This window comes from Archocentrus centrarchus, chromosome 23 (assembly GCF_007364275.1).
Source record: "Archocentrus centrarchus isolate MPI-CPG fArcCen1 chromosome 23, fArcCen1, whole genome shotgun sequence".
Classification (NCBI taxonomy): Eukaryota; Metazoa; Chordata; class Actinopteri; order Cichliformes; family Cichlidae; genus Archocentrus; species Archocentrus centrarchus.
This window is the reverse complement of record NC_044368.1, coordinates 7,602,337-7,746,515: the sequence shown is the minus strand read 5'-3', so window position 1 is coordinate 7,746,515 and position 144,179 is coordinate 7,602,337. Positions and strand designations below refer to the sequence as shown.

The 144,179-nt window shown below is 39.2% G+C and overlaps 1 protein-coding gene across 1 annotated transcript; it reads left to right on the top strand.

Moving 5' to 3' along the window:
* The first annotated feature begins 69,467 nt into the window (after positions 1 to 69,467).
* chrm2a (cholinergic receptor, muscarinic 2a) lies at positions 69,468 to 143,878 on the top strand. Its single transcript, XM_030720435.1, has 4 exons — positions 69,468 to 69,596; positions 70,989 to 71,062; positions 100,693 to 100,837; positions 142,051 to 143,878. Exon 4 carries the CDS (start codon positions 142,092 to 142,094, stop codon positions 143,598 to 143,600), a length of 1,509 nt encoding a protein of 502 aa, XP_030576295.1. The 5' UTR covers positions 69,468 to 69,596; positions 70,989 to 71,062; positions 100,693 to 100,837; positions 142,051 to 142,091; the 3' UTR covers positions 143,601 to 143,878.
* The last annotated feature ends 301 nt before the right edge of the window (positions 143,879 to 144,179 follow it).

The following is a 144,179-nucleotide window of genomic DNA, read 5'->3' as shown; positions in this document are numbered from 1 at the left end:
CACCAGGTAAAGCACATACAGCACATACAGTATGTTGAAATGCAATAGCAAGAGAATCTATATAAAATCCCCAGCTAACGCTTCAGGAATTGACCACAGTTACCTGTGAAGAACTTCAGACTGTTTCCAAAGGCCAAATTGTCTTTGATATAGTCATACACACGAGCATGAGGATTCACAAAGGTGAGTGTATAAGAAATGTAACTATACACTAGATGTTTTAATATTTCAGCTGCTTTGTAACACTAAGGCACTGAGATATTAAAAAAAAAAAAAGCACACCGTATGCCTTGTCTGATTCATTAGCAGGCATACCCAGCTGACTGTAAATACAGTAGTCCTTCTGGCTGTGAGTGAGCTGGCTCGGGGCAGTATCCTTCAGCCAGTGAGTTAGTTACTGTATGCACCAATACGCATATGTAGGGATTTAGTGTTTTTCCTCCTCAAAACCTCGAGGCATGATGGCAATAGCTAAATGCCTTGAAAGCAAACACTGACACCTCCTAGTACTTGTGTTGTGGCTTGCAGATGCCCCAGGAGAGGAGCCAGCTGGACAGGGGAAGGTTGCAAAACAGGAAAGCATGAAGGGAGATGTTTGTCAAGTCATTGCTTCAGACACAGACAGAGTTGTGGCCTGGATGCTGAAGTAACCAGATTGAAATGCTCTAAGCCATTTTTTTAATATATATATTTCACATTTTAACCAGTCCAGTTTATTATGCACAATTTTGACTACATCTAGTGGCAAAATCTGACATTTTGGAATCTGTGTAGATATGTGCATGGATTTTGTAAGTACATATCTGTCCCAAAATCATACATGGGTTTTGAAACCACTTCCACCAGCCTTTACTGGCACATTTTCCATTAACTACTAAGAATATCTACTTCTGGATATACCTGTGCCTACCTGCCGAGGTGGACAGGTGGCAGATTATAAGCCCTGCTTCTCACCACCACAGTGAAAGAGCTCTACCTTTCTGATTAGGCAGATGTCAGATACTTGGCAGAACTGCCACCAAGTTTCCCCTACAGCTGTGATTTTAACTGTTTTTTTCCTCCATGTAGCTACACTGATACTTCTGCTATGACACAGAAAACCTCACAATTTTGGGTAATGGCACTCCAAGTTACTTCACTTGAAACCAGAAATTTTGGTTACATATAAAATTCGATGAAATAAACATGCATCTGTGCAGGAAAAAAAACCAAAAAAAAACCCCAAAATGATGCATGCCCATTTTATACACCAATCAGCTACAAAATTAAAACCATCTCCCTTGAGTCACCAAGTGCTGAGGGAGTCCTGTGGTTTCTGGTTTCATGGAAGGGCCTCTGTGGTTGAGGCTTGTTCCGCTGCATTCTCCTGATGCTCAGTCAGGGTTTGGGGAATTTTTAATGCTCCTATATTTTGGGCTCCTTTTGTTCCAAAGCAGTTTTCGCAGTGTGGTGGAGTGAACATTGTCTCGCTTGGTCTACAGCAAGTAATCCTTTTTAAATTATCGCTGGCTTTCTACCTACTTATCTGTCCAGTGACACTTCTGCCACTGGGGTGCTCTGGAGGGTTGCCAAAGCTGGCAGTGCTGCAGGGAATTAGGTCTTGCATTTTTGGCCTATACTGCTAAATGCCGATTATAGCTGCTTTTTTTTTTTTTTTTGACGTTGGTTACATAAATATATATTAACGTCTACACAGTGAGTACTGATTGAAGCTTGGCAGATCCTATAAGGCTTGTGAATGGTGCAGTGAGTAACACCGCCTTACAGAATGTGTCCAGACAGGCTACTACTCTGTGCCAGAGATAAAATGATCTTCCTGTTCCTGACTGTTCCAGACACTTTTCCCCCTCCTGTCTGTTTTCACTTGTCTGTTTCCACTTTTAATAGGTCATCTAATGATGAAGGCAGACTGGTGGCCAACACACCAATCACAAATGAGGAGCAGGGCTCAGACTTACCCACATTCTAGCTCTCCTGCTGAGCTCACTGCAGGGAGTTTATCGACTCTTCCTACCAATCCTTATAATGCTATATTCAGACCCACTTTACTTTTGAATCAGTGCTTTGTCACTCACATTTCTTTTTTCCTCCTTCCCTCCTGCAGGGAGAGATTGTGTATTAAATCATTAACGGTTGTCCTAACAATGCAAATTCCCCATGAGTGCTGATCTGTCAGTGCAAACTCTTGGCTTTCACACAAAGAGTGAAGCTGAGTATGATAAGGGGGCTCATGAATAAGTGAACCTGACATTTCATGCTTTGAAAAGTCACACCATCTCCATTGTGATGAATATTTTCATTTGTGCCTCTATTATTTTCTAAAGAAGTTGTGTTCCTGCAGACTCTTTCTGCCTGACACTTAACCTACTCTCAACCCACAATGTTTCGCTTCACGGTTACATTATATAAATAAATTTAAATCCTTCTGACAAGATGAAAATAAGAGTTTAAGATGTAGCTGGAAAAAGCAAACTAATGTAAATCAGTGATTACCCACTTTTAAGGGTGAGGGTTAAGGATTGATATCATACAGACATGTGGATTCTAGTGAGGCACGTACCATCTTTTCACAGTGTTATAGCTCGTAGTACGTCTACTTTGGATGGTTACAGCATTATGGTTCATAACTGAAAACACTATGGAGAATATGAATGGGATTTTTTACTTCCAGAACCTCACTGTTGTGCTCATAATCACCCAGTGATGGAATCAGACAATTTTTTAGAGTTGACCAGACTTAGGTCATTGCTTAACTTGGAGATGGCGCAGGAAGCCAAGGAGTAGTGAGTGTGAGAACCACTATCCTGGATGAAAAAACAAAGATCCTTGAGTACATCAAGAAGATGGCCACAAATGATAATGTGCTTAGTAAACACCCCAGGCAGCAGAAACCTGAGACAGAAGAGGAGCAACAACAAGAACCATCATGGAAGAGCAGGCCCCTGCATAGCATGTACCACCAGGATATTGAAGAAATGGCTGATATAGAAAAATCCTCCTAATGGACAGCACAGAGGCACTAATCACGGCAGCACAGGAACAAGCTTTGAGCACAAGATCGATAGAGGCTGGGGTCTACCACACCAGGCAAGACCCCAGGTGCAGACTGTGCAGAGATCCCCCCTGAGACAATGCAGCACATAACAGCAGGGTGCAAGATGCTAGCAGGCAGGTCATACATCGAGTGGCTGGCAAAATATACAGGAACATCTGTGCCAAGTTTGGTCCGGAAGTCCTGAGGTCAAAATGGGATACGGGTGGTTGAGAATGACTGAGCTATGATCCTGTGGGACTTCCAGATACAGACAGACAGACAGATGCAGCTGTATATATATATGTGTGTGTGTGTGGGGACATAGACCTGGCTGTGATAGAAACATGTCTATTAAGGCTGTTTCCCTCTGAAGTAAAAAGTGAATAAACACAAAGAAATCCACCTTCCATGAAGTTGTATGACTTTTCTCCAGGTCACTACTGAGATCTATATACACTGGTGAACTCTGTGTTTTAAATTCTGAAGTGATGTTATCACGCTACAGTGCACTGGCTCCTCAGCACTGAGAGGGAGAAATGCAAAGTGTTAGTACTGTGTTCCTCCTTAGTTTGAAAAAGAGGGGTTCCGCAGGCAGCTTCCTCTTGCCATATGCTCAGCCAGCTCAGCTCCGTCTGCAGGAGCCACCTCAGCCTTGCAAGTGAGCAGAGGAAGTTGACATAATAGCCCTAAGTCACAAATGACACAAAAACCCAAAAAAGACAGAAACTCTCCCACAACTGCTTCCAGCTATGTGGCGGCTTGTGTTTGTGCACTGCTTTCTTAATGTCTTAAAACATAACATCTGTTCAGCACTATTTTCAGAAGCATAACGCCAGTGAGTTGTGTTTGGGGATGAAGCCACAGGCACAAAGCAAGGGCCTCTTTTTTGCATGCTCATAAACGAGGCGCTACACTAAAGCCAACTGAGTCAAAATTTATTGGTAGGGCTTTAAAATTAATTTATTTGAGAGTGTGCACACATTAGGGAAAGATGAAGAGATGTGCCAAGTGTTTGGTGATTATGGTACAGGTGGGAGCGTAGGAGTGAAGAACAAGCTTGACATCCGGATGGTTGGCAGATTGCTGATGTGCTCACTGCAAGCACTGGTGATGACAACTGGAGGTGATTTGGGTGTGTCACATCAACTGGACACTTAAATTATAGATGAAAGCCACAGAGGAAAGAACTGATTTTAATGACAGCAGGAACTAGGAATTAAAAACAATACATGCTTGAATAGAGTCACAGGATCTCCATCAAATACAGTGATTAAAAAGAGAATGACTAAAACTGGAGCAGAAAATGCTCTGTAATTTCGCCTACATTTGTGACTTCCTATAATACAAATCATTAGTGCCTTTTCTGACCTTCCTTGCCTGTTACATATTCACATACCAAATCTCCACTTTGTGCAACTTGCTCTAAAAAGTTATTGTCCTTGCTGTTTAAGTGGATATAATCCTTGTAATCAGTGGAGTTAAATCCACAGACTGAACAAAACTCTTTCAGTACAACATAAAAAAAAGGATGCAGCTATTTTAAGAGGCTGCATGAGATTCTCCATGACTGCTAAAACCACTTTGATGCATAAAATCAGTGAGGTTGCCTTTTCATTGCTGACCCACGCACTTGCTTGAAGGCGTAGCTGTGTTGAAGACAGCAGAGAATCACCCATACAAAGTAATGACCTTATTCTTGCAGGGAGACAGCAAGAATAGACACAACATATCATTAGCACCTGGATGTGATTTCATATATTTTATATACCGATTTCCAAATTGCATTATACTCCTACACAAGTCCATCGTCAGTCCCACAAGTAGCTACACAAACATACATGCACAATATCAGGTAAAAGTAAGATAATATATGAAAGATAGCATCATCAGCCGTCTTTTACTAAAGAATTTACAGTATCGTATAATAAGAGGCAGTTTCCATGGAGGTTCAAAAACTGTGTTTGTAGGTTTGCCTCTGTAAACCACCGCAATGAATTTGAAATCAATTGAGGGGGCTGTCAGAGAGATAGCAAAACTTTGAGTGACCAAATCAACAATCTGGTAAGAAGTGTGAAATGACAGAGTTAAGAAAAAGAACTTCACAACTTCTAACCAAGTCAAGAACACTGTCAATGAGGTAGACACATCACTGTCAAAGTCTACAATCAAGAGACGCCTTCATCAGTGGGAATACAAAGGGTTTACAACAATGTGCAAACCACTGGTTACTCTCAAGAAAAGAAAAGAAAGGTCAGAATAGACTTTTTTTTTGCCTGCACAGTTCTGAAAAATGTTTTTGGACAGATGAAAGCAATTTGTACCAGAATGATGGGAAGAGAAACATATGAAGAAAAGTATGATGAAGAAGAAGAAGAGAAAACTTGTGATCCAAAGCTTACCATGCTATCTGCCAAACATGGTGGAAGTAATGTTATGACATGGGCATATATGGCTGCTAGTGGAACCAGGCCACTATTCCTTACTGATGATGGGCTACACTCTCTGCTCAAATGTAGTCAAATGCTGCAAAGATTATTGGACCCAAAAGGAACCCAAGAGTCAGATATCTGATCTCAATTCAATAAAGCATGCTTTTCAGTTATTAAATACATAACTGAATGAAAGAGACCCAGGAATAAGCAGCAGCTGAGGGTGGCTGCAGTAAAGGCCTATTCTCAAGGGAGGAAACATAGCATTTGGTGATGCTTATGGGTGTAGAAGGGAAAATTAACAGGTCCTAACAGGTCAATGACAGGTCTATAATTTGTATTCAGGTGTTGAAGAAGCACAGTAAAAAAGGATGAGGAGTTTTTTTTTGTTTTTTTTAGTTCAGCAGCCTTGTTAAATCTTTGAAATTCTTTCATGACCAAACCTTGGGTCAAGATGAACTAAAACCAAAGTCATAACAGTTTCATTTCAACAGTTCTGTAGCAATAAAAACATACTGTACCTGTTAGAAGCTAATGGAAAGGAAAAGTTGTCTTCTAAAAAATGAACCAGTCTACTTGTTACAAAAAAAAAAAAAAAAAGTAAAAAATGGTAAAAGTGTGTTGGGAAAGCATGGTTCAAAGGACTTTTGTACAAGTGTGAGCTAAGAACAACCTGAGGCAGCAGCCTGGAGGAACACAGGATGGAGCTGGGACATGATAGCACTGAAAGTCGGGTGTGTAGGGGAGGCAGTTGGTCGAGGCAATGAAGTGCAGTGAGGTGACTTTTTAAAAAAGATAATATTAAATCATTCTTACTGACCAGTCCATTAACTCAGTATTTCTTTTGTCTCTTCCCTGAAAATCATTGGAGTCTGGAGTCTGACCTGCCCTTAAAACCTTTTCATAACCAAGTTGGAGGGTCAACCAGTGAAAAAAATGATAAAATAAGAGGCTTCTTACTGCCAGCAGCAAGTAATGCTTTCCTCGTCTGTGTGGACACAATCTTGTACCATTGCCCAGGAAGGCTGTACTTCATCTCTTTAAGACAACATGAAATATCCTAATGCTATTAACCTTAATAAACGAGCACTGGAAAGAAGTTATGTGACAAAAGAGACAACTTTCAAAGATGGATCACTAGTGATAAATGAGTAGTAAATGAAACATTTGCCCCCCCATGGTTTAATGAAAGGTGATCACATTCTGAGGTTTGAAATTTACTGCATGAATTTGGCAAAAAAGCTGGAGACAGAAGGACAGGTTGTCACTGCCACACACACTTGGTGTAGGGAAATTATTCTCAAATTAAATTCAGAGCCAATTCTTAAGTATTATTAAACTACCCACCTTAGCTATTTATCCTCGAGTAATAAACTGTGATGAACAGCATTCTGATTGCCATGTAAGGAGACTTTCTCAATTTTAAATATGTGACTGAACTTGTGTTAACATTGCTCTCTTCAGAAATAAAGCACAAAGGATTGCTACAGTCATAAGGGAACATTATGACAGTGCTTATTTTGTGCACGCGGGTGAATGTGCACTTCTCTTGAATTTTTTGTTTGTATCGAAATCTATTCAGGACAGATGCAGGAAAAGAGAAAGAGAACTTAGAAAGAGAAAGAAACCTCCAAGGCTCAAATGAACGGTTTTTGTGCAGAGGCCAGGTGGCAGATTGCTGGAGCTGGGAGATGAAAGCAGCAGAAGACTACTGATCTACTGTAGAAGAGCAGGATAGAACCCATCTCTTCTATTTTCTCCCTTTCTGTGTTTTTCTCCTCCATGCCCATGAGCAAGTGATACATCAGGGTCAGGCGTGGTTGAGTGTAGGGAGGATCAGAGTGGCTGGCGCCCACTCATCTGGGCTCAAGACACATGAAGAGGTCAGTGGAAAAAATGATTGGGAAAAAAGATGGAGAGAGTGATGTCAAAAAATTGAACAATGCACCAAAATCTGCCTGGCATTTTCACCTCATTGTTTTTGAATGAGAACAAGGTCAGGCTACACAACAGTTATCAGTCACATTAAAGTGAAGACTGCCAGCAGCTAAAACTTTTAACCTTCCATGCAGGGAACCCTCCACTGACCTGCAGCTGCACTTACATCATCTTTCATAATCCACAAGCAAATGAGTGAAGGGTGCTTTACTTTAAAGTATCCATAGTCTGTCAAAAGAAAACATAAGGTATTGTTCATGCATTTGCATTGCTGATGAGCTCTCTGGCATCTGGGATGGCAGGTACTTCATTTTTTGTTTATGAGAGAGCATGCATGTTGTAAGTTCCCACTCAGGATGCAGATGTTGCATTGTTTACACACTTCTCTCTCTGTAGTACAAAAAGAGAAGTTGGCAGACAGGATATTACTGTTGTAATACACTCAATAATTTGTAGGACTGTGTATCTGTCCCTCACATAAAAAAAAACAGGATTCTTTACAACATTCAAATGATTCCTTGATTATTAAGGTAAACTTTGCAGTTATTTTTTTTTAACATGCTCATCAGATGACAGGCTGATTGTCTCATCTTCAGAGCACTGATTATAATAAGCACATGACTCTCATGTTATTAACATATTTAGGAAATATTTAATGTTGTAGAAGTTGGAAATTGCAGTATTTCCATCCATGTGAAGGACCAATTCAAAAACTATCCTACATGGACAAAAATTTTGGGCCACCCGTGTTAATCTTTGAATTCAGTTGTTTTCAGTCCCATTGCCACAGTGTTATAAAACAAAGCACTTGGCCATGCAGTCTGCTTTTAAAGCTCAATGAATTCAGGCGTGGTATCTCAACAGGATGCCACCATTGAAACAAGTCAGCTTCCTTCCTAGATATTCCTCGATCAACTATAAGTGGTATCACTGCAAAATAGAAGCATTTAGGAACCACAACTCAGCCATGAAATGAGAGACCACTTAAAGCTACAGTACATGGAGGCTGAGCGCTGAGGCACGCAGTGCGCAAAACTCACCTGAATAACTGCAAAATTCCAAACCTCCTCTGGCATTAACACCAGAACAATAAATGCGCACAGGGAGTATGTCTGTGTGGGTTCTCAGTCATCCAGGTCATGGTAGTATCTGGTGCTTGAAAAGCTGTCTGTATTTCATCTGAACTGAAGAAGTCTGCAGATGAGAGGTGAAGTGTCTTCAAGAAACTTAAAGGAGTCCAGTGTGCTTTTTTTTTTCAGCACCAGTGGCCCAGTACTTTTGTTCTTATAGTGTATATAAGGGAAATTTGGTAGGGGTAAAACATTCTGTGGTAATACATGCATTATTATTAAGGATATTCATCCTAAACAGTAAACAGGAATCCGGAATTGTATGTGAGCAAATAATAAAACAATAGACAAACTAATAAATGGGTTTGCAAAAATACCTGAATAAATAAAACTTGACGGACAACATTAAACCTCCACTGTCAAGATTGTTCGGTATAAGTTACTTTTTCTAAGCTTATTAAATTAAATAGTTCCAGAGGTGAATTCCTGGTACTGTACTGTGTTACTATGACTGAACTGCATTCAGTATATCTACAATACTCTGATGTGATTATCGTTACTGCTTATACTACAAGACAAAAAAAAAAGTTAATAATAATCCAGGTCTAGGTCGAAGAAAAATATCCAGTTTTAAACTAAATAAACTTTACTTTGTGACAGCTGTTCTCATTTGTAGCACATTAATGAATTTGTACATTTTAGATAAAGGAGTCATAGTGCTATGAATGAAGGTCAAATAACACTTAATGAAAAAATCTAATGGGTTGGCCAATGGATAAGTTACAGATTAGAAAATTTTGCACTTCTGAGCTACCTTATATTATGATATCAAAGCTAGCTTTATCTGTAACACAGATAAACACTTTAAAAGGCTGTCTAGTTAGCACAGAAACACCTGTATTTGTGATCATGATGGACAAAAAGGGATATCAGATATTTCCTGTTGTAATTTTAAAAATGTCTTTACAGTTTCATTTTTTTCTAGAGCAATATTGTCAATATCTATCCATCTATCTATCTATCTATGTAAACGTCAGTGATTATTATCCTCTTTTGATTTTTCTCTTTTAAGTCACATGGAAATTAGTCACCAGGAGTAGGGCTAGTTTCTGAACACTCCCTTATGCTTTTGCTGTAGTGAATGCATGATCATGTACCTGGATAAATATCAGTGACCCAGCACCACCACCACCTTTAGGAATAATATATCATATCTGTTTTTGGAAGTCATTGTATGAACTGATGAAATTCATGATCATCCCTCCCTCAGGTCAGCTGGCAGGGCCTGTCCTTTCAGGGTTGCGTCATGCGGCAGTCGTGCACACTGACTCTCTGAGGAGCAACCATAAGACAAAAGAAGAAAGGGCGGAAAAGATTTAGTGGGTGAGATTAAAATCTCAAAGGGACGGTGAGAAAGCAACCCCTTTGCTGTTCAATTTAACCAAGCTTGGTAGGAGACTTTATTATTTATATTCTTATTTACAATGGCTTTGGCATTTTTATCTCCTTTCCCAGCAGCACGGGGCAGTCAGAATATTGCTTTTGACCTTGGAGGAAGAGTCCTCCAAAACTAAACATTTTCTTTCTAAAATCACAACAACTTTTCAATCTGTTTTTGTGATCGCAAAACCGATTCTGCTCTGCATTTACACTTTTCCCTGAGAGCAGAAGAGCCTATTACACAGTTGAATGACTAATACATCATATTGTCAAAGGACAACAAGCGTCAGAAATGAGGATCACCATTGTCCTCCGTTGTGTGCCTCAGCTATTGTCATCAGTTACTAATTAGTAAATAAGAGCTGTTGACATGCCGCTGCACAGTACTAATGAACACAAGAGGTGCTAAGCCACAGGGGACTCAGTCACTGCTGTAATGTGGAGGTGGGTGGCGAAATCAAAATGGCTGTGCATGCTCCTGTGTGCTTAAAAAGGGAAAGAATTTTTTTGCACGTAATGAAATAGCATTCTCCTCTGACCGGATGATGTGACAATGAACAATGTAGTACTGGTACTCTGATGCATGGATGAGCTCAAGACAGAAACCATGAGAAAGAAATCAAAAGATAAGCACGCTGCCAGAGCTTTATGAGATGGTGGCAATGTGAGTATAAAAAAGGAGCTCTGATTGAGACAATAACTCGTAAACTGCAGCTGCTGGCACCATGGTAGGAAAGAATGCCTCATAGGCAAGGGCGGTGAATGGTACTGGAGGCAGGGGAGGAGTGAGGAAGAGGAGGGAGGGGAGATAGGGAATCTGTCAGGTATAGAAGCGAAACAAAACAGTAGCACAAAATGAGGAACAGGGCTGCCTGGGAGTTGACAGAAAGACATCAGTCCTTGGTGACAAGGACAGAAACCCTTATCAATGGGTTGCACTCTGCAGGGCCAGCACAGACGGGAGGGAGGGAATGAGCTGAGCCCCAAAGACTTTGTTTTCCACCGATGAAAATCCACTAAAGACTCTGCCATGCCTCAACTGTATAGATTTATCCAGGATTTTTAGTTTGTCCAAACACTCACCTCACAGCAATACCGTGACATGTTGAATTTAGGTTGCTAGTTCTCTTCTCCAGTATAAAAAAAAAAAAAAAAAAAAAGTGTTTTAACTGTGTGCGAGGTGCTTTACTGATATATGAAAAAATGTAAACCTTAACTACTGACATGAAGAAAAGAAACATTATGTGACACTAAAACTATATGGCATAACAGCAGCCACAGAGATTTTTATCAACTCTAAGTTTACAAAGAAAATATCCAAAGAAAAATACAGGGGAAGAGTAAAAAAAAAGAAAAATAGTAATATTGGAAATTGTATCAACCTTGGGTTTTATATTGTTGGTAGAACCAGCAATTTGAAGCTCTCACCACAGATATAACTTAATTTTGCTATTGCCATGCTTTTTATAATATTCCTTATAGCAGATATTATGGAGTAGAACAATGGTAAAAATAAAAGTAAAATCATACACTCTTGTCATACACCAACAATCTCCTTTTATACAGCCATTTAACTGACAGGACTGAATTACAGCAGCATTTTAAACTATTGTGGTTGTTCATGAAAGTTTAAAAACAAAACTTTCTGTTGCAAGATGTGACAAAAATAAAATAATAAAGAAATAAACTATGTTGGCACCTTGATCATGTGCAGAAATTAACACTTCATAACAAATGACTTAAATTCTTCTTTTGTTGTTTCCAGACTTGCTCAGAACATCCTAACTAACATTCTGTTCCTACTTTTTTTGGAATACTCTTTTGGAAGCACAGGCTCACATCTCCTCATTATCACACTCTCTAACATGCTGAACTGCATCACTTCTCTGGAGGAATCTCAGATTGTAGATGTTGCATATACAGACAAAACTTCAGTTACTTCAGTCATGTTTGCATGAAATACAACTTGGAATAATCCACTGTATTTTCCTTTGAAACTTGATTTTGTTTTGTAACAACTGTAGTCTATTGAATTGCAATTACAGCTAACCGTTTATCATTTAAAGACCCCTATAACCAAAAGCCATTAGGTACAGATTCTGCAGTGTAGTAATAATTCACAGTCTGTTCAACATTGGTTACAATGGATCACATCATCTATTTTGGCTGCCAACCTCCACCAGCCTCAAAAGCTCAGCTCACACATGTGCTGCCTTTTGTTCCGTGCTCTGTCAAAAAAATCCCATACTGCTTTAATAATGTTGAAGTCTGGGCTCTAATGTGGCATACTTCAGCCTTTTCCTGCTTCATGACAGCCATCCTTCCACTGACACCATTTCTAATTGGGTTTTGGTGAACAGTAGTTGGATTAACTGAAGGGCCAGATGCATCTTCCAGGTGGACTTTTTCCTATTTTTTTTTTTTTTTAAACAATATGACTTTCAGATATTGTAAATAGTTTTTTAGGCCTGCCACTTCTTTTATCCTCCACTTGTCCAGTTTCCTCAATTTCTTTTAAGGACGCTTCACACCATGCCGAGATATGGCAAGTTTTCAGGTAACAGCTCTTTGGGAATCACCTTGTTGGTGCAAAAATACTTTTTATGTCTGTTAAATTGTGTTATTTTTCATATTTTTCATAGCTTCAACTAAAGGGATGGGAACAAATTACATGTTTTGTGACAGCCTAGTAACAAAGTGCCTAAAGATGCCAGTTGGAAATTGGTTCTTTGCCAAGTTGTCTGTTATGTGGAGACACAACACTGGTTCATTCCTTGAGTTAGAGGCATTTTTTTTATGGTTGAATGATTCATTCATAAGTTAGTCTGAAGTGACAACACACACACACAAATACAAAAGTGTGATAGATTATAAAGTTATCCCGTTGATGTAATATTCTGAATGCATATGAAAATTCACACTTGTCATTTACACTGAATGTTTTTGGAAGCTTGATAAGATATGGATAGAAGATCTAGACCTTCTCTGTTAAAGCCAGAAGAATCAGTGGGAGCAGAAGAATCGCAAACCCAGCGATAGAGATCTATGCTACCTGTCATCAGTATTCTGGAAAGGTCCTTGGCCATTAAACTGAAGACCAGTCAGCAAGTGTCTGTAATCTGCTGTGAAAGCTGACTGCTATGAAGGAAACATCTCAAGCGTTCAGCTGGCGACGGCTGTCTGCTCCTTTTGCTAAAGTCAATCTCCCGCTTGACTCTCTCCTCCTGCTCTGATGGATGTGCGTGCGTGTGTGTGTGTGTGTGTGTGTGTGTGTGTGTGTGTGTGTGTGTGTGTGTGTGTGTGTGTGTGTATTTCAAAGTAACAGAAGTGCACACCTACACATAGACCGATGGAAACACACAAACACAGAATCATCTGCAGGGCTTTTGCCCACAACTTTGACAGTGTGTGTGTGTGTGTGTGTGTGTGTGTGGGGGGGGGGGGGGGTGCTGGGAGAGAAGGCTTGAGTTGCTCTAGCTGACAAATGCCTCCTCTTGCTCTCAAGCTCTAAGACTGGGTGATTGTTCAATCTGAGGACAGCAGTATAGGGCCTATACAAGACGCAGAAACACAGAGTGAGAGAAAGTGTGAAAGAAACAGGAGCAAACAGAAAAAGGCCTGTTGACAGATTTGGTGAGATTTTTCAGTGACAGGCTAACAGTCATCCTTCAACCAAACACCTTAGCTTTTATTTTTAGTGAATGGCTAGTCATTTTAAAACTCAACTATAGATTAGATTAGATTCAACTCTGTCACTATCAACTATAGTACTGCGGTATGGAATCTTGACTGATTATATATATGATTTTGCTACCAAACCTTTGTTGGCTCCTGAACCTAACCTGTGTAAAGTAGTTTTATTGCACAACAGTGTGTCAACTCCACGTATTTGCTAGAACATACATTAGTTTTTCACCAACATGTTCCATCAGCTTGTAGAAATGAGTGACGATATCACACAGGAAGAAGATAATAAAGCAGGTGTCTGAGTGACAAATATAACCTGGACTTTACATTAACTAAGCATGAACGTGATTGCAAGAAATGTTTCTTTGTTACTACCCACCTACTCTACAAATGCGTGAGTGGTATTTAGGTTCCTGTGCCTCCCACACAGTTCACTCAAGCTAGTCCATGCATCAGTATAAAAGTAATAATAAACTGCTCACCACATGGATTCTGTATGATTGATTTGAAGGTTTAATTACCCAGCTGTATTTATGGAGGACTGATTGCAAAAAAAAAAAAAAAGTGTCAGCTGCCATTCATTACCATTCATTTTACATCCAGTGATGCAAAAAAGACAGAATGCCTGAAATAAGGAATTTACTATGTACTGCAGAACTTGTCAAAGACATACACAGAGTTAAACATACAGAGAAAAAACATACATACTATAGGAACAGAATGTACCATGACAGTGAGGTATGGAGTGAATGGCTGGTCTGTGTGTGGGAAAGGCTGGCTGACAGAGCGTGTCGGAGAAACACAGGGGAGACTAGCAAGACAGCTGGATGGAGAGAAGGCTACTGTCTTAGATTCGCAGCACACTTTCGAGCAGCTGGCCACCTCTTCTCTTTCTCTCTCTCTCTTGTTCTCCCTCACACGCATGCACACACGCGTGCGCACACACACACACACACCTACAGAAACACAGAGGCACAGAAATGACCTGTATAAACACACAAGCACGGCTGGACAAGCTGGTGGACTAATAAATCTAAAAGTATAGGTTAGAGAACTGTGTGTGATGTGTCTCACAGTGAACACAGATTGGTACTGAAATATGCTGTCACCCTTTAGCCCTCGTAAGTCAGAGATGCGCAGGTGAAACGAAACAGCTGAAAAGATGGAGAAGACAGAAAGGACAGAATGAAGGGGGGGGGGGTGAATAAATTGAGTCAGTCTTCCTGAGAAACCGATTCCAACATGAAAGTGGTGCGCCGTCACACCGCACTAGGTTGAGTATGAATTGAAGAGGACGTGCATACCAATATTCTACATGAAAACTACTTGCCCTCAAGGTGTGTGCATTGGGTCCTCCGCAGATCTGACAAAACTCTCCACCCACAAGTGAAATCAGCAAATTGTATTCTTTCACCTGTCATGCTGACATCAAAGGCAATTTCCTTTGTTTACTCTGTCTGAAACAATCACTTTTATTTTAAGCAACAAGGTAATCTGAGGGTGTCGCCTGCTTTGTCTTCATCCTGCTACCGCATGCAGCATTTTTAAACATAGGTGATGTAATAAATTGTTCAGCTGGAGTATTTACTTCATGTAGGATTTTGAGAATTGCAGTTTACTTTATGTTTTGGTGACAGTACATAATTGGATAAACTTAAAGTGCTTACAGGCAGCAAAGTTACTTTTAACACTGAGATGATGGATTTGCAGTGTTTCCGATTTTCAGTCACATTTCTGCACAGACATGGGTCTGTAATGAACACGAGTGTGCGCACACAGCTCTGTAACACCACAAATCATTTCATGTAGTTTGCTTTTTTCTTCCCTTAAATCTGCACCATGCAATATTGACATACCTCTCAAAATGCAACAATTAATCAGACTCAGACAGCTCTAAAGCGTGAATATGAATCTGAAATACCTGTAGCATCACATGGCATTCAGGTGGGAAAAAATGCACACACGCATGTGGCACTCATGACATTAACTCTAGCAGCACACTGAGAATTCTAATACCAAAGCTATTATTAAAGAAAGATCAAATTAAGAATTGTCAGAACAAAGTAAGAATTCTACCAACACATTGAGAATTCTAATGAGACGGTAAACATTTTAAGCATAAAAATTCAATGAAAGTTAGAGTTCTAAAATTAAACTAAGAATTCAGAGGTTAAAATCAGAATTGTGATGACAACCAGTTTTCTAAAATGACAAAGAAATAGAACTGTGAGAACAAAGGAAGAATTCTACCAACACATTGAGAATTCTAAGCTTCTAAGAATTCTAAGAATTGTCACAACAAAGGAAGAATTCTACCAACACATTGAGAATTCTAAGCTTCTAAGAATTCTAAGAATTGTCACAACAAAGGAAGAATTCTACCAACACATTGAGAATTCTAAGCTTCTAAGAATTCTAAGAATTGTCACAACAAAGGAAGAATTCTACCAACACATTGAGAATTCTAAGCTTCTAAGAATTCTAAGAATTGTCACAACAAAGGAAGAATTCTACCAACACATTGAGAATTCTAAGCTTCTAAGAATTCTAAGAATTGTCACAACAAAGGAAGAATTCTACCAACACATTGAGAATTCTAAGCTTCTAAGAATTCTAAGAATTGTTACAACAAAGGAAGAATTCTACCAACACATTGAGAATTCTAGGCTTCTAAGAATTCTAAGAATTGTCACAACAAAGGAAGAATTCTACCAACACATTGAGAATTCTAGGCTTCTAAGAATTCTAAGAATTGTCACAACAAAGGAAGAATTCTACCAATTCTACATTGAGAGTTCTACATTGAGAATTCTAAGCCCAAAGCCAATATTCAAAGATCATATTCAGAATTGTGTGAACAATGTCTTAATGCTTTTCAGAATACTGATGATGGGTCAGAATTTTATGGTAAATAATGTTTTGCTATTTTCTTCTAGACCTCCTGCAGGTCAGTTGTAGGACAGATTTCACATTTATATGGTGGTTTGTAGTAATCCAGCCCTCCTCTGCATAAATCCTACGCTCCTCCTGATCAGACATGCATATTTTCCATGCACAGTCCCCAGCAATTTCTAACAGAAGAGTTCATCCTTATATTAAAAACATACCCATTCGCCCTTGCCTTCTCAAATTGATTTGAACTGCCATTCTGTTTCCTGCAGAGAAACACATGCATAAAACCAATGCTTATACTCAGGGGTTAAGGTGGGATTTGGCAGGTGGGTGAACCCTACCATTGGGTGTAGTAGTGCAGCATAGGAATAAAATGATAAATTAGCATATTATTGGTAGATCACCCACAGAATTTTACACTTCCATAGACACCATTTTAATAATGTGTCTACACCAGGGGTGGACAAACTTTTTGGCTCTGCGGCCACTTTGACTTTTTGAAATTTGACAGATGGGCCAGGCCAGCACCAGATGCATACATATAAAACATAAACATAAAAATGCATTACAGTGTTAATACTTATATTTACTTTTAGTGGGAACAGTGTTGATTTTGCCAGTGCATCGAAGTCTGGTGTTAGTTTTGTTGTAGCAATTCTCAGAATCCTCGACATCAGTCATAATTAATGATATGATTTGATGTGGGCAATTCTGTACCAATCTTCAGCAGGCCGAATTAAAAAGACCAACGGGCCAGGTGTGGCCCACGGGCTGTAGTTTGTCCACCTGGTCAACACAGTAATTTCCTCCATTTAAATCTGGCCCTTAAAGTGTTAATAGATTCATAATGTCAGCTTAAGTGAGATGCAAGAGAACATTCCATCTTAAAAGCTGCAGGTTTACACATAAACAAGTAAAAATAAAAGGGTGACAAAATTACGTACGTTTTTTTGGAGCAGTTCAAATGGTAGAGGTTAACCAAATTCAGCACCACCTTTGCTTCATTCACATGAACACTACAGTATGTTTGCTCTTATAGTCACATTATTTACCTTAGCAGCCATACAGTACTAGGCCTTGTACTATGAAGCAAGTTCAGCATACCCAGGGTATTTTTCTGTTATCTGGATTCACTTACCCTAACACTGGCAATCAGGATGAGCTGTCACACGAAGCTGATTATCAGCTCGTTAAGTTCACTCAGGGTTTTCCCTGTGCATTCACATGACAGGGGTGGTGCTAACAGCATCTGACCACAAACACGGATAAATGTACTGGCAGCATTTTACAATGAAAGATAAAACTATACTATGGGAATAATATGAAGTGACTGCACACATAATGACTGAAAGGAAAACAGGTGCTGCAGACAAAGCAGCAGAGTGAGAGTGTGTTAGAGGAAATGTTCTGTACAGTAGTTTAGTATTAGTAAAAGTGCTGCATGAATGTTTGTGCACTTTGATCAGTAAGCCTGGAACAGAACTACCTTATTAACAATGTTTAGTCAATTTGAAGGCAGGAAGGAAACACAGCAAAAATGCAGACTGTGTAAGTTGACAGAACTGTCAATATCGCAGCTCTATTATGGTAACACTTTAAAATGCGGGAGGGGACTAAGGCTGGAAGTACCCTGTAAGTAAATTTAAGTACACTGTAAGTAAATTTTACTTACAGTACTTGTAATTACCTAAGCTGTACTTTCCTGTAAAATACTAAGTTAGGTTAAGCCACTACATAATATGACCTGCACCCCAAAAAGTACAGCACATTTATGATGTACTACTGGGGAAACGTTGTTTTTTTGGCTATTTTACCCAGAAAATACACTGGGTACTTATGCAGTAATTAAATGTACTTACAGGGTGCTTAAATTTACTTACAAGGTACTTACAGGCCATATTATAAAGTGTTACCTCTACTATTAAGAGAATCTGATGGGTTATAATCAAATATTTCATTAAATCAATGTTTAAAAAAAATTTTTTTTCAGCTGTAGGGGTCCAAGAGCAATTAAAGAATAAAAACAGTAAATATAATTCAGTCCCCTGTTTCTACCATGTCACTGTAAAAAGTGAACCACCCTGAATTCTGAAGCTACCTGGATCTTCCTTCGCAGTACAGGCCTCTGTTCTTTCTTTTATTCCTTCTGACTGACATAATAATCAAATAGTGATGTTACCATGACAATCCATCAGTCGTTTTATCCCCAGACTTGTTAAAGCTACTGCAACACACTGTTTATACTAACTCAGCTGTAGCTGATTAATGTAGGTAAAGCTGGCACTGTGGTTTGATAGCCTTGGAAAAAACCAACTCAAACATGTATGTGATCAGTGCATTCTGGTACTCTGGTAGAACCCCTGTGAGTCCAGAGAGTGGGACTTGCTGACTATTTATAAGTTCTTTGGTTTCAGTATTTTGGGTAATTTGCCACACTGATGTCACACACCAAAAAAGACAGAAATTCCCAGAATATAACAATATTAGCATTACATCATCTAGTAGATGCCATGATATCATCATTATTAGAAACATTTTAAACATAAACTGAAGAAATAAACTTTTGAACGTGCAGCTCTGCACAGCTTGCTACTCCATGAGGACCATGTTGCTCACACAATGAAACAAAAATAAAAAGCACACTTTGTGAAAATTACATAATCTCACAGAGCTTATTGCAGCCTCCTTTGATACTTAGCTGCTCAGACAAGGGCACTTTCCTCTTATCCCGTGTATCTAATTAGCAGTGGCTTGTCCCTGAGGATGAAACTGTGAGGTGGTCTCACCATTGCCATTAATCCTTTAGCTCTTATGCAAAATAGTACTGGACTCAAATGACCCAGTAGGGTCACAGGTCAGCCGCTGATACCAGCCGCAACACACCCACACACACATTCATATGCACACACAAATGCTCATGCTCACACATACACAAACTTTAAAAACAGCAGCTGCTCGACCACAAGGTGAGTCAGGTCTGTTCAGCCTCTGTGCCCTGCAGACTCAATATGCTGCCTGGTTGTGAGCGGACCTCCATCGGCTGTGTGCTGGCTTGTGTATGATTTCAGACTGGCATAAAACACAGCAGCTCACTTACTGTATATGACCCCCACTGGAGGTAAATAACTGGAAGTTGGAAGGCAGCTTTATCGCTTGTTAAATTCATATGCAGTCAATTTGAATGAATTAGCTTCTACATTTAGTTAGAAACGTTTGGCTGTTTTATTTTTATTTATTTATTTATTTTTTATCTTTATGTACCTCAAGATTTTCTTTCCAGTATCAAACCTGTTTTTACAGCCCTGAACTTGTCTCAGTATTACTCAGTGGAGCTGTATGTGAAAATGCAAATGTCTGACTCAGTGAGTTCGAACATTATACGGTCTTTATGCTGCCAGCACCTCAGTACAAAGTCTGTGTGATGTCCGATTGAGCCCGTGTAAGAATAGCGCTGGCAATTTTTGCAGGAGGGAAAGTGAATGTTATATATCTTCTCTGCATTCTCTACTCAAGCAGCACTTTAGGTGAAAAAAAACACTACATTTAAATGTATCAAAATGTACTTTGAGAAAAATCTGGTATGTTCCAGATCATACTTAAAATGCAATTGTGTTAATTAGCAAGACATTTTTACTTCAGTAGTACTTTGGTGTACTTACAGTAAGTACACTAATTAGCACTAATCTTTCAGTTGATATTTAGTGCTTTCAAAGTATACTATGCCAAAATATGTGGAAGGATTTTTTATTATGCAGTAGTTAAATGTAGTTAGAATGGCCATTGCCTAACCAGAGATTTTCAGTAGTGAGTATCTTCTCTTGTGTGCTGTCATGTGTGAAAACAGCTTGACAATGCAGGAAGAAGTTATCCTCTTAACTTTTCACCATAATTGCCAGGTGCAGATAGTGACATTTTTTATCAAAGTTCAGTATTATCATTCTGTAAAAAAAAATAAGCTGCTGAACAGAAGTTTCACAGAATCCTCTAATACTGATGTTTTGGTCTTACTGTGGGCTTGAAAAGCGTATGTTTGATGTATTAAGAAAAGCAAGGAAATTCTATCATTAATCGTCAAGATAATGAGGAAAATAAGTTCTGTCAAAGTACCTTTTCCACTCTCATAGGATTATAAACCACCACCAGTATTTTCATAGCTACTTAGACTACAATTATTCAAACTCACTTCTTTTTTACATCACGTAAACCAGGATCTGGTGATGCATTCTTCACTAATATAGTGCTACTATCAGTATAAACTGCTCTGCTACACTTGCTTTTACTGTAATGTTTAAACATCATGAGTGGCTTGATGCTTTCTCATAAAATTTAGCCAGTAAAACCCAAGTTGCTGCATAGAATATTTTTGTAACAGGCAAAATTTAAAAAAAAAAAAAAAGTTTTGACAGGAGACCTACAGTATTTTGCGACACAGAAACTAAATGCTCATTATAAATGAAGTATTAATTATTTAAATCGGTGCCTTTTGGATTAGATAACTTGCAAAAGTATGTCTGTAAAACAATTTATAAAGAATAATCAAGAAAAATCCCATGAACATCTTAGCCTGTGGCCAAAAGTTAAAGGTCCAACACTCACAGTTGTGTGAGCAACAATGGATAGATAAGCAGTGCTTGAAAACTGGCTGAGCACTCTACCAGAAGTGTAATTCAAGTATAAATCTCTTGGTTTATGTGAAGCATAAAAAAGGAGGTTGCACTCTGAGATTCTGAGACAAGAATCTGTGAATCAGAGACTGAGCTGGAGGACTGCAGCATGGCGAAGCTTCGCTCAAGATATTGAAAAGAGACTGGAATGAGGAGGGAGGGGGAGAGAGGTTGGACAGACAGAGGATGAGGAGGTATGAAACAAAGAAATACTGACAGCACTGCTGAGAGGAGACTGAGAGGAAGAATAAATGGAGGAGGGAGGTGGACTGCTCAGAGAGAGTGGAGGGTAATATTGCAGGAGTATGGTTGCCATACGGTCAGTATATATTGAGCAGGAGCCAGTACCTTCTTTAATGCAGGCAGATGTGTCTGCGAGTGTGCATGTGTGAGGCAGCAGAGCCTGAGGCTGTACCCGCTGAGAGCAGTTAGACTGGGAATCAGGCGGCTTGTTGGAGACAGTTCAGCACAGACTGGGAGAGAGATACTCATACCTAAAACTCCATGCATCCCCCAGTACATAAACACTCAATAGATAACATGCCAGTAATTTTCCCACACTAAGCAACCATACTGTAACATGAGACTGGATTTTGATCAATTGTATCCTTACTGTTTGCTTCAAGTGCTAATGGCTAAAAATACCACTTAATACTGTATGTGTCAGCTTGCATTGAAAAGGATAGCAAAAAGGAGAGGGCTGGAAAAGGAGGAGCAGATGGTGTTGTTGCATGCAGGACGGCGCGTGCATCTGAGTGTATGTGACCAAAAATTCCTGAGGAGGTCACTTGATCACTGAATGCATTATTAAAAACGTGTCGCATTAACACCTGTCACATGGCTACAGCTAGAGAGTGGGTGCTCTCTGTATAATGGATAATTAGAGGACACTTAAATACTAAGAAGAGACACAATGGGTCTGAGGAAGTAACAGTGTTTGAAGTGAAGTGTTTACATCTAAATTAGCATCCGGAGAGCTTTAATTGAGAGTTTGGGTGTCCTGAATAAAGTGGAGGGTGGTTTATTTTAGAGTTCTTCTCAACATGTTTATGTGTACTCACAGATGATGTGTATCCTAAAATCATGGCATATATATAAAACGCTTCCAAAGTGCAACTCACCCAAGGTTGAATTATTTTGGTACGAGTGTAGTGAACATTAAATCAGTTCATGTATTTCAAACTAGCAGATTGAATAATCAACCTTTTCTGTTTCTAAATAGTCATTAACATCACATACAGTGACGTACTGTTCAGTACTTCATCAAATTTTGTAGATTATGGATTTATCTCTGGCAAATTTTGGGGTTATCCAACTTTACAAAATAGGAGGGCATATAAAATTCATTTAATAAAGCACATCTATCATATTTGGCCCGCTCTTCTAAAATACCCTAATCAATTATACATGAGTGCTGCTTGCAAGCTGAGTGTGAGCCTTTTCAGCCCAGATTCAGCAGCTGGGTTTCTCTGGGTGTGTGTGTGTGTGTGTGTGTGTGTTTTGACAGGAAGGCTTATAGTGTGCAACTAAATAATGCTCTACATTATCAAGCAAATAGCATCAATGTAAAGAGCACACTTTGTTGTGTTTAGAGGTTCACATAGTTCACTAGTTCACTTTACAAACAAGAGCTTAATATGTTTTATTTATCTTTTGAAATCTTCAACAACTAGACTAGGCACTGCTTTGTGCTAAATGCATCCCAACTCACACCATAAAATTTCAGTTTTTTTCTATAGTTATGAAAGTCTGTCCATCCATCCATCCATCCATCTTCTTTTGCCATTTTCTGCCGGGTCACTGGGGCAGCGCCCATCTTCGAGCTGTGCCCTGCCTGGGCTCCATGGGCTATGGCACGGCCACCAGGCGCTCTCCCTCAGTCATCCTCCCCAGGCCTGCCTCCAGGGTGAGACCCTGGTAACCCTATCCCAGGCAGGGTAATCTGTCATAAGGGTCATCTGAATCGCTTTTCATCAGGCCTCTCAGCCAAGACCCTACCAGGCCTTTTTTGCTGTGGGGTGACAGTGTTAACCACCTGGCCGCTGTACCACCCTTTTCTTTTTCCTGTTTAAATCATATTAAATCAACTTTATTTTCACTCCCTATTTCACTCTTTTTATTTTTATTTTTTTTTACTATTGTTCATTTCCCTCCAAGCCCCACCCACATGGTCTTGCAAACAACAGGGTGCCCCACCCCTCAGTTTAAGACTTGATGTAGGATTCATCCTCTGGAGCCATAAGTGTTTATATAAAATGTTAAAGCTGATCTAACCGCCTAGACTTTGTAAAATTTGCTATACTGTTTCCCTGATCATTTGCAATGAATATGGCAAACGCATTGCAGATTTGTCACTCCCGCTCTACTGTCATAAACCAAGCAGCTGCTGGTATCATCCAAGGAGCCAGGCCATCTTGTTGTGTCTCTAAAGCACCATATGGATCAGTATAGGAGCTCTTTCACAAAGAATCTGGGATATCTTTGCACAAACTTTTATTTAATAGACAAAACTTCACATGCTGGCTGCCTGGACAAAGATTTTATGAAGCTTACCCTAGAGAGAAATATAATAGTCATCAAAATGAGATAAATGTTTGCACTAATAAAAGTCAAAGTAGCTCTTTCTTTATTCGCTTATTATACTGCAAGAAATGTTCTTCTGAGAAGAGAGTAAAATATATCAGATTTGGTCTGTTGCTGTGAAAATGTAAGAAATCAGAAGTTTATTGTAGCTTAAAGTGTGTGAGCAAGACAATGCAAACTGGGCAGAAATAACAGGAAGAGAGTAAAAGTTGACAATGAGAAAAATAATTACATATCCCTTGTTTGCAGTTCTTGTTATACCAATTTACCTCTCCTGACACTTCTCTTGAAATGATACTGGCTACTGTTATTAGTTTAGCACCTTTTGTGGAACACAGTGGCTTGGAAACTTGCTCAGAAGACATAATGGCACAGTAATTAAAATGAGCAAAAACTGACTCAACAAGCTACATTTGCACTTGCCATTCTGTCCAAAAAAATGTGGGCAGATAAACAGTGTGTGGTGCTCAGTGGTAATTTTTGTTTTTCGTGGCTCCATATCTATTAATACCAGCTGCAACAGCCAGTCTGATATTGTTTTGCCTTGAGTCTCTCTGCCTCTGTATGTGTGTGCATGTGCGCGTGTTGGCAAAATGTGGATGTAAAGAAGGAAATAGCACAAAGCAGCTTTTGACAGGTGTTTATATGTCTTTCTGTTCCTGAAATATTTTTGTTTACTTGATAGTATTGGAACCATGTGAGATGCACTAAAAAGAAACTTGACATTTAAGTTCAAGGATTGCTGGGGTATGACCCATGAGTAGGATACTCATCCCCTGAAGATGTTCCACTTCTATCCCACTTAATTTTAATTTTGGATGCGGTATTGATTGTGTAAAGTAGTTTTAAAAAGTATTTAAAATGCTGTATAGCATCGCTTGTATTGTTTTCACATGTGGCCCTAGAGATACATGCGCCTGCTGCAAATGCAGTTTTTAGGACTTTTGCAGACTTTTCCACATCAGTCCGTGGATCAATTATGTCAAAATAATATTGTAAGAATGCAGAATGCTGTTGCAAAACTTTACTGGTGTGTAGTTGAGGTCAAAATAAAGGGTAGTTTCAAAGATGTGTGTGATCTGAGTCTTTTCTTCTTTTGGTCTCTTATCAGTTTTCTCTTTTTAGGCGTCATTCTTCTTCAGCCCTCTGCATGTCCTTCTTCACCACATTCATGGATCTTCTCTGTGGTCTTCCTCTTTTTCTTCTGCCTGGCAGCTCCATATTCAACATCCTTTGTCCAGAATATCCACTATCACTCCTCTGCACATGTCCATGTCATCTCAGCCTTGCCTCTCTAAATTTGTTTCCAAACTGCTCAACCCGAACTGTTCCTGTGATATACTCATTTCTAATTCTGTCCCTCCTGGTCACTCCCAATTAATGTCTTAGCATTTTCAACTCTGCCACCTCCAGCTCGGCCTCCTGTCTTTTTGTCAGTACCACTAAATCATACATCATAGCAGGTCTCACTACCACCTTGTAAACCTTCCCTCTTTCACTCTTGCTGCTATCCTTCTGTCACAAATCACCCCTGACATTCATCTCCACCTGCTCCACCCTGCCTGCGCTCTGTTCTTCACCTCACTTGTTCACCATCCATTGCTTTGGATGGATGATTCCAGGGATTTAAACTCAGTGTGTGTGACCTGAGTGCTAACTATTAATTTAATCTTTAAGTACTGGATACTGAGTATACAGGGGTGAGAACATCAACAGGTTGATGGACCTTATGGATGGTGTGTTCTTGTTATTTACTCCACACAGTCAGCATGACAGAGTCAGCATATTTGAGATATTTCTCAAAAAAAAAAAAAAAAATTATAATAATAAAAGTTTCAGACTCAAGACTTCAACTAGCCATTATTTCTTCTGGCTGATGGTAGGCACCACAAGCAATGAGAGCCAATCATCCAATTTAATGTGATAATAAGCCAAGAGTGTCATGATATTTTCATTTTCTGGCATCACACTACGGCTCCACTGTGCAAAAAGACAATTCACACAATCTTTTTCTATTGCCCAAACTCGAGTGTTGAGAGCATAGGGTACGCAGTTGTTTTTTGTAATGTCACTGTTAATGGATCCCAGTGGGCTCACTCATATCCCAAAAGCTGACAAAGGATGCTTCTAAACAATGATTTATGGTGGGTGGCTTGTCATTTTTAGTGTTGGAGGGCATGAATTAATGAGTAAAATATTGAAAAGTCTACAAATGACCAATCATTCAATGTAAAACCTATGTGTGTTTGGAAGGATAAATGGTGCAGAGCCTGTAGAGACCTATTAATTGTGTCAGTTTGGTCAAAATCTGAACTTTCTCAAAATGAAGAACTTTGGCAATTAAAATGGTCAGTATATGAGCCTTTATTCCCCTTGAGACTAAAATAACACAGAAAGTTGTATTATCTATTGTTTATTTATACTCATAGGAATTCTTTTGATTTGGTTTCAATCTTCCTACTGGGAATGAAAACAGTTGTCAATAATCTTTTAAAATATTATTTCCAAATGCTGACCAACCATCTTTATAGTTTGGAATGGTTGTAAAATTTATAATATAATAAGAAAATAGAAAAGAAAAGAAAGCCCATTTCAAAAGTAGACTCATTTTGCAGATCCAACAACTTTGAAACTGTCAGTCTTCCATGAAAGCACTCAATTAAATAGTTAAAAACTACATCTATTAATATAATCATCTCCATGACAACACTGGTCTATGACAGCTACATCAAACACACCCAACAATGTATACCAGCTTTATTCTAAGTTTTAAAGCATCAGCTGCCACATTAAAGGCCAGCATTTTCTAGTTTCCCAGCAAGGACAGGATCAGGCTATTTTTTTTTCTTTTTCAAAATTCTCTCCACTCTGTCTCTGAACCCTGGGGGTAAAGGAGAAAATGATGGAATTGCCCTCAGCCATGAATGATTCAAGAGCACACTCTGGCTTCTGAGTTTTCAGTATTTGCAAACAACCTGGGGGGAAAAATTGAGGACTCAATAAAGCCAATCTTTTTCTGTCATTTAAATATTTGCAAATGCGACTACCTTTAAATACTTGCTTCATTTTGATGAGTTCTTAGACATAATGCTTGAAATGCTTTCCTCATTATTGCATGAAAACACACCCCTGACTCATTTGTAATGTTTCTCCTTCATCACCTTGATTGGGATTGGAACTGCTTGCATACCCAGCTCTGAATTATGAGGAGTACCTTGCTTTTTTTATGATAGACTAAACTCCCACAGCACCCATGCATGGAGATTTATCTGCCAATCTCACTGCATTAAGCTGTGCTTGAAAATGAAAATGATGGTATGAATAGAGATCAATCAGGAGATGTGGAGACATCTCGGAAGAGCACCTCTCCCCCTGCATTTGGAGCTTTCCAGTATATGAGTATTTTGGCAGTGGGTGATTATCAATATGGATACTGCTGTTTCTGCAACTAGCCTGGGCTGATGAAGAACCATAGGTGTCTCCGCTGGATAATTGTTGCTCTTTTTACACATGTGGCCCTTTGTTACTCAAGTACAGGTTTAGGAATTGTACATTACAGTTGATAATGTAATTCTTACATCATATTTAATATCTAGCATGCTGCAAGTACACTTGGGCTTAAGATCCCCCAGCCCCTCATATCATAGTAACTGTAAATTACTGTTAACATGTTAATTAACATAGAAATCAATGATTCTCCAGTGGTTCTGGCTTATTTTGCTATAGATTAAGGTACCTTAACTTGACAAAGGTAAGACACTCATGGTCTGCTTTACTCTGAAAGAGAAAACAAGGTCAGACTTTAAGTCATTAACTTAAAAAATGAATAAGTTTAACAAACTCAGGAGAAGAACAAAATAAACTCACCTTAGCTGCTGCCCCATGTGGGAATAAACTGAGTGAACAGAAGGGAGTGCAGTCCTTAACAAAGAAACTCAGGAGCCAACCAGGGATAAGAAAATCAGAAGAGGAAGTGAGGTAAAGGATGTGAGGTGTGGATGAGTGAGGAAAAGGGTCAGTAAAATAAAAATCTTTACTACAGATATTGATCTTTATATGATTCCAGTTTATTGGAGATATTTACTAATCAACAAAAGCTAGCTTAGCCAAAGAGCATCTACCCCAGCTGCAGTTCCTCAAATGCACTCTGATAGCATGTCAGTCCTCATAAATCTCTGTTAAAATGCCCAACTCTAAATCAGAAATAAAAACCCATTTAATAATTACTAAGTCTTAAAGCTGAGCATTAACTAATGGCATGGTTTGTTTAACACTTGGTTGTACTAAAATACACTGGAACATTAAGGAGTTTTTTTTGCAAAATCATCAGCTTGTTTAGCATCACAGTAAATTACAGATGCAGCTTGCTAACCAAGGAAATCTGGAAATTCCTCTGTATTCAGTCACTGAATTAGAACAAATGAGAGCAGTTGGGGCTACACCTCAGGGTTGTATTAATGCTGGTCATCATCTGTTTGCATTTCTGTTTTACTGAAGTGTGTTCCTGCTGCAAGGGTGTTGTATTGTGCCTAATTTCAGTGATTCTTGCTGACAAAGCTTTAAAAGCAGCAATCCAGGGTGCCTGTGGAACAGTAAGCCTCAGTTTGCATCAAAGAATCAGAGAGTTTAAGGCTGGATAAAAAGATAAGCAGAAGAAAGCTCTGTAGATAAAAATGGGGGTAAAAAAAAGGAACGTTTAAAGGTTTAGTGGAGCTTTATTTTTCCAGGTGTGTGTATGTGTGCACTAGATCTCTACACTAGGGAGTTCAAGAGAGATTCTCTAACTTATTTCCTAAATATTTACTGCTTTGAGATCTATGGGGCACAGATGCCAGGTTGTCACAGCACTTTATTGGTAAATCCAGCTTACAAATCTAAGCAAATGGGCTTCATAGCAAAAAACCTCAGGGAGAAGAATCCACCATATTTCCTTTTTTTTTTTTTTTGTTATTTTTTGTGGCATCCTTATTTTTGAAATTGCTCACAGCTGACTGGAAGCTTGTGCAGCTGGTTTCTGATGTGACTTTTGTTGAACAGCAGGCAGGTATGACTTCACCCTCTGAGCTGGAAAGCCTCCTAAAACCAGCTCCCAAAACACCTGCCAGACATCCCAGTGACATTGTTGAAAAAGTTAGAGGGCCCAAATGTTTTGAGTGCTGCTCCAGTTTTTTAAAGCATCATCTAAAAATAGGTTGGCAGTACCGTGTCTGTTTCACGTATCTTTGTAACTCTTGATTGAATTCCATTTAAAATATAGATTATCCATCACAGCTCTCCTTCTGCAGTTTTTAAAAAGACATGCATCTGCCAGTATTCCCCCTGCACCAGTTTCATGTGTGGAAAGCGAATTACGGTCCCTCTTAGCCTGTCTTGTTCTTGACTTAGCCACTGTCTACATTTTATGTCAAGTTTATGCTTGTAACCCCTGCTGAGAAACTAATGGATGAAATGCTGTCTCTTTCTGCCTAAGCTGATGGGCTGTCTTGAAAGGAACTGCAGGGTGGACTAAGGCAGCAGGTTGGTGAAATAAAGATAATGGTCATTATCTCGTCACCACTTGCCACAATTGCCAGATGTCCGATGACCCACCCTGACAGCTGCACTCGGCGTCACCTCCCATGCTGCACCCGACTGAGAGGAGAATGAACTGAGCTTTATATAGTCTCATTGCGTCATTGAGCAACATCAATCAGCAAGTTTTTTTTTTTTTTTTTTTGGGGGGGGGCTGCAGTTTTAGTTTAGTTTTTGCAACAGAACATTCAAAATCCACCCTCATGTGGAGGTTCCTATACGTCTGCACACTGTGTACTCTTTAAGATGCCTGACGACAGTGACAAGCCTAGCAGGACTAAGGAGAATCCGTTTAGCCTGCTGTGAGGAATACGTGTTTGAATGTGGAGGATGCGCTCTTAAATTAAGCCCCTCCTATCTGAATGATTAATTTTCCGTTTTTAAGTGTTTCAAAGCTAAGTCGTCTTTTGTTCTTTGGAGGAATGCAATTGAAACTGTTTTAAATGCAGTTGCTAGGAGACACCAGTCATGGGCCACAGATACAGTACTACGCAGGCAAAATAAGTGATGTTGGCATTGACTTCATACCAGTATCACCGGCAGTGTGAAGGAGCAGAAGAAAAAAAAAAATGACAGATGGAGTGCAAGCGTGTGGAACAAGGCCACAGAAATAACCATGAATGCAAAATAATAAAAAATAATGAGGAGAACAAGGAGATTCAAATACCTCAGTGGCTGTTTAATGTCACTTCACATAAATAGTACTCTGCCTATGGAATTTGAACTACAGCAACCCAGACAAGCATCACCTCTCTTGATGCACCACCTCCCAATAAATCCTTCATACACAGCAATCAAATAAGCATGAATAATTCAGTGTTGCCAAACAACTCACACATAATCATTTAATGAGTTTCTCGCCTATCTCATTGCTCCGATATACGTGGGTGAAGATAACTTCCCATCTATGAGAAAACTTGGCCAGTTTGTCTTTGAACATAAATGCATCACTTATCTGAGTCAGGACGCCTTGATTGTTGGGTTGTTAGATTAATGGATTTTTTCTGGCTTTTTAATGAAAAACAAAGAGAGATTAATGGATTAGTAGAATCTCTAAACTGTAAACATTTGAGACAATTAGTTTGTTAAAGAGCAGCTATGGCATCTATCTAAATATCAGTCTACCAGCAAGTATACCGTTTTCTATTTTCTCTGCACAACTCTTCTCATTTGTCACACAGTGACTAGTTCAGAATCTCAGAAAATAAAAGAAAAACACTTATCTTTGGTGCACTATATATCATAAACAAACAAAAATATGACAAGATTCTCTGCAGTGATTTAGCTGTAGAAAAACTAAGGTCAGATACTCTTTTAACCTCAGAGGAGAAAGTCAGATTCAGGAAAATGTTTTCCAGTGATAACATGAATTCTCACATTAATAAAACACAATCAAATCATATTTTTCATTCATGGTACTGGCATAAATATATAAAACAGATAAAGTGTATCAATATAATAAATAAATATAATTTTTTTATCTATCCTAGACTAACAAAATGGCGAACCCAAGTGCAAACACATAGATGGGGACTGGAGATAGGTCAGGAGACCGAACATGAAGTTCAGGTGGGAGGGGAAGACAGCTAGGGGCTCCTGGCACGCATTTGTAGAGTCTGAGGGAGAGGCAATTCTGATAGCTTGTAGATGAGACAGACAGGAGATAGGTGAATCGGTGAGCCATGCAGTACTGTGCAAAGGTCTCGAACTATCCCTCATTTCTTTATATTTTGCTAGGAAGATTGCAAATAGGTGCAGCAACTTTTTGAAACATGCAAAGATACATGGTAATGCACTATGTGTCATGATCATGAAATGAGTAGAACTCATGTGCTGGACTCTGGGGAAAAGTTTAATAGGTTTATTTACAGTTCACGCACGAGTTTGCATGGAATACTTGTTTCAGGCAAGGCCGGTCAATCCCCAGTTTCTTCACCCACAGGGCTTCTTCACAGCTGACAGCAAAGCCTCTCCTTTTCTGAACCTCCAGAGTATTTATATGACAGGGAAACAGCAAGGTAAGTTTTTCAAAGATGAGAGCAGAGCAAAAGCAATCACTAAAAAGAAGCCAGCTACACTAACATTCAACAATCCAGCGAAGACTGAAGGAAAAACCTGGCTTAAATAGTGTCATTGATGAGGTGATCAGAAACAAGTGAGTACATAACTTCCAGGTGTGTGGAGCTAAAGGGCAGAAACCCAGGAAAGGTCCCAGCCCTGTAATACAAGGCCGGGGTTAGCACATACAAAGGACTCAGATAAAGGAAAGATAGAACATAAAGAGGGAGAGACAGAGAGTAAACGGTGGAAATGCAGAGGAGGACAGAAGAACAATGATAGTATATAAAGCAAAAACAGAGTTTGTACTATTCTAACAAGCTTGAAAGTCAATATTTGTTATGACCACCTTTATTCTTCAGCACAGCCTGAACTCTCTTAGGCAAGCTTTCCTTGGAATTTCTTTAAGTTTTCAGGAATAGTACAAGGCTTCTTGAAGGACATCTCAAAGTTCTTCTTTGGACGTTGGCTTCCTTTTGTTCTCACACTCCTTTCATAATGTTGCATAATGCTAACACATAGCCCTGTGACACTGCTAAAAAAAAAAAATGAAAGGAATGCTTTTTAATCAGAGCATCAAGTCAATTAAATGTCTGGGATATTGATCTGGTCAGTTAAATAACAGAGGGGGTGGTTAACCCTTTAACATAGACCGTATCGTTGCAGACGCGACGTGTTTCAAACATGAAAGCATTCGTGGGCTTCCTGCAACAGTGCAAGTGAAATTACTATAATAACCACATGTTGGCTGTGAAGCTCAATTTAACAGCTTTCAGAAACCATTTGAACTTTTCTGATAGGACAAACGATTGCGTAAGTACGGTAATGCAAAGTGCACTTGTGCAAACGTGACGTGGTGATACGTTCGGTTTTAAAGGCTATTAAAACAGGAATGATTTTACAGGTGGAGCCCACTGACATTTTTCCCAGCTCATCTTTTCTGATTATTTTTTCACTAGTTTTGCATTTGGTTCAGGTCACTGTCACTATTGGTAGCATGAGATTAAACCTGGACATTACAGAGGTTGCACAGGTAGTCCAACTCCTCCAGGATGGCATCAACACATACCATTGCCAGAAGGTTTGCTGTGTTTCCAAGCACAGTCACAAGAGCATGGAGGAGATTCCAGGAGACAGACAGTTACTCTAGTTTAACATATGAAAATGACAATTGGTCTCACTCTACCTCCCTGCTCCTGGGAAAGCACTACCCTTTGGCCACCATGACTTGCATCTACCTCGAAAATAAGGAGTAGAGAGAAATCAACATAAGCAAGCACTGGCACTGTTGTGAGCTTGGTTTTCAATGCCTCAAAACTTTGATTTTTATTCAGGGACCATGTACAAAAAACTTTAATGACTCTTCAGTCCAGTTCTCAATGACACAGTGACACAGCTTTTAATATTCTGCCTCCCCACTCTGCCACCAGCCTATGTAGAGGGACTGCCAACTTAGTGAAACCCTCTACAAAACGGTGGTAATAGTTAGTGAAGCAGAGGAAAGACCGTAACTCAGAAACAGTTGCAGGAGGCTGCCAATTAGCCACTGCCTCCACCTTGCTGCAATCTGTCACTCAACCCTCATCAGAAATAACATCAGAAATAACATTGTAATCTACAATGTGCATGAGTGTGGCCCCAGCTCTGACAGTGAAAATGATTAAACCAGTTGTCAGTCTGTAACATATTTTGGTTATTGCTGATATATCACATACACACACACAAAAAAAAAACACACTATACATTTATCAACCTGCTCTTGGGGGCCTCCTGCTTGTGTGGGGACACCAAGCAGCTACTTAGTCTGCTTATGCCTCGGTCCAACTCTGGTAGCAACAAAGTAGAGGCTTGAACAGAGTTGCACTGGCTGTTAGCAGAGACTACTATATTGCTGAGTGGAGGCGGCAGAGGTAGTATTTGGAGAGGTCTTGATTATGGAACTGGTTGCAGATGGTGAAGCTCTGTTTTGACTCTGATACACCTGTCTCCACTCATGCAGAACAGCAGACACACCCACCACAGAGCGTGAGGGAGGGAGAGAAGAGTAGCTTCAGGTCAGCCAGAATGTGATGTTGACGGGGAGCCAACGGACAGTGACAGTTTTATTCTGCTGCTAAATGCATTGTAAAATCTCTGGATGCTGGTTGTAGGCTTGAAAATATAGCTTTGTATAAACCATAAATGCTAATAGCCAACGGAAATAATCTTTTAAAAAAGTTGTAATGTAACATAATCAAAAGATGAGTCTTCAATGTTGTGAATTCAGTGGATCAAATATCCCATTACTTCCCATAAACTCAGAAAAACAACCACTGGAATAAAAGCCTTAAAATACGGTACTATCCGAGGTATGATCCCTCTGTATCAGTCACAGATACGGACAATATCCTGATGAATGCGCACTGGATCTTTGACGGATACATTTTGGAGATTTCTCCATAAATGGACAAGATTGGACCTTGAATAATCCAAACTCTGAATGAACATCAGTGACAGATCAGATCTTCCTGTATTCTCTCCGGAAACATTACGGATATGTGGCAGATCCATAAAGCTGGATCTGCCACGGATCATTCCGGATCTTTCTGGATACAGGCCCTTTTTGTCCAGCGTTGACATCCTTTGACTAAGGCAATATAATTCTCCTAGAAGAAGGAGGAGGCCAACTACTGGTGACATGTACAGGAGTGATGCCAGCTGACAAGAGCAGTTCATTGGGCTAACATCTCAAATGGAGGGACACTGGTCATACCAAAGGTCTGGACTATGGATCCAAAAGTATTCTTTTTCATATAAATATGAATGTCCCCTTTAGAACAACCCATTCTTTCACAAATGTTTGTAAAGACAGACTGTAGGAGGTTTGGGGTTATAAATACACAACAAGAAACTCTGCCATGTGCACCTGAAAGAAAAACTGTGCTCCCCTTAAATCTAAAATGTGTATTTCTTCAATCCCAACTCAAATCCAAACATCAGTAAAAGACAACTCCCCCCCCCAAAAAAAACCAAAACAAAACAAAACTCCAAACAGTTAAAATGGGAAACTAGCACAACAACATTACACAAACATGTCACATTAACAGTAGTTTGCAAGCATGCCCCCCCCCCAAAAAAAAAAGTTTGATAAGAACAGCATGTATCTGAATATGGCTGCTAATTAAATGGAAGTGTCACGGGTGACAGTGTTCCTTCACTGTCAGCTACCTGCCAAACGCTGTTCTGTCTCGCAGCCTTCCTATGATGCACCTGGAACAAATGTGACACAGCTCGAAGACACTTCAGTGCACAGAAGAGGAGAGAAATCCATTTTCGACATTGTGAAACACTTTGCTTTTTAATAACGGAGCCACTTACTATCAGAATGAACAAACATCATGTCAGTATGACACGAATGCACGAGTAATTAGTGTCAGTGCAACAATGTCTGAGCAGCCACTCACAAATGCTCTGAATCTATACTCAACACTTTAAGCAGAGGGCTGCTCAAATTCTTACAGTGTAAGTTAGTTCACACCAGTTAGCTGCGGCATTAAAACCACTGACAGGTAAAGTGAATCGATCATCTTGTTAAGAAAGATGCAGTGCAGATATTATTCATTCATGCAAAGTGACAGTTTAGAGTGCAGTGGTATAGAGGCTGATGTGAAGTGGGAGAAAGAGCTTGTTGACATAAAGCAGAATGCCTTAGCTCTACAGTCAGCTGAATGAGCTTATGGAGGATAAACATCATTATTTATTAACAGCATAACATCATAATTAGTGTAGCATTATACAGTACTATACTAATAAACTGCACTTGAGTAAAAGCATCATAATTGCAGATATTCAAGTTGCATAATAAGTAAGTAAACATAATAATGGAGTATAATGGAGTAGATGACATTAGATGATGCAATTTTAAAAGTGAATTTCAACAGATATGTCCAAACTTAAAGTATGTTTGGGTAAGCAACTACGGCATGGTTATGATTTACAACATCACAAAGTAGGTTTGTTTTCCTCATGAAGCGTAATACATTCCTCTTTTATTTGCGGGTGCTGGTGATGGAACCAGGAATTTAAATGACTTGTTGACAGCTGTCCTGTCAACAAAATGAACCACCACCATATGTGATACCAAAGTGTTCTCATCCCAGGGCGTCGAATACTGCTGTTCAATCAGCTGCTGCTGGCATTCCCAACTTTCCTACAAGGTGCCTTTTTGGTGTCTGTGCCTTGACATACTGTAAGCCTGAGACAATGGTACTAGAGGTCCAGAGGGTGTGGCAGTGGAGCAAGTTTTTTGGTAAGGAGAACATGGTTTGCTTTTTGGGAGTTCCTGCATGTTGAAAACTGTGAGTTAGGCAATCTGCTGCAACCGCTTGACACTATCATGTAAATATGAACCAAAATTAACCCATTCAGATACACACACTCACAAACTGATGGATGAACTGGGGGCAATTTGGACACGTCAACATGTGGACTGGAGACCTGCCAATTAGTAGAGAACCTACTGAGCCACGGCCTTCCCGTATATATTTTCATCTTCTTTATATGAACAAAAGGTTTTAATCCAATAGAAACATTAATGTGTTCATACTTATGCTTATAAGTTTGTGGTTACAAAATGGAAAGCCTTTATTCCCTGGGGAAATCTTTCTTACACCATCTGTACTACCACTGCATATTAAATTTTCTGTGTTATTTTTAAATTACAGAAACTTAAGAGCTGCTAACATGTTCATTCTGTATGGAATATAAAAACTGACGGAAAGCAGGCAGAAACAAAAACAACAGACTGACCCTTTATGGGTAATATTTAAAAACAGAAAAAAACACACCATATGAAAAGGGAAATGGGATTATTTCTTTCAGGTGACACTACTCGCCATGTTTTAGTTTGTTACATTTTATGTATAATGATTTGTGTTCAGCTGAATGCTAATAAATAAGATGGGCTGTCTGATTGGACGTGAACCTATTCATTACAGAATCACAGAGTTACATTCCAGTTGTGCCCGTTTAGTGACACAACTTCACAAGCTAACCCTGAGGGGCAACCTGTAGCCTGCTGTTCTTGGCAGATTGAAACAAGCTTCATCATCCAGTCAATCATTTATCCCACCAAGTAACTTATTTGATTTACCAGTAATTGCTCATGTTGAATGAAGTGATATTTAGCATTTAATTAGCATAGCTGCATCAGAACACCATGCCACCTGCCTGATGATCTGTCTTTTAAGATTGGCCCTGCTGATTTATGACGCAGATGCTGTCCCCAGTGAAATCCTGAAGGCCCCCCCAATACACACACACACACACACACACACACACACACACACCTTAAAACTCCATCTTATTAGTTTTTATTAGGCTCTCTTATCTCATTGATGTAAAATAAAGTAATAAAAATAGATTAGAAATCCTGATAGTTTCAGTGAAGTCATTTATAAATACCATAATAAAAACTGAAGAAATCCTGGAGAATTTTTTTTTTCATTATTAATTTCCTGTGTGGGGAATTTAAAATTTTCATTTTGATCACCTTTTTTTTTTTTCCTTTAAGAATTGCCGTGCAGTTTTTATTTAATGTCACATCTGACACCTTGAGCAAACTTTAATATCATATTTAATATCAGACCATTTTAAAGATCCCTTGAAATAACAGCACTGGCAAATGACAGCTGTTCCACTCATTCCACTCATTGCTTTAGAGACACTGAAGCGTGGGTATTTTTGTATTGCAGATATGAGCTTACAGATCCAGCAATTTTCAAACCTGAGACAGTCCATAAGAAATACAAAAAACACACCTTATATCTACTTAACTCCTCATTCAGATAAACTTTACTGGGGGATTTTAGAAAGAGCATTCTGGGAGCTGCAAACAGCTTTCGCGCTCCTTACATCTGAAGGACGACACTGAAGCAACAGTACAGCAGGTGATAAGAGTGAGAACGGGAGGTGCTTTATCAGTGTTTTCCAAAGAGAAGTACATACTGTGTTTGGAGATGAACATATAGATACATTTCTAATTGGTCCACCAAAGACACCAGGGTTGTCTGGGTGTAGTGCAGAGCTACTCAGTGGGAGCGACAGTGAAATGATGGATGCCTAGGCTGGCAGAGAAGATAAAAAGCACACAGAAAGATGTAGGTGAGAAAGAGATCAGCAGAGTCAGGAGAGGGAAAGCAATGAATGACGCTGTTGGAAACTAAGAGAAGGCAAGGTGCAAATATCAGTGGGAACACATGTAGCAGTGAGTAATAATGAGATTCTGAATACTGCTTTGATTGCATTTATTAGTTCTTACAATGCAATGTTTCCTTACATATTAATTACAACTTTTATAATAGATTTGTGCACATGGAATCATCTTAGAGTAGCAGAGAAAACCTGACAACTGGCATAAATAAAACAAGACAAATAAAAAAGACAAGCAAAAGCAAAAGGAAGGGCACAATACAAGTGAAAAAGCAGCACATCATCCTCTTCAAATAATGCACATATGGACCCCTTTGATAAATGCAAAACAAATTGCATCCTCTTTTCAAGGTACATCTAAAGCAGTGAAGCAGCAAGGGGTCTTTTACAATTAAAATGAGCGTTTCACTGAGGCAAATCAGCAACTTTTCAAACACCACTTAATGTATATTTTTTTCTCTTTGTTCCTGCTAGTTACAAAAAAAAAAAAAAAACTTTAGAGTGTTTTATAGAAGTTTATAGAAGTTTTTATTTTAAACACAGAAGTGTGGTGTAAGAATGTAGATGATACGGCTACTTAGGCTACGTTCACACGTGAAGTGACCCAATTCTGATTTTTTTTTAAATCTGATTTTTTTTTTTGGCGTGGTCGTTCACATTTCCAAATATATGCGACTTGTATGCAATCTGTGTATGAACTGCAAACAAACTTACAAGTGTCCCGCACAGTAGAGGACGCAATAACGTCAAATGTAGCAAGCATGCTCAATGTTTGCGTAAGTAGGTTTGTTTTTCTTTCCGCTTCCGCGTAGCAGGACGCAGAATAGTGACGTTTGTCGAGTATCAATGACGTGCAGGTTGTATAAGTGCGACCTGGCATACAGACACAGGTCGCATTTGAAAAGATCGGATCTGTGTTGTTCAGACTGTCATGAAAAGATCAGATACAGGTCACATAAAGGCAAAAAAATCGTATTTGGGTCACTTCAGGCTGCAGTGTGAACGTAGACATAAAAGGCTACCCACAGTATGTGTAATTGTCTGTTGGAGTTTGCAGTGTCAGAACATCCAGTGTATTGTCATTAATTTCCATTTCGTGCCTGGTCTGACATTCAAAGAGCATTCTTTTTTGTTTTATGCTTTTTTATAGATGTAGTAACAGAGGTATTACAGGAAATTAGAAAACGGAAACAATTCAAACTTTGATTTCAACCAAGGACATTGTGAGAATTTGACACCCTCCCCCCCCAAAACAAAAATGATTTACCAAATAAAAAATAAGCCATTTCACAGGACATAAACAGGAAGCGATCTGATAAGTGAGAGTATTTTTGTAACAGAAATGGGATTGCTGCACACCAGTGAGAGAGGCTGAGCTAACCTTGTGTCCTGTAATAAGACAAAAACAAGAAAACAACCATGCTTTCCGACTAAATCCTCCAAGCATTTTTTGCACAATACAGAAGCAGACAGAAAACTGTGGATGCATGCTTAGAGAATTGGATTGCATTCCCAAAATCCCTTTGAGCCTCTCTGCTTGCCCATACACACCGTTTTAAAAGAAAACAGAATAAAGCCCAGGGCATTACAGAGAAATACTTCTGTGTTGACAGTTAGTGGAGATAAAACAGGCAAGCAGGAGGGGGGGGGGGGGTACAGGTACTCTGCCTGTCATTTCAATTAACTGTTTAACTCAGAAGCCACTGATCTCAGGGACACGTGGTACTCTGGCCAAAGTGCCAGCCACTGAAAATTCATTTCTCAGTGAAATGAAGAGTGAATATGCTTATAGACACTGTGGTTCAGAGGTAGGGCGAGAGAGGACTTACAATATGCACCATGGTGCATTAGATGACACATAACAATAGATGTGCACAGGAGTTTTAATGATTGGAATAGGTATTTGACACCTTTTTTCAATTAAATCTACAGGACAACCTTTCTAACAAGAGAGCCAAAAAGGTTCAGTATACTGACAGTTTTGTGGACTATTTGCCCAGTGAATGGTCTTACATTCATGCACCTCTAGGCTACTGTTGTTTTAGCTGTGTACAGTATATATTTATAAAGCACTCAGCTCCACTGGGTGCAGAATTACAGGATACTTTAGCGTATATTGCCTAGGAAAAAGTAGAGGGTGGGGATAATTAAAATGTAAGAGACTGTGGATAAAACAGCATATTCAATCAAAGACCCCAAATATTCTAATTCAAAGGAGGAACAGATGGGCTACAAAATAAACCCAATCCAGCGTATCAACAAATGTTTTTGCATCCCTTCATAATTTGCTCTGTGATAAAGAGATAAAAACAGCAGCCATTCAAGTAAAGCTCAACAAGGAAACCAGACTCATATAAGATGTAAGACAGGTATGACCCTGAGTGTGTCTTGGGAGGTGGATTACTCCCTTTAAACTCCATCCAATAGGCCAGCATATCACTGCCCTCTCAATATTAAGTCTAGGCTTTTTATTTATTGTCTATTGCCTTCAAATGAGATGAATGAAACTGCAATCAGTGTTGGGAGCTCAAGACAATTCCATTATACCAGAAGTGTTTTCCCTTTGGTTGCCTTTGCCATGATTTCCCTGAGCTCCAGGTATGCCTCGTGCTCTGTTTGTCATAATTTCTGACATTTCTCTTGCATTGTGTTCATTTGTCAAATCCAAGTAGCAGTGCCATCTTCCCCCCCCCACTTCATTTCCACTGTCTTTATCACTTTATATTACCTTATTTGTCATCCCTATCTGCCGTAGACAGACATAAATCCATTGTCATATATCTGTAGTGTGTAAACAAGTCGTCCTGTTTACAGCTTTGATTTTACAGCAGGGTGTTATCATCCTGGACAAATGAAGCGCTAAGTAGGTTCAAACAGGAAGACTCTCCCTTTAGCTGCATCTGGATAACCATTTCAGCTAATGACTGACTATGAGTGTTTGGCACCATCGATCACGTTTGTTATAGCAGTTTTATTGCTGTTTAACCCTTTGGACACACCATTACCATCTTAAAGGCCAACTGCTGGAAGATGGGTCAGCTCTCTATCCTGCTTGTGCAATGCAGTTTCTAGTCCCTGTCATTTTCAGGCTCAAGCATCTCATTTGACAATTATAAGTCAAAAGTATTTCCTTTAGGGTGTCCTTTATGTTTATAGGCACTTATGTTTACATAAATTATCCAGTAAATAAATTATGCCTTATTAAGAGCTTGCTTTATTAACTTTCGTGAATATTTTATTACCGTTTTCCATTAATGAGCACTAGAGAAATGGAGGTAATTTGAAACAGCTGGTTGTGAGAAAAGTTAAGGTGTTTAACACTCACAAGAGTCCCCAGCATCCTGTGTGATTGTTTCTGCTGTAATAAATCAATTAAATTAGAGTGAGGCTGGTGGCCTCTTTCCTGGGAGTACAGCCCTTACAACAGGAACACACTTTGTGTGCTCTTCTTTGATTATGCCAAAGACACCTCGTAGATCCCCCTAAAAAATGTAACTGTCTATTAAATCCACTTTAAAGAGTTACAGCAGCAGAGCTGTCACAGCCATTAGTCCGAGTAATTTTTGTCTTAATCAAACAAAACGAGTGCGGTAAAGTTTGCAGGGAGATGCCAGTGGCATACGAATTTAAATAAAGCTTTATAACATGATCTCAGAACCCTTTTGGAAAATGAAATGCGCACAGAAAGTGTCCTATTGTCTCTGACCCAGGCATAAGTTAAACATAAATTTTTGAAGCAATTAGCTTTGTTTGCATGCAAGTCTATGTGGCGATCAAAACTGGAGTTGCATTTGTTGAAAATGCAATCTCTAAGCTTTTTATTAGCTTTTGCAAATGGATCTGCATCAGAGAATGATGATCAGCATGTGTAATACAAAGTCTGCTATTACTGCCGCTATTCGGATATCCTGGCTACACTGGAAGCTAAATCAGCAGATTAGCCGGTGGGCTTCCAGACTGCAGTCAGATAGGAAATGTTTAAAGAGTGTGCAAAGATCAGACCTTTTGATCTGAATAAAGAGAGTGTGATTGCTTCTATTAAAATCAGTAGTTCATACAAAGTGTTGATAAGAGACTTTTAAAGGAAGCCGAGAAAAGATCCTTGTCCTTGCAGTGGCTTCTAGTTAAATCCAAGGGCATCGGAATCAAAAGCACTTGCTAAAACTCACCTTCTCTCTCGCAGCTCAAATATTATATAATGTACTTATGTATGCTCAATCCATGTCCACTTACCACATGGTTTTCACCGTATTTAATTTGTACAGCAAAACTGAGCCTTCTTCTTTAAGCCTTTCATAAGTTATGCAGCATTGTCTGCATCACACAGTCAGTAAGTCCAATTCAACGAGTAAAAGCACATTAAAAATGTGCATTCATTTAAACAAATATAATCCTAAGAAATGCAACCTTTGGGAATACTCATTTGCACAAACACATTGCAAACGAAGCAAGACAATGCTTACTCCTCATTCAAACCCTCAAGATATTCACTTTGTAAATAATGTATCAAATAAGTTTCTCTTTGCCCATCTTTTTATCACCTTCCCGCCCTCTGTGACCTTGATAGACATAAAGCACAGCTTACAAACCTCGTGGTGTGTGACATTAAAATGTCTGGCTGCTTTAAGGCACTATTCAGACTTTTAAATTCTCTGGAAAAACAAACCCAGAGGGATATTTACAGCAGACATACCACGAATTATGTGTGATTCTTGCTTTCACTTAGATTTTGTACTTACTTTATGTGTGGGTGTAAAAACTGATTACTCTTAATCATTGCTCTGCAGTCCCGAAGCATTTCCTATTCCCCCTAGAGACTAATCATGCATGATTAGCTGATGGGTTCTGGTGCTGGCTTCTGAATGAATACCTTTCTAAATTTAACTCCAAAAAAGCGCAATCTGAAATGTCACTGTACCCTGAGCTTGCATCATTATGGGCCTTTCTTTGCTTTTATTATAAGTCGACACTTTGGAAAAACAACAAGGACAATTAAGTTTTCGGTTTCCACAGCAGTGCAATCTGAGCTAGACACAGTTAAAGGCTAATCAGTGAAAGTGCTTTTTAAGTTGTCCCTTGAAAATCTTAATAGATAGGGAGAACAGTTTTTTTTGGAATGATGGAAGCTCTACAATTTGAGCAGATATGAAAAAAGCCCCGTCCTTGTAACATTTAGTCCTTGATCACGGGACAGAAAGAAATCCACCCTGGAGATTTCAAGCTTTGACCATTTACTATGAAAAGGACACTGTGACCCTGATGTTTTATGAGATATGGTCACATTTTATGGTCTGTAATTTTTGGTAATACAATTAATTGAAGGTCATTTTGATTTAAGAGCTCAAAGAAAAAAAAAAATTAGACCACAAGGTCAGCTAATTCCCCTTGGAAAAGAGACTAGACACCATTTTTTTAAGTACAGATTGCTTTTATATATCAGTTTTTAAACCACAACATTGTAACTAATTGCCTCATACCACAATTGTGCTCTGCTCTAGTAGTGGTCCCACTGAAGCAGTACCTGTATAATTTGGTCACTGAGCCTGCAAGCCCTATTGAGTGGACATAGCAAAGTAAGTAACCCTGGGGGAAAGCCCCAGATCAATGTAAGCTGCTTCCGATTCTTGTTGCTTCATAATTTGCCGACCAAGTGATCAAGAGAAGTGATCTGAAACATTATCGCATTTTTTACATCTGGCCAAAGCAAAATTCAATATTGATTCTCTTCATACGACAGCCTTGTACAGGCTGGCGTGTACAAGAGTCCTTGTGTCCCCACTTGTCCACTTCCCAGTAACATCACTCTTTTAAATTGAGTTCTAGCATTGTGATTGTATGTATTGGTGTTCAGACAATATGAAAAGGAACATCTCCAGTATTATAGATTGCCCTTTGGTTTAACTCAATATAAAGCAACCAAAAATCCATTAATATAGTTTTAATGTCTCTATCTCCCTCTGTCACACTTTCATAGACACGTTCCCAAGTGCTGACTGTACATTTGTGAGGAACCCATTAATGGCACACTGCTGAAAAATGCACAGATTTGCAGAGATTTATCATTCTATCCAAAAAAACAGTACTTTTGGAGTCCTTCTTTTGGACACTATTCCTTTAAATATTATTTGAACAATACCAATATTTTTGACACTGCAGCGATATGCAGAGTTGACAAAAGCACATTTATACAGGGAAGGAAATAGAGACCTGAAACGGTGGTTAACTTTTAGTTGACAGGACACATTAATCACTTGAGTCTGGGCACGTTAGGTGAAATGGAAAGTACAAAGATACAGAAAGAATATCTGTGAGTATGGGATAATGAGACACAAGGCTCCTTTGCACAGATATGTAAAACCCCCAACACCCTTTTTTTTTTCTTTCTGTGAATATATCAGCTCTTTTTGTGGTTTTTTGCTTCTCATAATGGTCATTTTTTTCATCACTTTGTGGTTCTGTTGTGTCTTCTCACAGTCGTGCTTTTTCAGTCATTTTGCATTTTGTAGTGATTTTTTTTTTTTTTTTTTGTCTCTTATGGTGCTTTTGTTTATTATATTGCTTCCCACGAGCCCTGTGCCTGGCAGGACTATATAGAAATCCATCCATGAGTTTGAGTACTAATAAAGCCCTTGTGGACAGTATTTGTTCAGACAATCAGTATGCCACTGGACCTTCTTCTGCACCTTTTTTTCCCTCCTTTTAGATGAAAGCATATTTGTTATGAAGTCAGAATGGGTTAAAACCATGAATGCTTTTGCCACAGTAATATTTGAATTTATCATTCTAATAAAAGCTTTATAGAGATTTTTTTATTTTATTTTTTGGCATAATATATCAGCTGTCTTTAGCTGGTTGCCATATGTTGCGTGTGTCTCCTTTCAGAAGACACAAGGAGTCTGTAATTTTAATGAGTCTACTACTGCTTTATTTTCATTTTTCTTAAATAATACAAAAAAAACAACAGTAATACAAAAAGAACAAAAAGGACACTCCATTGATCTTGTAAACCTTTATACTTTAATCACTGCTTCTGCTTATATGCCTGTGGCTTTGACTGCTTTTGATAACAGCTGTCACATCGGAACAGTGGGCATGAGTGGATTCCCATCAGCCCTCTCAGTAGATCCTTGCTGCTGGAGAGGAAGAACAGCAGCAACAACAGAGGAATCAGCATCCGCAACTTTATTTAAAGAAGACAGACAAAACCTATACTAACAGTTACTCACAGTGAAGCAAGGAAAAAGAAAAACACTAAAATGCCTAAACTAGTGTCAAATATGACAGCAAAAAACATTTAATCTAAGATTATTTAGTTTTTTATTTAGTTGTTTCTGAAAATTCATTTACACGTGCTGAGGCAGTGTTTTACTGTAGCCCTCAGAGAAAAGCTGGTAGGTGGAAATATGAATTATGAACACTAAATGGGATCTGTTTTTCCCCTAAGCTCTGCGGGAATAGTTAAAGTGCTTAAACCTCCACCTCTCCTTTTGTAAGGTTTGGCCATTCATGCTTGATGTGGACATGTGTGTTCCCTCATTTATTTATATTTTAATTTTTACTTTTAAATTGTCCTTCATGCTGAGTGGCTGCAGCAGGCTGTCGTGATAAATACTGAAATACATTAATGTGAGATTATCCACCATTATGGCAAGATGCTGCCCTGCAGGGAAACTCTGGCCTTATATGAATATTGCCTAGAGTACAATGTTTCCAAGTAAGTGAATCATTACCTTATGTTGTGTACTCTGCCTTTGTCATGTGCTGTGTAAAAATTTGTTTAATGGTTTGGAACAATATTAATGCATTTAAAACATTAGGTATGAAGAAGCTGGTGACCCAGTGGATACTTTTTTTTTAAGGTGTGGTTTTCAGGAAATATGATTGTTACAAGAAAGAAAAAAAAAAGCATGAGATGAAACTACTGAATGTTTTTTCCTAAGCTCAGTTCAGTACATGCACTGATGTTTTGTTTCGTTTTTCAGAAATGACCACAGATTGGAGTAATAAAGTATTACTGCAGCTACAACTGGTATTACTTGATAGAACCCATTTAAAAAAAAAAAAAAAAAGCAAGTGAATTATAAATTCTAATAACTTGTTTACCAGCTACTGTAAACAGTTTTCATTCAGAAATTCAATCAGTCCCCCATTTGAAGAGGCAGTGCCAAAATGCCTTGAAGACCACAGAAGTAAACTAAAGTGGATGAACAAGAGACGCCTTAATGAATGTAAATGCACAGGGTTTACAACAAGGTGTAAACCACTGGTTTCAGTCAAGAACAAGAAGAACAGATTTGCCAGAAAACATCCACACAGCACACCACATTATTTGTCAAACAAGGTGGAGGCAACTTAAAGGCCATGTACGGCTGCCAGTGGAATCGGGCCACTAGTGTTTATTGATGATGTGATAGCAGGATGGATTTTGAATTGTACAGACAAGCAAAACTGCAAAAGCAACCCAAATTCCTCGGGGCAAAGAAAGGGGATATTCTTCAGTGGCCAAGTCAGTGACCTGATCTCAACCCAATGGAGCACGCTTTTTAGATACTGAAGACAAAACTGAAGGCATAGCAATACTCAAACAAGCAATACTGAAGGTGGCTTCAGTAAAGGCCTGGCAGAGGATCTCAAGGGAGGAAACGTGATTTGGTGATGCCCATGGGCTCTTGACTTCAGGCAGTCACTGAATGCAAAGGATGTTAGTTTGTCCATTTACTTCTCAAAATGGAGGACGGTGTCTAGAAATGGCTGTAATCCCTAAAACAGTTAATGTGCTACATTTGTTAAATCCCTTCAATTAAAGTCTGCACTTCAATCACATGATCATTGATTGATTTCAAATCCAATTTACTGGTGTACAGAGACAAAGTTTTTAAAAAAACAAAAGCATCATTGTTAAAATACGTATGGACCTAACTGTACATAATACATCATAATACTGTATTTTTTAAATTTTCCTGACAGTTTATACCATTCACTACAAGAATTTCTTTAGAACGTGTTTGGAAGGTTGCCCTGCTTTTGCATAAGGAACAGTAATCTGTGGAACTGATGCATTAGAAGTCTGAAAAGTGAGAATCAAAGGAATTTTAATCAGGCAGAAAACATGCTGCTGTTTAGCTTTTATGCAACCCAGCAGAGCTATTGATGTACAAACTAAATCTTGCTTATAATTACTCCCTGCATTCTTATCGCCACAAACTACAAGAGGGAATAAGGCAAGAAAAGGGAAAGGGAGAGAGGGAGGAACAGATGCACAAGGCTCACTTCTCTTTTCATTCAGCTTGGAGTAGTAGCACTAAATTCAACTTCAAACAGCCTGGGACCTATCAATCAGAAATAGTGACAGTTATTGGCTGTGCAACTTGTTAAGCTGAGAAATCTGTAATACTAAGATGTACCAATGTCCCTCACTGGACTGCAATTCTGAAAACTCACTAGAACTAAACAAAATTTTTGACATACTTTGACTATATCCTGTAAATCATGCAAACTCCACAACCATAGATGTCAGTCTACATTAGAGGTGAGCGACGAAGCGGAAAACTGTACTTAGGTAGAATCATGTCCGAAAATGTTAGTGTGAAGAGTGGTTACTGGATGAGACAGGCCTTACAACGGTCCAGAATCCTGGACGAACTGTAGCTATGAAGGTGGAGAGAAGGGCTGGAAGTGTGACATCAGCCGAGAGGGGGTAGGAGCTGAGGGTAACGCTGTCCTGTCCTAAACACTATCCTATTACTAGAATGAAATCACATGAAGATGTGACATGTATGTATGTGACAATTTTGAATAAAAATTGAATACATTACCTTATCCGTAAGTATGATTTTATGTCAAATAGAGTCATGTCCACCTGACTTTTTAATCTCCCTTTGTTAAGTACGCAGACGACGACGCACACTATTTGCTCCAGTTTTTACAGAAATACAGTTACTGTAAAGTTTTACTGAGTTTTGAAGTCTCATACATTGTTATCCATAATAGCACAACAGATAGTTCAGTGTCAAAAGGCTTGTCTGATGTGCTGACTTCAGATCAGCATTTACAACTGGACCCTGCTGCTCTCTGTCTTGTGGTATGTTTTTATTAGCTGTTAGCACTGGTTGAATGCCAAATGCCAAAAGTGGAAAAAGACAACAAACCCCACTCCGGCAGACATTTTAGCTGATTTGAACTTTGGCCGACTCTCAATGTTTGGACAGTGACACATTTGTATCACTGAGATAACACATAGGTCCTGTTGCCCATGCCCGTAATTTTTTTTTTTTACCTTGAGCTTGAGGTCAAGTTCACCAAGATTCAAACTCATCCAAGATTTTTTGTAGATGGATCTATGGTGTGAATTTGAACATCCCAGGTGACACTGTTCTCAAGTTGTGGCGTTCACAAGATTTTCAGAAAAATTGACCCCTGGCCTCTGACCTTGACCCAGTTATGTAAAAAATTTAATCAGGTGACCTAGGAGTCACTGGCCGTCTGTCATGCAAATTTGGTATGAATCGAACTGGTAGTCTTGCTGTAATTTTATTAACAAACAAACTGACAAACATACCAACACACACCCCCAGCCAGCACACGAATGCAATGATTGTACTGAAATGCAATGAAATAATAAGGGTTAGGTTCTGATATGCTTCAAAAAATCTGCTCTACTAAGACCTAAATATATGTAAAATTAAGACAAAAAGCTACTTACAGAGAAAAAGCCGCTCATTACTGTCAACCTCTGATCTTCGCTTGATTAAAAAAAAAGACCACTCTGGCTTCCGAACTTCCTCTCCTCCATTGTGTCGCTTTTTCTTTGAGCCTCTCTGCAAATTATTGTGGCGACTGCAGGAACATTTTGGCCACAAGTGCTTGAAGTTAAAAATGTACCTTCCCAAACTTTTCCTTCTTTCTTTCATCACAGATCTGTTTCACATGACCTGCTTTCCCATGGATCCCTACAAGATAATTAAAAGCAAGACTTGCATCATGCTGGGCTGTGTTCAATGCATCTTCAACCCAAAGTGACCTAAAGTGGTTTCAGAGTTCATTTTGCTCAGGGTTCTTTTAATCAGTATTTACATCTTTGCTGGTTTGGTTTAACACTATTCATTAGATCCGGCCAGACCACATCAAAAGTTTGTCTGAACTGAAGAAATTTGCATTCTCTGCTAACTTTTTAGTTGGATGCTTTTCATAGGGGAAAAATATGGTTCTTCTGTGCTTCAGCTTTTCAATAAAAGAGGATATTTTATTGAAAAGTAATCCCAGTAATCAAACCATGCCACACGTGAAGAGTCAGCGTGACTCCCTTAAAGGGTGAAAGTCCTTAAAGGTCAAATCAAATGTTTTTTTTTGGAGTTTTAAGCTCAGCCTGTGTAGGAGCACATTTTCACAAACTGCTTTGATGGCAGTATGTATGTTTCTGTGAGACTACAATACATTTTTAATTGCTGTGTAGGATTCTGCTTTGGGAAGCAAGGTGTGTCTAAGTATAGAGGCGAGTGATTGCAGGTGGGACCACACTGCACAGCCAAAGGCTCTGCTGAGAAACTAACAGCCTCAGTGGAGCTCAAAAATTTTCCTTTCTGAGTTGTTAAATGAGACCTGAGAGGTATGATGAGTGGGTGTGCACAAGAAAGCAAGAGTTCCACTCTGAAATTATTAGATAAGACAATTACCTCCATGAAGTGACTGCTTCTGTTTAGTTGTTATGGCTTGGAAGAAAAACAAACTCAATAAAAGCACCAAAAAAATAAATAAATAAATAAACGTAAGCGTGAAAAGTATAAAAATGGAAACTTATTGCAGGAAATCAGTATTTATTAGAAATATGGAACAAGATGAGCTTTCACACCTCACCACCTTCTCTCACATTTCCACTGGTGGGACACAATGTGTTAGGATTATCTTACAACATGATTTATTTGAATAAATATAATGTAAATTTGTGATTTTGATGATAACGTGTGTCTGTTTTAGGGTAAATACTGCTTAAGAGATAAAAATGTCAAAAAAATGTTCATAAACCGTATGTTTGTTGTGGAACAGCATAAGTGTTTCCCTTTTAAGATGATTAATTTGAGGCGCATGCTAAGGAGATGATAATAACGCTCAGGTGGGAACAGTGCAGGTTAAATGGACTGAAGTTATTTAAGAGGTTTCCTGAACCGAATACAAATAAACGACAGTATTAACACAATGTGTGAAAAAAAACAAAAAACACTCAGCTCAATGAACCAGCTGGAGTGCAAAGCACGGCGGTGGAGGATCCGTGCATTGATGTGCTGTTATATAAACCACACAAACTCAATAAATCAGCCATTGCAAATGCTTTGTAACTGGTTTAAACTGAGAGGTAACAGCTGCATATTTCACTCCAGAATTCTTGTTTCCTCGCACAAAAAGAGGGGCTATTTTTGAACCTGCCAGTCAAGTTGGCATTTGGTCAACTGTTGAGAAGCTGAGTGGTTTATTTGAAATTGGATGATCTACAGTAAACAAACTTGGACACACACCACACACACGCCTTGAGGGACCCAGCATGCAAACAGACCCAGCATGCAAACAGACAAAATAATGACACTGTTACCCCCTTTTTTTGACACTGTTACAAAAATATTCTGGTGATGGTAGGACAGGTCATAAATGCAAGTTAGTTGAAAACTATTTCAAAGCATTGGGAAACAAAGAAAACCCAGAAACTAAGATGCTTAAAATGATATTAATAATGAACCAAGTCCTTTCCAATTATTTTCACCTTGGTCCAATTTTCTTCTTAGTTCTTCCTTTTCTTTTTTCTTAAGAGGCTTTCAGGCAGGAGATGACATCTACTGTACTCACCACTGGGTACACCTGTTCAACTGCTCGTTAACACAAAATCTCTAATCAGCCAGTTACATGGCAGCAACTCAAGGCATTTAGGCATAGAGACATGATCAATATGACCTGCTGAAGCTCAAACCAAGTCTCAGACTGGGAGAGAAAGTTTTTGTTTTGTTTTGTTTTGTTTTTTAAGTGACTTTAAGTGACTGAATATGGCACAGTCGTTGGTGCCAAATGGGATGGTCTGAGTATTTCAGAAACTGCTGATCTCCTGGGATTTTCCCACACAACCATCTCTATGTGAGAATGGTCTGAAAAAGAGGAAATATCCAGTAAGCAGCAGTTTTCTGGGAGAAAATGCCTTGTTGATGGCAGAGGTCAGAATGGCCAGACTGCTTCGAGCTAATTAGGAAGGCAGCAGCGACTCAAACAACCACATTTAACAACCAAGGTGTGCAGAAGAGCATCTCTGAATGCACAACACATCAACCCTTGAGGCAGCTGCGCTACAGCAGGAGATCACACTGGGTGCCACTCCTGTCAGCTAGGAGTAGGGAAAAAAAAAGATGGCTCACCAAATATAAGATTGGAAAAATGTTGAGTGGCCTGATAATTTCTGCTCCCTCATTCAGATGGTAGTGTCAGAATCCGGTGTAAACAACATGAACGCTTTGGGATTCGTCCTGATTTGGATGAACAGTTCAGGATATTGTTGGTGGTGTAATACTGTGGGAGATATTTTCTTGGCACACTTTGGGCTGAGCATTGTGTAAGTGCCACAGCCTATCTGAGTGTAATTGCTGACCATGCCCATCCCTTTATGACCATAGTGTACCATCTTCTGGTGGCTGCTCTCATCAGGATAACATGCCATGTCACAGAGCTCAGATAATCTCAAACTGGTTTCTTGAACATGACAAGAAGCTCACTGTACTCCAGGGTTATTATAGTTAACGAAAACGAACGAAATAACGAAAACTGAAATTGAAAAAACATTGTCGTTAACTGAAATAAATAAAAACTATAATTAAAAGGAAAAAACGATAACTAATTAAAACTGAATTGTGAGTTTACAAAACTAACTAAAACTAACTGAAATAATCGATAAACTGACTTTCATTTACTTGTTTTTTTGGGGGGGTTTTTTAAGCCTTGTGGATTGATATGAAATCATTGTTTCCGCTCTCCGAGTTTAAGCTGGGAGCGCCACAGGACAACTGTGTGAGTGCGCATGTGCGTGCGCTCACCGCGCTGGTCCGCAAAGTAATGGCTGCGGTCTGCCGAGTCCCGTATGGAGGTTCTTTGAGTACAAACACCTGCACACGACCACAAGGTAATTAACACACACAATCCAGCTACACAAGCATAAATGCGGACATGAGGTCGGCAACTTCTGTAGGTTGTGTACAGAGGCCGCAAAGACCCTGCAGGTTTAATTAGCGAGCATCTAACCAAGCTAGCTCCAAAACAGAAGCAGCTTCAGGTGGTGAGAACATCAGGATGCAGCTGGATTTGAGCTTTGACTCCTTCAAAGAGTTTGTTTTTGTTTAACACCACATGTAGGTGTTATTAATCTGCTGCACTGATGCTGAAGTTTATTGTGGAGTTTATTGTAGAATTTATTGAGTTTGGGAGTTCATGTTTTTCTTTGTTTCTCCCTGGTTATGCTCATGTGTGTCCTTAATATTACACAAATTTAGCATGTCTTGTGAACAGTTGGTTGTTGACTATATTTCTTTAAACTGTATCTTTTGTCAAGTTTTCATTACACAATAGTCACTTTTGCGCCTTGAATCTTGCACCTGATTAGGTATGAAAATACTAAAACTAATACTGAAACTAACTGAAACTAACTAAAACTAAGCATGAAACCAAAAATAAAAACTAATAAAAACGAGCAAAACCTCTCTGAAAACTAATTAAAACTAACTGAATTAGAGAAAAAAAAGTAAAAACTAACTAAAACTAAACTATAATGTAAAATCCAAAACTATTATAACACTGCTGTACTCAAGCGGCCTCCACAGTCACCTGATTGCAATCCAATTGAGAACCTTTAGGACTCAACTTGGATGGAAACCTGATTCCATAAAATTCAGGGAATTCTGAAGCACATTCAGAAGCACAATATCAGTTCTTGTTGCTGGCTAGATGCTTTGTTTCTAATGGTCATATAGGCATTTATCACAACATGCTTTTAACGTTGTGTGCAAACTGTTGTTATTTGGCCCAAGCCACTGGAAATAACATTTGGTGCAGCAGTGGCATTGTCACATCCACTCTGAAAGATCTATTATTTAGATAATAATGAATATTGTCGTAATAAATAGATAATAAATGTTAAAAGAGTTGCACATACTAGTAAATCCACATACTGTATAATTATAAAAAAGAAAAAAGTTCCCCCTTATCAAAGCATTTTAGCATCTTTCAGTTGATTGGTTTGATTTCCTGCAGCTTTACCATTTTCGCTCATGGTTGGCTAAAATAATTTGCCCCGTTTCCATCCAGCACAGCAACAAATGTCAGACAGAAAAGTTAGCAACAATTTAGCAGACCATTTAGCAGCTAAAGATCCTGATTTTTCCCTCTGGAATTGATGGGGACAAGAGCTAAAGTGAATGCCGGACTCACACTCAACAAGTGTATTAATGCAGCTAGCAAACAAGGCAGACCTTTTTAAAGAATAATGCAACCAGCATGGTAGAAAACAAGCATTTAAGGTATTATCGACTGGTAGAGTAGCATCCAAGCTAGTCCAGTCTTTTGTGGTGTCAATAGAACTGATCAATCTGAGTTATCTGTCTAAGGTACAGGCATGCTCGAGTCTTTTCTGTGAGCAGTTTGCAGTGTAGTACAAAGTCAGTGTGTCTCATTATCTCCCTCCCTGGTCCCAGAACAATCAAAACTCTTGTATAACTTTACAGCCATTCTAAACACTGATATATGGGAGGCTTCCATTTCCCACTTTAAGAGGCACTACACATACTCAATAAGAAGCAGTGGTCCTGTTTTTATGATAGAAGAATAGCTACTGTTTCCTGTTTTTCACTGCACTGTATAGTTTAATAGAAAGCACACTGATTACAGGCTAGCATGAAATGAGGAAGAGGGAGAACAGAAAACACGCTTGAAACAAACAGAAAGAAACAAAAGGGAGATATAAAAAGAAAACAAAGAAAAGGAAAACACAGATAATAGAAAGCAGAAAGTGAGTGTGGAATCATAAGTGCTGGAAATGTACCAAGAGACAAGAGGCACTACCAATTAACTTGCTACATGAGTTAAGATTTTCTCTTGAGCGCCCACATTGGCTTCAACCTTTTGACCGCTCATCTATAACTTAGAAACCATTAAGTGTCTCACAAAAGCATGCCTCTCATTATAATTGCTTTAAATATTCATAACGTCTTCACAGTCAACAGTAACTTTCACGGAACAGTGAGACAGATGTGCAGCTGGTGTCAACTAGATAAAACTCAGCAATTCTAGTCTCAGAGACTGGTTTAGTAATGTGGAAAATGGGCTTGAAAAGTAGCCTTTTAAATTTTACATGCAAAAAAGCAAATTCAGTCAGTTTCTTACAGCTCACATTTAACAAATGCAACAGCTCTTGTCTATGATTTATGTGTTTTATTTGACAAAGTGTATAATATATCAGCGTTACCATTCTCTTTTGCTTTTTGATTGTACTGTGTTTGACGCCAAAAAAATTAATCAAATGTCAGATTATATAGAATTGTATGGGAAAACAATCCTATTGCTCACTTGATCTGTGACCTAAACAAACACTGAGCTCATTAGGTGATTGACTGGCACTTGTGCTGGCTTGTGGGCTGGATCTATATAGGCTGAACCTTTGTGCAACCATCTCTCTTTTAGGTGCTCAGTCTATCCTTTTCAATTATTTAACAATTTGCTTACAATAAAAAGAATGTTTTCACCCTGGTGTTGTGTCCATTATTATGCTTGGTGTTTGAGTCAGCCCTAACACTTAGTCAGATCCACTCCTCACTCATGATGTCCAGCTAAAAAAAAAAAGGAAAACATTTAAATGAGCCCTTTTTTACACTGCTACCCTAAGCTTGTCTAGACGATACCTGGTAGAGGTGCATCTGACACAACCTCTGTGGCGCGTAAATAAAGGTGCCATGAATTCACAGTGTGCACATGCTCATCGTAGAGTATTTCCATAGTGAGAACACATCAGAACAAAACTATCTTCTTTGAGAACGTGCAGCATGTAAGAATGGGCGACTGTGGACGTGGTCCTGATCTGATTCTTCTGATGTTATCCAGAAAAATGTTCAGAAGTTGAATTGATTGGTGTGAAATTTCTTACAAATGCTCCACCTCTCCCCTGACTGTTTCATATGGCCATTTTTCACCCTGTTCCAAACATGTGTTTATCAGTTTGGCGCTATATTCAGCGAGCATTATGTACGACAACCTGGATGAGATCCTTCACAGACAAAAGCTTTAGTATAATTATGGCGATAATGCCTTTAAGGAAGAATAAAAATTAATTACTTTTCTCTGCATCTTTTATGCCTGACAGCTTGCCTCAGTGACGTCTCTTTTTTAGCTGATTAATTCCCTTTAGAGCCTTGCAAAAGCAACAGGTATGTTTTCCATCTGCAGTCTGCAGTTTATTGATGTGCATTGCCAAAGTGTGATGACTCACACCGAATCTACTGTGGATACCAGATTTGGTCTCGAACAACCAGCACCAGGCTGCAACACAACGTCACATAACTCCTGTACTCTCATTGTTAAGAATGGCTGCTTTCCTGGTTTATGTGGAGATTGATGTGCGTTGTCAGAGGTTTGAGAGACGATGACTTTCTGAGGGCAAAACTTTACTATTCTTTTTATTTCACAGAAAACCTGACAGGACTGTCAGATCTCACCACTCTATTCAGACGTACAATTTTTCTTCAGGAAAAAGGTACTAAAACATCACATTTAAATTGTAATAAATATTTATTATTGAGGATGTGGTTCAGTCCTGCTGACTTAAGTGGAATAAAGATAATGTCCCAGTTCCACAGAGGCTTAAAAATTAAATGACATTTTAAAGTGATGAATATATTTATTAAAATTATGTCTAAACTGTAAAACCAAAAAAAAACCAAAAAAAAACTAAATGTCTACAATCCTAGTGGGGAATGGCTGAAGCATTTTTGATATTTTGTACATTTTATATTCACACATGAATTAAACATATTCACATCATTACTTCTTTAGAGTTACAGCCCTTTTAGCAGCTTGCAGTCATTGACGGAGCCATCCGACTGTTACATCCATCCTGGCTGCCAAAAATACAAGTAGATTTTTTTTCCAGAGCCACAGTTGGTGTTTTGGCTGTTTGCCAGTCAGCACTCCACACTCCTGCCTCTCCTATTTTCCTTTTCCAGGAACTTCTGTTAAGCTGTGAAAGCACTTCGATGGACTCCTACAGTGTACTTTACACAACTCAGAGAGCTTGGAATAACTAAAATAATATTTTAACTTTTTTCACGCCCAAGGCTAACTACTTCACTTGCATAACAAATATGTTCCATTCTCTATGGCCTAATGAGAAATGAGAAGTCATCCACGTGAGTAAAACTCTCTGTGGAGCGAATTTAAATTTGTCTCACTTTTAGCAAGTAAAAAGTAGTACTCTTTTCATGGAAATACACATTGTATCGTGCTTTTAGTGTAGTGATTTCTCTCACTGTAAGGGTTCTATGTTTACTCTTTTAAGAGCAATTTGCAATTTTGTGATTCCCTTATTGTTGTGTAAACTGGTAAGGATCCAGGAGAGAAGCCAAAGTCAAGTATTAACCCTCCTGGTAGTAATAGCCCAATTCAGCAGAATTCTTCTGACCTACCTATAAAATAAACAAATACACAGAGATCATCTATCCATCTCCCTGATTCATAATTAATTGTGATGCATAATTTCCCTTTAGATTTGGTCACGATACTTAATGATCCCACTCAAATATACAGTGTAATTACTGTTAAATAATAGGCAGTCTCATCTGTCATTCTTCCTCTGGTGGTTTCTTCTTAGTCTCATCACAGCAAGTGCTCTAAATTCAGTGCCAGGCACCAGTACTTCCCAGTAGCCATTTTTCAGTCACACTGCCGCAGACCATATTGCTAAACTTCATTATGGTCATATATTCCAGCAAGATTTCAAGCAACACACACTGAGGGCAGGGGTGTGCACATAGGAGTCCAGTGCTATAGGGCTACCACAATAAAAACAGGTGGGGCAAAGTGATTTAGGGAGCAGTGCCAGCTGCGGACAGTAGCACACATGGCATGCTTCGGTTAATCAACCTCTCTTCTTATACAGTAGGTGCTGGGCCTGGAGGAAACACACAGAGCATGGCAGACAGCTGTGAAAGTCTCTGAAAAGTGTTAAAGTGGACAGTGAGTTCTCCACAGCCAGGTAACTGTGGAGCCAGCAGTAATAAGGTGTGTGCATGCAAAAAGTAAACAAAGAACTGTGTGTTCTCATCCTTAATGAGGAGAACCTACAGTAGCTGGACAGTTGCTGCATACAGAATATTCACAAAGTCATTGTTGATATCCTAAAGATGTGTGTTAAATCTTAAAACAGCCGGGGGTCCAATAGTAACAAAGCAAAGACGTTTCTACGTCTTTGGTTTGCTTTTGCCGGGTAAAACTGATTTGTTCCTAAGTTAGACAAGAAAATGATTCATCTCTGATAATATTTAATGTGTCAAAATATCAAAATCAGCTGAAGGTGTAGTGAATAAAACCCTGCTTCCAAAAAAAAAAAAAAGCTGAGACACTGTAAAACCAGATGCAACGCACAATGGACGACACATCATGAAAGTTTAATCAGTAGCAAAACTGAGCCTGTATAATGTAAGCCAATCTGATTTCACAATCCCTTTTTCTCTTTTGGGCAACCACCTTCAAGACCTAATCCAGGCTAATAGTGAAAATGTGTTCAGATTCCTTCTAACTACATTTGTCCTGAGGTCTTTAATAAACTCTAAAGCAAGTCCTTTGAATCTGTGTGGCAGTAAGAACAAGAAAATTATCAAATAGGAAAGCACAAGGTAAGCACAGCTGTGATTAATGCCAAACATTCTGCATGACTGTGCTCGTGGATGACTCATATCAAATTTACATAAGACCACACTCCAAATAAAGTATAGATGGTAACCCATTTCCATTTAATCCTTTGGTGGCACACTTGTTGATAAAACCTCTGAAAATGAGGCCCACTTATGAACAAAGCAGAGCTAAATAAAACAGCTTCATACAGCACAGTTTTGCAGTGGACTATGAAAATAATTAATTTATTAATAAAGGTAAAGAAATGTGACTCCAGAAATTAAATTTCTGCAAACAATAGAGAACTAACTTCTATGAGAGGCCAACAATAGACTTCATCCAAAATGTCTTTTTATTGTTTCCTTTATTTTTAAGAACCTCTAAAACCACATTGTTTATCTAACCTTCTTCCAAAGTGATTTGGATACTTATATTCAAGCACAGGCAACTTTAAGGATGAAATATGTCAAAGTCCTGCGTTGTATAGAGCTACCAGCTGCCACAACCACCTCCTTTAGATTCTTTCGTGGCAGTGTTAGTGCTGGGCTCCAACTACATTGTACACTCACAGGACTCTTTATTAGGGACACCTTGCTATTATCGGGTTGGACTTGCGTTTTTCTTCAGAGCTGCCTTAATCCTTCATGCCATAGATTCAACAAAGTGCTGGAAACATTCCTCAGAGATTTTGGTCCATAATGACATGTTAGCATCATGCAGTTACAGCAGTTTTGCCGTCTGCAGACGTGTGGTGCAAATCACTCGTTTTGCCACATCCCAAAGGGTTGAGATCGCTGTCAAGAAAGAAACCAGCTTGACATGGTTTGAGCTCAAATCACATCTCTGGTGTGTCATCCTGCTGGAAGCAGCCATCAGAAGATGATGCACTGTGATCATAAAGGGATGGACATGGTCAGTGACAAAACTCAGGTAGGCTGCGGCGTGCAAATGGTGCCCAACTGGTATTAAAGGGTTCGAAGTGTGCCAAGAAAATACCCCCCCACTTCTTTGCATCACCACCAGCAGCAGTGATATAAGTCAGACTGGAGCCATGCTTTCATTTTATTTTCACCAAATTCTGACTCTACAGTACCATCCAAATGTCACAGCAGATTCATATTGAGATTCATCAGACAAGGCAACATTTTGACAGTCCAATTTTGGTGAGCCCATGTGAATTGTAGCCTCAGCTTCCTGTCCTTAGCGGACACGAGTGGCACAGAGTGTGGTCTTCTGATGCTGTAGCCCATCTGTTTTATAATTCAACACATTGTGCTTTCAGAGATGCTCTTCTGCACACTTTAGTTATACTGTGGTTATTTGAGTTACTGCTGCCTTTACATCAACCTCAAAACAGTTTCTGCTCTGACCTTTGGCATCAACAAGGCATCTTCACCCAGAGAACTGCCGCTCACTGGATTTTTTTTCAGATCATTCTCTGTAAACCTTAGACATGGTAGATCAGCAGATTCTGAAACACTAAGACCACTCCATCTGGCACCAGCAGCTACGCCACATTCAGTGTCACTCAAATCATCTTTTTTCCCCCCAATCTGATGCTTGGTTTAGCATCCCATCTTGATCATGTTTAGATGCTCAAATGCATTCATCTGGCGCCATGTTATTGGCTGATTAAATATTTGTATTAATGAGCAGTTGAACAGGTGTACCATAAAGTGGGCTATAAAGACATAGGGCACCACAATTTCTAGAACACAGCGTGTTTTATGTAGGCCATAGTCAATGACAAGAGATCACAAATAAACATGACCTGAGAGAGATAGAGAAAAAAATAAGATTCATTGTTTAGTTGGCTAACACCAATGCAGATATCACATGGAATCAGACCTGATTCATTTCAATTCAATATAATTGTATGTCTATAGATCCAAATAACACCATCAATCACCTCAAGGCATTTTATATTGTAACCCGACAATATTACAGAGAAAACCCCAACAATCAGAAGACCCCCTATGAGCAAATACCTGGTGACAGTGGGAAGGAAAAACTCCCTTTTAACAGGAAGAAAACTCGGGCAAGTTCAGGGAGGGGCAACCACAACCGGTTGGAGGTGACGGGAGGATTAATTATAACTGATGATCAAATGCAGAGTGGTGTATCAACAGAGTGAAAAGAGATGAATGAAGAAGCAACACTCTGTGCATCATGGGAAGTCCCCAGCAGCTTAAGCCTATTGCAGCATAGCTAAGGGAGGGTTCAGGGCCACCTGATCCAGCCCTAACTATAAGCTTTATTAAAAAAAAGGAAAGAAACGTGCCTTATGAGTTTATCTCTATCACATGCTTTCTCCAAAGACAGTTCATCAATTACCTACCATCACCGCAGGGTTTGTAGGGAGTATCTGAAAAAATGCAGACTAAGTATATCCCTTCTCTTCTGACTTTCTCCTCTATTTACCAGCAATAATTTCCAATTTCCTTTGTACTGTCTTGCTCCACTTGGCATAATCAATTTCAATTTCTTATTATTTAGAGACAAAGGGAGCCACGCTTGGCTGAGAATGTTTGATCTAGCACTAGTTTACTCCACAGTCCTTCATAATTTGCACCACTAAAGTAGACCACCTCCTCATCGTCCTCCAACCTCCCTCACTCTCCTCTTCATTTTGTTAGCTCAGCTGACGGAGCTCATGGCAGGGGGGGGTCACATTTGATTAAAAGAATGAGAAGAATTGTGCCAAGTAAATTCTCATTTTTGCAAACACAGTCATATACACACCAGCCATTTGACAATATGTTCTGCCGGACCAATTTCCAGCTTGTTGTTGTGCACACAATATAAAAGTACAGTGATTGGAAGCAAATGAAGAAAAAAAAAAGCCGTAAAAAAAAAGCATTTGCATCTTTATGACCTGTGTTATCTGTCTGTCATTTCCCATGAAATCACTCTGAATTTGGCATTGTAACTTAATGATACAGCAGAAGCAAGCACAAACATTTGGGCCCAGCTGCTCAGATGGAAATACCCCCCACCACACACACACACACACACACACACACACACACACACACACACACACACACACACACACGCAAAAAAAACCTGAAAAGTTTCTATAAGATCTGTGCTCAGTTATCAATTCAATCCAATAAGGCTCAAGCTGCTTGCACACATTTTGCTTCAATACAAACTCTATGCATAAAGTTATGGAGGAATTTTCCAATCCAATGGCTTTACAGAATTGTCACACGGTGTTTGTATTTTGCTCTAATCATCTCGAAATAATAATTATACAAGGGTCTTCTCACCAGTGCGCACACAGTTTCTAGTGGGCTCTGGTTTTTCTTCAATAGTTGTAATTTTCAGTTTTCTTGTTGTGAAACAGCACCGCTTTATCTAAGCAGGAGACAATTTAAAAGTTAAAGACAGGGGGGGTTGTGGAAGAACAAAGCCCAGAGATGAAACACACAGAGATTTAACTTTTAAATTGCATCTGTCTGCTCACAAAGACAGAGTTTTCATTACTAGAACAACACTTGCCAGAATCAGAAAGATTCAAAACATAATCTGAGTGTTTGTCTCTCAGCTCAGAGTAGCAAAAGGCCAAATTGCCTCTTATGTTGCATTTTTTATATCAAAGCAACTGTCTCGGTGAGTCATTGCAGCACAGAGCTTTTGCTGTAGGTGAGGTATTTAGAGGCTACATCAGCCTCTGTGTACAGAAAAGCAGTCCTCTTATATTCTCTTCATTGCAGTCACAGGTGGAAGCACCATTAAAAAGGACTTGAGTATCTTCAACAGGACAGAACCTGAAGTACAGCCAAAACAACAGCCTGTGTAGCTAAGACAATTGGTGTTTTTGCTTCTCCCCTTTTATTGCAATAGCAAGATGAAGGCTGGACAAACTCCAAGTAAAGGATGACTGACCACATCCATTCATATGGTGCCTTCTTTTGAGCTTAAAGGTTACAAATCAAAGTACCGTACACTTTGAGGATCAGTGCCCATACTTTTTTGGTCATTTTTATTCTTTTCAAAACATGTTTACCATTACAGTGTGGGTCATTTATCTATGCCAGAATATGTACAGTGGTCGGCTGCTTTATGCATTTGTCATGCGTCATTATTTTAGCACCATTTCAACACAGATCATCAGAGCATAACAATTCACCCATGCCTTTGAAAATAATGTAAAAATAAAACTGTTTTCTCCAGTTATTAGTGTCATAATTTGTAGGCACTCAAATCAATTGAATAGGAAAATAATGAGGTATCACTTTGGGTAAAGGAACAATCTTGGTCATGGTTACCAGAAATGAGGGAAATGGCAACAAAACAAAAATGTTACAACTTTTACTTCTGTGATGTCAAAAGCCAAAAGTTCTCCAGTCAATAATAATCTTTGTCAGGTGAATTTAAATATTAAATCCAAGGGGATTTAGCTAACAGGTCCCTGGTGAATTCACATGGCGGTGTGCGGTCACAGATTTTCATTAGAGACACACTCGAATGCGACACACCTTAATGCCCAAACAACAGAATATGCTGATTGCAGATGATGAAATCAAAGGGCAACAAAGTCTGCTTGGTTTGGTGGTGGTGCAAGTGGCACACAGGATTGTCATGTGGAACCTATATTTGCATCCATTTGTTCAGTTTGTATTACTGTTTTCAGTAACAGTGTGGTTACAGTCAGACAGTATACTTAGAAAAGACCATGGACTTAGTTAAATCACTTTCAGTACCTACATGTTAGAAAGGTTTTCTGACAGTAAGCCTTGAAGGTAATTGTCTCCAGTTTCGTCCAACTGGGTGACAGGTTTAGTCTCGCCTAAAGGAAAATGAGTGATGGCAACAGCAAAAAAATGTACATGTTCTTATTCACATGACAGCAAGATGTCAGCTTTGTGAACACAGATTACTGTGACCAACCACCCACAAAGACCCTCTTAAAATGCTCCCCTTCCTTTTAATGGGGTCAAATAGGTCAGCGGGGAAAAGCCTCCTGCAGAAAACACACAGAGAGACTAAAGATAAATGAACAAACATTACAAGTCTCAGCCCATTTATCACTGATCAGATGAGCACAAGGAGAACGCTTCTTTTTCTTCTCAACATACATACATAAACAGATTGGGAATGAAGAAAGAAGGCCCCAAGTAAAATGTTGTCATGCCAGTGTTAATTCATCCTTTCATTTGCTTATTATTTATTTTTATGTTCACATGTCACGTCACTGCCGGTGGTACCGCAGAACTCCCGCCTGAGATTTGAGTTTGTTCACGAGGGAAAGGTTCGGATCTCTGAGGCGTGACACAAAGTGCAAATCCTGCTGGTCTGCACAATTTCAACACAGCTTTATTGCACATCTGCACTCTGGTGCACCATTCATCCCCCTCCAATTATCCCACTTATCTAAATAACAAAAAATGTTTCAGGCAAATGCACATTGCCCATCTAAAGCTTTACCACAATTAGGGGTTGTGAGGTTTATTCTTGAGTGTCACCATTAATGACATATTCATGTATGCTACACCCCTAGCAGAGGTTTTGATGCTTTGTCCACCAATCCACTAATGCCATCACTTCACTTAATTACCCTCAATTAAGACACTATAGAAGAATTGCAAAGAATTGCTAATGAACTAATTTGGAGACGTGGAAACATTCAAAAGCAGATCCTGGATTGAGGGCAATTAACCCCTGGCATTTTAGATAAGCCACTTCACTCCCTTAGCCCTTCCCTTTATACAAAAAGAAAATGTGAGCGTAGCCCCTTAACTGGCAAGGGCCCGGTGACGGGCCGTTTGTAGTCCCTTTTATATGGCAGGCTAGACCCTCCCATTTTTATTGACACGTCATTCGGCCAATCATGTAACTGGCTGCACCAAATCACCTGACAAAGCTACGTGACGCCCTCTGAGTATTATTGGCTCTGGGAAACCCATTTCTTAACATGATTGGCCGAATGAGGTGTCAGTCAAAATGGGCGGGTCTAGCCTGCCATATAAATGCACTTCATTCGGCCGGCGGACCAGACGCAGCCGATTAATAGGCTATGAAATGGGTTGTTCAGAGCCAATAATAACCAGAGGGTGTTATGTAGTTTTTGTCAGGTGATTTTTTTGCTGCCAGTTAAGGGGTTAAAGTGAAAAATCCACCCAAAAACGTGAGACAGCTTAATCAATATTTTGAGATAAATATCTGCTCTGCTGACGATGAGTAGGTTGCCTGATCTTGAATGCTTATGCTTTCACATGTTGCTACAGGGCATTGAGATATCATCTGGAAAATATCCCATTTACTAGTAAAAGTCTACTTTATTATTTCCACCCCATCTGCACTCCTCCACAGATTTTGTCTTGCATTTAATACAAGCGACATGACTCAGTGTGAGCTGAACACGGACCAGCTGAAGGCCACAATATTGTATAGAATTTAATCTAATAATACTGTAAATGGTAGAAGCAAAGAAAATAATTAATTGTTTTGAGGGTGTAGTTTTGACAGGCTGTAAAAAGCATAGATATAGATAAAGAAATCTATAGGTTGCCACTGGCTATATCGGATGCAAAGAGTTTAATTTTGGGAAGCAAATATTTGATTGATTAAGTTGATTAAGTTTAGGCAGCAAAGGGCAGAAAAACATTACAGGTTCTGGAAAAGGTTTTGGTTTGGTATAAATGTTCCACATTCGCACCACTACTCTACATGAAAAATGGCACTTAGTGCAGTTAAAAAAAAACATGCCAAGGAGTTCTGCACAAGCATCAGGAGTGGGTTGGGAGTGGGAACCATCTCCCCATTGCCATGATCCAGCACCATATCCAAGCAATATCTTGTACATGCTTCTTTGATGTCAGCAGCTTTGACAAATTGACAGCATTCGACACCCAATCATAAAAGCTTGCTTTCCTTTTCCAAACATCCAAACATTTTTGCTGGAGGGCTACAGATACCTCAGAGTTCAACTCAACAACAGACTGAATTGAAATGTAACATAACCCAGTGACAGTGCAGACTACTGAGTATATTAATTGTGTGTATGTCTCATTATGGAATTATGTAATGTGCTTTTGTAATTGATGTGGAACGCTGGAATTCTGATACAAATTATATTATACATAGCTAAAGACAGATGCTAGATAGTAGTAGTAGTAGTAGTAGTAGTTGTAGTTGTTTTTGTTGTATACTTTTATATATGTGTGATTGTTATGTGCAAACATTATGCATATTGATAAATTCCAGCATATGCTTTTAAACTGTATAGCTATCCTGTGCATGCAGGGGAACACTATAAAGAGCACTTTCATCTCACTTTGTTTCCCGTGACTAATTAAAGGTATCTGTCTTTCCTCCAGTTTTCCTGCCTGAGTTCTATAATGCGTTTGGACAACTGAGAAGGTGCTTTATCCTTTTACGTCATCCAGTACAGATGGTCCTTATGTGCTTTAAAATGTTTACACTCAAACTGGGCAGCAACTTACATATGGTATTGCCAATCACCACACAAATCGGGGGGTCTGCTGTTTGGGGCTTGATACATACTCATTTGGCCAGGGACCCTCACACAGAAAGTACATATGTTCACAAAAGAATGAACCAAATGTGAGAAATATTTTTTAATAACCAATTTAAATACTTTCCACTGTCATTATCTGAACATTAAATTTGGAAATATCTTGAAAAAACTGCATTTTATCCATGCAGCAGGAATCAAGAGATCATAGTATGATCAGTATCGGGTACATTGGCATTCTGGTGGCTCATGGTGGGGCAGCACTTTATTAATTTGTCATCTGTTTATGTATACAAGTGGGATAATAGTGTAGTGTGATTATTCATGGCAAATTATATACAGTAACTGACACTATATGTAGTCAACCAATAAGACATTTGAGTGAAATATATGTGAACACCAAGGTAAATATCTTTGTGATTTCTGATGGGTCCAGGGAGCTAAATAATGCTGAAGAGCTCGCTTTGCTGTCCTAATGGGACCACAAAACACAGACTAATAGCTCAGCAAAATATTGTAGAGAGCAGCAGGTAGGTCATCAGTCTCCTGTGTAACATACTTCAAAATGCTGATGCATACAGAACAGTCCCTTCACTTGTATTGTGCCAAACTGTAAACAGAAAAATTAGCATATGGGGTGAAGGACCATCAGGGAGAAATGAGATTTGCTTTTTGAAAAGACACACTGGTAACACACACAAAAAAAAATGTGGCAGTTTCTTTTTTGTATACTGATTCATGTGAGAAATCAATTAGCAAGCACATTAAATTGTTGTGACAGTTGTTTGGCCCGCTCCCGAGATTGCAGGTAAATCACCTTCCCCATCCAATCTATTGATTGGTGTGTATTGTATTTCTTCTACCGCCTCCGTTCTCCCTAGCTTCTGTCTTTTGTTCTGTTGGTCCTGGGAGGACTGTGGGAACAGCTTGTCAGTGACTTGTTAAACCCGATTAAGACAAAGTGGTGTTACTACATACGGCACATTTGCCTGCTATGACAACTCGTCCTATATTACAGCTCAGGGACTCGTGCAACAGAGTTGTTGACTGCTGAAAAAGTGAAGAATTACATGCTACTCCTTTGTGTTGAGTTAGAGAGTGCTGAAAATTGTGTTTCCTCATTCAGCTTATGCAGTATTAACTTTTCCCTTAAGTATGTTTGGTCCAACTAAGGTGGAAATTACAAAAAATAAATACACTACATTCGAGCTGAAGTTCAATTTAAAACCTCGATATTTACATTCTCAAATTTTCCACCACCAACCTTTGCTTCCCCTTTCATCAGTAAGTAATCAGACGAGGAACCTTCCTTCATCCACTCAAATTCTCCTAGTTTGGAGTGTTTCGAAATACTCTATACAAAGAACCATGGTAAGAGATTTGCTTTAAGACAACAAGGGGATTATTTCATCCTTCTGTGCATCAAGTGGCACTTCTGGTTTTTCAGCAGCAAGTTAAAGTCTCTTGACAGCTGTTCACATTGATGGACAGCCCGCTGATCAATAAGCATTCTCAAGCACCCTCGGTGGCTGACAGTAGTATTTAACTACCCTTGAAGTGGTTAAACAGGGATAATTGCCATGTTAATGCATTCTTTTAGACATATTGACTTAGGAATACTCACATTAAACGTAGATTGCAAACTCAGGACAGAAATGCAAGCCAGTGCATCACTAACATAAATCAATGGAAGCATTTAAAGTCTTGGATCTATTGCAGATTTACTGATATTACATTTGTGTACATTTGTATTACTGCACCATGAAACTTCAGTAAATAAATTTATAGATAAAACAAAATGCCTTTCTTTGCCGTCTTATTCTCTTTTTCAATTTAAAAAAAAAAATCACGTTTGAGATTAAAACCCAATATTGTTTACATAAAACATGGTAAACCTACACAAAATGAAAAAGAGTATCAGTGTTTTGTTTTGTTTTTTTAATTAGCAAACACACATCACATATCAAAAGTGCAAAAATGTTATTCATATTTGGCCTCATAAAGCCAAACAAATGCATGACATCCACAAAACAAAACAATACAATGTGATTTGTTTTATGAGTTACTGGATTCGAAAAGAAAGCATTTCTTTTCTTAATGAGATTTTATTTTTATTTTTTTTTCAAATGAAAACAATGTGTCTTAATATCTGAGACAGAGAAATACAATTACACACCTGTTTCCAGTGTGCAAGGAAAAGGCATGCCAGCCAGTATCTCTCAGTACAGCTTAAGCACGTAAGGTTTTTACATTATTCATTGTTTTTTTAATCATTCTTCCAATGCCTTCCAGAATAGGTTATGTTAAGCATTATGAATTCCTTCTTGTTTTCCCTTTTCCTGGCCGTATGATTTGACTGTATGAATCCAAATGTTCAGCAATGTCGCTCAGAATCAAAACATTTAAAGCAGACTTTGGATCAGAGGTGTTGAGGGGCTAACTTGTATCCAGTAATAGATGACACAAGCTAAGATGAAGATAAGATTTATACATTTCAGTAAAGTAAAAGCACACCACGGCCACTCAGCTGCCATAAAAGCTGAATATTATATATGCACTTTGATGTGTTTGCTAGGATAGTGCATTAGATGACTCTTTGTTCGTCGTATTTCTATTAATTGGGGAATAGCGAGTCCATTAAAACTGCGATTTTCTATAACTAATTGCACTGCACTCGAGCCACCCTTTGAGGCTCTCCCGTTCATCAGCATAACACAGGTGTGAATGCAACACGTGACGCATCTGTGGCCATTTAGGTGGCTGCTTACAGCACTAACAGGCACGCATTCATATGAGTAATGAGTAGCATGTGTGTCTATACCGTGAGTCGTGCGTGTCAGAAGCAGTGCGAATAGGAATAATTAACGCATGTGGTGGATGTTTTCGTTGTCACCCTACTTGTTTTTGGCACATGCAATCAGATGGGATTTGGAGATTTATCACGTACCTGGAGCGTTTACATGAGTCACTGATGTATTATTCTCTCATAGTTATGTAAAACCATGTCTGATATCTGCCACTAGATGAGAACAGCCTCCCTTCTGTCTCGTATTTAGTTTTTCATTTCTCTGCAGAGCCTTCCCGCTTTATGTGCAACCTCTTTGCATTTTAGCAGGGTTTTTTTTAGTTGCTGCAAGAGCCACGTTGTTAAATAATTCAAATGCAGTATGTTTCCCAAACCTAAACTAGTACCACCTGATACATTTTAATTGGCAGGTGGGGTTCAAGATTGTGCCATTCACGGTCTGTAGCGGCTTCGTCTGTGAATCAGGAATAAAAAAACTTTAAAAATGGCGGTGCAATCGAATTGAGCAGAAACGGAGAAGAGACTAACTGATGCTCTGTATTCATTAGTTACCTGTGTTACCTGTGCATTGGTGGAGCTGAGGAGGGGGGGCTAGCTGGTTTACGTGTACATGTACTGAAACTGACTTTAGCTATGGGCAGGTGGCCTGTTAAGAGGCGAACACATAAATGTATAGAGCCAAAGTAACTTTTAAAACTACTTCCCCAGTAGGTGTCAGTAAAGCATTCTCATCCTCTGTTTTTCCAAAAATCTTGGCTGTGTGGCAGTTTTTTTTTTTTTTAAAGAAATATTAAATAATGTCAAATTACTCTAAGCTTTTAACGGCAGCAGTCCAATTCCCAAATGCAATGTTGTAATGAATCACACAGGAATTCATCTGTCAAACAAGTGTGAAGCAGGTAAATCTCGATAAGTGGCAGTCAGTTATGATAAAAGGAGGCATTCCGCAGTGAGAGCTGTCTTCAGAGAGAGAAGGGAGGGCAGCTTAGTTCTTACAATGTATACAACTTGACAAAAAGCAGGTCCTCTTGGCCACGTGTTTACATAATCAACAGGTTTCCTCAAAAGGCACGAGTGCATGGATAGAAATATGCAATACACATTTGAGATGCATTTAACTCTTCTTTGGTTTCAGGTTATAATTCATTTCAGAAAATACGCAAACATTTTAAAGGTTTTGTCTTGACTGAAGACGCACTAAAATCTTAAATGTGTGCTTTGGATCAAAAGACTGCATTTTTCAGAAGCAAAGGGTGAAAAGCTCAGCTTTTTCTTTTTTTTTTTCTTTTTCGATATCTCAAAATGTTCGCTCTCCTTGGTGCTGAAATTTTTTCCTTTTCTTTTTTTTTTTGAATGGGAGCGGTATCATAACACAAGACCCGCAAGCAAAATCCAGTCTTTTCAATCAAAATGAAAATGAATAGAACTGAAGTACACTCCAGTCAATGGAAATATTATTGGAAGAAAAACTGCAATGTCTTGAAACGGCGGAAAGGGTCTGATTCTCCTGGCATGATGTTTAATTAGTGTACCAGCGACCAGTACTCTTTCAAGCTCTGGGTAATCTCTGTTTTAAATCACGTGTTGCTACACTAAACTCAGACTGGTTTCCCTGAATCTAAAAGGCAAATAACGACTGTCATTACCGTCAAAGAGAAGCCAGCCTACTTCTTACAGCTCTCTCTCCCTTTCTCTCGCTGTCTTGCTCACGCACCCCCACCCCCTCTCCACTTTCTCCTGTGCAGCGCGTTTCGTCTCCAAAGCCTGTTTTCAGAAGCATGTCCTCAGACATGCAACAGCGGTGCGATGAAGCGGACCAAAAAGAAGCCACCAGCATGACAGCATAAAAGCAGGTAAGCTGCCTGAATATCGCCCCCCTTTATGATCAGTAGTCTGTGATTCCTGAGAGGAATCAAGGGATTCGATATTTTATCTGAAGCTGTCAGATAAGAAGCATTTGTTCTTTCAGTAAAAGAAAAGGAAATAAAGGGTTTGTTAAGCTCGTGCTTAAAGGCAGCCCGAAAGGAGGAACTAGTTGTGGCCAGGAGTTGAACCTTAGACCTTTTGGTGGACTATTTCTCTGTATCCGCCAGGTTGCTCAAACAGCCCCATCAACACCTGCGTAAAAATTCAATATGTGGAAACCCTTTGGCGTTACTCTGAATGGGGTTTCTTCTGATTTCAGACATTTCAGCGCTGTGTTGGTTTCCCAGAGTGGCAAAAGTGAATAACTCCGGTTTCACAGAATTCAACTCAGAGAAAGCATCCCGACCCAGGGTGATTACTCTAAAATATTTTCTCACTTTGTAATCGAACCGAAAAGACCCCGTCCATTGTCTGCTGCTTTGGAAGCTACTCACAATGAACACAACGGAGATTTTTTTTTTTTTCGCATTTCTACAGCTCCGCGCCAAGCTCGGCATCTTGGCGCATCTTAGATAAAGCAAGGAGAACACAACTTTGTGGTTCTGAAAGACTTTTTCTGAGAAATCCAGAAGCGTTAGCAATTTCAGAGTCATGGGCAGTGTTTCTTCATTAATTTTGTCAGTATTATACGATCACGCGTCGCTCACGCGCATTCTTATCATGTATTAATTAAACACGTTAAAACCCCATCCTCCCCGGACATTATCAACCTTTCCTCCCTATTTGCTCACTTCAAAAAACTGTATTTAAAAAAAAAAAAAAAGAAAAAGAAATGCCAAACAACTTAGTCGAACCGCAGTGTGTGCTCATAGGACTCTAATGCGCCTTGGATGAAAGCGTTCTGCCTCGTTTCATTCAAGTCTTGATAAAATTGCTGGTCTAATTTCTAAAATAGGACAAAAAATAATCCCCATAGGGTGAAAACTCGTCTTTTGATAAGTCATCTGTGCTTAAACCTTTTGTATAGCCGTTAATGTGGCAGCAGAGATACAGATCTGTGAAAGTCTATAATTGCCCAGAAGCAGTTTCCTCTCGTCTCATCAATTCGGTCAACCGTTCTTGATTTCGGCTCGCTTTATTGCCACATGTTCACATTTCCCGTGTTTTAATTCAACAACCAATGTAATTAAAAAAAAAAAACAAAAAAAACCCACAATGATTTCATATATGCACTAAGATCTACCACCACCTTTAAGAATGAGATTAAGAGACGGTTTGGCGTCGATGTGCGTAAAAGCGCAACACAATAGAACATACTTGAGGCGTTTGTGTCGGATTTTATAACCACAGGTCTTATAGTTGAGATGTTTTACTTCCAGATTGAATCTCGCAGTCATGCTTTGAATGACGGACAGGGAGCTTGTTGAAAATAAATCGAGTGCAGGACTCAAAGGTAAACCTTTTCTTTCTTTCTTTCTAGATTTTATACCACACAATATTTAGCTCCAAAATCTATTATATTTTTCTCATCTGCACGACACTTAAAATCCCATCAGTCATGTTTGAGTGACTGAAAAGGAGAGCGGACCCCCCCGCAAATGTCCGCTCCTAGAAGAATCATTGCAGTGGGACGAGCTCTATAGTTAGTTGTGATGGTTGGAGGTAGGTTCTAGTTTTGGGTCATTTAACTTCAATCTGACATAAATAAAAAGTTAGAGCCAGGGGAAAAGGTTTTCTTGGATCAGGGGGGAAAGTAATTTCTCACTTGTTACAGTGGGGAGGAAATCTGGTTTCTCCAAGACTGACGTCTAATTTTGACCTGGAGAAGAGGCAACATATGGTCTTCGTGTGCCTCTTTGTTATCGTGATTTTGAGGACTTAATAATAGGACTGAGCTTGCTTGTGAGTATTCATTCCTTATTTTGTTATTATTTAGTCTGGTGCATTTCACCCGCAGCACCAACATCTGTGCAGATAATTGATATTTTTAGCATTGTGTTGTTCCGGTAATTACTCTGGCTTGACCTTGATTAAGTCGCTGGCTGTAACTGGCTTTGTTAAAAAGACATGGGTGTCTCCTTAGTACCTCTTAGCTCAATGCTGGTTTTGTTCTTGTGAAATCATTATTAATTCATGTGGCATTTGATTTAGTTTCTTGCCAGAAAGGGGAAAAAAAAAGATTTGCATTTGGTTGCTGTGCGGAATCCGTCTCGCACTGTTCTCATCTTTGGAATTACACTGCAGGGGAACTAGCCCAGGTTTCCTGTGAGGAATAGTGTTCATGTGGCAAAACTCTTAAACCATACTGAAGTCAAAAGGAAACCAAAATCAAAGTAGTCACGAGGTTTTCACTTGAGACAAAAACAGCATTTGGTGAGGGGGATTCTGAAAATGTGTACTATTGGCATGACTGTGCACAAGGTTTGAACTGAATACACTAGGTCTGAATCTTTCTTTTTTACCTGCAGATAAAGGTTGTTGGCAACTCAATGATTCTATTGAAAACGCAGTTAACAGGGTAACAAAAATCCATTAGGTGTCAACAAATCACTCAGCGGAATCAGAGAGTGTCTGAAAACACGAATGCAATAACCTGTAAACCAAATCTCAAGCGCAAATAACCTTTATGCAGTCATATTTATTACATAATAGCATTATAAAAGGTGATATTTGTCTACAGTTGGTAAAGTGTAGCTTAACTGCTGCTTAAACAGTGACTGTTTCACATTGCTGCCCACGTCTCTTGTCACAACTCCAGCCACTTTTTAAGTTCCTAAGGCTTTTATTGTGCTCCTTTGTTACTTCCCTTGTGTAGCAATGACGTATTTTTTGTAAGCAAGGTTTTTTTTTGTGGTAACTTTCCTCAACTTGTTGCTGTCATTTTCACATATTATCCTGTTTGACATCATGATGCTGATGGATGAAGTTTACATGTACCGTGACTGGAGAGTTCAGACGTGTGGCTTGCTTTTATTTAAACACCCTTCTCTCTACTGCTGTTACATTAAATATGCAGATGACAGAGTGTCACAATCTGGTATCCGTGTGCTTGACTGATGACATGCTCTGATTTACTGGCCAGCAAGTTATGCATGCATTGTGCTTATTGTTGTGTTTGTTGATGCAAAGTGACAAATGCGACGGGCATATTTAATAGAATATCTGTATTTCTGTGATTTAATAACCAATCACACATTTTGCTTTTGTGTTTAAAAGTGTTGTTTATTCCTCATGTACAAAACAAGCTTTTAACAGTTTTCATTCTCATTTGCTGTCTTTCGTGTTGAAATCATGAGGATGTTGACCAAAAGAGTGCTTTATAATTATTACACTCAAAATGGACTGAATCAAGTCTCTCAGTCACATTCACATGAAGGACGGAGAGCGAGGAGACTGAAGGAAAAGCCTCATGCCAACGCTGCTACCTTCAGTGAATGCACATTGCACACATATTGCTAAAGCTGTGCTTTTGGCAGTGTTGGAAACAGTGTTACAGACAAGGTTGCTTTTGTAAATAGTTAAATTTAGCCAGTGGGGTGCCTCCTTCCATGGACATAAGCTTCTCAGTTGTAGAAAGGCTGCACAGTGCACATTAGTGAATCTGTGTATCTGGCACACACAGAAAGGAATGTCTAATTATCACGCTTTCAGCCGCAGTAGGGTCCTCTATTTGCACTGAGCTCCTGCTCTAATCGCTTTCTTTTTGTTGTCATTACACACTTATTTATTTTATTTTTTACGCAATTAGAATGTTATTTTTGCTCCATGTGGATGAGGCGGAAAGTCCATGTAGCATCGGCTGGGTGTTGAACGAAGCAATTGAGCAGAACAAAAAAGAATGGGCTCAACTGATCTGTGGAATTTTTCTGAAAGAGATGAAAAGAGATGAAGGGGTTTTACATAACAGTGAACATGTCGTATACAAGTGTGCATATACTGTATATACGCAGAGATGGAGGTTATGGGAATGAAAAGACTGACAGGATAAGGGTGTCATTGAGTCACACGTATATAAATGTGGTTTCATAAGCCTAAATGTGCATCTATCCACATTCAGAGCATGCAAATTTCCATATGCTGATGCTGGATCCAGCCAGTGGGACAAATGGCCAGTATATGATTTAGTTGTGCTGCTTTTCAGATGATGAGCAATTGCAGAGCTTTACAATATGAAGTGCCACTAAACCATCCCACGAAGTGGCATTGATTGGACAGCATGGGCGGGAGGAGATTCCTCCTTCAGGTCATTATCAGGCAGACAGAGAGAGTTAGACGAAACAAACTAGTGTAATTGCATTTGTAACAAAAGACTTGGAATCAATGGACTAAGCACTACTTTCAGCAATTGATCAGCATATTTCATCAACATTCAAATGGATCCAGTGGCACTGTAATTGCTTATGAAATCTGTGCTCTGAAATGAGTTCAGCAGTTCTCTGAAGGATGTGGTCTGTGCTCATTTATATTTCATGTGATTCAGAATGTATCTAAAAAACCAGAAAACTGACTTTATAACATTTTATTAATTTTGACACTTTTTTTTATATATATAATATTTATTTATACCTTTATTTTAGGTCCAGTCACACACACACACTAACATTTGGTGAGGTCATGACAAGCTTCGTACCCACACAGACACCCAGATGTTTTGACAGATTGCTGGTCTGGAGTATTAAGCTGTGCATCCAGGAGTGGATGTCCCAGGAAATTCACTTTTGATCAGACCACACAATACTTAGAGAAACTGAAAAACCAAGAGCTGTATCTCAGACTCTACAGACCCCAATTAGCATGTTAAATGTTAAAGTTCATGACAGTAGAATTAGACAAATACTGAACAAGTATGGCTTGCTTGGAAGGGTTGCCAGGGGAAAGCCTCTAATCTCTAAAAAGAACATGGCAGCATGGGTTTGCAAAGTTTCATCTGAACAAACCACAAGACTTCTGGACCAGTGTCCTTTGGACAGATGAGACAGCACCAGCACCACAGTATGTCAACACACACACTTCATCCAAACTGTCAAGCACGGTGGTGGAGGGCTGATGTTTTGAGCTTGGTTTTCAGTCACACTACCTGTGCACTTTGCAGTCATTGAGTCAACCATGAATTCCTCTGTATATCAAAGTATTCATGAGCCAAATGTGAGGCCATCTGTCTGACAGCTAAAGCTTGGCCCAAATTAGTTCATGCAACAGGACAATGATCCCAAGTCCAGCAGTACATCTAGAAAAGAAAGTAATCAATATGCTGTGATGGCTCAAAGTCCAGACTTCAGCCTTATTAAAATGCTGCGGAGGGACCTTAAGAGCTGTGCAAGAATGAATGCCCACAAACCTCAGTGGGCCAAAATTCTTCTGCAGTGATGTGAGAGAATTATAAAGTAATGCAGAAAACAATTACTTCAAGTTATTGCTGCCACAGGTGGTTCTATAAGGTATTGAATCATGGGGTACAGTTAGTTGCTCCACGAGACTGTATGTATTAGCAGATGGTTTCAGCTCTGACAATAGGACAGTGCAATGTTGACATGACATCAGTTTATGGATGCCAAACAACTTCCTGCAGCTGAATCGAGGCAAGGAATAGAGAGAAAGAGAGGCTTCTCTAGGCTTGACTATTGCAATGCTGTCTGGTTTGGTTTATCTGGTTGTTCAGAAAGCTGCAGCTCAAGGCCTGATGAAGATCAAACAGCACATGCAATGCTTACAACTCTTCTCAGAAGGTTTGGATTACATGTTAGGACTGTATTTTGAAGTCATTGCATGAGCTTCCTTTTAGTCTAGAACAGATTTTAAGAGCTTCTTATTGGCCTGGCATCTCAGAGATACTTATCAGATATTTAAATAATACATCTCACAGATCCTCTGTAGCTGGCCTCCAAGTTGCCAACTAAATGCCTGGGAAGTTAAATTTTAGTCTCTGTGGGCCTAGTCTCTGGGAAGATCCTTTCTGAGGATGTGATCATTTTTATAAAAGAAAACTTTTAATTGAGTTGGTTCTTCATTTATGGCACTAATTTTAAGTTCTAATCCATTGAAAAGTTTAAAGTTTGATTAGCAAACTAATTTCTATATTGTTTTTATACCTTATAAATGAAAAACTTATTTCTTTTTATTTTAAATTTTACTACATCCACTTTAATTTTATAACTTCCAAGTCAGAGACTGTAGATCTAAGCTGTGAATTGTTGAATTGCCCATTGTGGGTTGGGAATTAGTTGCTGCCTTGAGTGGAGGATTTCAAGTATCTCATGTTCTTGTTCACAAGTGGGGAAAGAGCAGAGTGGGAGACTAACAGACAGATTGTTGTGGTAAGTGTGAAGGCAAAGCTGTTGATTTACTGGTCAATCTGTGTTCCCATCCTTACTTAGGGCTACAAACTTTAGATAGTGATTGAAAAAACAAGATTGTTGATACAAGTGGTAACAATGAGCTTCTTCTCAAGTGTGTCTTGGTTCACCCTTAGAGATAGGGCAAGGCACTCAGAGCAGAGATGTTCCTCTTTTAAATTGAAAGAACCAGTTGAGGTGATTTGGGCTTCAGTTTTCTAACTTTTTTTTTCAAGATTATAACCATGTACCATTTTAATAGAGCTGCAGAGCCTTTTAGTCAAATTTGATGTCGTTGATAGTATACTTTTGGCTCTGGGAGATGTCATTATTTTGTAATGCATTGTACCATGTTATAATTCTACAGGATAAATTAACTGGAGCCATGCAGGAATAATCACTTTCCTGATGAAATAAACTGAATATCTCTATTTAAACCAAACTCAAGTCCTGGCCTTGGTTCATACCACCATTTATGCCCCTAAAATCAACAAAAAATTCATTAGTCGGGCTATGCGCCCAGCTTTTGACCAAAACAGGTCACCATGGCAGTACTGAATTTCTGAGGCACTGAACAGAAAAGAGCACTGGCATCTTTTAGAACAGACTTTTCAAAATATTGTAAAAATGTCTTCACATCACCCTCCCTTTTTTTTTTATTATTAATTGAATTCTATCTTTTAATCAAACTGAATGCACGTTGTCCTGGATGGTGCAGCTTAGAAGTGTTTGTCTGTATTGCATTCCTGAATGACAGAGCCTGAACAGCAGTTGAAATGCAACAGCAGCAGTTGTAGTACTAACCTCAGCATCTCTGGAGATTCCTTTGAATGTGGTGCAGTTCCAAAAGCCTCAGGTGTTTTTTAGACTTGCCACTCACCCAGCAATAATGTCAGGCAGCCATTCTTTGCTCTTAATTACTCAAAGCCTCAGTACCAGATAATTCCAACCAGCTTTATTCTCTGGCTCACCCATTGTCATTTTATGCCATAAAACATTCAGATTCAGTATGTCTGTCTGCTCTCATCTGACCTTGGCAGGGAGGGGTTATTGTAATTGCACACAGAGGCCAAATTTCTCTATGATTGGAGATTGTACCTTTTTAAGTCCAATATGTCTTACAATCAAGCTTTTCCTCTGACCTATGGCATATGGTTTCACACACACAATTATGGTGTATTCGCAGAATGGCATTTCAAAAAGAGCTCTGTAATGTGGACAAAAGCAAAGAAAGAAGATAGGATTGAATTCAGATTACTTTTTAAAATTGTTTTTATTTTTGCACTGCAACTTGAGCAGCAGGGAAGAGCTTCAGATGGTGTCACAAGTTCTTGTAAATGGTGCCAACATGACAGGACGCCTTAACATCTCACTGTGCTGCTGCAGATGTTTTTGAAGTAGCCCGGTGTGACTTTTTCGTCTTGTTGGCGAGGAGCACTAACAAGCAAATACCAAGCAACAAGGAGTGCTTGGTATTTCAGGGGACAAAAGTCGAGCTTACAGTCTAAGACTACTCCTTGTTTTGTCTTTGAATGAAGGGTTTGGCTGTTATGGGAAGCAAAATTCACAGCAGATACAAATGCAGCTTAAAATCATTTAGGCACACAAGACAAGACCTAATATGGCCAAAGACAAAATACAGAGTCACATAACCTTCATTATACCGTTGAGAATTTTGTAGATTCGTACCACAGATTACACAACAATATGTGTGATATATTAGAAGTAGCTGAGCGTTAATTCATGCTAAGTCAATGAGCTGCCGGCAGTTGATTTCTACTTGAATAGGCAATAAAAGTCAAACTGTCTTCCTGGAGGAATTGCTGTCCTAATTACTGGCCTGCCTGAAGCTGATAAACAGGGATGATCATCAGTTGGAGAGACCATGTACTCGACGGCAATATTGAATCACCATCTTCTCTTCCCTGGCATTCTCTTCTTCTTACCGCAGACAGATTGTGCTGTACGTTAGCTTTTTGACCCCAGTGGCTAGTGGATAGACTTTCATGAAATTTTATAGGCATTCATGTTTGGGTAAATATTTCTATCAATATGTCAACCCAAAACTAATATACATGAGTTTTTCAGGGTAAAATGTACGCCTGGGGTTTCCTATGAATTTTAGGCATTGAGACTTTTTCAACTACTCACCTGTGAGTTTGTTAACTTTAAACCCCTAGCAAAAATAGAAACCACATACAGTATGCATACACACACAGATAATTTCACAATAAAATATTTGTCAAGGGGGACAGGTATATTCAGTTACCCCATTCCAGTGAAAGAAAATTCACTTTGAAAGTCTGACATTCCTCTTTCAGAGCTTTGAAAATCACTAATTTTAAGAAAACATTAGTTGAAATAGCTGAAGGCATTCAAAGGGTCTGAAAAAGGTACTATAAAAAATAGATTTTGTTCCCAGACAGTTTACAAATTGTCAGAAGGAGTACGAAACAATTACACTCTGTCTTCAAATTCCCTGTGAGAAAAGAGCATGTGTGAAATCAAAGCTGAATTAGAGCTGCCTCTGAGACAGATGACTTCACACAAGGCTCAATACTGTGTACACAAGCAACAGATGAGCATGGCCCTGACCCTGGATATTGTGGCTCAAATCAAAAGGTAAACATTTTTCTCTCCATGCTGGCACAGTGGCGACTGGCACGGCGAGAACGGAGCATCCCTTTACCAGGTCAATATTATTAAGTCCAGTCATAATAATGTCTGTTAATGTTATTACATCCTGTGTCACCTCTTGTTTTATTCCTGTGATTTGGCAAGTGGAGACTTTTTTATTGCCTGAGGTGTAACCTCGTTCTTCCTGTGTTTCTTTTAATGCCCGGAGGCATTGCAAGCTGTAGTTCCTTTTTATGCGGTCAGCCAGTTCAATTTATTGACTCTGTCAACACTGTCTTTTTAAAAGTAAATGTGAGATGAAGCCCAGATAATGGTAGTAAATACCACAGTCTTTGATGGCATTTGGCAGACGCTCACCTTATTTTCCTCTCAGAAAAGATAACTGTTCTCTTTTTGAGGTGCCTCGAGGGAATCTCGAGTATGGACAGTTTCACTTTTATTCCAAGGTACATAATAATGGAAATTAGAGTCATGAGATACTTCCACAGGATAAACATGGTTGGTTTATTTAAAAGACAAAGCACAGCCTAAGATTATATGTACACTTAAGAAGTGCAGTGTGACTGTGTCATCTGAGACCTGGATGGTTCACTTCCCCTCAGGCTTGACCATAAGAAGTCAGTGGACGTTGTACTTTATCCAAAGCTTTGTACAGATTTATGGTTTAGTTTGACATTCTCAAAGAGGATCCCTGAAGGTCTGTGTAACTCTTTCCAGGTGAATGATTTGACATTTGGAAGAAATGCCAAAAGGAGGAAAGTGGGCACTCCTTGGGTTGTCCGAGTTTGTGCGTGCTTGTGTGTTGTGGAATTTTAGGGCTTCTCGTTTGAATTCTTCAGCAGATGTATGGTGAAGTACAGCACATTCTCCAGCCACTTTTTTTTTTTTTTTTTTTAAACCTCTCTGGTCTACTGTTCAGTGGGCTCACTATGTCAGAGTGACAAGCCCATCTGAAATGCTGTTATTTGATTTGACAGGAACAGGACTGCTGACAGAGTCAAGAGACTACGCAGTGTCAGTGGAACACAAACAGACTGTAGGATAGATTCACTGTGTGAGGCACTCGCCGTCCCTATGTTCACACTCTCTGATGGCCCTTTTTGACAGCCCTCTCACAAACAAACCAGTCATAGCAGGAAAAAAGAAATGTAGGATCATAAAACATCTTAAAGTCATGAGAAACAGAATTTCCAAGCGTTTATCCTTTTTTGCTGTGCTAACTGTTGGCTAGCATTATTAGAAATACGATACCATACAAATCCCCAGTGAAATTCTTAGTTTTACTGACTTCTAATGGTTTTTCTTCAGTGATAAAACAGTGTACCAAGGTGTGTAAATAAACTTATCACAAATGGGTGTGGTTTATTACATAACTGCAGTGAAGTGCAAAATTAAGCCACTGGATGTCTCTAAAAGCATGTTTTTGGGATGACTCATCCTCCATTAGTGGTTCATCCTTTAATTTGTCCAATCATCTGTGAGTCATCACTCATCACTTACATTATTAGGTTGGCTGTATTAGGTAGGTGGGAAATGTTTTGGCTTGGAGATATCATTGGTAAATGCTTGTGGGGAATCGGTGGTGGTCCTTTACTTGCAGAAATTTCTGTGGTTTTCCAAACACCCCACACCAGTTAAGTCTTCTCTTTTCTTTCTTAATATTAAAATTCACACAGACATTGTTTGCAAAAGTAAAAGATGCTGTAACTGTGTTTCACTGTTCATCACACTGGTCAGCTGAGCAAAATGAAGGGGAGCATTGCTATGCAGGTACATTTCCACAGCTGTCTCTACTTTGTCTGTCAATCAGGAGAGAAATACAAGAGACAAGGTCATCGCGCTTCTCTACAATTTTACACCGTTTCCTAGTCCAATCAATACTCTCCAACATGGCTAAATCAGAGAGGTCTCATTCCCCAGTCACCTAATAATTGGAAGTGGTTAGCTCGGAGGACAGGACACGAGTAACAATGGGGGTCTGCTTCTTGCTTTTTCAATGAATAAAACCTAGACTGGATTGCTTTCCACTAAACGCTCAAACTCAGTGCTGGGAATGTTTTAGGTAAAAATAACACTTTTCCACATCCATTTGTGACATATTAAAAAAAAATTTTTTCTTTAGCTATCAACTTGCCATTATAGCATAGGGCTTCTTTCTTTATCAAAGCACACTGAGCACCCAAAGCCAATAATGCATGAATTAAAACTAAGTATCCCAAATACAGTATCTGTGCATTGTTTCTGATCTCATACAACAGGCCTTCGTAGTAAACGTGTATCAGTAAAAGTAGCTTGATTTTAATAAGCTGAAGTTTTTATGTGATTGGAAATAATGAATTTCTGCACAGAAATGTCCTGGGTATCTTTAACTCTGTACCTGTAAAACATTTTCTTTTCTGTTCTCTCACAGATTTCATTTGATGTTCAGATTTTATTTGATCAAAAATGTTCACAGTTTCCAGATGACTCTTAAAACTGTGAGCCTCAATACTCAGAAGTACTTACATTTTTTTTTTCATAAGATTTGATGTAAGACAGCCTTTCACTCTTCAAAGTAATATTAACTTTTTATTTTGTAGGCTGACATATGTCTCCAGTGATTAGTACTGACTGTCTGATTTTGCATTTGGGGACTGAGGACCTGTTGCAGAGTTCTAAAATCCTAATGTGATTAGCGCTTTATTCATGGGGGGACTATGTGAAAGGTCATCCAGTTTGTTAAAAGCACAGATGGCAATAGCATTCATTTGAAGACAGTGCCATTCTCCAGGTGCTTAATTAGAATTATTAATATATAGTCAGGTTTGAATTAGATACAGGTAATATTGAATTAGGTACAATATGAATAAAAGGTCAAATAAGAAAACATAAAATTGACTTATCAAGAAGAAACAAAACACAGGTTGCTTTGGTGATATTTAATACTGCAAACACACTGATATTAAAGCTTTAAGTACAACTAACGACTCTTGTGACCGTTCTCTCCACCCTCATGCTTCTTGTAATTTCCCATTGTTAGCTCCTGCATTCAAAGATGGATATGCCCATTTATACTATGATTATTATTATCTACATAATAGATAACTGGCCTTGATAATCTGTCTCAGCGCAGTACCTCAGCACCAATTAGATTTTCTTTCTAACTCAAATGAGTGAAACAAGAAAGTTTTCTGTGTTCAAACAAACCTCCTTATTAGGAAATACATTTATTTTGGTAGATAAATGAACACAAACCTTGTATCAGTGCGATTCTATCTTTAAATTACACTTCTGTGAGAGCGTGAGTGCGTGTTCTGCATAATTATGCCCTTAAACAACTTCTGTTCAGAAGTGCAAATGTTGATACTGAGTCTGACTCAATCTCCTCGTCCTTGAAACCACTTAACTTTGCATATTATAATTCTGAACAGCGAAGATGCTCTTTGCACACGATGAAAACTGCTCACCTGACAAACACTGAATGCGCTCGACGTCCAAGGACAGTCCTGTCGTGGTCTTACAGGGCTAATTTCAAATGTTTTCAGCCTCTCAGTTTGGGGCCTTTACTCGCTGGAGAGTGGTGCCATAATATGAGTTAAATTAGAATAATAATTCCTGCTCCCCAAAAGATTCATTATGGCAGCCATTCCTGGAATTATACCAGAAGGAACTAAATCCCTTGGAGTTAATTTCAAATTGTTGTGTCACTTTTCTCAGTGATGCAACTGAGGAGTGCAGCTCAACCAATTATCTGTTGGCTGGTGATTTATTTGGTCACTTCTTTTCTCCTTCCATCTCCATGCTAGCATCCTTCACTCACATTCCCACATTCCCCTCTCCCTACTTTATCATTCTGCTTATCCTATATCCCAGTTCCTCCCGTCTTTCCATCTCTCCTCCACTCTCTGTGTTTGGCCTCTATATCTCTAGAGCAGTAATGGTGCGGTTCACCATGCCGGGACTCAATAATGAAGCTGCTGCCCCAGAAAAGCCATGTTAATGTTGACTCTGGGATCAGATTCTGCTCGAAGACACACAGCAGTGACAAATGAATGTGCCAGATTGAGCCAACCAAGCTCAGTAAACAGCATATATAGATCTGGGGCTTTGACTGAGAACTGGGAGATGAGATATTTTGCCAACAGTTTATGGATATGAGAAAATAGAAATTCAGATTTACTCATCAGGGAATGTTTGAATGAGCTGTTAACATAACTTTAACTTGTAGTAAATAGCTGAAAACTCTAAGCTTTTTGGGAAATGTCCAAGTGGAGTAGTACATTGTGTTAATAAATGGGAGAGTAGAACTGCAGCTCCCTTAAGTATTGGCTCATCCATCTGGTTGTCAACAGCACTGACGAGCTGTCTGACTGCTCCTGCTTTGCCACTGCGCCCTCCCTTGACCTCCTTGATCCGGACTGACAGGCAGAGATGCGCTCTGTTAGTGGAAAGGTGTGTACATCTGTCTGTCTGCTTCTGTGCTTAGCTGCATTTACATCTGAGGATCGGTGTGCCAGCGACCCCGGCTGATGTACATAGGCAGATACGAGGAGTTTCCTGCGTCTGCCATTCCCATGTTTCTCCTGTCAGACTCTGTCTGGAGCCTTCAGAGCAGCCATGCATGTCTTCCCTCCATCACCAACAATAGTCTGTCTGCTATGCCCACCCATATTCCTGTAGCTTAATGTGTAATCCATTTAAGTACCTTCAAACTATGTTAGGCCCATTTGAAATGTTTCTCCTCAGGGAAATCCTAATGTAAAGCACCACTGTGATGCTTTTAAGCAAAAATAAACCCGATTTGGCTGCCAGATACGATCATTAAAGATTTCAAATTTACACAAGCATAGTATGCACTGCTGTCCATTTCCGATTTTTGGATTCTATCCTGTTTAAAGTATATTTCTAAACCAGCTCTTTCTCAAACATCCCTGAACTCTATGTTCAGTTTGGTCCATCCACTGGCTGTAGAACTCCCAACACAGCCCAACACACAGTAACTGTAGACATAATTAAAACAAAGGAAAAAAGGACTTCACTTCTAAAAATGCACTACACTGCTTGTGTAGAAAGCTGAATTGATCTGTTTTTTCAGATGACAAAAAAAAGGCAGCTGTAACACTTGTTAAGTAAATACAGCTTTTCAAGTAAGGATAACAAATTGCCATTAGCCAGAAAACAGTTATTTCGCAACAGCAGTTTGCAAGTGCAGTCTACATGCAGCTTGCAAATGTACCCAAATGACATAGGGAACAAGATCCCCTCTCATAAATAAATAAAAATTTTGTGTGTGTGTGTGTAGCCATATTAACTCACACTTGGTGTCGCTAAGATGTTCTCCCAACTACTGACTGCTTGAATGTTTGAATGTTAGGAGTTTAGGGGTGAGAATCCCATGTAAATTCTTGCCCTGTGGGAAACAGTGCAGTGGAAACTGTGCACGGTGGTAAAAAGAAATGCTCTCTCCACACATGGCCATGTAAAAGCAAGCAAGTTTTCATTAGATTATTTAGTTATAGCTGCAGTGATTTACTCGAGCTTTGCTCCTCAGGCTCACTTTTGGCATTTTGTGTGAGGTGCATGTGAGGTGTTCAGGGCAAATAAATTGGTCAGAAAGTGACCTGAGTTACATACATTGTAAACCGATGGACTTTGTGCATGCACATCACTCACATGTGGTACCACAAGTAAATTAAAAGCCTGTTGTAAAATTTTGAGCACAATGAAAAAAAAAGAAGAAAGAATGGTACTTGCATTAGTGTAAATTTTTTATTTGCTATTTTTTTTTAAATAAACTTGGTCTGTACATTAAAAATAATGTATTTAATGAGAGCTAGTATAGTAAATTTCACTGCATGTACAACATTTGGTGAAGTCCAGTCAGGACAAGCTGAGAGTATCTGCAAATTGGTCATTTTAACACTCTAGTATGTAATAGTTTATAAGTATGAGCACAATTAGCTGATTTCTGATCACCATCTTCTGGTTTAGCAGACTCAGGATCAGTCCACAAAATGACATGAAGTATCCATCTTGGAAAATAAGAAGTTGCTTTCAGTTAGTTTTTTTTTTGTTTGCAGTAGTTGCAGGGCAATGGAACATGAAACCCAGATATGAGATGCTGCTCGTGCTGCAGCACCCACAGCTAGGAAAGCTGCATCCGTCATGCAAAGATCATCCCCACCCTGTCTCTTTGAAGTAATGGCTTGGATCTGCGGAGGCAACATGGCTTCATCCAAACAATTTTTACCCACAGAGAAACACAAGTATGAAAAGGTTATGCTGCCGTAGAGCTACTTATTGAAAAATGCATCAAACTGGCTGTGCATGAAGGATGTGAAATGCTATGAGACCAGGTGTAACGTGGCTAAGTCAATCAATTTTCAATCAGGCCATGCTCCTCAGTCATTCATAATTCTTTTTAGCATGTAAGTGGCTTTTGAATCTTTTCTCACTGGAGGTGTGCTTAACCCATACACCCTTTATGAAGAATGTCAACAAGTGCAGGAGGAATTAATTAAAAGTCATGTGAAGAATGCCGATTTTTCCTGTGAAAAAAATAAAGTTCATTCATCTTTAACTGAATCTGTGTTCCCATTCAATTACAGTTTAAACAAAAGCTCCAGAGAGTTAAAATATCCTTTAACCTGACCATATGAATAATTTATTACTTTCAAGCAAAACCCAAACAACACTTACTGGTACAAAAGATCTGTGATATATTTTCAATTTTAGACTTTGGTTTTTCTGGCTTTTATTTTTGGTTTATATTTATTCAGTTATTTCTCTATTTCTATTACTTAGAGTGAAGCATTAGTCACTTGAGATTGGTGGCCTGGTTTTTAAGGTGAAAGCTGCCAGTTTGTTTAGTATGAAAACTTCTCATGGTTGCTTACCCAAAAGTCTTGATATCTCTTGACATGGCAATTGATGAAGTTTTCCTTACTGGGCTTTCATTGGCACTCTGCCCATTTGGGGGCCAAAATACACCTGTCCAGGCTGTCACTTACTAAAGTTATGACATCATGAGGCCCTTCATAAGGCCCCTCCATTGTTTTGAAGCGAAGGCACATCAATTTTATGGGCTTCAGTGCCCAGCGGATGATTTGTGAGTGCTATTATCCCCTGAAATCGCTCTGGAAAATGGCTGCAGTGTGAAGACAGGAATTGGTGACGGAGGGGGTTGGGATGGGTAGAGGAGCTTGGTTTGGTAGCACAGAAGTAGTTCAGTGGTTGTGTTTGTATCTAGTAACTGCAAGATTTTTATTTTTTTTATAGAGAATAAAAACTACAATTTTTGAGTTTAAACACTAGCTTTTGACATCCAGCAATCGGTAACAAACTCATGGCTGAGAAGAAGAGGACGACATAGAGAGATACAGTGAGTGAGAGAAAGAAAGGGGAAGAGTGACCAATAACCTAATTGCAAAATCAGCATGCAAGCACTTCATGTCTTTTCTTCTTATTGAAGCAGTGCAAACAGGTTTGACTGCCATCCAGCTGACAGTGGAAGTTTTCATTTCCAAGGTTGACTAATTCATTATAAAACCATTTGAGTGCCAGAACTCTGAAATTAATATTTTAAATACTCAGCAGTTTATAGTTCTTAGATTCAAGTTATAACAACAAACTCACCCACCATAGGTATGCAAAATGTATCTCTTTAGGAATTCGCTTCACTGACCATTTAGCACGAGCGGTTCAATTTGTCTGAAGCGTCCTCCATCCTAGCAACAAAATAAGCAGATTGCTGATAAGAAATGCTCATTAATCAGGTCTGTGCAGCAACTGAAGCTGTGTGCCATCTATTTTCCTTTCAAGAGTTTGCTCGCCTTTTCAAAACTCAAAAGTCGTGCGAGAACAAAAAATGCGAATCTGTTTGGAGGAAAGCATCACCACAAGCTTTCATAAAAACCAGCTGCCTGCACACAATACGTGGTCAAACGTTAAGGTTATCAGTGGAGTCCAGAAGTGAAGGAGCCCCTTCACCACTCTGCTTTCCACACCTGCACTAAGGATTTCAGTTCACTGGCAAAGCCCTCTATGACAGCGCAAAGCCATTCTGCTGGACTGAGATAAAACGCAATACTAAAAAGAAAAAAAAAAAAAAGTTAAATAATCAATTCCACAGAAATGCCTGGGTATTAATCTAGAGCAGACCGCAGGATGGTACCTCCCAGGGGATTGCAAGATGATTTGCAGAGGGATTTAGGAGATGATTCACAGCCTGTTAAAATGTTATATACTAACATTTTCTGAAATACATACATTATCATGTTTTGATTCCTCCTTAAATTTGTACAATGATATGCACAATTTTTCTCTGCAAAGAAAGACATTATCCTATTGTCAGACTGAGTGGGCACATGTTTGTTAGGTCAACATCATCAAAAAATGACTCTCTTTAAGGTAATGTAAAGATAAACATCTGACTATTTAGCATTTTGTCTTTCAAAGTCAAATGTGTCACATTAGACGGATATCTTCCCATTTAGTAGAATGAGGGCTGGAGTGTGGATGATCAGCTTACTGTATGTAGCATGTGTCCCACATCCTATTGCACTTATGAGTGTGATTTAGTATAATCCCCCTGACCAGAGGATTGTACTGGGCTCACTAGAGTGAAATAAAACATTGTTACTGTTGTATGAAGTGCAATTCTTTTACAGATGTTCACATAATATAATGAAAAATTCTGGGTTTATATTTTCCTGCCTGTTGTTGAAAAGACGATGTTGGCTAAAACTTCAGGGCATTAAAAGCGTTGGTACATTTCACACCTCATAATAAGTTTTCTTATTTACACTGTACAATAATAAGCATGGTACATTAATATTTAAATAAATGATGTTGAAAATTTAATGAACCACCAATCTCAGTAGTATTTTTTGTTTGTTTGTTTTTGTCTTTTCCTTCTATGTTATCTTTACATTTACAGTTCTCAAAAAAAAGGAACACTTTGAAAATGCATCAGATCTCAGTGGGGGTTAAAGAGATCATGCTGGATATTCATACCAATATGGACTGGGTAATGTGTTAGGAATGAAAGGATGCCATATTGCTTGATGGAAATGAAAATTGTCAACCTAAAGAGGGCTGAATTCAAAGACACCCCCAAAATCAAAGTGATAAAATGATGTCAGGCTAATCAGTTTTGCCCAAATTTTATTGGAGCAACTTTAAAGGGTACTCAGTAGATGGTAAGGACCCCCATGTGCTTGCATACATGCCTGACAATGTTGGGGCATGCTCCTAATGAGACGAAGGATGGTGTCCTGGGGGATCTCTTCCCAGATCTGGACCAGGGCATCACTGAGCTCCTGGACAGTCTGAGGTGCAACCTGGCAGCACTGGATGGACCAAAACATAATGTCCCAGCCATCAGCTTTCAGGCCCCTCTTCTGTGGAACCAGCTTCCAGCTTGGATTCGGGAGACATACACCCTCTCTATTTTTAAGATTAGGCTTAAAACTTTCCTTTTTGATAAAGCTTATAGTTAGGGCTGGATCAGGTGACCCTGAACCATTCCTTAGTTATGCTGCTATAGGCCTAGGCTGCTGGGGGGGTTCCCACAATAGACTGTTTCTTTTCATTCACCTTATTTACTTTGTTTATACTCCACTCTGCATTTATTCATTAATTGTTATTAATCTCTGGCTCTCTTCCACAGCATGTCTTTTCTCTCCCCTCAGCCCAACCGGTCGTGGCAGATGACTGCCCCTCCCTGAGCCTGGTTCTGCTGGAGGTTTCTTCCTGTTAAAAGGGAGTTTTTCCTTTCCACTGTCGCCAAGTGCTGCTCATAGGGGGTCGTTTTTGACTGTTGAGTTTTCTCTGTATTATTGTAGGGTCTTTACTCGCAATACAAAGCGCCTTGAGGTGACTGTTTGTTGTGATTTGGCGCTATATAAATAAAATTGAATTGAATTGACTCATTGCACCAGCATAGGGTCTGACAATGGGTCCAAGGATTTCATCACAATACCTAATGGCAGTCAGGGTGCCGTTGCCTAGCCTGTAGAGGTCTGTGTGTCCCTTCATGGTAATGCTTCCCTGGACCATCACTGACCCACCACCAAATCAGTGATGGTAAGCAGCATTACAGGCAGCATTACAGCATAACATTTCCCATGACTTGGACAGAGCACCATTGTGGTGCACCTACCAATTCTGGTATTCTATGACAAATGCCAATTGGGCTTCATGGTGCCAGGCAGTGAGGGCCCAATAGAGGACACTGGGCACTTAGGCCACCTTCATGAAGTCTGTTTCTGATTGTTTGGTCAGAAACATTCACACGAGTGGCATGCTGAAGGTAATTTTGTAGGGCTCTGGCAGTGTGCATCCTGTTCTTCCTTGCACAAAAGTGCAGATGTTAGTCCTGTCCATGGGTGAAGGACCTTCTATGGCCCTGTCCAGCTCTCCTAGAGTAACTGCAGAATCTCCTCCATGCTCTTGAGACTGTGCTGGGAGGCACAGCAAACCTTCTGGCAATGGCATGTATTGATGTGTCATCCCAGAGGAGCTGACTACCTGTCCAACCTCTGTAGGGTCCAGGTATCCCAACTCACAACTATTTACTGTCATCTTACTTTCACAGATTACTACTTTTGAGTAAGATGTCAGAAGTTGCTTCCATGTGGAAGTGTTGGAGAAGGGAATAGTGAAGTTATTAGCAAATGCTGATAAGGTTGGTTAGTGAGGGAGAATTTACAATATGGAGTGTATGATTGCATAGCACAAACACTGATATCTAGTAAGTAGTGGTACTGAAAGTAAAAAGCAGCCTGGAGCCAGGCTCAAGTGGCTCTCAAGAAGGGCATTTGTTTTAAACCACATGTGAGGTGGTGGGTTGATAGTCACTCTGTGTTACAGTCCAATGCAGTCAGTGCAGCAGAGGAAAATAGTGACTGTGCAATTTAGAGAAGAAACAGAGAGGAACCATATTTTTATGTATGGCATAAATGCTGGTGTGGTACTACATAAACCCTACTTCAGAGTGTGAGATATGGGTTATTGGCATTTCCATGTGTTTAAGCTTTCACTATAACCTCGGTTTTACTGTATGAGAGATAGCAATAACTTGTAGTGACCCTCTGTGCTTCACTGTGAAACAGCAAAAGTTCTACCAGCTGTCGTTTGAAAAGCTGGAAAGAAATATCTGCAACATCTAATACAAATAAATGATAAGGGATTTAAAGGCTCGGTTTGAAAAGCTGCTGATACCACACGAAGGTAATACTTCTTTAAAAGTGTTACTTGTAATCCACCAATAGGATTATGGTGATCAAGAGCGTTATAAATGTATCATACAGCTCTTCTAAACCAGCATGTGGGAAAGGATGTCTAAAAACGCAAAAAAGAAATGACAAATTAAATCCATATGCATGAGCCCTTAACATAATTTTGTGAGACAGCAAATAATTTCTGTCTGCTATATCTGCTTAACCCATATTTCCACAGAACTGTTCCGAGCTCCTTGACGTCTTACTGTATAAAAGGAATATATAATTTAAATGACTCTGGCACAAAAGGTTGTGCATCATGCGCTACTTTGCTTATATGTTGAAAAGAATCCATGGCAGGTTCTCACAGTGCTGCAGTCATATAAAGGTAGATTTAGAGATACGTGAGTAAAACCCCAGTGACGCTGCATGCAGGGTTTATTTAGTTACCTTCCAGATTACTGTTAAATAACAGCAAAGTGAAATTCCATCTTATCTCCTTGGATGTGATCTCCACCTCTTATTCTCTCCGTAGTCGGGTAACCCTTGCTCCGTTCTCTATGAGGTCTCGCCCTGAACTTTTAAGTCCAAATCTTTTTCATCCTTTTGTAAAATTCTGATCCTGGCCAAGAAAGTGGATTCAACTGAAGAGAGGATGAATGGTGTAAAAGCACATTTTTCAACAGCAAGGACTGATAGAATGGATTTCTGTAAATACACAGGTAGCGTTTTATCAAAGGGGCAAAGGCTAAATTGGATTGCTTATCATTCATGTTGAAAGAAAAATTGAATAAACCTATATTGTTTTTCTTGTTGTACTATCATCTTAAATCTCTGTACAGTAGTGTTTAAATTTATATATGAGAGGCCATGTTCACAAACTAATTTCAGACAAACTTTTCCATCTGCAGATTTTGATCTAATCTTTCCCTTTTGCTCACAGCCTGAGAGGTAGAGAACAAACACATTTTTGTTATTTGCTATATTAGCTGCTCCATTTTTCTCTCAGTGAAACCCTACCACAGCAAACAAGTATTTTTTATTTTTTTTTTTTTTAACTCAGACAGGTAGTATAACACCTGGAAGGAAAAAGAAAAAAATCCGACCTCGCATTGGGAGGTTATTGGCACCAACATCAAAGACACTTCTGAGTGATTCCCATTTTAGGAGGGTTGCAGTCTTTTGAAAACCAGCAGCAGTTCCAAGTGCAGGTAACTCTTAAACCCATTTACACAACATCAGTACCTGTACATACAGTAGATCATCATTTAAATATGATAAACATTACAATTTGTTATAAGAATGCACAGACATATATCATTATTCCTACCAGTTGTCTAAGGTGTTTTCTTTTTCACCCTTCATTTATTAAAGTATTGCGAAAATGGAGTGAGACAGTTGTCTTGACTTTGAATCACCATGACAGTTAGACGGGGTTTCTGAGTGGAGCCAAAGTGACAGGTTTGTCCAATGATGCGGCGTTCAATGTTTTGATGTCTCAAAATGTGATGGTACCAGTTCAGCCTTTAAGCACAAACCTCAATTTGTACTGGGTCTCTGTGAAGAGCAGTGCAAGCATCAAGTGATGGAGATGACATAGTCATAGCTGTAGAGCATCAGAATTTCTTGAGGTTAAACAACAATGAGCAACATGTCCAAAAAGATACTTTCAGCAAGAGCTGAGAGTATTGCCCTACACTCTGGAAAGCAGAAAATGTGACTCTAAACTCCAAGAAGAAGGAAAGTTGGAATAACAGGGTAACAACAGTGGAAACCTGTGAAGGCTGCTTACTTATTTAAGAATTGTGACTAAAATTTTTACATTTTTTGTTACTTAAAAGCATATACCTCAAGAACGCTTGTGAAACAGATTCTGGAGGATGCAGTCGCCCAGGCAGTTACTTATTGTAGCTCTGAAGTAGAAGCATTAAATCCAAGAGAAAATGGAAATTCAAGGAAAGATGTAATCTTTGCTAAGACAGTTTTGCCTAGACACACTTAAGCTTGTTTTGACATCAGCGAGCTTTTGAACATTAGCTGATGCTTCTGAAATTAATATCACTCCCCAGAAATAGTGGCTTCTTCTCTCATGCTGATCCTATTCCAAGCTTTTAAAAATCTTCCGGATTGTTTCTCTCATGCCTTCATGAAAGAATTCAGTTTATGGTTTATTTCATTTTATTATTTTTTTTCTTAAAGGTTATTCCTGTACGTGTGTCAGTAGGGTAAAGTTTAGACTAATGTATTGTTGAATATTGTTGGGAATGATACAAAAGTAGAAGTGAAACTTCTGCTCAGCTGTATATGTGTGTATTTTGTTGGCTAAAAGATGCCAGTCTATTGAGAAACCAGCAGAATCGTTTATTTATTTATTGTTTTTTTTTGTTTGCTTGTTTGTTTTGGTGGAAAGATTAATCCACTATAGGAAACACTTCACTTTCAACATTTAAAGGCACTCTGGGTTTGAATAAAAAAACAACATACTGCAACATACTCCATATATTGCAGCATATTTTACATCTGCTGAAGCTTAAGGGCTGCGTAAAAACAATGTTTTTTTTCTTCTATTCAACGTCACTCAAACATTATTTAATCATTTTTCAGGGGTTTACTTACACCAGTTAACCCCAAGCTCCTCTTGCTCATATTTCCTTAGGCAAGACACAAGTTACCGTCAATGGCAGTTCTTTGTATCATAGATTTCATATAAAAATGGACATATCCTTGAAGCCAGTGCAGTAGTTTAAAATTATTACCAGTAAAGTCCTTTGGTTGTAAAAAGAACTCCAGATGTATTGAAGTCTATGGGGAACCTTTCAGTTTCCTTGACCTGACCTCAGTAAAAGCATGCCCTTATGAGTTTGTGGTCTCAATCACTTCTTTCAGGTCTTATTGAATACAACACAATTGTTTGTAAAGTGTGGTTCCCACTTAAGTCAAGGAGGAGGATAAAGCAGTGGATACTTTACACCTGCTGTGTGAGTGACAAGTCACTACGAGTGTACAAGCATGCAGGGTTGCTCAGTTTCTTAGTCAGATCCACCCCTCGCTCAGTTGGCATCAAAACACCAAGAGGGTGACAGTGGAAAAAACACTCAGGACAGTACTTCACAGACCAATGGGTGACATCACATGGGCTGCATCCATCATTTAGATGCAATCTATACATTTGTTTGTTAAGCTAGAAAGTCCATTTCCAGGTCCCCATTAAAATAACATATCAAGATCTGTGTGATTTTGTTTCTTAAACACATCACAATTTTCAGTGATCATTTTTTTAATTTACAGTCTGTCATACTTAATACTTAATGGGTTTCAGTGCTTGACTACATATGTGCCTAAATGAACTACGGAACACAGATACAACTGGGTGATTGGTACAGATGACACTGAAGCAAGACAGACACTGATTCCAAAATCCCATGTGCAACTAATCGGAAAAAAAAAAAAAGTCATTCGGTGATTGATCTAATTAGTGCTGTTAGCTTTGAATTGGACAGTCAGGACATACTATAGAGGGAACGCATGAGAGGAAGGCAGCCGACAGTGCAAATAGCTAAGCAAACGCCGTGGTCTAATACCATAGCCTTTTGCCCTGAGGTTAAACAGATCCACTAATCTTTCTCTTTGTTTGGTTTGGGTTTTGCACTCATCCAAGCAACACCCAGAGCAATGGGTGTGCTACACACTCATTGCTCTGCTGTCTTTCAAGCTGAAGGATTTGGCTCAACATGCAGGTGCAAAAATATCCACCTACTGATAGTAAGATTGATGTCTGCATTAGTCAAGATACAGTAAGATACTTGTTATTTGGATGTCCTGATCAACCACAGGAAAACATTTACCAGCTGGGCAAGCCTGTTGATCCATTATGTATACTGGAAGCATACATCTCTGATATTCTAAAGAAATAAAAAGGTATTGGAAGATTGATGCATTGATGTGTAAACAAGCTGACAGCCAGCCTTTCAGACAGTTACGTAATCAAGACTTTTTATCCAGACACATGGCCCCCAACTGGGATGTTAGCTGAGAGCAGATAATGAAGAGCCGGTGTAGATGTCCACTGAGATCTATGACCGCGTTTACACTTATAGACGCAGCCTCTCATTCCTTTCTAACATAATGCTGATGTTGCAGGAAAGCAGCAGCCCACACTTGAAGGAGGGCCCTGGCAGTTTCAGTCAGGGGACGCCAAGTACTAGGAAACTGCATTATAGACCTTCCCTTCTGAGTATTTAAAAATGGAAACACTGGAAGGCTTGTTTTATTGCTTATGCTTTCGATGAGATCTCTCAAAAGCGCTTCCGACAGTTCATAGCAGTGTGAACATGTTTTTGTTAGAAAATGCCCTCTTAAGGGGAATCTTGTGGAGATGCAGATGTCACTGGACATAAAACAGCAATTTCAGGAAGGGGTATTGTGAGGTGATGCTGTGATATGAATGGTTTAATCTCTGTAGATATCAAGTGTAGCTTAGTATCCACCAGTCTTCATTTCCTTTAATGTGCATGCCATTTCTTTCTGTGTACATTTATGTATTTAGGCCAATTTTATTATATTTTTATGTCCATATGACCCACAGTGAGCTATATTCATAATAGTGCAAGGCCAAGACCATGGTCAGACCCAGTCTTGGGGAAATCTTTTCCTTATGATGGTTCTGAGTTAAAAAATACAGAATTGCCTAAGTGGTAATAAGATGTAGGTGAATTTGGACTGCTGAGAAAAAAGGTGCTTCCTTTCTTATCTCCTTTAACAGAGAATACACAGGACTATCCATAAGAAAAGGAATGGTGATAATGCTGCCTCACAATTAAAGTAATGCACCATCTGACAGTCCACGAAAACAAACGGTCAACATGACTGACAAAGGATGCAGATCTTTATGTAAACTATAGATCCATTTCCATCTTATGGTATAACTTGCTAAGATGCTTATACAACCAAACTGTCAATACTATCTTAAACCTGCAGGTTAGCTGTGATTAGTAAAACCAGCTTGTCAACTTTTTTTATAACACAGGTTTGGAAGTGTTTTATGTGTGTATAAAGATTGCTATATCAAAATGATCAAAGTAAAGTTAAGGTTATATTGTGTGTCAACTCTGCTTTAGTTATATCCTCATTTTGAGCCTTCCTTTATTACCAGCCTTTAGGATTATCATTAATTAATTTGACTTCAGTCACAGATACTGAAAGCTTTAATAAAGGCAAAGGTTTAATTGCATCATCAGGAAGAGAATATATCAGTGGCCAAGAATATGAGCAACCCCTCTCATTTTACTGTTGCATCTGGTAACTGGTATTCCTCATTTCCCCTATTCCAGCATTGGCAATATAGCAATATTTTATTATCTGGTTTTCCAGGTATATATAGCTTCCATGAAACAACATATAAAAAAATGCACAGGACAAATATCCAAGATGTGCCTTTTGTTGTCCATCTTCAAAACATTGTTTGCATTACATTGCAGCTCCACATCAGCATCTGCCATTATATAATTAAGTTGATCAGTGTGGCATGATTTTCATAGATGATTTTTTCCTAAATCCTTATTCTTTAAATCTTTCATTGACCTCATGAAGTTTTCCACTGAGGTCAGAATTTTCTTTTTTAGGAAAAGCAATCCATCCATCCATCCATCCATCCATCCATCCATCCATCAGTTGTGGGGGCTGTACTGTAGCATATCCAAGCTGATATTAAGTGAGATGCACTCGCATTCACACCGAGGGCCAAATGAAAATCACCAGTTGTCCTTGGACTGTGGATTACCCCGAGAGAACACACAACCATAGAAAGGCCCAGAACCATCTTGCTTTGAGGTGACAGTACTAAGCACTGTATTACTGTGCTGCCCAGGAAAATACTTTTTTTTTTTTTTATCTATTCAACCACACCCCATGAACACTAAGAACCTTAAAATATGTCCCAGTCTCAGTTCTGGTAGCTGTGCAACATGAGAAAATTTAGACATAAGTCACAGTGAAAATGTCTATTGTGAGTTGCAGTAGATTTGTTTAGTTTGTGGACAGGCTCTCTAGCAGCAGCAGCTGACCTGTTCTGCTGCTGGCTCTGAGGTTTACTGCTGTTTAGAGATTTAGCCAAACGCATTCTACAATATATAAGCAGATGTTACATGAGCTATAATGGCTACTCTCCAGCCCCTAGCCAGTATAGAGCTAGTATGAAAGTGCAATTTGGCAAGCGTTTGCAAAGAACATCATCTGCTTAAATTTAGATTGATGAGTCCTACAAAAGTCCTTCTAGGAGCAAATCCTGTTACTCAGCTGTACTGAAACACATCTGGACACTTATTTGGGGCGGTATTTTGAAGCATTATTTAAATGAACTTTTATTTCATTTTAGTGGTCAAAACTTGCGTGCGTGCGCACTCACACACACACACACACCACAGTCTGCCCTTCAATAGTACAACAGAGTCCATCACTAAGATTATTTATCAATTTGTTGTGAAAAGCAATTTCTCTATATGAAGTGAGGAAATAACTTTGACAAGACATCATGTACAGATTCACAGATTCATCATTCATTATTACACGTCATCTTTAACTCACTCCAAAAGTTTGTTTGTGTTAGGGCTGCAAAGAAAAGTGATATTTTTTCTTTATTAAATTTTCTTTATTGATTGATCTATTTAAAAAAAAAATAAAAAATTTCCTGCATCCAAAAGTGGTTATCATTTTAAATGTTTTGATTTATTAAACCATGAATCTAGCACTCAAATATATTCAGTTAAGTATGTCATAAAGAAAAGACAAAGACAAACTGAATTCAGAGAAAAATTAGGCTTCAAAAGTGACTTTATTAATCAATGATTAAAATAACAGTGATTTTTTTTAATGCAACTACAGTACACCATTAACAATTTGTGTTTTTAAACATTTCCCCCTCAGACCTTTTTGACCGCTAAAAGTGCAACAGATCAATGCTGTTATGGTTTGGTCCTCAAGATGTTTGTCAGTCCCAAAGATGGCTGTATCTGCTGCCTGTCACATGCAATTCTGCTGACAACTGCTGGCAGCAAGAAACAGGGAAAAACACTGGTGTCAACAATGACCAATTTCAAATATCCAATCTCCCAAAAATCTATTCAGCCGGTGATGGATGAAGAAAATTCATTTAGTATGTTTGCAAGACACGGTGTTTTGGTAAGTGATGCTGAATGTAAACTAGAAGGAAAGAAAAAACAACACAAAACACAGATTACCTTGAAACATTTATAAGGTTGTTGTTTTGTTCTCAAACATCCTGTGGTTCATCCTGTGAATTTATATTCTCTGTGTCCAGTAACTGGTATCATTAGAAAATTAGCTTCAAATGTCCCCTAAGAAGCATATTGATCATTTTTATAATTGCTACATTTAACCTTCATCTTAACAAGTTAGAAGTCCTCTGAACATCAGCCTAAAACAGACAAATTCCTATAAAAAGCAAATCACAAACACTTACCAATGGAAAGTAGAACTGTAACTACTTTTTGGTTATATGCAACATTAAAACTACTGACAGGTGAAGTAACACCAGTAGTTTTAAAACCCTTAGCATTCATCTTGATGTTATTTATGCTGGTTTTAAGTGTCAAAGTAATGTTGGAGACTGAGCACATTCCCCTCATAACACATGCAGCTACACAAAAACTACAGAGGAACAACATGGGGAACACAAAGAGCCCACGGTCTTGGCTTCGTGTGATTCTTTTCTTTTCACTTGCTCTCTACAAGATTGTGTTTTGGTTTAAAATATGCCCCCTTCCAACATTAATCCTGCGTATAGAAAAGTGCATTTGTGGCAAGCAGTACTTGGGAGTTACTACTGTCGTGGCACTGACACCAAAAGGACATCTAATGCATATCTGGCAATAAAATCAGGTTGACAGTATCCAAAGGACCCACTGCCACTATCACAGTGACAGCAAATGACACCCCTGCGAAGTCCTATCCATACGGCAATGGGTCAAAGCTCTTTGAAGGTATGAGGGGTATCTATGCAACAGTGTTGATGTGATGGGCTGGTGTATCTAGGAGATACATTTCAAGAATAGGTACTACTGTCTTGATGTTTTAGAAGGGCAATCAGGTGTAAATGTGATTGGTAGACAGCTCAACCGCCTTTTGTAATTTGTTTCCTGGTGGTACCTGTATGCATAAAGAATACAATTAGATTGTCCACACAATGACTGGAATAAATTTGTTAAGTATGAAGATTCCAACCACAAAATGTAAGGTTTGTGAAATTTGTGCAGCTATAGAAGATTTGAAAAAGAATCCTGGCTACCCGAACTGACTCGCTGACCAGCTTTTTCTGGCAGAAAATAGAATAATTCTTTCCTAAATCTTTGCGGGGCTTAGACAAGTGTCAGGTTGTTACAGTCCATCCAGTGCCAAAGCAAGTCAGGAAATGTGCTCCTTACCAAATGTTTAGTTCTCCACAGTGATGACAGTCTGCTAGACAGGTTGGTCACTCTATTAAATCAGAGTCCCCCCCCTAGAGAATGAAGTAATTCATGTGAGATTAAGGCGATTGAGTGTGGGTAAAGACAGCTTTCTGGGTCATACTACACCCAGGGAGAACCTACATTGCATTTTTATAACCTTGATGGCCCTTTTTTCTGTCATATAGAGTAAGTAAGTCCAGAGTCATTCCACAGCCAGCCAATCTCAAGTATATCTCAGCTCTATATGATTGGCCTGACTTGGGTGCCTGTGACTCAGGAGGTAGAGCAGGTCATCAACTAATCAGAAGGTTGATGGTTTAATCCCTGGCTGCTCCGGTCTGCATGACAATGTAACCTTGGGCAAGATACTGAACCCCAAGTTGCTCCTGATGTATTCATGGTAGTGTGATTTTGTGTGTGAATGTTAGAAAGAATTTAGATGTAGCAAGCCCTTGTCTGAATAAAGTGCTTTGAGTGCTAATGCGGAGTAGAAAAGCGCCATATAAGAACCAGTCCATTTAGCATTTAGCTTTACAGGAAAATTATTCAGAATTCTCAGATTTGATGATGAAGAATTTAAATGGCTGTTGGCCAGGAAGAGTGCAGTCCCCATCCACAGCTACCTATTAGATATTTAAAACCTTTATCATCTGACAGCTTTGTGAATAATTTCCATCATGTCATAATTCAGCAGAATTGCTAGCAGCTTTCAAATCATTTTCTTATATGATTAGAGAACTCTGAAGCACACTTAAGTTTATGCAATGTCTGATCAGCCTAACGGCTTTTCCTATTAGCATAATAAATGAGTTAGAGCACCAGAGACAGTGATCACTGGGCAGATTTTAACCATGGGGAAATGGTTTGGCCAATGTATTGTCTATTTGACCTTTTGTTTTAAAAGTGTGTGTGTGCGCGTGTGTGTGTGTGTGTGGGGGGGGGGGGGGGGGGGTGTTCTAGGATTTCTCTGCCATCTCGTGTTTTGTGATTAGTTATAACATGAATGACACGGTGCAGACAGTAATGTGTGCATGCAGCGATGTCTCATAAACACAAGTTATCGTGACACTACATCTTTTCAGCAACACAGACTCAGCTTAGTGTACTAAACACTGTGGCCTCGGGGCTCAGGGTTTATCCTATTATCACCTGCTCCTGTCTTCCCTTCCCCTGGCTTCTTTAGCTAAGGTTATTTTTCTGCCACAGTTCAAAGGAGTTATTTTATTTAATTATTTATTTTCACATTTTTATCTTCCATTATGCTAAAGACACAAGCAGCAGCTGGTTAAGAGTTATTTTCATTAAGTGCACAAGGCTTGGTTAGAGAGATTTTGAAACGTCTTTGAGGAGTTATGTATAAATTGTCATTTAAACATGAGGTGTGCCTTTTAGTGGCCATATGGGTGAGAGTGCTTCAGCACTCTGGGGTAATGGTCTCAAAGGGCTGTGTCTCCCACAGAGGGTGGGAACATATAGAGAACTCAGGCCACAGTCATTTGCATCAGGAGCGGTCAGAATCACCATCATTTTCTGTGGTTCTCATGCCGGACATGTACATTATGGATAATGGGTATTATAGGTCTGCTGGGACTGAATACTGTATAACTTACAAAGTGGTCTATGATACTTTTCTGCCCTTGAAACAGCACCACTGTCTTAGGACAGTGTTGAAGAAGTCCTGGCAAGCAGCTAACAGAAGACACAGTAAGAAGGGTTCTTGCATTTTAATGGCACACAAAAATACAACCTCTGCCAGTACATTTGTAATGTGCCTTACAGCCACAAATTAACAAAAAATGTCACATTCAAAAATTATTTAGCCCAGATGAAAAAACTCTATTATGGAACTAAGTCATAGATTTTGACCACCCAGCTACACTTCATTCAGGTTTTCGATTCTAATAAAATAGTTACAATTAACAAGTTTTATATCAGCACTGGCCTTCACTCCAAAACGAAGACAGAAATGCCTGCAGCAGTCCCGCCCCCACGTGTGTGTGCATGTGCTCAGCTGAGAGGTAGTGTCCTGCCGAGAAGCTAGCATAGTTGTTGATTGCACAGACGGGACACTCTCATCAGAATGGCTATTTTGGAAGATACGGGTGAAGCAATATGATGATTGTGCCCCTGATAGCATTAAGTCCACTGAAATCACTGCATTTTTTTTAGACTTATCTCAGAGATTCCTCATGAATATTCACTAAAAGAAACAATGTCAGTTCAACAAGCCTATGGAAAAGGAATACAGAAACATATTACAGAGCAGTATCAATCAAGAAGGTGAAACATTTTTGAACTGTATTGTATGTGCTCTGTAAAGATGGAAGAAGTTCCAAAACATTGCTATGTATGGCCATCGATCAGTTTTGGAGAATCACCCAATGCCTGCGTTCTGTCTGGAGTTGGAAGGGTTTCCATTGCTCATTCTGTTTCATCTTTGTTTTTGTACAGTGGCCATGGCTATTAACCATGAAGCTGGAGCCTGATCAGCCAGTCTCTTCCAGTCCAACCAAGCGTCTCTGGTGCTACACTAAACGGACACTCAGAATATGTCAACCAAGCACGAGAAAGCCCAACAGACTGCTTAACACTTGCCGTAAGTACGGATGCACTCTGACTCTGCAGTGATAGAGAGTTCACTTATTACTCAGACCAAGTCAAACCCCAGAAGAGATTAACTCATGCTCTGCTCTGATTTTATAAGTGAATCATTTCAAAATTATGACCCATCTCTTCAAATATTGTAGTGAAATATCACTCCCACTCTCTGTATTCATGTCTGTTTTTAACCTACATTTTTGTGTGCTGAATTTCTAACTTAACTCAAAGAGCATCCTTGAACCATTATTAAAGTGTGTAAGTGGCAGTTTTCTTACTTTCCAAGTGTGTTACCACAGTTACATATGAGGTCTTGACAATGAATTAAAGAGAACTATGAATCCTCACATTCTCTATATTTGTTGTGTTACAATCACCCTGAACTCAGAAAATTCAGACAATCACAGGTAAGTTTTGATTAATGGTAAGATGTCTAAACTGACTTTTTTGGCAGCATTTATGAGAAACTAATTGAACTTTGTATCACTCTAGACAAGGATGCGATAGCTCACTTTCTTTGTTGACTCGGTTTGTCGTCATTTCCCATGTTTTTATTTTAAAGCTCTATTACTCTATCATTGTTTATCTACATTTCATATCAGTTTTTTTTATTTTATGGCCTTTGACTTTACTGGTTTGGATCAGTCTCAGCGCTCTCATCAGCTTCTTTTCCAGAAGCAACTGGCACCTGTTTCTCAGAAATAAAATTGTTAAATTGTTATTGTTGCACTGTACATTGGCACTGAACAGGTGACAGAAATGGTTAGCGACTAGATGGTGAATCTAAAGAGGAATTTAGCAGCTAACGAGAAAGACAGTTCCCACAGGAATTTGGGAAGGATGGCAAGTTAATGCTGATGTGTTCAATGTCTGCTGTGTAAATATCTGTTTAGCTCTCATAACCTCATAAGTTAATAATATGTCATTGTTGTGTTGTTTCCTTGACTACATTATCCACTTTTGCAGCTTTAAGATAAGCGATTGTTACTTAAATGCAGGTTCATACAAAAAGCATTCGCATCTCTGGTGGTGTTGAGACTGTTTATTAGTTTTATAGCTGCTAAACCACCAATTTGCAGTTCTGTTTGCTCCTTGCTGTGGGGTTGACACTTTTTCCCCTGTAATCAGAGGCTGAAGTTATTGCTTCATCAGCGTCAGTCATTTAGTGCACCGTGTTCGAAGACTTTTTATGATTTTGCAGCATATTTTCCCTGTCAGTATCCCTTAATAAAATATTTGCATATTTGACTAGACACGAATATGTTTCTGAGGCCGTGCATCATGTTCAGAAGTTTCAAAAGCCATCAGATCAGATGTCACTCTGCTGTGCCAGATGAGCTCTTCAGACAAAAATGACACCATGTATAGCTATGTGCAAGTACTTGATATCAACAACCTCACTTCTCATTCAAGGGCTTCGTGCGGACATTATCAGCAGATATGGCATCTGCACATACTCACACATACTCACACCACTGTTTGATGCCGTTCCCCTAACAACACTGTCAAGAGCTCTCCCCCTACATCATAGTGATGCTGTCCAGAAACATATCTCAAATGGAGTTGCAGCTCTTTGAACTGTGATTTTGTGCTGATGTGTGCGTGCGCTTGTCTGAGTGACTGCATATCTGTGTCTCTCATTTGCATGAGAGTTTGTCTCTTTGTGCTGGAGTTCTTGTGGTTAAGTGTCTGTACAGTCATCCATTTAGATTTTTTGCGTGTATATTTGTTTGCAACAGACACCCAAAGGACTGTCAGGTCAGTTGAGTGTCAAGCGAGCCAAATCCCTGGCACAGATTAAGAGAGGAGGGCAGTGCCAGCCTTTGAGGGCAAGAGTAGTGGGAGTAGTCATACCAATTAGGAACCAGCAACCTGACCACCCAGCCCTGCACTTACCCTGCTTGGCTCAAGATAACAGACGACACACTAGCGCAGACAGATAGGCGTGCATGGGGATGTGCTCACTGCATACCCACTCATAAGTTGGTAGCTAATACATATGCAACACTGCGCCAAACACCATCCATTAGCTGCAACAGGGGCTTGAGAGTGTGCTGCTAGAAGTGTCAAATATGCATGAGGGAGTGGAGGTCTGTGTCTCATAATCCCCGAGGCAATTAATACAATCGTTTCCAGGGCCAAGCACCTATGTGCACACATCTAACCACTCTCTGGGCTTGTTGAATTTTTTAGGTAGACTAATTTACAGATACGTTGGCCAGAGGCTAGCTTTTATTGATTGAACCCGTCTGGAAGCCGACGGCAAGCCATACATTGAGAATTGTCTACGGTGATGTATGAGGCTGTCGGGACAACATATTCACACAGCAAAACACTGCTGGAAAACTGTGTTTAAAGATGAAAAACATCTTCTTCAGATACTTGTATTGTAGCAGTGATTGAGCTGTGATGTGGTGCTTGATTTGCCAAATTGAGTTTAGTTTAAACAGCAGTTTAATTGTTTAATTATGACCGGCTGTGAAATTGTTTTCTGCTGAGACTCAAACCATGTAAAATCTGCACAACACAAACGTGATATTTATAGGTAGAATCGAGAATAGAATAGAGAATTAAAATTTTTTTGTCTTCATTGCATTGCTGGTCCTGCAGAGACACTCCTGCAGCATGTACTTGCTGTCTTCAGTATATTGTAAAGCATTTAATTCCACCTCACTTTTTGTTGTTGTTCCTGCAGATGTTTTAGCCCCCCCAGTCAAATATTGATTGAAATGTTCAGCCTAGTGTGGGGAGAGGGGAGGGCTGGTATTCAGAGGTGTTCGGTCGGTGGGGAAGCATTATTGATTGCACTTAAAGTGACAAGATGGAGGAGGCCCACTTTGACACATTATCCCTATTGCTGCCAACAGACAAAGTGCGGGCCAGAGGAGCAGCCCCGATTGATTTCTGTGATCATGAATGGCCCGAGACCCATGAATCAGTTGTCCAGCCTATGCTGCTTAAAAATAAGTCAACAATTTTTCATGACAGCATTGTAATGTAAAGACTGACAGCCTATTTGATTTAAGAAGGCACGTAAACACCACGGTAATGAATTGGATTCGTGCACATTCTGACAAGCTGAGAAGTCCTCACACGTCTGGCAGTAATACCCAGTGCATAAAGCTGGTTTGAGAAGGCAGGTATTGTGGGCAGCTGGTTCAGGCGTCTATGGGATTTTGTTGTGCATAATTCACTGGTGAGGCATGATGCTGATATAGCCTCTTCCAGTCTTATGATCATCCATCAGGTAAAACTGCTTTCTTCAAACATTAGGCTGTCAACGAGAAATAACAAATGTAGCCATGCAGAGCAATACATGATTACAGGGTAATAATGCCCCAAGGTCAGAGGAATGTGACCTCATCTAGAGTAGTTTGTTGAAGGAAGCAAGTGAAAAACTAGTCAAATTAGAAGAAAAGTCACCAGGGATGGCTCATCTTGATTTGAGGTAACTGCTGTCAGGAGGCCCACTAGTTTTTTTTTTTTTTTCCCCTCTCTTTTTAAAATCATTGCAACTGCTTATTTCATATAATTAAAAAAAATGCAGTTTTAATGATGTGTATAAAGAAAGCACTTGAGCAAATATGGACTTTGACCACTGCTCAAAAACATCTCCCGCCTGTAGTGGAGGGCTATTTTGAGCCACATCTCTGCTCTGATTGATATTGTGTAAATCCATCACTATAATCTTCCAGGAAATTGCACAGGCATTTCCAGAGGTCTAATCGAGATATGGGTTCACTGTTAGACTGAGTAGGAGTACGAATAAAGAGGAAAATTAAGGCGAGGCGAGACAGATGGACGAAAGGCACGTATGTTGAAGTTGCACATTTTCAAATGTAAAACATAAAGAGATGGTCGGGAGGGTTGTGGTGGGAGAAGGAAAAATTAATAAGTAAACAAGATATAGTAATTGAATGGAGGGAAAAGGGAAAAATGTTTGACACGCTTCAGTGATCGCAGATTCTTCCATCCCAGTGTGCCTCTTCCTCTGTGTCGCCTCCAGGTCTCTGGTTTCCATATGCTGCATAGTCAATTACCCATGACAATAAGATAGGGAAAGCCAGTTGTAAATGATTAACATGCACTAAACAAACACCTATTGGTTCCTTAAGTCGAAATGTGGAAGCACATAAAAAAATGTGTAGATATACATAAAATTTTATATATAAACATTATTTTGCCCTCAACAAACTGTTTTAAATTAACAAATACAGCTGCAGGACTGGTTTGTTCCATGTCATTTTGTCTTTATTCACCACACAGAGTGTCATAACAGCAAGCATGTAAGCATGGGGTGTACTGCTGGTACTGCTCTATGAAGGGAAGGAATTAAAGGGCATCTTAATGAATAAAGCTTATTACAGTGGCATTAGGCATCACAACTAAATGAGGAATGTGCTGCGTTTCTCATAAAGAAATACAATGACATGGAATTAATGAAACATAATCTGTGCACTCTTAAAATTGTTAACACTAAACCAAAGTCAGATTTTCTTTATACCGGTTTCCAATCAAACGTCACATCAAATGAAGGAAAACAACTGCAGTGCAATTCATACAGTTTGCAGAAAAAAGTCCTTCACCCTGAAGAGCTAGAGTTCAGTCCATGTCCTCTATTACCATAGAAAAACTGAAACAAGTGGCTGTGAGGCACGTTCCTGCTTGATAAGTAAGATGTGACAGCAGACTCTGCTCCGCCCCGGGTAGTTTAGTCTGTGCTTGTGAACAAATACTGCAATGATGTGCAAATGTATTCCTATAACAACTTTACACTGTTTAAAATTCCACCTTTGATTCATTTTATTTGTTACCTACAATTTTTTTTTCCTCTCATCTCCTAATCAAAACATAGGGGGGCTTTGGGGAATTTATGTGCATATATGCATCTTTAATATTACGAGTACGAATTTCTCTGACATGGTAATATATTTTAATCATCTTAGGATTTTAGCGATTCAAATGAGCAAGTTATTCCAGCTGGGTGGGATTAGCAAATGTGTAGAGTGGTTAAACTGTGTGCAGGATCGTGTCATTGTCTGTGCAAGTGCTTGTAGACTTTATTTTGTGTCTAACTACTTGTGTGAATAAGTATCTGACCCTGTGAGGATCATTTCCCTTGTTGGTTTTAATTAGGTTGTAAATGTCAACATATAAACTGTTCTCTTCCGCCATGTGGAGCGCGTGTCCAGTGCTTGCCATTTGCCTTGCTGGATGAAGGGCTGCTGTTCATCTTTTGTCACGTGTTAACTTGGGCAATTAGAGAATGTGAATGACTCGAAGCCAAGGCCAAGAATAGCTACCTGAGGCGTCTCTCACTTCCTGACCTCCATTCCTCTCAACATGCATCACAACAGAAGCGAGGGATACGTGTCCTGGCAATTACCAATTATTAAAGCCACATGTCATTCACATGAGGGTTATTACTTGATCAAATCCCTGAGAATAATGAGCTAAAGAAATCAGTGACTATAGCAGCAAGGAGCAATGATAAGGGTTCAAGAAGACTGCAAGAGTTTGAACGTGTTTAAATGGGCACTTGTAAGTGAACTGCACATATGAATTGCCGCATTATTGACAAGCTGGACTTGGTCACCTGGGGAATTTGATCCTAAGCCCATTGTTTGGCTTAATGAGCCATGGTGGGGGAAAAAAAAGCATTTAAAAACCTGACATTTCTAAACCAGAGTAAAGGTACACTTAACCAAGAGATTATAAATGCCTTTATCCAAATAAGTGTTAAAATTTAAATATTACAGCACCACCTATATGTGTAATAATGAAAGTTTTGGGGCCTACTGTAGGTAATCAGAGGAATTTGAGATCTCAGCATTAAGTTTCATGTCTCCAAGTGTTATTATTCTTGCTTCATAAACACCTTTATCACAGAAAAATAAAGAATTGGAAAATATGATTGCAAAAGCTTCACTGCTTGGAATTATATATGTATTATTCATCTATGATCATAAATCAATGCATGGGGCTTGTATTGGGGGTATGAATAATGCATTCCATATAGATTTAGCCTCAATATGCTGAAGATCACATCAGGAGAGAAATCAGTATGGACCTGAGAAGGGCTGATTAGTGGAAGTTATTCCAATCTGGGACACAATAAAAAATCTAGGAGCAAGAGGTTAATCACATAGAAAAGAATTGTCTTATACAACCCGTGATCATTCTGGAGAACACAAGTGATGAAAACTATCTAAGCTCTATGTCCCCTGGGTTATGCAAATGGGGATCCTCTTTCAGTAGTAAATTGATGTGTAATGTTGGACTGCTGATGTGTTTTTGTCACAGCTTCTTCACTGATTTAAGTGCAGTGAATTAGGCAAGTGGAAGAAATGTCAAGCAGTTTTTCAAAACTCTGATTCACATTTAGCAAGAGCACTGCTTTCTGCATGCTGACCATGCATGAAAATTAATATGTGTGTGAAATGAGGGGAACATCCATGCATCCAGTTCTAGGCTGTAGTGGGGCCAAAGGCACTGTGTATCCTGGACAGACCACCAGTCTGTCAGAGGACTAGCATACAGAGACAGACAAGCATTCACGCCTTCTGCCAGTGTTGTTTAATATTAAAAGGACCTTTGCCTAAACAGTATGTACTTACTGGTTCCGTCTATTTCCTAAATGTCTTGGTAATAATTGGCACACACACCTCAGACAAAGCCGTGTGAAGTTTCTCATATTCACAGAAAGGGAGTCTGTGTGTCCTCACCAGAGAGCAAACAGGGAAGAACATTAGCAGTGTGTCAGTCTATGCAACATTCTTGTGGTACTTTAATGACAGAAGATATTATGTTTGTACACCATGTTTCTCCAGGAGGGGGTCAAGAGCCATCATGAAAGGCGGGTAGTAATCTGTGCATTAGCACTGGGAACACATTAAGGCTGCTCTCTCAGAACATTACCATCCATTGTGGCTGTTATTAAAACAGATAATCTCATGAAATCTCATAAAAGATAAAGATGTACCTCTCAGTGCATGTACATTAGACTGTATACTGTATGTATGTTAAGCAGTCAAACTATTTTATTTTAAGCCATTTCGAATACTCTCCACATCAGTGACAGAAATGTTCTGAGGCACCACGATTTGCATACATGTTACAGCCACTCAGTATGAGGGCAACATAAAAAAAAAATGCAATTTTCTGCATGAATTCTCCCTCTTGTGTTAGCTGTGCAAAAGAGAGGGTGCATGGCACCTGCAATTGCATTGCTGCTGACATTTCTCATGATTTTGACTGCAGGTGCAAAAGGTTTAAATTTGTTATTGAAAAGGGTCAACATTCAGTTAAAGAAATACTTCACAATGAACTTTTTCAGTCATCCCTTACAGCCTGTTGTGCTAGACAATAAAATGCCCTTTCACTCTTAAAAAATAGACCAAAGTGGCCTCCAAATGTGCATGAAAGATAGTGACATTTTATGACTGAGTGAAATATAAACATGGGGGGAAAAAAATATTAAGACACTCATTAGTACTGACACCTCACAACAATCCACTGGTCAACTGGGGTATTCATGCATATGTGGAGTTTGCATGTTCTCTTTGTGCCTTTATGGGTTTTCTCCAGGTGCTATGGCTTTATCCCACACTCAAAACAGATTACAGTTAGGGAAAGATCATCTAAATTGACTATAGGTGTGGAAGCGAGTGCGAATGTCTGACAGTGTTAGCCCTGTGATGTACTGGTAACCTGTCTAGGATGTCCAGCTGGGATGCCCTGCAGCCCTCCATGACCTACCTGTTAAAAAGATGGATGGATGGAAGTGAAAAAAGTCTTAAAACTTTGCTTTTTTTTTTTTTTTTAGCACATCTACATTCACTACAAGCCCTCTGGTACCTCCAAATGGAACTCTGTCACAGTAAAAGAGTGTAAACATGCAACTGTGAGACAAGGCAAAAAAGATCTTACTTAGACAAATAGTGTTCTCAGAATAACCACAGTGTTGCTCTGCAACAAAGTAAATGTAAGAATGTGCATAAAATTACTTTGTGCAGTATGCTTAAATTATAAGCCACGATGACATAAATCATCAAGTGCTACGGTGGTGCTATCAACAGATCAAATCTCATGAACTTAATGTTCCAGGATTGTCAAGTAAAATTATATAGTACATGTATCATGTAAAATCCACACAGACCTTGTTCATAAAATACTTTGCTGCAGTGATAACACAATAAAGGAAAGAATGGAATTCAACCAAGAGCAGCTTCAGAACATCCTTTATATTTGATAGTAGAGAGAAAATGATGGGAATTGTTCCAGGGTCACATCTGGCTCCCTTCTATTTTGTATCCAGATATTCATCCATCTGAAAAATTCAAGTCCTCCAAAGGGTTTTATGATTGACTGCAGGAGTTACTCTCTGAGGCTGAATCAAGCACTTACATCACTGACAGATTTTCCTTCAAATTTTGCTCTACATAGACGGACCTTTGGCAGACCACGTTAGATCAATGCTCTGACATAAATGTAGACCCGAGAGTTTGAGCCGGTGTCCAAGACGATCAATTTATGACAACCTTCACTCCTGTGATAGTTTCGATTCAGTACATCAATAGCACTCAGTAATTTCTAAAACAGATTGAACGAGTGGTCAGTAGGGAGTCTAACAGAAGAGAAAACAAACTCAGCCACAAGAAGCTCTCTCCCCTTGTTCTGCAGCATTTTCTATGACAAGATTATTCCTGACACAGAGAGTAAATGTAGCTTTCTATGCTTCTCGTCTCTGCTCTTTCTAACAGGGCAGCCTCTAAGAGCACTTCAGCAATACATTTATGACAATAAAATTGTAATGACGTTGCTGAAGTACAAGATTTTATCATGTTGCTTTTTTGATTTTCATTGCATGGTCTCATGCCCTTGTAACATGACACAGCCCTTTAGCAGTCTGGCGTTGGCACCTGGCACCACTTGTGTTTAAACCTGCAGCCAGAGAGCCTGAGCAGGGCAATGACCAGATTTGGGCAGGAAGAAAGGAAAGGATGCATGTCTTAGTCTTGAATGTGAGATGTCAGGATTTGATTAATGTCCAACATCATTGCACATTTCAACTTGGGCAGACTGATAAACTGAGATAAATTGCTGATGGATGGCCACCTTCCTCAAAGATAAGGATCATTTCTCTCTCTGGGATGTAGGAAATACAGAAACTATAGGTTCCTATTTTTACATTAAAAAATTTTTTTCTATCACACTGGTGATCTCATTACCCACTGGACACTGCAGTCAGATGGCCTTTAGTTTGTGAACGCGTTCATTAAATATTTGATGGCTGCTTGGGGTTAATGTGTTGCAGTTTTGAGATGCAGATTGAATTTTTTGGAAATGAGCCAAATGGTAAGATGTAAAATATTAAAACACATCAGATAGCTCAGCTAAGTGCCAACCTAGTTTGCAGCAATGCCTCAATGGTGCCACGAGGGCACATAAATGAGTAATTAGTTTGTTTGTGTCATTTAAAACATTTAAATTTACAGTGGTGGTTTCATTTAACATTTAGCTGTCAGAATTCATTTTTCCTTATTTATAGCATATGGTCAGAGTAGAGTATTTTATTTATTTATTTATTTTTGCAAGCAAATATTAGCAGTTGGGCAAAATAAAATCTGCAGAGATTAAACAATGCAGTTTATATGTATAGAATGTACATTGTGCAACACATCTGAAGACCGAAAATGCTAATCCTTCTCAAAACTGACAGCTTAGACACATATGCCATCTAAATCACAGTTGTCACTTGCATCATACTCATAACCTGATCAATACCTTAGATGGATGATGATTGGGACACCCTGAGTAAATTGACTTGTGATCAATTACATGTTGCACCAGGTTCAAGTAGTTGAGAGATGCAGCAACATAAATTAGTGCTCACATTGTAATTTACAGGCTTTCCAATCGCATGGCCCCTGGGGGTAAAAGAATAATGTTTCATTTGAAGAATTCTCCGCTTCTACTACAACAGCAAAAACAATAACATCTTTGTGGTGTCATTTTCATGTGCCCAGTCTCAAATTATAGTCACTGCAAATTTCGCTCAAGAGAACATAATGTCATTTTTATTTACCCTAAGGGCATGCCCCTTAAGAAGATTTACCATATCTACCAGGTACCTACAATCGATTTAAGGTGATTCCCAGTGGAACAAAGTAAATGAAATGTCAACATTTATGCGATGGGGGAAAAAAAATGGTATGCCACACGAGACAGTGATGGGGTTAAAAGTACCATCTAGTCAGTTGTTATGTTTGATGAGACAAGAATGTATTCATCTGGGAAGGGGGGAGGGGGAGGTGCGGGTACAGGTAACTAGTATAGTAGTAGTAGTATACTCCTACTGCCAGCTCCAAGCCCAGATAAATGAGAGGGTGATAGTAGGAACACATCCAGTGTAAAATCTGTACAAAATCAAACATGCAGATCCATCTGTGGTGGAGACCCCCTCGGGAAATAAGGGAGCTTCCAAATGTACCCATGTATATATTATTAATTTACATAATGGCTTTTGAACCGATTGTACTATTAAGATGATAAAGAGACAGCAACTTTAGAATTAAGAGCTTTTAAAAAATAATATTAGACATTTCTCAAGTGGACACAAATGGTGGTAAATTATTATTCTCTCTGAAGATCAATCTGCATTGTGAAGACTTGATATCAGATTAAGCAACAGTCCTGTTGTAAACGCTAGTGTGCATGTTTTGAACTGGGTGGGAGAGTATGGCTCACTGGAGTTCACCTTTTCTAATCTCTGTAGTGCACCTTCCTCAGCTCTTCACTGTAAATTACAGGCTACATTCACCACGGTTGATTTGGCGACTCTGGTAATCGTATTAGGTAATCCCACGACAGCATGGCAGCAACAGGACATTGTTCAATAACTTTTTCTAAGATGCTTAGGCTGGCAATGTGCCAGACATTATTCAACCATTCTAGTATTCAGCTCACCTTGCTCTTGTATGAGAATGTTGTGTAGCCATTTTCTGACAACTTTAAGTTTTATATGTGTATGTTTTCAATTATCTTATTTTATTATCATTTACTATATTATTTACTATATGTGAAGTGCAATAGATACAAGCCACGGAGATTAAATATTGATGACATCACTGAGGAACAACTACTTATGCTCAAGGGCAAACCAGTGTCATTACTTCTATAAACACTCCTGATAGGCCAAGAGTTCAGCATATTTTTTATCATCCTTTTTCATCAATGGTTCAGACACTGTATATTTCTCTGTACCAACTGGGATTCATGAATTTTAGTGTTTCCCTCTTTCTCCCTCAGGGATAAATTTGTGCTTTCAGAAATCAGACACAGTTATGAGCAGTACTGAAGGTCCACAAAGTAGCGTGTTCTTCCATTTTATTTTTACTTCAGACTTCCATTATAATATGGACACCCACAACATATGGACAACAACTTTGCAGTTGTTGGATCTATTCAAAGTGAGGATGCGTCAGACTGAAAAAGGCAGTGAACAGATTTCTGAACCTGTGAACCAAAAATGGGACACCATCCTGTAAATGTTGGTCCATTCATTTTCTAACAATTATCTGGACCAGCGTTACAGTACCCAGACCTCGCTTCTCTTCATCCACCTCCTTTGTATCTTTTGTTTAAACCCCAAGGTGTTACTAAGCCAGCTGTGAGACCAAGCATGTCCTGGGTCTGCTCTGGGAACTCCTCCCAGTTAGAAATGCTTAAAACACCTCACCTGTGAAGTGACCAGAAAGCATCCTATGCAGATCCCCAAACCACCTCAACTGGCTCCTTTTAATGTAGAAGTGGAGCAGCTCTACTCTAAGCCCCTCCCAATTGACTGAACTCCTTACCCCATGTCTAAGGATGAGCTCGAAGCTGGTTGATGATGCTTATCTCCACAATCTTTTTCTTTTTGTCATGAGCAAAAGTGACAATAGGTGAGGGTAGGAACATAGATCGGTCATTAAATTGACAACTTTGCTTTTGCATTTAGTCATCTCTTCACCACAACACCACAACGTCTAGTCCAACATCTTCATTACTGTTGAAGCTCCACCAATCCACTCTTCTCTCACTTGTGAACAAGTCCCTGAGATATTTGAACTCTATATGAAGCCCGGGACTAGGCACCATTTTCTGGCTGAAATGGAGGTCTTTTCTCGTTGAAGCAAACAGGACTATGTCATCTGCAAAAAGAAGAGAGAGTTGTTATTCTGAGATGACTAAACGCCCTTCACAACCTTGTGCCTAGAAATTCTGTACATAAAATTTCTGAATACAATCAGTGACAATGGGAATCCCAAACAAAATCCAACACCTACTGGGAACAAATCTAAGCTATTGCTGGTAATGACTGTACAGGGACTGAAAGAGTAAGTGCAGCCACTGACAGGAAGATGTCAAAATTTCTCTTTGTCATGGGTATCTCCAGCTCTCTACGCAGTGTTCTCTTAAGGAGCGTTTTGAGCCAGAAAATAGGAATGACTAAATACTTTGCCGAATATCACTGGAGGTCCTTTTTTTCTGTGACCATCAGTTATACAATTCCTCCTCCTTCTGCTGAAGTTGTAAAATTCCATAGCTTCTACAGTTTTGAGCAACTATTAAAAAGCAAATTCCCTGAAGGATTAATAAGCTTTTTCTGATTCTGATTTTGATACTATGTGGTGAATAATTCAAATGACAGACTGATGGGTGACTTTAATCATTCTTTGGCTGTCAAATGAGTATCAGAGGCCACAGACTGAATCATAACACCATAACCACCACATAATTACAAATTATAGTCCTGAATGGGACTGTAAAATTGCCTTCTGTCTGTGACAAAATGGTGCCAAAGGGAGTAAAATGTTATTAGAAATAATACATCAACTTTTTTTTTTTTTTTGCTTTTTGACCCAGCAGTTGAGATGGAATATTCACTGAGGGAGAAAACACTGTTATATTATAATTTATCTGTGTGTTCTAAATAAAATAATAGATTAAGAATACTGTATGACCTGTTTATTTTTAGTTCTCACCCTTTTTTTTGGTTTCTCTCCTCTGTGATTGTCTGTCTCATCCTTATTCATTTAAACTGTTCCTTGTTTCCCTTTTTTCTGTTCACGTGCATTTATACTCCTATCTGCTGTGCCATGTCCTGCCTTTTGTTTTTCTCTTTCCACTAGACCCCAGCTATCCAATGGTCCTTTGTGGTTACTGTTTTGTAAGTTCAATTGGAATGTCCTATGTATGTAAATGTGCCGACCCCTATGGAACACACAGCAAGGGAACAGTTAACCCTGTCCAGGATTGGGTTACTGGGGCCCCACCCCGGAGCCAGGCCTGTGAGGGAGCTTGAGGGAGAGCGTCTTTTGGCTGGGCATTAGCCCATAGTGCCTGGCCGGGCACAGCCTGAAGAGGAGACATGGGCCCACCCTCCTGTAGGCCCACCACCAACAGTAGGCATTGTAGGGTCAGGTACAATGTGTGTTGGGCAGAGGCCCTGGTTGACCAATCCCCGGCTATTTAGGCTGGTGATTGGGACATGTAACGTCACCTTTCTTGTGAGGAAGGAGTCTGAGCTAGTTGTGATACTGGCTAGATATAGTCAGGCTCACCTCAACGCATGGCCTGAGCTCTGGAACCAGTCTCCTGGAGAGGGGCTGGACTTTGTTCCAGTCTGGAGTTGCCCTCTGTGAGAGGCGGTGAGCTGGGGTAGGCATTCTTGTATCCCCTCGGCTTACTGCCTGTACGTTGGAGTTTCCACCAGTAGACGAGAAGGTTGCTACCTTACACCTTTGGGCCAGGGAAGGGGTCCTGAATGATGTTTGCACTTATGCACTAAATGACAGTTCAGAGTACCTACCCTTTATGGAGTCACTGGGTGCTCCATCAGGCAATGCCATCGTCCTACTGGGAGACTTAGTGCTCACACGGGCAATGACAGTGAGACCTGGAGGGGTGTGGGAGGAATGGCCTGCCTGAATTGAACCTGAGTGATGTTTGACTATTGGACTTCTGTGCAAACTACAGTTTGTCCATAAACACCATATTCAAACATAAGGATGTCCATAAGTCCACGTGGCACCAGGACACCCTAGGTCACAGGTTGATGATTGATTTTATAATTGTATCATCAGATCTGCGACTGCATATTCTGGACAGTACCTTCTATATATTGACAATACATACCACACTTGTAAGAAAGAATCGTAGTTATAAGGCCTTCTGTTAATTTTTGACCAATAAATCATTAAGTTGATTTTCAACACCTTGGTGGATGTAAGGCAAATTTTAAACTTGGGTTGTTAACATGACCCCAATCTATACCCCTACAAAGTTTTTAAACAGAATTAATTCAAATATTTTCAAGCAATCATATTTACAGACAGAACCACATGCACGTAAATGCTATCAAAAGCATAAACTCCTTGATGGAGGCAAAAAAAAAAAAAAAAAAAGTCCAGCAAAGACCTGAGAGATGCATATAGCTCTTCAGTTTATCTGTCTACTGTTCACTGGAGCCTCATCAGAAATGGTCTCAAAGAAAGGAGGACTGTCAAGCCAGAAAAATCCATAGCAACAGGTCTTAGAGAGTGAAATTTTTTGTTCAAATTTTTGTCAGCATATATGGAGGAGGTCAGGTAAGAGGAACAACAGTGAGTGTCTACAGCCATCTGTAAAACTCTGTTTTTGACTCGTATTTCCGTTTGCGCGTTTCAATAAATCACTGCACCTATTTCCTGTTTTCCCAGGAAAATATAAAGAAATGAGGGGTTGCTCGAGACTTGTGCACTGTACTGCATAAATGTATCAAGTATCAATTTCCACCTAATGTCCATCAGTTTTATTTAAAAGAAATCAAATATAGCTCAAAGAATTAACTGTCTCCAAAATGTTACTTTCCTAAAACTTTATTTCAAACTATCAGCAGAATAAATAAGTACCATACTACCATACCAATTAGCCTCGATGCCTAGCAGTTAAATATGCTCATCTAAACTTTTGGCAATTACATCACTGAAATCGGTTGTGAGGAAAACCATGGATGACGGAAGCTGGCAAAGGAAAATGGCTTTGAGGAGCTCTCTGCTTAGAGTGTGCACTGACCCATTACTGAAGTCTGGCCTCTCTGGGTGCTCAATACAGCCTCCCAGTCTTTCATGCACAATGCTTTTGCTTATATTACTGAAGGGGTCATTGATAACGTTCCTTTTATAACTGTTTCTGGGAGCTGCCTAGCGCCCACAGACCATGTGGTTGTTCATTTCCATACTCATACTGACACACAGAAGAGGATTTTGATGTGCATAATGGACCATCTACACATACACTGGCTCATATCTGAAATTCAACACAAGTTTGTTCAAGATGCTCTCCATATATATGCACATACAAGAGGATGACAACCTCCAGCCTTCGATGCAGCTGCTAATCTGAGGCCATAAATCAAAATTGGCAAAGCCGCTCCCTCGCAGCCTCAGCTACATAAAGGCAGCATGGCCGAGTGCAGCATATTGATGCCAGCCCCTGGAGTCTAGCTGCAGTCATCAAGCTGGACTGACGCCTGGCAGTGCCTCTGCTTGCTTCCTGCCATAGCAGGCACACAGCGCTTCACAGTGGTTTATCAAACCCAGTGTGTCATGAAAGCATGACAGCGTGAGGCCTGAAGATTAAAACCACTCAGCGCTCCGTCATTGCAAGATGAAACACACAACACCCTATAAAAATAGATTTGACAAAAGTCATAAGTCTGGGTCACAGCCAGATAGAATTATCGTTTCCCTTCCATTCGTCTGTGCAAGAGAAAACAAATGGATTATAATCCAAATTTGTTGAATTTGGTCCCACCCGTGCACTCCCCATTTGAACAATGATACTAAAATGCTGAAAGTAGTAAATCCAGGCAGTTCTGAACATGCATTAAAGCGAACGGTTTCAACAGAGCATTACTTTTCTAAACAAGAAAGAAGCAGGAGAAGTAAAGTTGTTATGCAACCGACCAGCAGTTCTTCCAGCGAATACCATCCTTTTAGCTTCTGTGTGGTGGCAAAACTCCTACAAGTCCTGCTAGCTCATATGGGAGTAAACAGATCAATATGCTCACCTGAGAGATGGATGCTCACCTCCTGTGCGCAGAGGTTATCAAGCAGATTCTACAAATCCCTTCTTTCAGCAGCAGCCTAATGACACTAATGGGCAGCAATGCTCTCAAAGACCCTTTATTACACTGATTAAGCCAACAACCTCAAATATAATGTCCTAATCTGATTAAGAGATGGACACAGCTGAGCAGAAGAGGGACAGACCAGAGAGCAAGAGGGAGCAGACTAATCAAGATGGGTTTTTGTTGTTCGTGAATCTAAAAGGCTAAATTACACAGAACTGGATTTCTACCTCATTTTGACGTATGCTAAAATGTAATCTGTACAGTCATGTGAAGTGTTCTTGAAAATTATGCCACTTCTAAGTGCTCTGTTGACACTAATAGTCAATTGTTTGCAAGTGAAAGGAGCACTGAGTACTGGTGGTAACCAAATTCCCAGATGCTTGGACATCTTATAGAGCTTAATGGAGCATGAGGTCATCTGTGGAAAATGCAAGACAATTAAACTAATACATTTAGCTAGAAATCCTAAGACAGGTAACAGCAAAGAATCTGGTATTAATTCTAAATTCTTTGTTAAAAGCAAAGAAGTTATTTCTATCCATTTGGCCACAAAAAGGTGTATTATATGTGAAAATACTCCTTTTGCGTCAACGCATTCCCAACTCAGGCTGAAGTTGAGAGAAGCAAACAAAAAAAAACCAAAGAGTAACCACGTGAGGGTCCAGGGAGCTTCTTTTTCTCTCGCTGCTGAGGCTCATTTTTTCTTATTCCCTTTTACTTTTGCACTACTTCTTCATTAGGTTTTTTTTTTTTTTTTCTCTTAAATAAATAAATACTTTGATAGTTCCAGAAAAAGATACTGGTTTGGGTAAAATATGCCAATTTACAACATCACCCCTGTATAGTGACAAAAATAATGCTTGGTACTGTAGCAACATCAAAGGATACCTTCTACATATCAGACACCAGAATGTGCTTACATTCTTGGGTTGCTTCATTCTTAAAGAATAGACATCATGTCCACAGAGTCTTTGAAATTAGACAATAATGCACCTTAAGCTGTGAATTTATCATGTGATCCAGGCCAGCCAAAAATCAATCACTTCCTTCGAGATAGAACCTGCAGTGATGGATACCACCCCCCGGCTCGTTGCGAGACAAGAGTGCCACTTTGGGAGAGCGCGTGTGTGTGTGTGTGTGTGTGTGTGTGTGTAGACCTCACTTCATTTAGCACCGCACCACAGGGGAGCCAGGGGAAATCACACAGAGACACGAGGGAGAATAAACAAACAAATCAAAAGCATTAAACCAGGCAAACACAACATAGGAGGCTTTTTTTAAGGACTGTTAAACCTCCATTATCCAAATCAAAATTAAATGTCTTCTTTGATAGACTCTTTTCACCATAGGGAGGTATGCAAAGCACAGGTTTCAGAACAGAACCCATACCAGCTAAAAATATCAACCCTAATCTTGTTCATTTTTACTGCAACCTCGTCTCATATTTATGGTGAAGCAAGAAAATGTGTTGTTGTCTTTCACCCAAAATAGAATTCGATTTATTCTCCAAGTGTTGTTGACATTTTTATTATCAAATGGGAATTAAAAGTGTACAAATACATCTCACTTGGCATGAAATAGCATCTCATTCCTTGCAAATAGCATTTATATGACCACGCCACTCACCACACATTCTGTTATTACATACAAACTACCTACACAGCTCAGAGAAGGTTCAAATATATATATATATATATACACACACACACACACACACACACACACAATCTACTAGTGCTAGAACTCATTTCTTACAATAAAGTAACTCTAAATGATAGATATGCAAACAGATAATATTGCCAAGCGTATAAGCATATGTTGCTGTTTACCTCAGTGTGGGGCTGTCTGAATGTCAAGAACTTGGATTAGAGAGAGCCAGTAATTAAATCCAATGTTGTAATTATTTAGGAATAAATATATACAGTATGTGCATAGAGCTCAGAGAAAATCATTATTTACCTCCTTCTAGAGAATTAAATGGGGTCAGTACTGGTCTCATTTCTGTATGATAAAGCTGGAGCTGTTTAGCTACTGTAGTCTCTAAAGTATTCATAGCCAATGTGGATGCAGTTTCAAGCTTTCAAATGACCCGATTTATGTTTGCTGATAAAAGTTTCAGTGTGTCTGTGACTTATTCAGCATTATCATCATTATGTAGAAATCTTTATATGATTTAGTGTTCAATCTAGTTTGCATATAATTTTGCACTTTTGCCATATATTCGCCTTTTAGGACAACATTTTTCAAGCCTGACACAGGCTCCAAAAATCATTTAGGTTTTTGCTACATCAGTTATGGCCATTTTTTTTTTTTTTTTTTTAAGAACATATCGGATGCTCACATGTCCCATAACTTTGTGGAGGTGGAATACCCTATTGCTTAAGTATTCCTTTGAAGTTTAATTTTAGGCTGCATGAGAGGAATGGCCAATTGAGTTAATTAGCAGACAGGATGAATATAAAATGATTGACTACTACAGAGGGTATCTGTCATGTTTTCTGACCTATATTATCCCTTATAATAAAAAAAAAAATAATGACAAAGTGCTGACCAAATAGGAACTAACGTTAAGCCATCTAAACACCTTCTTTTATTAATAATGTCCAAATAAAATATTTAGAAACTGAGTTAACTGTTCTTATGATGGGTTGTGCCAGTATTTCCAAGTAATGGACTGTAAATTTTTGTGACTCATCAAAAGGTCAGAGTTTATGGATTGCCACTAAATAGTGGTTCATAACTAAGGATTACTTCTGCCATTAAATCTGACCTTATTGAGTTTATAAATGCACCGTTCAGGGTAGCTGTCTCTCTCTACATTTTTGCAAATGTCTTCAGCTTTTAGCTGTGTTTAACTGACTCACTGGTAAATATTTTATTAAGTGTGTTGGCTTCCAAACTGCAGACAGAACAGAATTAGTCCAATCAGTGCACACATATTTTTGAGATGTTATTTTAGTGTTGTGAATGCAGTATTGCATTATACTCATCTGTATTTCACTAAACCTCACCGAATGTACTCTTAACATGCTTAAAGACATGTTTATGTATGTTTATGCTGGGTATCTTTAAAAAAAATAATAAACTCATGATTGAGTAGATCAGGTGCATTTCTGATGTCTGGAGCTTTTATCTTTAAATTGGATCACCTCATGACTGAGTGCTTGCAGCGGTGAAATGGTGGGTGGGGGTCAGAGTTGGTATGTTTTGCACACTGAAGAAGCCTTGAGGCTCAGCTGAGTAACCTGGAACACTTTTTGGAGAGTAGTTTTTGTGGCACTTCTTTTGGTTAGTAAGCTCTGATGTGAAAACAGATTTGTTTTGTTTTAGGAGACGGGCAGCAAAGCTGCAAAGGCACCCACAGTGTTTGCACCTTTTCGTATACATCTTGCATCTTCTTCTGCCTTTAAGCTTGATAGTAGCTCAAACACTTATTAGCTGCTATTTGACCTGTTGATTACCATTAGCCTATTGGTTAATAAGATGACATCACGAATGACAGGTGCAGATTTTTTAGTATTCAGTCCATGACAATCAGTGCATCCTTGATTTATGTTTTAATTTATTTTCAGTGCCTTCCAACAAATTAACTTTGGAGAACTGCACTTTAATGAAAATTTACTGATTAACATTTAACCACTTTTTTCACCTGTAACACTAAAAGAAAATGTGGTTGAATGTTAAATGAATTGACTACTTAATAACTTAAGCACGAATTCATTCATTCAGCAGAAATTCTCTCTCATGCCACTCTGTGTTGCCGTTTTCCGAGAATGCATAAAAAGGATGGCCTTTTCCTCTTGCTGACTGTAATGGTAGCATGGAGTGAACATAGTTATGGTTGACTGAAGTTACTGAGATCACCTGGAACCAAAAACTTCTGGGATAGACCTCAGCCATGCATTTTGAGCCTCAACTGAAAACACGAGTGCAGAGGAGACAAAATTCTAGGCTGACATTTCAATTGAATAGATGGAAAATAGCTATAGAAATACTGAAGGTTAGTCTAAAAATAAGCCAGCAAAGCACCCAAAGCTTTTTAGATGATGTACAGAAAGGAGATTATAAAAAGCAAGGTCTTACTACATGTGCGCACTTAGTCAAAACCTTCTTTGTGTGACAAATTTTCACATTTTCAAAAGGCAAGAAATTACTAAAATTATCAAAATCTATTGCTGAGAAAGCTGCAACAGGGCAAGAATGTTGACCAAACTCAGTGCATGCACTGTGTGGAATATAATCCTTACTTTCTGAAAATTTCATCATTTAGTTTGTGGAAACATCTTTTTTTCTTTTTTTTTTTTTTAAATGCTAATTGCCCTTGAATGAAACAGCTTGTAACTCTGATCCAATTAAATTGCAGTACACCATCTGAAGCCCTTGTGCCTTTATTGCTTACTGGTAGTCTATATGCAGGTTATGTAATTTACTGACACAGTGTGGGTATGCATATGCAGTAAATGAAAAAGAAACAAGTTTAAAAGAATGAGTCTCACTAAAATGGGAGATGTGTATATTTATTTTCCCCATCATGGAGGAAATGGCTCAGTAATGTGACCAAGTGCAGGATAAAGGATTTCTCTCATTTGTGGATATGTAGAAAACTGCACGTCCCCTTTCATAATGGACCCCCCCCCCCACACCGAAGTTCCTTCTTCTGCTGTGCTCTCACCTTTTCAGTCCAGCTGACGCCACAATTGGAGCAAAGCTGAGCTGAGGAAGATTTTAATCTTTTCTCCAAAGACAAGGATATTCTTGCCCTTTCACTCTGGTCAATTATCCTTTTTTATGTAACCGGTAGTCATCTGAATCAAATTACAACAAAGGGGATCAAAATGAGTCTCTCCCCTGCAAATTACAGAGCATGACAAAATTTGAGCAGAAATGTGGGATGAACTCGCTGGAATTAATCAGAATTTATCATTGTCACTGTCACACTTGCGTAGGCACTCTAACACTCAGAAGCTGAGCTCAGTCTCTGTCAGAAGTTTGAAAAGGGCCCCTTTGGATATTTGAGGACAGATTTAAACCATTAGGCTGGGAATCGGAAAAGCCTCATCCCATTTGTAAAAAGAATCACTTAGAACAAAAACACTTTAGCATTTATTATTAATGCAGAGATTTCTGTATCCGATATCAAATTTCCACCTAACATCCTTTATGCCCAATACCTTTCATTTCATAATGAAGACGTTTTCCATTGTTGCCATAGAGGGAAAACAAATGGTTAGTTCATTTGTGTTTCACAGTGTCTATAGGGCTGTTTTTGTAATTTGGCATCAGTTCAATCAAGCTTAAAACATAAAACAACATGAAATTAAAGCAGTTGCCGTGTATGCAGTGATTGTGATTAGTGAGTGGCATGGATGAGCTGAATGTCCTTGCTCATCTATTCTAAAAATCTCATTTACTGTCTCTGTGTGTGGTCAGTATCTAGTTACATGCTCCGTATACATTAATGATTAGGGTTGTTTGGGATGAGCTGTGTCTCACATGGAAAGGCGGCAGCAGCAGGGGGAGGAAGACAAAAAAGCTACAGTCAATATAAACAATTTGCAGCAGCCCTCACAGTCTGAACAGGATGCTAGAAAAACACACTTCATCAATTGTTTCCAACTTAATGTTATCAGACTAAATCACTATGTGCATAGTCTCCTTTAATTATTGTTCCTCTGTGGTATCTGTTACAGTTCTACCTGTCAGCAGGACTTTTGATGATCCACAAGCCCTGATTTCATTAAACTGAAGGCACATATGTACTGTGAAATTCTTATAAGTTAATTGCAGGCTAAATTGTGACATGATCTAATAAGCTTTATTGGGATATCAAATCTGGTGTATGTAGATTGTGTAATTAATATCTACTGAATTATAGGCTACAATGCACATCTGCAGTTCATCCAACTGCACATTGTGAGATGGTCATCCTACAGTTCTGGCACTGAATATTTTGGTGACTTTGAGCCTCTCTCACTGTGCAAGATAGGACCTCCATTTTGGAGCCACATTCTTATTGCAAGGTGAGACAAGCTGCGTCATGGCCAGTGACAAAGAGGAAAGACAAGACAGGATGCTAATCCTAAATTTAGCTGCAAAATTAAAGACTAGAATGAACAGTGATGAGCATGATGAGTGAGGTCAGTGGTGAATGGGGTGAGCTGTAGTATAGTGCTAATAGAATGCAAATAACAACATGAACGAGCACCTGGAGGTGTCTCCTAGGTGCACAGAATGGTTAAACTATGCTCATGCAGCTCTGTGTGAGGATCTAAAACATATGTACACACATTAGCCTAACAGTCCTCCCTACCTGCAGGTTCAAGCAGGTAGAAACTCTGCAGGGAAAAAAAAGAAAGAGGAGGGGCCATAACACAGGGTAGCAGTTTTAAAGTGCAATCTGATAATCGTGACATTGTGTGGATTAACCTCCACCTCCAGTTACTTCATTTACTTGCATATTTGGATACTCACTTGGATACTCATGTGATGCAGTTCTGTTTGCATAGATATTATTTTACAGATCTTTAAATTTCCACCTTTTTGTGCCACTGACTGTGTCAGACATTTATTTTGGAGCCTAACTGACAAGTCACCGATCACATATGGATTTTAGTAACAGAATAAACTGTCAGAATGGAAAATGTTAGTAGTAGTAACAACAACAACAACAACAACAACAACAACCACCATTCTTTACAACAGAGACAGCCAGTCAGCTGTTGGCCCATGATAGGAAATATCTTGATCCCACCTGATCTGAGGTTTTATGTTCTCTGAAGACCAACTGTGCTGCCTGCATAGCTCATAAAAAAAAAAGAAACTTATTTTGATTTTGTTAACTTAACATTTCCTATATGTGTATGACAGCTTTTCCTGATCAAGTTAAAATCTAATGTGCACATATTGCAAGGCAATCGCTGATGATCGATTTTGCACAGGCCTAGCTCATCGTGTTACCTGTTGGCTGATTACAGCAATGTTTATTTCCCTGGTTGTTGGCAAATAATCCCTTCTAATATATCCTCTCTAGCTTCATTAACTTGCTCATTTCCAGTCGAGATAAGGGGAATTACACTGAGAGAACAAAACAATACAAACAAAGAGTTCACTGCAAAACAATGCCCTTGGTCTTGTGCTTTAGTTATCAATGTGTAAAACTTAATATACCAGTTGTGTTTGTATGTATGACTTTGGGAAGCATCGGTATTGGTGAAATCCCTTTCTATATCTGCTTTGCCTTAAAGCATATATATGGTACCTTTACCGATCTTATCAATCATAAACCAAGTATTAATTATCAAACTGTTTGGCTGTGTATTCCTAAATGTCCCAATGTCCATGACAAAAGAAACTGAACAATGTCTGCTGGTTGTTAAAATGTTGCTATAAGAGTGATGGTGCAAATCACGAGCCGGGGCCAAGTACAGTAAACTGAGCAGTAAAGCTAAATCTGGCCAAAGCTCTAAATGATCTTTTTATAGTTTAGCGGGTTTTTTTCTTTGCATGTTTCCTCACTGCAGATGAGATGATTTCAGCCATGGACTGAATAATGTCTAAACACATTCAAGTTTGACAGCTCATCAAAAAAAAAAAATAAAATAAAATAATGAAGTGGTCAATACCATCACCTCAAGTGGTAAAGTGGGTGCATAGCCTGTCTTTGCTGACTTAAGTTGCAAACTTGCAAAGTGTGGCTCTAATATCTTTTACTGAGTGAATAGACCTTCATACCAGTGAGCTGAGTCTTGGTGCTGCTACATGTTGCTACAAGTTTGGTTGTCAGCATGTATTAAGAGTTGATGTATTATGTCTACTAATGTGCCATAATCTTGTTTGGAGCAGAACTGCCGCAAAATTAATTCAGTGAGAGCTAAAAGGCACTGAAATACTCAGTGAGTGACACATTAACTTGGCCTCTTAACATAATTTGGGTGACTATGGGCATAATTGCCATGGTACCACTTGGGGTGCGTGTGTGGATGTGTGAATGGCAAACCAGGTATTCCTCATGTTATGGGGACCAAAATCTGTTTACACAATCATATTATGGGGGATGCGCCTTCCTAAAAGGGAGAATAAACAAATGTAAATTGTTCAATTGTACGTTAAAGGCATGTTTTACGGTTTAAGTGTTATTAGGGGTCAGAAGGTTAATGTAATGTCACCCACTTTACCATAATTTGCTTAATTAATCTGAACTACTACTCCCCCCCACCTGCTCCGGAGTAGGTTAGGTGTTTCCAATTGGCTGGAAGTACCACGTATTCACTGATTCTTTTGTTTACAGCATGTTTTTAGCTGTGAGAAAGCATTTTATATGTGCATCTCGTTAAGCTGTACATTAATAAAAACAATGAATGAAGCACATATTGTGTGTTGCACTGTCACGGAAATGCGCATGCATTATTTGGTGATTTAGAAAATTATTAAAATGTTATTATCTGCTGCTTAGTCTCATTCACACTGCTGGAATTGCAGCTCACCAAGAATACTTGTTTAATCAAATAAATTTTACTTTTAAAACTTTGGAAACTAGAGTGATTTCCATGTCTCCTTTATTATGTTATGGGACAGTAACTTTGAATGTTTAAATGGATCCAGTTTAAATTTTCAGAGCTTTAATGTGCAGCCATCACCTTAGAAATAAACAGCAGCACCCAGTGGGCATTCAGCCATAAAATAATGAACTGGAATTAAAATGTTTATTTTACCACTCTGTGCGCTAAATCACCGGATTAACGATTTGCTACGGTGTTAATCGCAAGTTACAACAGTGTTGCATTTTACTGGTGTATTTTTTTTTTTTTTTTTAAATGGGATAATCATTTGATAATGTTTGTGGAGTAGGTGGCACCCACAGGGAACCTTTTTTTGTGGAAGAAAAGCCACCACCCCTTTAATGTGAACACGCACGGGAAACTGTGGGGAACCTTAGTGAGTTGATAACCAGCTTTGTGCAACATTTATCCCATTCACCAATGTTTGGTTAAGTGACTCCAGCTATGAGAACAATACCTTGGATATGTAGGGAAGCTTACTAGACACTGACAAAAACAGTGGGCAGGACTGGACTATTTATACACAAAGCACTAATTAGGGGAACAGGACACAGGTGAAGACAGACCATTGAAAATTACCACAGGTGAAGATAATCAGGGAGGAGCCGGTATTCACAAATTAGGGAAAAGACAGGAAGGAAAACAAGAACTAGACACAAAATAAAGCTAACATTCAGTCAATGAGGAAACAAAGACCTGAATGAAACCACTTAACCAGAAGTCAGGAACAAGGGAACACAGATGGTGGTATAAACAGGAACAATGGGGAGACTACTAATACTACTATTACGCAGGAACTGAAGACTCAATATTACAAAGGTGCAAACTCACTATAAAATAATAAAGGAATCAAATGAAACTCCTTGAATATGAAACAATAACTGGAATGTTCAAGATTATAGAATGAAAACAAAACACAAATCAATGAACCAATGAAAAAGCCTTTAATAACAATAACTCCAACTCAAACCCTGAAACCAGAAAAGGAACCATGACAACTGCCCACAGAAGCTTAATTAACAGACTAAATATACAAATGTATATAAAGGAACAGTCATTGAAGGATGTTGATATTGGTGAAGACGGGTCAAAGATTGGCCTTTTAAAGGGATTTCCGCTGAAGGCAACATGACATCAAATTTAGCAATTACCAAAATCTGAAATGACAGTGACTTTCCTTAGGCTGATTTCCTGTTTACATACTAATATTAACAAATTAGCCATCAACAGTGTCAGGTCTGCTAATGACTGCTTAGTTGAAAGAATCTGATTGGCTTTAGGCACAATGTTTTGATGAGATGTTGGGTTAGGTACATTGCTGTTGCTCCAGCAAATTCAAAACACCAATTAGCCACATTTTAATTGTAAAGAGAGTTTTTTTTTTTTTTTTTTTTAAGCACAAAAGTCCAGTGGCATGCATTCTCTGGAATATAAAACTGTCAATCATAGCATAAGGGAATGATATACTAAAAGCAAGGGGAGGACAGACTAAGTGGGCTAATTACATGACTGATTCTTGCATTCAAACAACCTTTTGAAAAGCATGACTTTTTTTCTTTTGCACAGTATTTTCACAACAGTGGCATTGTTTGCGTGTGCATCATGTGTTTTTTTTCCCCCACTGTTTTTAGTCCATGTATTAGATGGACAGAAATGGTGTGACATATTCTATGAGCAATACACAATTTGACAATTTATGTTATTGCTTTTGAAATATTGAGAGCAGTGCTTGTCAGTTGGATCAATCTGGTGTCAAGACCTACTTGAAAAACAGATGCTTTAAATAAATGAAATGTAATGCAGGCGCATCTTGCTTTTCAGAATCCTTCATGCATTCCATCTCTGCAAAAATCTAAATACCTCTGACAGCATGCCAGCAGATCTCCCTGTGGTCCCTTCTGTTCAGCACATTAAACTCTGATATTTATTTTTCTTTTGAAAATCCTCAACATTATTCAACTATGCAGCTTTTAGGAATTCCTGTTTCATGCAATGCAATGCAATGCAATGTAAGGAAACAACCCACTCTCACTTCCAAGTTGCGACTTCCAAGTCATTTTTTCGGGACTTGTGCACGTGTCACGTTGTAAAGTGCAACCTCAAGCATCACTTTGCAGGAAACAGGAAGTTCAGTCGAAGTCCTCCAGCATCTGAAATTGATGCCGTGAGACAGAAAGCAAAAAATGTGGCCAGTTAGAAATTAGTATATGTTGGGAAAAGAGAAGAATCAATAGTAAAGCAAGATTATTTAATTGACATTTATAATAGATCAAAGCTGTGGACACTTTTCTGAAATAGCAGAAATCTCATACGTAGTACCAAAATATTATAAATCTACTCTGGACAGGACATTGAGGTGAAAAGTAAAAAGAAAGTGAAAAAAGAGAAAGTGCATTTACGTATTGCTTTTCTCCACTTCTAATCTCTTTTCATCAGCAGATATATGAGAAGCAGTGACATGGTAATCTAATCGGGAGGGTCACATAAGTGGATTCTGTCAAAATTCTCTGCCTGTAACAACATGGTTTGACAGCCCATCAGGTTTGAATGCTTTGAGCTTTGGTCACGATGCATCTGTTATTCAGATCAAGGTTGACTTCCTTGGATTAGCGTCTGTCATCTTTATTTTCAGCGACATCAAGAGGCTTCAGAGTACAGATTACTGCCAAGGATGCTGATGGCCACTTGTGACTGGCTCTGGCATATTGCATTCCTGTCTTATCTGACGTAGCCGAAGTTGCTTCTTTACAAGCATGAGACAGATCTTTCTGCAAGTGAACAATCGCAGAGAGCCTTCATACATCAGTAGTTTTTGGACCGCAAGTCCCATAACACTCTGCTGAAACAGTTTGTTGTAGTCTCTTGGCTTTTGATTTGGGTGTTGCATTAAAAAAAAAAGAAAGAAAGAAGAGATTAAAGTATACAGCACTTTACTCTCATTAAAATTTCACAATATTGCAGTGTAAATCATTTTCTGGCTTAGGGCAAAAAACGGGTACTGTAAATAGAACAACTTATACAAGGGCAACATAGCTCTGCTTTTTATCATTAAACTCTGAATCACAGGAGGAAGACAGAGAAGGGGGATGGGAAGCATAATACAGAAACAATGAAGTGGAACAAATCCAACAGGCACAAGCTTTATCTCGTTCCCTTCGCCTTCCCCGCCTTTTTTCCATTTTTGCTATCTTTCTTTATCTTAATGAGCACCACAGCTTTCTATCGAGGGATGGTGCCAGTGTGATACATCACCGGCAGGACACATACAGGGGAATGAGGACAGGACAGTAGCAGGGTGACAGTGATGCTGGCAGAGCGATTAAGAGTGCTTAAACAGACATGCTGATTCAGAGTGTGAGCAAAAGAGCACCATCATGCTCAGGGAAATGGCAGAGGCTCTCATTCACTCCTTGATTAGAAAAAAAAAATGAAAGAGAACTTGTAGAACACTCAGAGTGTGTGCGTGTTTTTGTATTTTAAGCAGTTTTGGAAATGTAGTCATCACTGAGTCAATTCCAAGACTGCATGCACTGAGTTTAAGTAAAGGAGGTCATTTCAAAGACAAAAATAATCATCATTAATTTTAAACATTCACATACTCACAGGAAATATGGCAGATGTTCTTGTTGAGGATGATCTGACCTGTTGAAACTGAGACAAATGGGCTGAAAGTAACACACCTCAAAACACTGGCTTTAAAAGGATTTCTAATCTATTTTGAAAAAATTAGAAAAACAGCAAAAGAAAAGCTGGACATACAGTAACAAGTTTATGAGACCGCCACCCAATGTAAGCTTTACAGCTACCCTGAATTAACAGTCTTGGTAATTACCATAACCATTTTTTATGTTTCTGTAATGGTCAATCCACCAGTATGCACAAGCTATTTAATCCAAATGGTAATTTTAATGCCAAAATATAATTATTGTTGTCATCCATGAATTTTCAAATTTACTATTTTACAAAAATTAGAAAAGCACATTTTAATTTTTTAATAAGATGCTAAATTACACTTATTTACTTGCATTTTTTAAAAGAAAAAAAAAAAGTTTTACTTGCTGAATGTTATGCTTGATTATTTTCTGACTTATCAGACATGTCAGTGTGCCTGCTCAAATTTAGATATAAACACATTAATTTGGTTTGTTATTTGCCTAATAAATAACAATGATAATCATCAGGTTTTTGAAAGATTCCTAAAACGTTTGAGATTTGTTTTTATGGCAGGTGTTCTAATAAGTTCTTAAGCACAGCAGCACCGTGACCTCATTGGTTTCTGAAGTCCCAATCTAAACCTTCAGATGAACTTTTCCACCATCGCCATCTCGGTTGCAAACACACAGATATGACAATGAGGGTCAGGGGACGCTGAATGCACACACTTGTCAGTCACACATTGTTAGCCAATGTGCGTGTGCTTTCACAACACAGATAATGCTCCATTTTGAAACATAATATGACCAAGATTAAGAAAATAAACTTCATTTTTATTTATTATAGAGCAGAATGCCTGACTGATTCAGCAGTAAAGTGTCACAGTCAGCTGTGTGGAACATGGTAGTTGTTTGGAGACCCAAATGCAGAATGCAGGACCCAAAAACAGAAAGCAAAACCAGGAGCCAAAGGGAATAATTATACCAGGAGTGGAAACAATGAGAAACACTAGAGAACACACAGACAATGTGGGGCAACTCAACAGAGGAGGTGGGGAGACTGAGACAATAAATACAAAAGGTAATGAGGTTAGAGGAAACAGGTGAGGACCACAGTGGGAACAAATCAGGGATGATGAGACAAAGGAAGTAGAACTCAATATGAAGAACAGGTGACACCAGAATACCAAAGCAAAACAGGAAGTAACTAAATGAAGCTTATGCATAAGTTCAATACGGAAGGTCTGTAGTCACTCATCTGCTTTCCTGGGTGTTTGGCTGCAAGTTTGTCTTTATGTCACTTCCATTTTCACACGCTGTCAAACTCAATGCTGGCATCACTGCTCTAGTCCAGTCATCTCTTTTGCCCACCTTCAACGAGCCAATCAGCCTCCACTCTGCGTTCTTTAAATCTTGCTGCTTACCTATCATACTTCCTTGCAGACTCATTTGTGCAGCCCACCTCCTCCCCATCTCCACCTTACCCAAGCCATTCAATGCTCCATCCAAGCCTCCAACTTTAGCTTCACCACTGCCAGCGTCTAGACTCTGGGGGGGTCCTGCCCTTATTCCTATCATTGCTGGGATTCCATTCTGCCATGATGGGCCATTGGAGTCTAATCAGCAAATAGCGTTCAATTCTTCTTAATGATCTCTCCTTATTGAAATGGAGACTCAAACATACAAACTGGACACAGTGGGGCACAAGCAGGAGACTAAGAAAACAGCAATGCACTACACAAAATAAACCTAAGGCAGAATACTCGTGAAAATACCCAGAAACTGAAACAAGAACTAGGACTCAATGTGGCAAACAAGAATAAACAATAATGAACAAACTGAGAACCAACAGAACATTAAATAATAACAGAAATTTGAAGTTCACAACATGAAAATCCTCAGTCCAAAATGCAGGACCGTGACACAAAGTGTTTACTTTTGTCCCATACACTTCTCTAGGATCACAAGTCTTATTGCAACCCCAGCTATGGTGGCCTTCAAACAGAATGCTAGTAGAACGGCCTCATTTTTCTGACCATGAAGCTACTGCATTTCCATATTTTACACAGTCTATGAAAGAGACAGGCACATTAACTTTTTCTTATTTAATAAGGAAAAAAAATGCAATGTCAACTTCTCTTGTACTACAGCCTGGCTGTGTGCCTGTATCACACAGCTTTTCTTGACTTGTTCTCAGTGGCTCAATAAAAACCTACGTGCTTGATATGCTTTGAAAAAAAACTCAAACCTTTTGAGAGTGACACTTTGAGAGTGACATTAACAGGCTTCTGTTCATCCAGCTCAGCACACTCCAGTCAAAGAGTCAGTTATAATTGCTCATCAGCCCGAGTTCAAATGTCGGGTCTACAGTCGGTCTCACTGACACCCATGGAACAATCAGAACTACTCACCGTACAAAGTCTGAGAGCTTGCTTGCATAATACAGTCTCATTATTCAGAGGCAAAATTGCACCACTTTAATAAGTGGTGACCTTTCCATTTGTTTGCAGCCTCATATTTTATTTTTACTCCTCATAGTTGTCCAAACTCTTCAACAGATAAAAAAACTGAACTATGTCTGCAACACCTATCCATTCCAGTGTGGCGCTATTCAGTTGTTCAATGGTGGCGTCCACATTAAAGCTTTAATTGAACAATGCCTGTGAAAAGAAACACCAGTGCTTCACCTGAGTTGCTACCAGTGACGTGCAGTCAGGGGAGGCAGGTGAGGCACGGCCTCACCTGCCATCGTGGAAATATAAAATTAAAAAATAAATTAAATGGTTATATTCATTCAGTGATTTGTATTTTAAAGTTCTTTTCCATTTAACTACACCATTTTTAGATTAGTTTTTTCAAAATCGCTGAATTTTCGCATTTGCCGGTCAAATACTAAGAGACGAACGGTGAGGCACCAGCCCGGCGAGCCGCACCACGGATTGCGCAATCCGTGGTGCGGCTCAGTATAGTCATTGCCAATGACTACTAACTGTGCTGGCATGCTATGCAGTGAGACCGGATTACTTTCCCTTTGCATGTGGCTATTAAAATGTTCTAACACTTTTACTATATGAACTAAATTTCTATATTTTAGCTGGTGTATATAATGCACAGTTTTTTTTTTTGTTTTTTTCATTAACAACTGTATGTGTGTGTAATGCATTCTTGTGTTGAGCGATCATGAAACTGCTGCGAAGAGACACTAGGTGAGGCACGCAGTTCTCGTGCCTCATGGTAGGGGGCGCTGGTGATCCCAGGGACTCTACGACTCCTCGGCGGCAAGCTACCATAAACAGTTAGCAAGGCCAGTTAGTTTTTCCTGTTGCTTGGCCTTATGTTCAACATTGAAGATTACATAACTCAACTGAAAGAATTTTCTAAACTGGACTTTCAATCGAAGCAGAAGATAATAATTAAAGGAAGACCAACACCGGAGCTAAAAGGTTTGCTTCAGACTATGTTAATGTTAAACAAAACAACTGTTGCCAATCAAATGGTGAATAAGCTATATGTTTGTAAATCTGATGTGATGACGTCAGTGCCTCACCAGTCACGACCCTCACCGCACGTCACTGGTTGCTACATACATGCAAAGACTCGGTGATTAAGTGCATCCATGTCCATTCTCTATGTGAACCCAGTAATAAGCCAGAAACTATCAGGAGACACGAGCAGGTCAGTTCATTATTTTGCATTCTATGAAGAAGCAGGGACAGCAAGGGGAGGGTCCCAGAGGCAATCTAAGAAAGGAAACTGGCTTTTCTATATTGTTTCTGTCACTCATATGGGAGAAACATAACTTGGGAGATGTTCTTAGTTAATAGCAACAATAAGAAAAGAAACAGTATTGCCGCTTATAAAATACATGATAGTGCTCTTACCTAAGCAAAGCTTAGCAGTGGCTCCATTTCCTTGGAATCGCATCTGAATCTGAGTCACAGCCTCAGCTGCAGCAGGGCTGCATGAGAAGAGCCGTGGAAAAAGGAATCCACTGTATTGTGCAAGAACATTCATTGATGTTCTATTTTTGCCCACATGAGGCACAGATTAGATAATCAAAAGTGGGCATATTCTTTATGGGAGAAGCAATGGAAATGTCAATGCACTTATTCAAGCTCAAAGAATTTCTGCACGCACAGTGTCGCAAGAATGATGTCTATTCTAATCATTGTGCATTATTCTTTACATTATTAGATTATTATTTCCAGGGCTTTATCCTCACACAAATGCGCAGGCTGTTGTGGGCTGCCAGCGTCGTGAAGCATCTCACCAGAGAAACGGCTCGCCTGCCAGATGTTGGTTAATATGTTTGTCTGTTGATTATAGCTTGTTTGAGAGCTGCAGCAAATGTCCTTGGTGCCCAGTAAAAAAAATGTTTGTCATGTATTAGCTAGCACCTGGGACAATTTCCGAAAGGAAAAAAGCAAAAGAGGTAATGTCTTACAAGCCCTGATGTCTTTTTCCTTGCCCTGGATTTTTTTTTAGGAAGCATAATGATGATGGTATTTTTAGATGGGGGATAATGGAGGATATTTGTGCTGACACTGGAAACACATCTGATGTTACTTACACTAAAATAAGTCCCTAAAATTCCCCACTGAGAATCAGACTAATGAAATTGTACTAGGTGGGGTAGCAGCTCACAGCTCTACTCTTGAGAAGCAATTATGATTAGAAATATGGAAATCTGCTAATTAAAACCAAATCAACAGAGGATACATGGTGCGGGGTTTTTCAGTCGAGGGTGAATTATTTGTATGAAATAAAATGTTTAATGTGAAGTGAGAGGCAAGATAGCAAGGGTTTGAGTAGGTAGCGTGACGGTGTTTATCAAGTCGTAGCTGTTGCAGGGTCTCTTTTGTATGACAGGAGGAAAATTGACTCATCCCCCTTACCTTCCTAGCTTGCTTGAGGACACTGTTCATTCATTACTGGCTTAGCTCCAGTGTTTTTGAATCCCAGAAGGCTTGTGATATTTTCTAGACAGGATTGCTTTTGAAACTGTCATCTGCAGCAAGAACTGTAAAAGATCTTTCCACTGACCTGCATTTGTTTCAAAAATGTGTTGGTCTTATTTTGGCTTGAATGTGTCAGGTCACAGTGAGTCGTTGGCCTGGCTTCCGAGCACAACGGCAGAGGTCAAATGTGGCATTGTCATTTTTCACAGATGGTGTCGAGGCTGCTATTGCAAAGTAGCTGGAATATCAATAGACCTCTCTGAACAGGTGTGTGAGTGTGTGTGTGTGTGTGTGTGTGTGTGTGTGTGTGTGTGTGTGTGTGTGTGTGTGTGTGTGTGTGTGTGTGTGTGTGTGTGCTTTTCAAGGGTGGGGGATTGAACAGAATAGAGGACACCTTAAAAGGACATTCCCGCAGTGCTGAAGATAATTTGCACTAAATCAGTATGAATATAATTTATATGAAGTGCACATCAAAAGGTCACAGTAAAATAATTGTGAGCCTTAAGCTGTCAAGGCTCACGACATCAGGACACATCAAACAGGAGCGCAGCAGCCACTTGATTTAAATTTGGATGACTGTAAAACAAAAGATGGAGAGGAGTGTGACCGATTCTTATTCTCCTAATATGTGCACTCAAAGACAAGTAAATTCTCCAGTGTACATTCTGAAATCATTCCCAGCACTTGGTACACAGTAACACATGACCACCTACAGGTTCTCTGGGGAATCTGTGAGTAGTTGACTATTTGCAGATTATAACAGCTTGTTTTTCCACCCGCTTGAATGTCATTTCCTGCTTGTTAACCCTCCATTAGTACCTCTTGCCTCGTGTCCACTTAACACAAGCACTGCTAGAGAGATCTGGGTTTGAGAGGCTGTGTCACACCTGCAAAAGAGAGGTTATCCCAGTAATTACATCCTCTCATAGAGAATTGCTATTGTCTAACTTTTAATGAGAAGCCATGACCATTTTTTAAGGAGTTAATACTCTATTAGTGAATCATAATCTCATTGTGTTAAAGAGGTTGCACTCTGCTATGACCCTGGAAGTTATGATGTTTAGCTTCAAAAACATCTTATGGTCCCAGGTGAAGCTCATTCTAAGATCCCCCTTTTATCTGTTACTGTATTGTACATGCTCTGAAAACAGTATCTTAGTGTAGACTTCTTGGGTTTTCCACTTATGTAGATCTTCCCCCTATCTGTGATGGCCAGTAGTTCCTATATGTATAAGTGTAAAGCTTCATCCACACAGGAAGCAACTAGCAGTGAAGTGACCACCAGAGACCACCGAAGGTCAGTGACATTCAATTACTTCAAGCGATGACAGGTGAAATAACACCCGGTGACACAAAATGGGCACGTTCCGAGTTAAACTTTTCTAACCTTCAAGGGAGGAGATTCGAGCAACTTTGAATGAGAATCCAGGATACCACTGATTGACATGACTGTGTAGTGCAGGGGTGGACAACTCAAGGCCTCGAGAGCCAGTGTCCTGCAGGTTTTAGATGTGTTTCTGATCCAACACACCTGAGTCACAAATAGAAGTCATTAGCAGGACTCTGAAGAACTTGACTGCATACTGAGGAGGTAATTCAGCCATTTGATTCAGGTGTGTTGGATCAGGGACACATCTAAAACCTGCAGGACAGGGGCTCTCGAGGCCTGGAGTTGTCCACCCCTGGCATAGTGAATCCTTGCCAAAGATAACACAGCTTGACAAGCACAAAACAGTATTTTTGCACCAAAAAGGTGATTCCTAAAGAGTTATTAGCTGAAAATTGGGCGTATCTCAGCATGGCACTTGCATTCTGTCCTTAAAAAGTTGAGGAAATTAGACAAGTGGAGGACAAAAGCTGTAAAACTCAGTCAAGAGTCTGTCATGGTTTGGGGCTATATTTCAGCCAGTTGTTTTGGGGACCTTTTTAAAAAATCAATGTTATTATGAATGCAGAAAAGTACAGTCAGGTTTCTGATCCACCATACAATACCATCTGATTGGCAATGGCTTAATTTTTCAGCATGACAGTGATCCCAACCACACTGCCCATGCAGTAAAAGCATACCTGGATAGAAAAGCATACAATAGAACACTATCAGTCATAAAGTGGCCTCCCCAGAGCCCAGACCTCAATATTACTGAAGCAGTGTGGCATCATGTTGACAGAGAACGGAATAAAAAGGCAGCCAACATCCCAAGAAGAGCTTTGAATGTCCTTCAAGAAGCCTGGAGAACGATTTCTGAAGATTAAAGAAATTAAAAGAAAGCTTGGCTTAGAGAGTTCAGGCTGTGTTGAAGAACTCTGTTTTTGCCTTAAATACTGTATTTCCACATATATTTCCACATTTCAATAAATCATGGCACGTATTTCTCATTTTCCTTCAAAGTAGAAAGAAACGAGGGGCGGACTAGAGCCTGCAATGACTACTAGCAACCAATCATCACCGACAGCAATACGCAATGAGCAAATCACTTTCTGAGTGGACAGGGCTTAAGGCAGAGCCTGACCCTGACAAGTAGATGCGGGTATTGTACTGGACTGTGTTGGTTAAGAGAATGTTTGTCTCTCAGTGTTGTGGGTGATGCCATCCATTAGCCATTGTCATAACATCTGGGTAGAGACTTTAAGTATGACACTGAAAAGAAGCCAAAGAGTACTTTCTCAAGAGTTTGTCTGCACTAACCCCTTGAGTTTAACCACTGTTAAACAGGATGCTTTCTGTGGAGATATCTGTGGAGATGCTGGGTCTCTTCCCATGTCAACATCCTGGAAGAGTTTGCAGATGGTATTACCTATCAGGATTTCTCAGGTCTAGCTCAGGTTTGTGAGACAAGGACAATGCCTTGCCTATTTTGTTTAGTAATCCAATATCCAATAAATCACTGAAAATGGATTAACAAATAGCTTTGATCATTCACAATATAAATATTTACTCTGAATCTCTACAGGCATCTGTCAAGATCTATAACTCACAGTCTGATACCCCTGAGACAGTAGAAAGAGCTTGAGGAAATGAATGCAAATTCGTAATTATACTCCAGCGCAAGATTTGGATCGTTTGGTAGCCATGTCTCATCAGAACACTGGGATGCTGTGTTGTTTTGATTGTTATCAGAACAGTTTTCATTTCCTGCTACACTTTTTCCCCAAAATATTTGTATGCATTTCTGTGTCTCTGTGTATCTCCTCTCGTTGTCAGTATCCCTGTCTGAATGACAACTAGTCTTTGTAAAGACTAGTTTACAAAGAGGCAAACCTGAGCTTAACCTCAAATAGGAATCCAAAAAGATGTAGCTTTTCATTGTATATATACTAGTCATGATAGATCTGAACCTGCCCACATTACCTTATTTTATTGAAGCTGTACTTATAACACCTCTTTTTGTTTAAAAAGAAAGAAAGTAGACATATTTATATTTTGTCTACAATAGAGAAGCATTGACCTTAGAATCAGCAAGTAAAATTGTGATTTAAAAAAAAATGCTTATTTCAGTAAACGGTAGAACCACTAACAGGTAGGCTAAATAAATCTGTAACCCCTGTGGATTAGCTGGACTGTAGCATTGCAGGGGTTTTTACATTCCAGTCATGCTCCTGTGCAAATGGCAAGTAAACGAAGGCCTAACCTTGCACGCTCCCATGGAGAGGGCCTGCAATGAAATTGCATATAATCACCGAAAGCAGGGTGCAAGTGCCCGGGGATTTGCTTGGGATCAATGCTCGGAGATGGGGACTGGAAATCTGGACACTAGGAGAGCAGTCAAATGCATCAGTTTAAGTGCAACCACACTGCTGGGACATTTGGAAACAATGTTTCTTATATTTTTGCTTGAAGCTATGTGAACTGAAAGCTGACACCTGTTGTCTGTTTCTGGCAAAACCATTGTGTAAGTGGGTATTTATTTTCACCTGAAAAAGTACTTTACAGAAACTTTAACTTAAGGAAAAATGCACCAAGTGTTTCTGACTTCACTTTGTATTTATTTATTTTTTTTAACTCTGTAAAATCTGGCCAGCCTTGAGTCAACCAGAAAAGACAAAGTGAGGACATAAGACGTGGAAGAGTGAGGTTGGCACCCTCTGTTTCCCAGAGGGCATAGGCAATTTTCAGCTCTAGTGAGCCAGCTCTAGGAATACCTACATCTGAACACAGAACAATACTGGAGCTCATTTAGTCATATCCTCCCATGGTAGCAACCGACTTGTCACCCTTTTTTTTTTTTAAACACCAAACAAAAATGGCAAATTTAGGATTACTGAATCCACCGACACACATTTAATTCTTTGAGTTGCACAGCAGAAGTTTAATAAAGACAAACACCAAACTTATTTTGTATTTCTTCAACTATAACTGATTATGTTAATCCCTTAAAAAGTGTTAGAACATAAATGAAAAATATCTGATTATTAATCTCTTTCCATAATAATGGAGGTGTCACTCATGTTCTGATTGGGCTCTGTCAGATGCACTGGTACCTGACTACTGTACTACTGAGAGTTGCAGGTAAGCTCCATGATTGATAGCTATGCTAAGAGTGCCACTGCTGCTCTCCGCAGGTGATGGCAATTGAACTGCTGCTCAGCAGGCTGCAGTGCCAGCATTTCTACCAGTCACACTACAGCAAGAGGATTTTGCTTCTGTTCAGTAAAAGTTTACTATTATGGCTCAATTTTTCTTAAGGAGCGAACATAAAGATGTTTAGGGAGGTTTTTAGGGCGCAAAAAGTATAACACGATGTTAGAAGTAAAGTAAGTCAATGGTTTTCCTTGGAAAGGGTGTCTAATGTCTTCATGTGAAAAGAAGCTTTAAAACAAAGTCTAGGCACCAAAGTCCACTTTTGGAAACCCATGGCTGTCCGCATTGAGCTTAAACAGGATTTGTGCATCTTTAGTTGACTCTAGCTGGTGCACAGCTTTCACTGTGTTGTGGAAGAGATTTCAGGTGGGGGATGTGGCTTATGGCAGTTAGAGGTGGACAAAGAGCAGCCAGGGGAGTTAACCGCCTCAACAGTGCTATGACCATCTATACTGATCCACTTAATCCACTTGGCTCAAGCAAGTCACAAGTGTGTCCCATTTGTATTGTTAGTGTTTTTGAATGTAAATCGTTGGACTTAAACATTTTATGCGGATTAGACAAGCTTAGCTCCGTGCCTAATGCAATGATTAGGGATTTCTGGCACAGCAGATAAGTGAATGTTCACTAGTTACTCACTCGGCTCAACGGTTAAAGACCTTAGGCCAAAATGGCAAAATCTTGAACAAGACAGCTTTCAATCTGGAGAAGCGTCACTCTTACCTGAGACTTGTTAAGGGTGGCATGGTGATAGAGTGGATTGGTCACTGATCTTTTGATACATTAGACTATTAAACTTTATTGAAGCAAGAAACTTGACTGAACTTAAATGCAACCTTTAAAAAATAGTAGACAAGTAGAAGAGTATGATACTACTATATATTGTAGAGGTTCACAGGTGTGTGTTCTTAGACAAATAAATCAGACAGATTGCACAGTTTGTCTACACTTTTCAGATTTAGTATTTATCCCTCATGAACAAACAGTTTGATTTTCTGTCTTGTATGATTAAACTCAAGGTGCTGTATGGACAATGGTACTTGTTAGTGTTATTTTTTCTAGCAGTTTTTAGTCAAATTTCCTTTGATTTATATTCATTGCAGTGCCAAGAAATCTATTGGGTAGTATTACAGTATTTTAAATAACAACAAAATAGTACATTTAATAACCTTCAGTTTAGAGGCCAAACAAAGTTTGAATACTTTGAGAAGTTTGAGTTAAACAGCACTTCAACCTGATGACGTACAAACTGAAAAGCAACAGGTGACCAAGTGTGCCACAAAATCTGCAAAACACCAACCAAAATGGAGCAAAACACCACATTACTCATAATTCTGAGCAGTGCTTTTAAAATCAAAGCAAGGTCTACAACACTAGTGAGTCTTTAAGGTTAAAAGGGAGAACTACTGGGTCATTTGGGGATCAAAAGAATTTTATAGTGCTTTATGAAGAGAATTTTTAAGGGCAAGCTGGAAATGCCTTTGAAGATTAAATGTTTGCTCAAATTTTGTCAATAATTCCTTTTAAAGTTTTTTTTTATTATTATTTTTTATCACACTCTTAGTAACATGATGGTGTGTGGTGTATAATTACACAGTTCCTTGCTCTTTTTAAGAATGCATGCACTAACATTGCATAGCTTTAAAGGAATAGTGATTTTTTTAAAACAGCTATCAACAACTAATATAAAGGTTTGGAAAAATATGCAGAAAACATAAAAGGACAGAAATCCAAGCCACAAGCTAGCCATTAGGCATTACAGTATATGTTTGAAAATTTATCCTTCAAAGTGCAAAACCCTAGTAAGCTTTGATAACTGGGGATAAACAAATACGTTTTTAGCAGTGAAGATGTACGTGCTTTAAAATGCTTTAAGATAACATTGCAGGTTTAACTATATTTAATTCAGTCAGGACCACAGTGTGATCACATCTGCAGCAATTAAGATTTAGAACCATGGCTCTGCCCTGGGCCCTGGGCCCTCTCCTCCGCATAGAAAAGAGCAGGTATTGATGAGAGCAAACATGAAATTAAGAAATTGTACACACAGAAAGAGCTGGAGTGAAGGTGGGTTGCAAAGCAGCATGCAGAGGCAGCAGAAACTGTAGGTGGGCTAAATAGCATGTTCTATTTTGGCAAGGATGCTCAAGCAGCCAGTGAGATCAGCAGACATACAGGGATATCACAGTGAGCTTGACTGAAATATGCTGTATTAAGAAACACCCACCTTTGTGCAAAATGAATCATTTAATAAAGTTACTTATCCTTTGTTTGTATGTGTGTTGAATGTATTTAGTCATTAAATAAACTGAGTTATATGTGAAAATTTGTATCACCATGCCAAACTGTCGCCATCCATCAATCCATCCATCCATTCATGTTCTCCCTTCGGCTTACCTCATTCAGGGTAATGGTGGAGCTGGCGCCTATCACAACTATCACAGGGCGAGAGGCATCATGCACCCTGGATTGGTCACCAGTCTGTCGCACGGCGAGCTGTCATTGTGACATCCTCATTTTACATGCTACCACAATTTGCTTTTACATAATCTTATTTTTCATCAACCACTGATGTGCATTAGGTTTTTGCCTCTGAGGGCCCTTTTGTTGTTGTTTTGGGGGGGTTTTTCTCCATAATGAAGCAGGTGTCTAATGGGTAGATGTTATTCATGCACTGATTATGAAAAATACAAGTGCCAGATACCTGTGCTTCCAATTATCAAGCTAATTGGTGTGCAGCCAGAATTGTCACTGTTATCTGATGAATTGCTTTTAGGCGGGCTAAAAGCTGGTTTTAAACAGAAAAGGTCGTCCAGCTCATACTGATGGTTTGGAGAAACATGTATTTATTTTTGTAATCTATCTCTGGATTATCATCTACTCTGCTTATATCATTACATGTTAAAAGATGGTATTATATCTTTTGTAGCATATTGAATATGATATTTTTACTAAATGTGACTTAAACTATTAACTGTATGGTTGCTGATAAGTTCTTCTGATGTCACACTGTCATTTAGCATTTTAATTTGTAGTTTTTAGAATATATATATATTAGAATATATATTTAGATTTATGCTAGATTTAAGTAGTTTAAGCATATGTGAGCAAATACTTTGGCTTGCTAAAGTTAAAAGGAAGTTATTGTGGGTTTCTCAACTTTCACAGTTAAGAAAATAAATAAAGTATATAGCTCTAATGCATCTGCATTTTTAAAAAAGTCTTTAGCCGACTAAAACGTTGAAGCTATCACAGTCTTCTTTTGCACCTTATTACAAATCTTCTCTCTTTTGTTCTCTTGTAGGTTCCATCTGAGTAGGAGGTGGCGACAAAAGACCAAATGCCATGGATGCATTCAATTTCACATATTGGAATGCCTCTGAAGGCAATGACACAGAAGTTGTGGAAGAGAGTGAAAGCGCCTACAAGACTGTGGAGGTGGTGTTCATCGTGTTGGTGGCTGGTTCCCTCAGTTTGGTTACAGTTATTGGAAATATCCTAGTCATGCTTTCCATCAAAGTTAATAGGAACTTGCAAACTGTCAACAACTACTTTTTATTCAGCCTTGCATGTGCTGATCTAATTATTGGACTGTGCTCAATGAACTTGTACACGGTCTACATAGTGATTGGCTACTGGCCCCTGGGGCCAGTGGTGTGCGACTTGTGGTTAGCATTGGACTATGTTGTCAGCAATGCATCTGTCATGAATCTTCTCATTATAAGCTTTGATAGATACTTTTGTGTCACCAAGCCCCTCACCTACCCTGTCAAAAGGACCACCAAAATGGCAGGAATGATGATTGCAGCAGCCTGGGTCCTGTCTTTCATCCTCTGGGCGCCTGCTATTCTCTTCTGGCAGTTCATTGTTGGTGGGCGGACTGTGCCTGAGAAGGAGTGCTATATCCAGTTCTTTTCCAATGCTGCCGTTACTTTTGGCACAGCGATTGCTGCCTTTTACCTACCTGTCATCATCATGATTCAGCTATACTGGCAGATCTCCAGAGCAAGCAAGAGCCGCGTGAAGAAGGATAACAGGAAGCCATCAGGAGTAAATCCAGAATCCCTCTCACCGGGCCAGAGGAGAAACAACACTCCAAAATCTAACAACAACAATGTACCAGGGGAAGATGCGGGGCATTCGCAGAGCCAGAATGCTGCTGATGGGGCAAACCAGCATGATGGAAAACTTCAAAATGGCAAAGGACCTTCCTCGACCAATGCTGAGGGAGAAACTGAAGGTGATGATGTGGCAAGGGAAAATTGTACTCCTGGAGAGGAGAAGGAAAGCTCCAATGACTCAACATCTGGCAGTGTGGTTGCTTCCAATCAGAAAGATGAGGAACCAGCACCATCCACAGCCAACTCCAGTCTTGAGACAAGCCAGCCACTCACACGTCAGCGAGCCAAGGCAGGGGGCTCCAAGCTGACATGCATTAAGATCAAGACTAAATCACCCAAAGGGGACTGCTACACGCCATCTAATGCCACTGTTGAGATTGTCCCAACCTCAGAGCGGCAGAACCACGTGGCTCGGAAGATTGTGAAGATGACTAAGCAACCTCCAAACAAGAAGAAGAAAGCAGCGCCATCACGGGAGAAAAAAGTTACCCGCACCATAATGGCCATCCTGGTAGCTTTTGTTGCCACCTGGACTCCTTATAATGTGATGGTGCTTATTAACACCTTTTGCTCTAGTTGTATCCCCAACACAGTGTGGACTATTGGTTACTGGCTATGCTATATCAACAGTACCATTAATCCGGCCTGCTACGCCCTGTGCAATGTCACATTTAAAAAGACATTCAAACATCTTCTTCTCTGCCAATATAAGAATATTAGGTCAGCCAGATAAATACGTGCCACTTGAGAGGAACCACTAATAAATGAGCTCTGTGTCTATGAGTGTGAATGTGTGTGTCATCCATGAATACATGAGTGTGTCTGTGAAAGAGGTTTGTAAGCATCATAAAGACTGCAAGAGTACATTTTGAAATCATTTACCATCATTTGGTCATTCGTTCTTCAAATTCTCTCAGTAACCGGTTGTAGCACTTTACACAAATTCAGCTGAAGTCAGTTGCATTGAGATATGTCTTGCAGAAACAGTGTAGATAGGAAAGATAGTGGGGTGAACAAAAAAGGTTATTGAGAGGGTTACTTGTATGCTCAAAAAGAAAAGAAGGGCATGTAAAGCAGGGAAAAGGGAGTGACACAGCTGATTTAAAAAAAATTAATAAAGATAAAGAGCAGAGGAAGATCTGTGCTGTAAGAAAACACAAGAAAAATTCAAAATGGGAAAATAGGGCTGACTGAATTTACAAACCTCAGAAGTTTGAAGTTCAGTAAAGATACCTGTAGATACCTGTACATATCACTGTGTAATTATGTGTGTGAGCGCACAAGTAGGTGTGTGCTGGCTCTGCATTTGTGT

Bases quoted from the DNA above. Each gene is read 5' to 3' on its own strand.
- chrm2a (XM_030720435.1), top strand. From the start codon at position 142,092: ATGGATGCATTCAATTTCACATATTGGAATGCCTCTGAAGGCAATGAC.